At 39.4% G+C, this 101834-nt stretch overlaps 2 protein-coding genes across 7 annotated transcripts; both read left to right on the top strand.

Annotated features, from left to right (window-relative positions):
* The first annotated feature begins 3971 nt into the window (after positions 1 to 3971).
* ARNT (aryl hydrocarbon receptor nuclear translocator) lies at positions 3972 to 52849 on the top strand. 5 transcript variants are annotated; one of them, XM_072644727.1, is made up of 22 exons: positions 3972 to 4169; positions 18454 to 18565; positions 21069 to 21113; positions 25103 to 25147; positions 28114 to 28158; positions 30168 to 30381; positions 31473 to 31686; positions 32451 to 32553; positions 33881 to 33946; positions 35045 to 35130; positions 36129 to 36205; positions 36963 to 37097; positions 38230 to 38304; positions 40992 to 41143; positions 44211 to 44321; positions 44481 to 44550; positions 46654 to 46777; positions 47317 to 47419; positions 47782 to 47929; positions 48972 to 49134; positions 49797 to 49963; positions 50674 to 52849. In XM_072644727.1, the coding sequence occupies exons 1-22, from the start codon at positions 4145 to 4147 to the stop codon at positions 50761 to 50763; spliced, it is 2370 nt and encodes a 789-aa protein (XP_072500828.1). In that variant the 5' UTR covers positions 3972 to 4144; the 3' UTR covers positions 50764 to 52849. The 5 variants fall into 5 exon arrangements, with proteins under 5 accessions (XP_072500828.1, XP_072500829.1, XP_072500831.1 ...); XM_072644728.1 differs by having other exon boundaries at positions 48975 to 49134; positions 50674 to 51696; XM_072644729.1 differs by lacking the exon at positions 3972 to 4169 and adding an exon at positions 16430 to 16489.
* A 3269-nt stretch (positions 52850 to 56118) lies between these two features.
* Positions 56119 to 80306, top strand: CTSK (cathepsin K). Of its 2 annotated transcripts, XM_072644725.1 has the most exons (9): positions 56119 to 56389; positions 57556 to 57606; positions 58128 to 58257; positions 58823 to 58945; positions 63023 to 63178; positions 72613 to 72831; positions 76774 to 76939; positions 77327 to 77432; positions 79527 to 80306. In XM_072644725.1, exons 1-9 carry the CDS (start codon positions 56163 to 56165, stop codon positions 79624 to 79626), a joined length of 1278 nt encoding a protein of 425 aa, XP_072500826.1. In that variant the 5' UTR covers positions 56119 to 56162; the 3' UTR covers positions 79627 to 80306. The 2 variants fall into 2 exon arrangements, with proteins under 2 accessions (XP_072500826.1, XP_072500827.1); XM_072644726.1 differs by lacking the exon at positions 57556 to 57606 and having other exon boundaries at positions 56209 to 56389.
* Positions 80307 to 101834: the final 21528 nt, after the last annotated feature.

Here is a 101834-nt window from a genome sequence, read left to right as displayed (position 1 = left end):
TTTTATTATTATAATATACATTATACACAATACTATCCTATGAAATGTGATACATGTACTACAGGGCTAATCTTGTGAGGAACACTGTAGGAAAGCCTGTTGTAAGCTATAAGGTACTATATGTAAGATATTACACATGTAGACACACATATACATAAATATATGCACACAACACATGCATGCATACATGCATATGTATACATTACATGGAGTCGTCATGTACCTTAATAATCAACAGTATTACAAAGTATAATATACACATATATGATGATGGACCTAATATGTATGCTATATGTAATATAACATATCACATAATACAGCACAATACATAATGATATAACATGTGATATGCTATGTCATATTATACATATAAAATAACATGCAATTCACATTATATAATATATACACAATACATTATATATAGTATGCATGTTAGGTACCTAGTTATATATGTTATGTATAGCGTTAAGAGAACACAATTACATTGGCTATTAAAGTGAATATCCCTTGTACGTATGGTCTATACTATAAAATATATAATAATGGAATATAACATACATAATATAACAATCCTATAAGCAAAACAATGTAAAATATAGAATATGTTATATAAATATACTATTTTACTGTAAATGCATACAATTTAGGTATCCAGTCATATATCTTATATATTATGCATATTGTAATAGAATTGTATTGACTATTAAGGTGAACATATCTTGTATATACATTATATAACATAATATATTATTCATAACACAATATAGTATACTATATAATATAATGGGGCATCTAGGTTGTATAGTGGGTAGAGTACTGGGCCTGGAAATAGAAAGTTTCATCTTCCTGAGTTTAAATCTGACCTCTGACACTTACAAGCTGTGTGACCCTGGGCAAGTCACTGAACCCAGTTTGCCTCAGTTTCCTTACCCATCAAATGAACTGAAGGAGATGAAAAACCACTTCAATATCTTTGACAAGAAAACTCCAAAAGGGGTCATGAAGAGTAGGACATGACTGAAAAACAAACTATAATATAAATTATATAGCATGTGTGTATGATAGATCATGTCATATGCCATATAATACACAGTATATAATGTAGCATGTTAAACATTATATTCTTCACATAATGTATAATTAATACAATATATATGATGCTATATAATGTTCTACATTTTTATATATGATATGATTCATATAATTTTAGATAGGGTATCTTCATATGTTATATATAATGTAATAAAATTGCACTGGCTATTAAGGTACATGCCTCTCCTGTATGTATATTATCTATGTAACAGTGATTACTTTAGCTGCCCCTCATCCTCTGCATGAAGGCAACATATGTCATATTTTTTGTGTCCTCCAGGGTTCTTTGCTGCTTGTGAAGGGGGCTTGGGGTCATCTAGTTTCTGCCACTAAGGGTTCTAGCCATCACCAATTATATTCAATCAATGGTGGGGGGGGTTCTGCACTCCAGTTCCATTTAACCATTTTATAGTCAAATTAGCTTTTACAAAAGAATATTTACTTCAAAAATATATCTTTGAAGATATAAAGAAAAAGAAAAAAAACATACAAACAACTCAGTTACCGTGCAGCACAGTCCCATACAAGTTCAAGTGCCTCACCTCCCCCACCTTGTGTTTCTGCCCTAGGCTTTTCTGGGCTTCCTAGCTGGTTTGGCTACACTATCTGTCCTTGGAATCCTGCCTCCAAAGTATCCATAGCTCCAGTTGAAGTGGGGCAGGGGGCTGAGAAGTACAGGGAATCCCTGCCTAGCAGGTATGGAAAAAGAGAAGCAAAATAGAACCTCAAGGTCATTTTGGGGAGCCATACAGGAGTTCATGGCCCCTTGCTGTAGGGGAATAGGATCTTCACCTATCTCCATGGGAGGAGAGGAACTGTCTTAGGCTGGTAGTTTTAAAGGTGCTACCTGTTCTGGCTTCACAGCCAGGTACATGTCCAAAATTGCTACCTCTCTCCTCTTCACTTACTCTCTGGCGCCACCATCCTTTCAGTCACACAGGCCCCAAACGTCAGTCATCTGTAGATCTCCGAGTCTCCCTCACACTCACAAACTTTTGAGGCTTATTGATTCTACATGCAATAACATCTCTTGCATTGACCTTTTCTTTCCACTGTGTTATCAGGCCCTGAGTTATCATTACAGCTTCCCATCTGGTCTCCCTATCTAGATGTCAGCATTTCACACCAATACCAAAATAATCTTCGCTGATGCACAGGTCCCCTTGTATAGCTTCTCTGCTCAAAGACATCCTCTGCCTTCCTAGGGAACCTGTGTTCCTTAGCTGGGCATTTGATGACCTCTACAGACTGGTTCTAAGATAGCTTTCCAGTCACACTAGATATATTCCCTGCTCTTGTTTGGCAGCCTCTCCACCCCATGAATTTGTCCATGCTTGGACCATAATTTAATCATAGATCAGGAGGTGGAAGATACCTCAGAGATCATTTAGGAGGGGAAGGAAGGGTAGGGAAGACAATAAGCGTATATGATGCCTACTATGGGCCTAATCCAGCCCCTTCAATTTATAGGTGAGAAAACCACTTCAAGACCCTTTCTGAGGACCCAGAAAGGTATCCAGTATAACTGATACCACACGCTGGTCACACAAGGCCGTTTCCTGACAAAACCAAATTGTAGTGTTTCTTCCTTCCTCAAGTGTTATCACTGGAGCCTACACAGGGACCTTCCACGTGGAAGTCATTTAAAGATGATTGGATTGGACTAGTTTTGTAGGAATTTTTCTGCATTTACTGGCACAAGCAATACAATTCAACTGGGAAGAAAAGAAAGGAAGAAAGAAGGGAAGGGAGAAAAAGAAAGTTAGGAAGATGGATGGATAGATAGAGGGATGGGTGGATTAGTGCCTGCTAATGAATGAGGCACGATCCTAGGCTCTAGGGATATAAACACAAAGCAACCACTTTCATTGTAGTCTATAGGTATGTTGGTGGGGAGAGCGGGAGTAGATGAGAATACAAAATATAAACCAATATAGATACAAAGTAATTTGAGGAAGGAAAGGGTAGTAACAATGGTGGCATCAGAAAAGGTCTTGCTCAAGAGATGACATCTGCGCACGGGGATGGAATCGTCTCATTCTGGAACTTGTATCTTAATTCCTCGTAGAAAAGCAGACTATGATTAGAAGAGTCCCTGACGTATAAGCACCCGGCTACCGCTTGAAGACCTTCCCTCAAGAGGGCCACCTACTTCCTCCTTGGGCTGCCAACAGCATTTTCAGGAAGCTCTTCTGTAGAATGGGTTGCCCACTACCCAGTCGGCGGGTTTCCTCCGGCAGCCACCAAGTCTACCTAAGAACAAAACCGCCTCTGCCTTCGCTGCGAAGGCTTGCTCAGTCTCCCCTAACGCCAGTGCCCTCCCTTAGAGCCCCGGGCCAACGTTCGCTTCGGGCATCGTCTGCGCTCTGGTGGGCAGGGACTGCCCTGGCCTTTCTTGGCATCCCCGGCGCAGGCGCTTCATAAATGCCGATTGGATCGGACCAGCGGTTGCCACGGTGCCTAGTTCAGAACAGGCACTTGACGAATGCCACCTGGTAGAACATGAACACAGAAGTCAGGGGAAAACGCGCCGGAAAGGCTGGTCTACGGGTGTTTAAATACCGAAGGCTGCAGAATGCCGTAGGACGGAGCAGCCCAGGGCTGCCACCTCTTTCAGGATCTCCCCGGTCGGACCCGACCTTATATAGGCAGGTCTGCTGACGTCACTCCGACCCTTGACCCTGCCCGGAGCTGCCCGGGAGGCCGGGCCTTCGCGAGCCCCCAAGAAGGTTCCCCCCGCCCGGCTCCCAGAGGACGAGCTGGCGCTTCGACCTCCGCGGGCCGCGGGTCCGACCCAGCCTTGCCTATTGGTCGGCTTTCTGCCGAGGAGGCCAGGCTCGGATTAGGCCTCTCCTCCCGGGCGCGGAGGCACCTCCCCTGTCAGGGAGGGTCCGGGGCGCCCGCCATCTTGGGCTCCGCGGGGCTGCTCGGCGGCGGCGGCTCGGGACAGTGACTTTCCCCTCCCCCGCCCCCGCCCCTCCCGGTCTCGAGGCGGCCACGGTGGCGGCGGCGGCGGCGACTCCTCCCGCTGGGGGGCGCGGCAGCGGGGGCCATGGCGGCGACGGCTGCAAATCCTGGTGAGGAGCCTGCAGACCGGGCTGGGGGGAGGAGGGGGAGGGGCTCGGGAAGGGGGAGAGGCGGGCGGGACTGGGGCGGGGGGCGGCCTGGGCCCAAGGGGCCGGCGTCCGTGCACCGGGAGGCGCGGGCGTCCCGAGGGGCCGGGGGCCGGGGGGCGGCCGCCCAAGAGGAGGGGGAGCCTGGGGTCTGGGGCGGGGTCTGAGGAGGCAGAGAAAGGCTGGAGAGGGAGGGGCGGCGCCGGGGCGGGGGACGATTCCGGTCCGAAGAGTCTGCGTGGTGGGCGCGGGGTCTGCGGCCCGGAGGTCCTCCTCTCCGGACCCCCTGCGCTCCGGGGACCGAGGGGGCTTGGTTGGTTCTGGGGGTTGGTTCGGTATGGGAGGTGTCGTGGGCTGTAGGTTCCGAGGAATGAGAGGCGGAGTTCACGACACTGGGGACTGCTACTCAGATCGGGGCTTTGTGTCTTCCCAGCTGTGGGTGTGTGTGACTTAGTTTATACGTACAATTTACTATATAATCCTGCATACAAACATAGACGTATGTATGTGCGTATGCCATATTGTACATACACTCGTATATATTATGTATGGTGGTCACACACTATATGTAAGCATCGGATAGTATGTACGTAGTGTATGTGTGTCTGTAGTATATGTGTATGCATGTAGTATACTGTGTAGTATGTATTGTTGTTAAGTCGTGTCCAACGTGGACCGTATTGTCCCTGGGGTTTTCTTAGCAAAGATACTGGATACTTCTCCTGTGGATCAAGGCTGACAGAGGTTAAGTGACTTGCCCAAGGTCATACTGCTAGTAATTATCTGAGGTCTTCCTGATTCCAGGCTCAGCATCCTATTCACTGAGCCACCTAGCTGCCTCTTATAGTGTATATACTATTGTGTATTTTAGTATATATGTATACATATACCCATATGTGTGTGTATATATGTATGTATATATACACACTGTAGACGCACATGGATAGTATAGACATAGTATATATATATGTAATACTGTGAATATGCATATATGGGCACACATTTAGTATATATTCATACTATATGCAAGTACGTGGATGGTATATACATAGTATGTACATGTATATAGAATTGTGTGTATATATGTACTATATAAGTAGATTTCTATATTTAGTATATGTGTGTGTATATATATGTATATATAGTTATGTAGTGTCTCTCTCCCTGGTATCCAAAAGTTTTGGTACAGTTTGGAGCTATTTAAACTATTAAAGTTTTAACTTCAAACTTCACTAAGACTTTTGGGACACCCTGTATTTTTAAAATTTAGAGAGGAATAGGTATTTAATAAATAAAAAATAATAAATTAGGTATTTAAATTTTATAGAAAAATAGATGATCAGGAGACTTACCTGGACCCTACTTTCAAACTTGGGTTTGACTTTCAAGAGACTTGTGTCCCCAGGTACTGTAGGCACGTGTATATGTTTCGACATAGTTAGGACTGTGATTCAGAATAAAGCTTTCAGAAGCTTAAATTCAAATCTTATTAGGGCTAGGTTAGGTTGGTTTCCTGTCTTTCAGAATTTTGTTTACATGTTGGGTAATCTAGGTGGGGATTTCTTTTCAAAAGAACCAACTCAACAGATATGCAAGAGATCTAGCATGGATATATTAAGGATTTGCTAAGTGTTTGTTGACATATTTGGTATCGAGTCCTAGACCTTGAATCAGGAAGACCTGAGTTCAAATGTTGCCTCGGAGGCTAGCTATGTGACCTTGGGCAAGTCACTTAACTTCTGCTTCATTTTCCTCATCTGTAAAATGGGAATAATAAGCACCTACCTCACAGGGTTGTTATGAGAATTAAATGAGATAGTATATGAAGCACTTTGCAGTAATAACTATATAAATGCTAGCTATCACTATTATGATAATTATTATTGCAGTAAACTGAGAAACTTCTTATTTTATCTGTGCCACTGGTTAGTCTTTTTCTGCCTCATTTTCTTCTGTAAAATGACTTAGTTCAGATTATTTTAAAAAATAGATGGACTAGAAAATTTTTTAAAAATTCCTTCTAAGTTCTAAAACTTAGTGATTCTATAATTCTAAATGTAATTTTGCATGGAGATGAAGGGATGAAATGATCCTCTGTAGGGTTCTGATGGGATTTTAGAAAAAGATTCTTCTCCTTTTTCTTCTTGGCAATAAATAGAGCTGAAACCCCAAGAAAAGGTCAAAAGGTTTAAAAGGGGTTGCTTTCCTTTGGTGACCTCTGGATTCAAACTGAAAATGCTGCCTAAGCATTTCCCTGTCGCTTAGATTTGTCACTCTAGCTTTTTGGTCAGTTTCTTTTTAAAGGAGTAGCATTTCTAGAAAGCAAGGTAGTTAGGCATATTGATTTTCTTGTGTTAGTTTTTGTATTAAAAGGAATCTCTCTGAATTATCCAGTGTAGGTGGAAATTTAAATTGAACTCCTGGAAAAAAATTATCATTTTACAATAGCAAGAATTTGATAACATCTAATTTCAGTCATCGTGAATACTTCTTACTAGTTTTTCTACACTGTTTCTGGAACAATGGATGTTAGAAAAATATTCAGTTCCTGCCTACTGTCCCCCTCAATGTTCATTATGTTTCTTATTAAAACTTTTTTTCAGGGAGAGGGAGACAGTTTGAGAGATAATGCCTGAAATTATATTGCAGGAAATTCTGAGAGATGAAATTAATCTGGAAAGGTGCTTGTTATTATAACTCTTACCTTGTAGTAAAATGACATTTTTTAACCATGGAGCAAATATAAATAAATTTTTGAACTGATCACCTTGCAAAAGGTAATATAATATCAGTCAGCCACGTTGCAAAATATTTGCTATTATTTAATGGTAGCCTAGGCAAACAGGTTCTCAGAATTGAATTTTTCTTCAGTGTGAGAATAAAGTTGTGTGTGTATGTGTGTGTGTGTACACCAACAAAACTCATGATCACATTTTGATGAGCTAATTAATATTAGCTGAAACCTGTAAGGCAAGGGTAGCATTTATTTGAACAGATTCATTTGTTCTTTGATTGCCTCTGTCAATGCAGAAAAGAAATTTAGAAGTTAAAAAAGTGAATAATTCTTACGAATGATTGATTGCATTATATTTTTGTGAGTTCTTTTTTTGCATAGGAATAATTGTCAGTCTTTAAAAATGTGTAATGCATATATTTGCATAATTATTTCTTAGTGCTAATCAGTACCAAAAACCTTGCATTGAAAGAATTAAAAAAGGGATAAATGACTCAAATGTATATGCACATGTGTGTGTTGATATATATATATATAATATATTACATATAATATATTATATATATAAAATACAATTTTTTTGTCCAGCTCTGTGATGTCATTAATGCAGGCTCTTCCGTGTCCCAGTGGACAACTCTGGTGTATAATTTGTAGTTTTAGGGAGTTGCTAATGGATACTGAGAGGTTAAGTGGCTTTCTCATTGTTATACAGTGAATATGTATAGAGGAGGAACTTGAGCCAACGCTTCTTGACTCCCAAGGCCAGTTTTTCATCCACTGGGCCATCCTGCCTGCCATGCTTCATGCATATATACAGAGTGTCCCAAAGGGCCTTCAAGCTATTAAAATTTAAAACCACAGTAAGACTTTTGGAATGCCCTGTAAATTTCCCAGAAAATTTATTTTCCTTTAGTTCTTTTCTGCTTAAAACTCCTCAAAATGAGAACGTCATAGGTACTTATGTCATTATAATTTTTTGCTATGTTTTATGTGCTCAATGTAAAGTAAATATAGCTAACATTTGAGTAACACTGTAGGGTTTGCAGGAGTGCTTTAAATGTATTTTTTATTCTTTTATCAATCTTGAGACAGGTCCTTTTAGTTTACAAATGAAACTGAGGTTGAGACAACAGGTAAGTGACTTGCCTAGGATCATATGCCACATCAGGTGGAATTTTAACTCCCTTCTTTTTTATTCCTTGTCTATGACTTTCTTCACTACACCAAACTAATTGTCAAGAAAGATAATTGTTCTTTTTTTCAAATGGGGAAACCCAGCGATTATTTTCTTGTGGAAGGAAAAGGGAATCAGCAATCACTGAAAACTTGTTGTTGAGTTGAATGCTAGGGGAGACAGGTTGGTGGATTCCTTGAGGGTCACCTGTGATTTCCAAATCACATTGAAAATCCGTAATTTAATTAAACAACAGTACTGACTACAGATGAGATCAGAAGAAGTTTCTTGAAGGGAGTAAAATAAATTAATCTTGCATGTCTTAGAAAGTCATATTTAGAGAATCAGTTCAAGATCTCTTATAACAAAAATATTGAACAGTATTTTAGTAATATTAAGGTAGATGCATCAGTAGTAAAACTTGTTAGCCTGTACCTCTGAAAGATAAGTAGGCAGAAGGGAAAAGGCACTGTATTTAATGTTAGAAGACTAGAATTCAAATCCTAGCCCTGCTGCTTGCTATGCTTATGACCTTGGGTAAGTCACTTAACCACTGTGGGCCTCATTTTCCTCATCTTTGAAATGAGAGGATAGTAGACGTATTACTACTTTATGTCTAAGATCCTTTTAGTTTCAAATTTATGTACTAAAAGGACAAAGCAGGAATATAATGTTACCTGTTTTGGTAAAAATGTCATTTTTTTTTGAGGCAGTTAAGAGGCATGGGGATAGAATACTGGGCTTGGACTCAGGAAGACCTGAGTTCAAATCCTGCCTCAAACTCATATTAGTTGTGGGACTCTGGGCAAGTCACTTAACCTCTGTTTGCCTGTCTTTCTCAACTCTAAAATGGGGCACCTACCTGCCAGGGAGGTCGTGAGGATCAAATGAGATAATATTTGTAAAGTGCTTAGGTTTAGCCAGTCATTGTGCTGAGTGTTGGGGGAATACAAGAAGAAAAAAAGCAACAAACATGCCCTACCCTCAAGGAGCTTACAGTCTGGAGAAGGAGAAGACAGCATGCCCACAAACATAAAAACAAACTATCTACAGAATGAATAGGAAATATTTAACAGAAGGAAGGTAGTGGAATTGAGAGGTTGTGGAAGGCTTCCTGTAGAAGCAGGCTCTTATTTAGGACTTGAAGGAATCCAGAGAGGTCAGTAGTTGAAGCAGAGGAGGGAGAGCATTCCAGGAATGGGGTGGGGGTGGGGGAGGGAATGGGAAACTAGAGAAAAGCTCAGAGTGGAGAGTGATGGATTGTTTTGTTTGTGGAACAGCCAGGAGACCAGTGTCCCCTAATCAAAAAGTACCTTGGGAAGCAAGGTATAAGAAGACTGGAAAGGTATGAGGGGACTCGGTGCTAAAGGTCTTTGAATGCCAGAGCATTTTATGTTTGCTCCTGGAGGTGATAGGGAGCCAGTGGAGTTTGAGTTGGGTAGTGACATGATCAGGCCTGTGCTTTAGGAAAATCACTTTAGTGACTGAATGGAGGATGGATTGGAGTGGGAAGAGACTTGAGGCAGACAGACTCACCTGCAGGCTATTTCAGCAGTCCAGGTATGAGATGATGAGGGTCTTGTACCAGGGGATTGGCAGTGTCAGAGGAGAAAGGGAGGAGTATTAGAGAGGTCGTGCAAAGGTGAAATAGGCAAGTGTTGACAACAGCTTGAGTGTGGTAAGTAAGAGATAGTGATGGGTCCAGGATGACTGTAAGCCTGGGGGACTGGGAGGATGATTTTGCTCTCTACTGTAATAGGAAAGGTGGTGGGGAGAGAGGAAGAGTATAGGTGTTATGGTGTCTACTAAAGAGTTAATAAAATGAGACATGTTGCTTATTGTTTTTGGAAGACAATTTGAGGATAGAGTACTGGAAAAAGCTCTAGATTTGAAGTTGAGACCTTGTTTTGAATCTTGCCTCTGACAGCTTTGTAAGCAAGGGCAAATCAGCAGACCTCCTTGAGACTCCTTGACAATAAGTTTCCTTATTGTAAAATGTGGATAGTAATACCTGCAGCACTTAGTTCACAGGAATGTTGTTGTAAGGATCAAAGAGATAATAGACGTAAAGCTCTTTTGCAAATATTAAGCTGATATATATATATGTGTGTGTGTGTGAGTGTATGTAAGTTGAGTTATGATAACATTTCTAATACTGAAATATCTATAGTTGTATTTCTGGTATGAATTAATCATTTTTCTATTAATTATAAGTTTTTAATTTTTTATTTCTTTTTTTTGTGCTCTGGAAAGTAGGGGTTAGGTGTTCCATGAAGTCTTTTGTTCCTTTTGGGTGGTCTGTGGATTGAAAAAAATAATTGAAAATCACTTGTTTATTTGGATATATGATTTATGATGTAATAGTACAGAAGAAATTACATGGAGGAAAGGAACTGATTGGAAGAGGGCCAGGTATTTGATTTAGATTCTGGCATTCAAGACAACCCTTGTGAACTAGATTGTACACAGGGTGGATTTGTCCTCTCTGAGTTCTGGTTTGCATCAGTGAAGACCTATTTTGTGCTGTAGGCTACAGTTTTATTGTAGATGCAGAACTGGAAGGGGATGTAAATCTTCTCTGTTTCTGAAGGTGATATTTGGAAAAGTACTTTCCCTTCAAATTATTCCACACCTTTTAGGTTTTAGAACCTTAAAAACTAAAACCATTTTAGTGTTTTCAACCTTGAAAAGTCACCATTTGCTCAACTTCTTACTTGTTACCTTTGTTTACTCTTCTTAGTGATAGCAAATTTGTGCACTATACATAATCTTGTTTTCTGTTCTATTTGGGAGACCATTCTTCAGCATATCTGTCTTAATGTCTGTGGAGCCAGTGAATAATGAAGATATTTCAACATTGATATCTTCAGTAGCTAAAGCTTTTTAGAGCATGTTATATGATAATTCAGTAGTTAAAGTGTGGTCAAAAGCCTGGACATATGAAGGAAGATGTCTCAAATCTGTATGTTTTTCCATGAAATCAGATTTGTAGACCTTAAATCATACACTTTTTATGCTCATAGAACTTAAGCAGAAGTAGGTAGTTTTAAAATACATGAGATGCTAGTTCTGCAGGTTCTTTTCAGTTCAACAGACTTTTAAAAGTTTTTTAGTTTTATTGATTTCTTTTTGTTTTGTGTCATAGTCATTTTTAGAAAACATCTCTCCCCAGTTGGACCTCTTCTTCCCCTCTTCTAACAAAGAAAAACAACAAAAATGATTAAAGTGCTGTAGATAAGAATACAAAAACTAAATCAACCTTTAATCTTGAAGCCCTTCCATACTCCTGGGGGACACAAATTAATAGAAGGAGGTCTTCATAGAGTAGGGGATGATACCTGAATTGAACCTTGATGAAAGATCAGAGGCAGAGTGAGGAGAAAGTGCATTTCAAGTATAAGAGACACAGCTTGTACAGATGCATGATGGCAGGAACTGGAATGTCAGGGAACACCCAGTAGTCCAGTTTGGCTGGAACTAGAAAGCATAAATGATAGTAATGTTGGTAATAAGGCTGGAAAGAGAGGGTGGAGCCAGATTTCGGAGGGCTGTAAAAGCCAGGCTGAGGAGTTTGTATTTTATCCTGGAAGTAGTAAGAGGCTATTGAAGCCATTGAGCACAGAAAGGTATTGTCATATCTATGCCCTAGAGAAGACTAGTTTGGCATTTGTGTAAGGGAACAGTGGGATCAATTGGGAGATTCTTGGAATAGGCCAGATTGAATTTGTTGAGGGCTTGCCCTAGCATGGTGGCCATGTGAATGGAGAGGAGGAGATAAATGGAAATATGTGGAGGTAGAATCCACAAGAACTGGTAACTGATTAGATATGAGTGAGTAAGGGAAAGGGAAGTGTTATAATAAGGTTTCAAACTTTGAAGCAGCTTTTCCTTAATTTAAGCATTCCCTTCTTTGTTTGCTTCCTTTTAAACCCAAGCAATATGCTGATAGATGGACATATGGAGGAAGATGTCTTAAATCTGTATGTTTTTCCATGAAATCAGATTTGTAGACCTTAAATCATACACTTTTTATGCTCATAGAACTTAAGCAGAAGTAGGTAGTTTTAAAATACATGAGATTCTGATAGATGAGAATTAACAGATATTATTTTGGTTCTGGTCTGTGAAAAAAAAATCTATGATTTTCTACCTGTAAACATTAGAACTGTGATTCTTGTACACACTGGACTAGGGGACCTCTGAGGGCCTTTCCATTTCTGAGATTCTATGATTTTGTGAAGTTTCTTTCATGAGGTTACTTCTAAGATTAGTGGTCAAAGAGTCAGCTTTCTGAATAGGGTGAAGTACTTTATATCCACCCTTCTTCCACTGAATTCTCACTTGAGGGGGAAGGTAGTATGTCAGGTAGTTGTCAGGTGCCAAGCAGAGACCTATATACAGAGTTATTAATTTATATGGAAAGAAAAATACAAAAATTAAGGGAAGGTACTTTCTCCATGATTTTACCTAGATTTTACAGTTTAGGGATATAATTGAGCTCAATATTCTGTCTAGAAATTTGTGTGGAAAAAAATATTCTGTAGATGTCTTTTACTTTTTAAAGATCATTTCTTGTTCTAGTTTCTCCCCTTTCCCCATTCCCCATTAAACCCTTCCATGAAATAAAAACCACATGTTGAGAATATAAGCACCATTCCAATCTCTTTACAGAGAACTGGGAAATGTGTTTCATCATCTGTTCTTTAGGACCACTGCAGATTTAATCTGAGTTCAGGAGTGTTTTCATGTAGTCTCATTTATTGATTCTTGTAGTTTTGTTTGTATTGTCTTCATAATCTTTGTTCTCAAGAATCCTGCCTAAAATGTTGTGGTCACTCCAGTAAATATTCCCTGGTAATGCTAAGAGGAGTATGAGGTAGCATCTCTTTATTAATCAATACAGTAGTTGAAAATATGGAAGTCACAATTGCCAGCTTTCCTATAATTATTTGGGGACATAAAGGTGCATATAGTTCCTGGGAATTAGTAAATAGTGATTTAGATGGGATTCAGGGAAAGAATTTAATAAATTTGTTATGGAATCTAATTTATAACCTCTTTGCTGCTGCTGCTGCTTATCATGTGCCAAATGAGAGACATTTGATTGACAATGTAGCAGCAAAATTTTCCATATCAATTTAGTGTTCTGGTATGAGATTGGTATTCAGTAGTCGTTGGGCTGATGCTAATTAATTAATTAACATTTAAAAAAGTAAAACGGAAAGGTAAGGCTTGTAAGTACAACCTGAAAAGCTCTTCTCAATTTTGGAATAATGAAAAGTATGTAAGGATAGTTCATTGCAATGATGATAATAGCTGACATTTAGATAGTGTTTTAAAGTTCACTGAATGTTTTAAATGTTTTATCCTCTATCTTCACAACAGCTCTGCAAATCAGATATTACAGTTATCATTCTCATTTTAGAGATGATTTCAGAGAAGTTAGATAACTTGTATTGCTAGTGTTAGAAGTAGGATTTGAACTCCCGTCTTCCTGACTCAAATTCTAGCCCTTTATGAGTTGTAGCTTTTCTGATTTTTCTCTTCTTGAGACATTCTTTCCTAATGCTTTGCTATAAAAGTCCTTTTATATAACATGAGTCCAATGTTCCATTCTGTGCAAGTGAGACTAATTAGGAAAAGAGGTTTATTCAGTATAAGTGGAATAAATCTGTTTTTAATAGAAGATTCCATACTGCTTACTCAAACCAATTTTGCAATTATGAGATTCTTTTGGCCTTTCCCCCCTACCTCCTCCAGCTATAAGACTAGAAAGTAGCAGGGTATACCTGCTTTCAGGATCACACCAGCTAAGTATGGAGACCTCATCGTTTTTCATTCAGTCAGTCATTTACTAAGTGCCTGCTACATGTCTAATACCATGCTAGTGCTGGGCATCTAAAATACAATAAATAAAACCACCTCTGCAAGACTATATAAAATAAATACAAATAGCTACAAAGTAGTTAAATATGAGATAACATAAGGTAGAGAAAGGCATGAGTAGTTGAGGGAATTAGGAAAGGCTTTATGGAGAAGGTGGGGTTTGAGCTACCTCTTGTCGGAAGAGGGATTTTTTGAGGGGCAGGCAAGGAGGACGTTCATTCCAGGCAATGAGGAATAGAAAAAAAGTCCACTTTAGCTGTATTTCAGATTAAGAGGGGAAATAATGTTCAATAAAACTGAAAAGATAGGTTGTGGCAAGGTTGTGGTACCCTTTAACAGGAGTTTCTTTTCTTTTTCTTAGTCTCATTTAATGTTTTATTTTTTTCCCAATTACATGTAAAAATAATTTTAACATTCTTTTTTCTCCCTTCAAATCTTGAGCTCCAAATTCTCTCCCCTCTCTCCCTCCCTCACCCCCACTCCCATTTGAGAAGGCAAGCAATTTGACTTGGGTTATACATGTATAGTCATGCAAAACACATTTCCATGTAAGTCATTCTAAACAGTTTATATTTGACACTAGAGGCAGTAGGGTACCAGGGGAGGTGAGTAGGGAAGTGACTTGGTCAGATTTGTGTTTAAAGAAAATCACTGGCGGCGTTGTGGAGGATGGACTAATTTGGGGAGAACTTTGGAACTCCAAGTTTTAAAAACGGATGTTAAAAATTTTTTACATGTAATTGGGGAAAATAAAATACTAAACATATTAAAAAGAAAAAAGACTACCATGCATGTAATTGCACCTTATACACCAGCCTTGGTTGCAGAAGATGAGGAGGCAGCCTGGATAATACCCTCCAAATTAAATGAGCCTCTACTTTTGATGAGGGGCAGTGTGGTCTCTTACCTTGGAGGTGCCAGGAACTTCGAACATGAGTTCAGATTCTGCCTTTGACGTATGTTAGCTGTGTTATCCAGGGTAAGTCACTTAATACTCAATACCCTGTTCTGAGGCTACACATTGTAGGTGAATTGCTGATCTGCTTTGGTAGAGGGACTTTCCACACTGATCTGGACAGGTCTCTACCAAAAACTCCCCAAATTCTGATACTTGGTAATGTCAGTGCAAAGATGTACACGAAGGATGGTTAAAAATATTTTTTAAAGATACAATTTGGAAGTAAAGAATTAGAGAAGTAAAAGATACTTGTAGAGAACCTTAGAAACTTTATACCTGTATGTCATGAATGCTTTTTTAAAAGGACATAATCAGGAGGAGCTAGATATATTGAGTACCACGTATTGTCACATGCTTGTTTGGTGGTGGTGGTTGTGTTTTTCCTTTGTTCTTGAAGAGGACCATGATGTCAAGATGATGACATGACTTGCAGTTGACATTGATTTGAGTGAGGGAGGACTGTGCAAGGTCACCAACCTTACTTTCTTCTCCTGAGCCATCTGTGTCCAGTGGCCTGATATTCATCAGGACGACTGAAGATGGCCAAGGATGCAATTTCAGGCTAAGGTCTTGTCACATTCTCACTTTGAGTGAGATACACGTATTCAATGAATAGGCGTAGGTTACTCAAGGGATGGCCCCTTTAATAAAAAAAAAAATCAAATTGGGAGGGGAAGATACTCAGGGTTCCTGGGTAAAAGAGAAACAGTTACTATTTAGTTATGACATTCACTCTGTGCTAGGTGGGTGGGTACTTGTTGTCCAATCTATGAGCTCCAGAGGGAATTGGATTTTACTTTCCCCTGGGCAGAACACCAGAGGAAAGGAGGGGAGAAGAGGGTAAGGGAAGGGAGGGGAGGGGAGGGGAGGGGAGGTGAGGGGAGAAGAGGAGCTGCTACTCACAGGTTGTTTTTGTCCTTATTTCTTGGTGGTTGGAGCAAAAATAGAAAGCTTACAATTATTGGATTTATCCCCTGCCACTGATATAATTGCATCACCATAATAAATGATAATCAGTTTGTGCCTCAGAATGGCAGATACTTTATATTTACTTGAAATCCAGTTTAGAGGTAGATTTAGGAAATGATAAAAAACATACAGGAAAATAAACTCCAGCCTAAGTGGTGAATTATAGTTTAGAAAATTTGGATAACTGATTCTTTAATTAGCTGTTTATGTTGGCACAGCACCTTTAATATTTGTCTGCTTCAGTCTTGTATTTTTAATTTCTTACTCATTTTGAATTTTATTCCTCCTTCTTATTTAAGAAAACAAATTGAATTTGGCAGTAATTTAATTTAAAGCGGGATCTTTCCAAGAAAATATTGATTTTTTAAAAAGCAGGTTAAATTGGCTAAGAGCCAGTTAGTGGAAAGAGTGAATGCCAGGGAATCTATCGGATGACCCAGTTTGAGGCCCAACTCCTCTCCTTTCCAGCTGTGGGACTTTGAATAACTTTTAACCTCAGTATCCTCATCAAAATGGAGATGACAATACTTGAGCAGCCTGCCTCACCAGATTTTGAGGATTAGGTGAGATATTGTAGTTAAGATAATATATAAATGTATGCCATATTCATAATTTTAAAAATTCTTCATTTCCTTTCTCTCACGCTGCCTTTCTCACCATAACTCTGCTCTTTATATGAGGCACTATTTCAACACTAGCTAAGTGTGTTAGTAGTGCTATTCTTTGACATGCTGGACAACTTTTCAACTTATGGTCAAAGTAATCAGTATTATAGAGCCACAACTGTCTCATGTTCTAGGTGAGGAAACTGAAGCCCATATAGGTTAAGTGACTTGCCCAAAATGACGCAGGCAGAAACAGCTGGGATGCACAACTAGTTTCTCTGATTGACTTAAGCATTGTACCTAGCCCAGTTAATGTTTTATCTAGCACTCTTAAAGAGAGAAGATCATCTCTTATGAAAAAAGTGAACAAGCATTTATTAAGCAGCTCCTGTGTGCCAGCCACTGTGCTAAGTGCTGGGGATACAAATATAAGCAAAAAGAAAGATAACCCCTTTCCACAAGCAACTCCAGTTCTTAATGGGAGAAGATAGTGCATGAAAACTGAAAAGCTGAAGAGGAAGCTCTTGGGCTGAGACATGTGGCTAAGTCCAGAGAAGGAGGAGTAGCAGGTCTGGGGCCCTTGTTCTGGGAAGAACTCCCTGATAAGGGGCCTGCAAGAATGTACCTTGTTATAAGGTGCAAGAGAGGAAAGGGCTGAAGTCAGGAGGTGCTTGTTTCAAACTGAGACTTTAAGTAAAAGTGAAGACAATCTAAATGTGAGAAATTGGTGAGTTTTTTTTTTTCAGACTGGCTAATACGAAAAACAAAATGTATGTTTGTACCAGAATGTATGGGCAGCTAGGTGGAACATTGGATAAAGTGATGGTCCTAAAGTGAGGAAGACTTACATTCCTGAGTTCATATCTGGCCTCAGACACTTACTAGCTGTGAAACCCTGGGCAAGTCACTTAACCCTGTTTGCCGCAGTTTCCTTATCTGTTAAATGAACTGGAGAAGGAAATGGCAAATCACTCCAATATCTCTACCAAGAAAACCCCAAATGGTATCATGAAGAGTTGAACACGACTGAAACAACTGACCAACAATAAAACAACCAGAATGTATGATCATAAGGATCAGAAAGAACATAGACTGTTATTGTTACCTCTATGTTTAAAATCACTTTTTATTGTAAAATGTATTAATCATGAAGTAGGGATAGGAGGTTTATTAATGGAAGAGACTTTGGCGATTTAGTTGGGAGTTCTTAACCTGAGGGCTGTGAACCTGTTTTTTTAAAAAACCATTCTGGGGCACCTAGGTGATGAAGTGGATGGAGTATCTGCCCTGGAATCAGGAGGATCTGAGTTCAAATGCAGTCTTAGATATTTACTAGCTATATGACCCTGGGCAAGTCACTTAATCCCTATTGCCTCCCCCACCCAAAAAAAATCCTGATAATTGTATTTCAGTTTAATTGGTTTCCTTATAATCCTATGTTTTCTATTTTTTTTGTACTTAAAAACATTATACTGTGAATGAGTCCTCAGACTTTACCTGACTTGCTGCCATAAAGGGTCTGTGACACATAGAGGAAGAACCTTTGATCTAATGCAGCTCCCTCATTTTACCAGTGAAGAAACTGAGGCAGAGGGAGGAGAAATAGCTTGCCCAAGATTCCACATGGAGGAAACTTTGCCAGGACTTAAATCCAGTGCTATTCCTATTGCCTTAGGCTTTCTCCCAGGGCCTCAAAAGGGGAAGTGATTTGGCTGAGATTCTTTAGGGATAACAGAGCTGGAAACATGAATCACCAAATCTACCCTCCCTTTACTGTGTTGCAGGAGGAAAAATAAATTAGTTTATATAACCATTGTAGGTACCTAATAAATGCCAGTTGACAGTTGACTTTTACAGCTCACTTGAAATTTGTACTGATAATTAAAAGGGTTAAAAAATTGACCTTTTATTTTCTCTAACAGAGATGGCATCAGATGTTTCATCACTGGGTGCAGCTCTTGTATCTGGAAACCCAGGACCTGGAGTTCAAGGTGGAGGAGCCATCACTCAACGAACTATTAAGCGTCGGCCAGGGTGAGTAAGAGTACAGAATGAGATGGTGTTGAGGGTTCTTGTAAACTGAGAAGCCTGATTTTGGAATGTGTTCATTTAGTTCATGCCTGATCCGTTGGTAAGAGAATTGGCTTAGTTTCAGAATCATAGTTACTCCTCAGCTGTTTCTGGCTATTCCCCACTGTTCTGCTACTGAGCTGTCCTGTTCCCTAGATTTGGTATGAAGTGGGATTAAAGGTTTGTACTGAATTTATTTTTTAAAAATATCTTGCAAATAGCAGAAGATCCCTGAGGACTGAAGGTATGGATGAATGAATGAAAAGCATTTGTTAAGCACTGTGTTCAGAGATGTGTGCTAATTGTGGAAGATACAAATAGAAAAGAGCCATGCTCTAATGGGTGAGGTAATAATACATGTAAAGGATTTCAGATGAACCGTGTAACCTTTCCTTAGAACACGACAGCAAAACATTCTTGTCACCTTTTTAGCATAATTCCAAATTTTTTCCAGAATGGTTGAATCAAATAATTCAAAGTCATTTCCATTGATAATGACATCAGTTTCTCATTCTGAACCCTTTGACAATGCCAAGATCTTGGGACAAGAACTTTCTTCTGGGTTTTTAATAGCTGTGATTGCAGTACCTGCAGGAGCAATTCCCGGTTCACCTCTCCATGGAGGTTACTTGCCGGGATAATGGGTAAGAGGGATGGACTGGTAGTCTGTGGGTGCTGCCACTCTCAAGTTATTGAGCTTACCCACCTGGCAGGTGTAGTTGGTTAACAGTGTTGGTGATGGCAACGAAGGTGGGCCTTTTACCTCCTGACCATGGTTGCAAGACTTTTGCTGGAGGCAAGACTGGGATCCTAAGCTGCTGCTGTTCCTCAAGCTCTCAGGATCCAAGGACTTGACTTCATCAGGTCATAGTAGAGGTGGTGGTGGTTTGACTTGGCTTAGCGCACATGTTGCCTCCTCCCTTTCCCTCAGGGTGCCTTGCTGCTTCAGCAAGGCAGACATATCTTTCCTGTCAGTGGCAGTGGGTCAGCAACTGGTGGTCATGGCTGACTCCTTATCCACAGGAACTATTGCCTTGGACAGTGCTATGAAGGCTGGGCTTATGGGTCAGGATCCTGGGCTTTCTCCATCTGGGTGTTAGGGGAAGTGGTGGTCAGGGTGGTAGCACTGGGTTGAATTGCTTGACACGAGTTGCCTCCTTTCTCTTCAGGATACCTTGCTGTGTATATGACTGGGTATAGTTCTTTATCTTTTTCCTCACACAGGAAGTTTTACATAAGGGCTGGTTGCCCTTATGCCCTTCAGTGATCTCTATGCTATATTTATAAAACCATTTTGATTTTGTTTTTAAAAACTATATTTATTCATATCTTTTGTTTTTATATCATCTTCATTTCCCAGTATATTCCTTTCCCTTCCCCACCTAGAAAATCATTTGTTATAACAAAGAATAAAAAATATAGAGGGGAAAAAAAACAAGTTCAGCAAAACTAGCCAATGTAAAATATATGTCCTAAAATATATGTAGTGTTCCACATCCACAGTCTCTCGTCTCACCCTGGTCCATCTACTCCCATCTAGACCACTGCAGTAGCCTGCTGGTGGGTGTGCCTGCCTTAAATCTCTCTTCACTCCAATTCATCCTCCATTCATCTGCCAAAGTGATTTCCCCAAATTGCAAGTCTGATAATGTCAGACTATTTCTTCCATAACTTATTGCTATGTTGTTGGTTTTACATTGTAGTCAGTCAAAATAACCGATTTCATTCTTTGAAACATAGTTTATAATGGGCATTATAACAGTAAATTGCTTTTCACCTATCTTCCCTTAAGCTATCTTGAACTATTTTTTAAAAATATCAACATCTTCCCTTTGAACTGAAGTAAAACAACAACCCCTCTTCAGATTTAATGATATTTTAAAGTTAGAATCAACCTAGAAATTAGACAGGAGACTGAGTTTGATTCTGTTTCTCATTTTTAGTAATATAGCATAACAACCCTTCTTCAGTTCTACATAACGTACTCTCAAGGTAATTATCCTCTTGTTTATTCTAGGTGTTAGGGATAGGATAAATGTTTCAGAAAAGCAAGCGGTGGATATTCTGTACATTGTGGCAATATGTCAAGGACTAGTGCTTCACAGGAGCTTTTGTGGTACTTACTGAAGCCCTGTGTCAGAAAGTACAGTATTATCGTAAACTCTTCATGATACATCATCCCTGAATTTCTAGTTGAGGTTTCAGCAAAACCAGTCTTTGGAGACACCATTTTAAAAGTCAGTCACTCACCTAATGCAAGTACAGTGAAATAGTTGTTCTTTCCCTAAGTTCATCTCCATTTGTTTTGACCCAAAGAGGAAGAGTAAAGCTGCTCTGTTATAGTTTTCCTGTGTCGCTTTTCTTTTCATTCTTAGACACCTACTTCTGTGTGAGTAAGATTACAGGTGGGTAAGGAATTATTTTGTTAATGAGCTGTCTTTAACATTTTATTTTTGGCATTTTCCAGGCTTGATTTTGATGATGATGGAGAAGGAAACAGTAAATTTTTGAGGTAAGAATTTTTTTCTCCATTTCCTAGACTTTTGAATTAAAAATGACTTTAGATCCCATATCCAGGGTTGAAACTACTTAATTGTATGTATTATATTTCTTTTCTTTTTGTGAAGATTCTCAAGCATCTTGTTTGCTCCAGAGGAATGGCCTAGTGCATAATTACTTCCTGCTTTTTGAGGGTAGAGTTTGGAAATTATATCATTTATTTGTGGGTCCTTCTGGAGCACTTGAACTGAGCCTTGTCTATTATTATAGGGCCATTCAAGATATTTCTGATCTATGATTGGGCCGCAGAAAGGGGGAAGCTTTTCACTAGCCACCTTCTTTTCCTTTATTCAGATATGTTAATATCACCCAGATTATTTCTTGCATTATAAGGGAATTGTTTTCTTTGCATTTAATATATTAAATTGAATGAAGAAGCTTTTGAATAAAATCTTGCTTTAGGGTTTGTTAGGGGTTCAATTTTTAACTACATGCTATTGCTTAATAGGCTTGTTTAAACATAATTTAGTCATTGATGTCACCCTTCATCATAGTTTCAGAGACATAGTTTAGGTTCTTAGCTCCTTTGTAACTAAAGAGTTATTTAATGTCCCCATCAAGCTTTGGGACAACATTGATGGGGAAGAAACAACTCCAGATGATTTTACTATCTCCCCTACTCTGGAAACCCAGTTGTCCATTTACACTAATCAGTTACTTCTAGCCCTAAATGTTCAACTTACTTTATACAGAAGCAATATAAAAAACTAGCAGATTCACTTCACCTTTCCCCCTTCCTCAGAAAGACTGCTGACATTAGTCCTCACCTAGATATGTGATATAACATACTTTGAGAGTCAGAGTGTTATGGTGGAAAGTTGTGGACCCTAAATTAATAGACATGGGTTGAAATCCTGACTCTAGCACTTAGGAATTTTGCTCTGTTTTTACGTCTGTCCAGTGGGGATAGTAATATTTGTACTGCTTCCCTCCTGGTGTTCTTGTGGGGGGGACAAACTTTGTGAATTGGGGAGTAGTTATTATTTGCAATATAGTGGTCACCCTTGTCATGACACATACTTCAACTTGTTCTTGGAATTCTAAAATATCCCTGCCAGATCATGAAACTTTTATTTGAACATTTTTATTGATGCCTATTTAATTACCTCAGAAATTACCTGGTTCCATTTAGAGACAATTAATTGCTAGAAAGTCCTATTCACATTGCGTTGAAATATGATTTGTATCATTCTACCTTGGTTCTTCTGTCCTAGTTCTGCTCTCAGGAGTTAACATAGAGTTAAGTCTAATCTCTTTTCCATGATGACCTTTCATATAATTTAATACAAATATTTTCTCTCCTAGGACTTGTTTTCTTAAGCAGTAAACATCTCAATTTCCTTTAATTGCCCCTCACATGGCATAGTTTTCAGACCTTTCACTATCTTATTGCCATCTTCTGTATATACTCTTTTTCTCCCCAGTGTGCCTAGTAAAATGTAGAATGCAGAACCAAACAAAATATTCTAGATTTGATTTGATCAGTGCAAAGTATGGAATTATTACATCTTTGCTTTAGGGGATATATCTATATACCTTTATTGGTGTAGCCTGAGGTTGCCTTTGCTGATATATCTTAGTTGTGGCTTGTAGTCCACACAAAACTCCGGGTCTTTTCCATTTAAGCATTTGTTAGTCACTTCATTTGATAGGAAGCAAGCATAGTTCAGTAGACCTTCTCCTGGCGTACTCATGCCATACTAGCCTAAGTGGTCGTGGTTCTGTCAACAGCCAATCACAGCATCAGGATTCTTATGTGAAAACCAGGTTTGTTACAAGAGAAATGAACATACATGTAGAACCCAGAGTTTACAGTCCTTTTAGAAGTTCGGATATTTTTGACAAAAGGAGGAGGAAAAAACAGTAAGGGGTGTGTATGTGGCATGGGAGGGGAAAAGTGCAGTGAAGTTGGGAAAAAGGAGAAAACCTCTCCTGAAGGGGAGGAGCAAGGCAGTGGCAAAAGCTGCATTCTTTTCTCTTGAGAACCGCTAGACTGAAAATAGGAGGGTCTGCTTATCTGCAGCTACACAGCCATTTTCCAAATCTGGCACAGACTGACTGGCACCTGTCAGGATACACACAGAATTCAGCTTGGGGCTACAAACAACGAATGATATTCTGGGGGAGAGGGGAAAGCGCTTCATCCTTGATACATTCAAGGCCTCCTGTATGCCGTGGGTCCAGTGCTTCTGGAAAATATGGCAACTCAAAAAGACAAGTTCAGGGGATCCCTTAATAGCCCTGAACAGTTCATATGCATATATCTGAAGCCTTGTTTGTAGTGCACTTCTGACTTCATGATTAAATCCCTACTTTGAGTGGAAGCATGAAAAATGTGTCACTTTTATCAACAAGTTATACTAGAGCAACCTTGTTTATACTGTCTAGTGATTTATGGTCAGTTCTAGGAAATATTAGATAGAGTAATAAGGCAGAAATATATTGATTAATTTCATGGCTGCTTTTAAAAATATATTTACTGGTTTTATTTTTTAGACAGTGTCTATAACATAGATTCTAAGAAAGTATTGAGGATATTTGTCATTTACTTGGTAGTATGGGTTATAGAGGAAGACAGGGATGGGGCTGATATGCAGAAGGAATGCTGTTAGAACATTCAAAGTGACTGTTTTTTTTTTTAAGGCAATCAGGGTTAAATGGCTGAGGCCACACAGCTAATAGGTGTCTCAGGCCAGATTTGAACTCAGGTCCTCCTAACTCCAGGGTCAGTGTTCCATTCATTGCACCACTAAGCTGCCTCTTTCAAAGTAGCTTTTTAAGAAAAATTTACTTATTTCAGCCAAGCTCATTAAGATTTTAAAGTGGCTACTTCAGTGACACATTTTTTGCCTTTAAAAAAGTCAAATAATTTGTCTCTAATAGAGATTGCATTGAACTTTTAAGGTCGTTCATTTATTTTCATTTTGCTTTTGCACTTGAGTCTTGTTAAAAATATATATACATACATTACTTTCCAGTTAACAAGCATTTCTTTTCTCTCCCTTCAATTCCCTCCCCTTGAAAAAGAAGTAAAGCAAAACCTTCATAGTTTATGTATAGTTAAAAAAAATTTCTATGTTCAAAAATGTATATCTCATTCTGCATCTTTAGTTGATTGCCTTTATCAGAAGGGAGGGAGCATTCGTCATCATCAGTCCTCTGGAACTGTGCTTTGTCTTTGCATTGATGAGAGCTCATAAATTTTTCAAAGACTTTCTGTTTTGTTTGTTTTTACATTGTTGTTCTTGCATCAATTGTTCTCCTGGTTCTGCTTATTTTATTCTGCATTAGTTCATCTGTAGAGATTTTCATTTCTGTGGGTCTGCTGTATTGAGGATTTGGGCATCTGTGAGGGAATAGTGTAAAATGCAGCCTCAACAATGATTGAACTTTCCGTGCATTTATGGTAAAAAACTTACCTAGCTCCTTTCACTGTATGCTGGCCAGGCCTTATAGTATTTTATTGTAAGGAGGAGGAGAAAGAAAATAAGATTATCCATATATAGGTTAAATTGACTCTGGAGATACTAAATATTTCATTTTCAGTAAGAACTTATTATTGTTTCTGTTGTAGCATGCAGGATGTAATCTACTAGGCAGATGATGACTGGATTGAGCTTATTATTTAAATAAACATAAACTGTATTGTTCAAAGTAAATTTAAGTCACCCTTCTCTTGAGTGGTTATGGCACCATATGTAGCAACTCTCCTCATGGGATCATTCTCTTTCTTTTTGGCCTCTTTTGATATATGATAGAGACAATAGGATCTTGGCAAGGTTTGACAATCATTTGGGCTTTTTCGAGCCTGGGTGCTACTGTCTCTACAACACTGGTATTCCCCCATGAGCTGCCTTTTTCTACAATGTCCTTTATGTTATGTCACATTTCTAACTCAGAAAAATCAGTTAAATGACAATTGTTCTTTCTTTTCTTCTCCAGATGTGATGATGATCATATGCCAAATGATAAAGAGAGGTTTGCAAGGTAATGTTAATACAGGCTCTTATCTTAGTCCTCTATACCATGGTATCAGACACCCTGTCCATACTGTTTTTTTCTGCCTGGAGTGGCTTAGTCTGCCTACTCTGACTTGTTCCTGTTTAGAGATCTAGGAAGGTTCAAGATTCTAGGTCCTATTATTTAATAAAGTTTATACCATTTCACTATAAAACGATGAATAGAAATGTGTTGGCATATGCTACTGTGTTTATGCACATGTCCTATTGTTAAAATGGTGTGCCACCTGGGTGCCATCCAGTGTCAGCCAAAATCTGAATTAACTGCCATGTAGAATTGCTTTGACTTGTTTGTTAAGTGGATATTTAAAATCTATTTATGTAATGTTTTTGGACCTGGGTCAGAAGTACTATGCAGATTCTCTTTACATTATTAAAAAATGGGGTGATGTTAATTGACTCCTTATGGGGTATGGGATTGTTTTTAGAACCAGAGTGGATGTGATTTGAAATAGAATTAGTTTATTTAAATAAGTAGTCGAAAACTCAGTTTTTTCCTATATTAAAAAGTATATTCTTTTTTAGTATTACTTGGGTATATACATATTTTTTACAATTTGTGCATTTTTTCACCTTAGAAGATAGGTACATTTTAAAGCAGTTTTATTTTTATATTTTTCAGATTAATTATTATAGTCTGGGAAGATTAAATAACGAACAATATAAGGCAGTATAAAACCAAATGCTTAATTGTGTGGTACAGATTATAAGTGTGATGGGATTTCAGATGAAAGGATAATGATGATTTGTGAGTCCTGCAATAGTCAGGGAGGGATTCATGAAGGAGATGGATTTTAAATTGGAATTTGAATAAAGAAATGGAAAGACTTTCCATTTGAGGAAAAATATTCAAGGCATAGAAGTAGAGACTCTTTCCCTTTGTTTGTATAAACTGACCTGACTGATCAGAAGATTAAGGAGTAATGGGACATAGGTAGAATAGGGCTGGGTTATGGGAGACCTCTCAGATAGGGCAAAGGAGATTAAACTTGATAAACTCGATAATAGGCAGCCATGTCTTTTCAGAGACAACATGATGTCATAGAAAGATGTATTGAAGAAGAATTGACAGGACCTAACTTGGTTATGTCATTTAGCACAGCTTATTGAGGTAGATACTTATTAAATCATTGGTTGACGAACCAGCACTAATTCAGTAGGTTAGTCATGGATAGAATATTTTTGCCATCCATATTAGGATGATAAATCACAGAATACACTGCTTTCAGATGTTGCCTGGCTTCTCTACAAACAAAATTTATTCTTTTAAGATGTGATTGTTCAGACCAAGATCAATGTGGTACAGTTGGAAAGAGTGTTGAATTGAGAATTATAGCCCCTGAGTTTAAAAACAGTTCTTCCACTTGTAACCCATATCCTTGAGTCATAAACCTTTTTGTTCTTTAGTTCTTTATCTGGAAAAGAAGGGTATGGGACTCTGTGGCTTTCAAAGTCCCATCTGTCTTTAGAATGTACATATAGAAGAGGGGGTCACGTTTACATTTTTAAATAGTGTGTTTAAAAATAGAAAACAATTCTAGTCTCCAGCAGACAAAAATAGGCTGCAGGCCAAGGAAAGGTCAGGTTATAGTGATGGCCACTGGACCTTGATTCTCTCTTGATTTTCATTATCCATTCCACTTTGGTAGTTTTCTTAGGAAACTAAAATTTATACTCCTTGTGCTTAGGGGGCCTACGAAAATCGGATTTTGAATTTTCTTTTGAGTTAATTTTCCTGAAATTTAATTTTTCTCCCAATGCAGGTCCTTTAAATGTACTGGCCAGTCCTGATAGTTGAACTTGTGTAGCACCTCTCACATTTCTCTCCTACAGTCTTCAGTAGAGTGAATTTATAGACTTCAGTGTGGGCATAATTTTCTACCCTGTTTTGAAAAGAATACATTACAGGCTTTTCAAAAGAAGAAAATTAAGCTGCTTTCCTTGCTAATAGCAGGAAGAGGGAAGAAAACCTAGTGAACGATGATCTGTTTGTATCAATCTCCATTTTCTTATGATCTTTGAGAAAGTATAGAGTACATTTTTTATACTTATAATCATTGTGCATGTGTTATTTTGTGTTCTCCATTTTTCATTGAAACATTATTTCACATAAACATTTCTATGTAGAGAGTTCCTCATGTTACTATAGCACAGTGCGCTTTGTCTCTTAAGCTGCAGCAGACAACCTAAAAATAGAATCAATTGCTGACGTTCTTATCTACCTACTCCTGTGCTACACTAGCATGATATTTCTTCAGTTGCCACTGAGGCATCTCAGTTTCCCAGTAAAAGTTACTGGTAACTCATTGTTTCCTCTTCAGAGGTGGGGATAGTACTAGGGGAACAAGAGTGTTGTGGTTCTTCTGCAGAGAGCTGCTTAAGTTGTGAATGAATGAATAGAAAGCAGACAAAGACAAAAGAATGCCAGAAACTGGGCTCTGCATGCTATTTATATGGCCTCTCCAGTGCAACCCAGTTGTTTTCTGTGACTGAGCATACATGTGTGTCTATTAATGATAACCTGTTCTTAAATTCTTGTCCCAAGTTCAGATATGAACAATTCTTACCTTGTTGAATAGCAACATATCTCCTTCCTTTAATGAGAGGGAGCGGCGTATGACAGAGCCTGCCTGTATGGCAGGCCTCCTGCGTTCTCTTGGATTCCTCTCTCACAGACTTTAAATATCTTCAGTATCTACTTTAATAGGGTTTAATTCAGGTTGTAAAGTGCTTTAAATTCAGATGGGGGTCATTCAGAGTTTCTTTTAAATTGATCTTTGTCTTCTATATTGGTTTCTTTGTTCTAACAGGTGGTTTTGTATAGTTGTGGGCTGATTTCCCTATTCAATTTTATCTTTCTTCCCTTTTGTCCATCTTCCTTTCATTTATCTTTATTAAAAAATTTTTAGCTTAGTTCATCAATTTTATTTTTAGGTCGGATGATGAGCAGAGTTCAGCGGATAAAGAGAGACTTGCCAGGTAGGAGAACAGTGTTCAGCATGGTGAAGCCAACAATGCTCCTTTTCTTTCTCCTCCTTCCCAATCTAAATTTTTCCTTTTATTTCCCTTCCTCTTTGTGCTTTTTCTTATCTGTGACAGATGAAGACAGCACCTTATGAAAGTTTGTGTGAAATTAAGCCCTTTTGGGCTTCTACCCAGAAAAACAATGTGGGTTAGGGAAATGGTCAATTTTTAAATTTAGAAACTTAGAAATTGCTATTAGTAATAGAGTTTTATTCTTCCTTTGAACCCTGGCATCAAGTGATTAGAGAACAGAAAGCTTTCACAGTCTCAGCAGCTGTGCCAGTTTGTGCTTTGGCAGGGACATGCTTTCTTGTCAGAAAGCCAAATGCCAAAAAATACCCTGTGTTTAAGATCATCTCCTGCCATGTTAAACCATAGCAGTTCCTTCCCTATCACTCTAGAAAACCATCTATCCTGGTTTCCGGTGTTGTTTTGTAGCCCACATTTCTGTGCCACAAAAGGATTGCATTGCCCCAATGATGGAGGCCTTGCTTGTGGCTGCTTAGAATCATCTTGGCAGCTTCTTTGTGGTCATCAGAAAATTCATTCTTTGAGATTGGGTGTCAGACACTTGTCAGATAGGTGTTTGATCCCACTCTAAAGGTAGAGTTTGAGGTGCTCTGAAGTAACGTAGAGTCATGAAATTAGAGGTCTATGTAAGGGAAATCCCTCTCTTCTTTGCACAGGAAGACTTTAGAGTCTTTTTGCTGGCTGTCAACCCTGTCTTAGTAAGAGAGTAGCAGAAAATGGGTCAAAGTTTCTTTGGTATGTAATGAGTAGCTGGAGCCGGTACTCAAATTTTTTTTAAGCTCTGTCATCCTTTTTCCATTCATTTTTCCATGTTTTTTCCCCCCCTTGTTTATTACCTGTCCTTTTCCGTCTTTGCTACAAGATTTTTGTTAGTATTCCATGCTGTATTTCCTACTAACCAGCACACTCTTTAGAAAATCTGGTTCTGCATGGCCTAATGTGAAGAGCCCTGAATTCAGTAGACCTGGGTTCAAGTCTTTATTCTGTCATTAACTGTCTGGGTGACCTTGGATAAATCCCTTAGCCTGTCTGGGCATTTGTCTTTTCGTGTAAAATGAGGTGGTTGTAGTATATCTAAAGTTCTTTTTATCTGTAAAATACTTTAAATCCTGTTTTAGTTTTGGGAAAGCAATATTGGAGACCTGGTCTTCTGGCCCTAAAATGACAGTCTAGTCAAACCCACATCCCACTCTAATATCTTCACCTTTGAAGTCATAAAGTGATCTGCCTCCCTTAGATCTTCTAGAATGATTTGTATTCATTTCTCTGCCTTAGATGTGTGCTCTGTTTTGGGAACATCTTGTGAAATGTTTGTTTAGAAGTTTAGCTTATTAATTAAAGAAGTTATAACTTTCTGTCTCAGGAGTAGCATATATAACTTTTTAATAGAATACCCTTAACTTTGCCCTATTGTTTTTGAGCAAGACATAAGCCAGGAGTGTAGCAGCATGGGGAAAACCTGTACTTACTATCATATTTCTGTGCCCACTTTCTGAATTATACTTAAGTAAACAGATTTTTTCCCCATGTCACCTTTTCCTTGAAAAGTTTAATGAATGATCATAATGTCTACCACTTGAAAACAGAAATTCTTTAGGAACTTCAATGAATGAAGTCAATGCCCTTTACTTGAAAAAGAACTACAAGCTCTTGCTGAGAGACACTTTTTAAAGGGAAATGAAATAGAAGGCTCTACTGGTTAACAGGGAGACCCTGGGATCTTCCTGCTCTCTCTTCTGCCTCATTTTCTCTTTTGTGCATGATCTGCATGAGAGGGTTAGCCATCCCTCCTAACTTCTGGAAGACTTTAGCTCTAGTAAAACAAAATGTCACATCTCTCAGCAGCCTGTCTGGTAGGTATGTTGCTTTTTTATGCCACTAAATGACTGGGTATGACCTATTTGATGGGGCTTTTCCTCTTTCTCTCAATGTAGGGAAAATCATAGTGAAATTGAACGTCGACGGCGGAACAAGATGACAGCTTACATCACAGAATTGTCAGACATGGTACCCACTTGCAGTGCGTTGGCCCGAAAACCAGACAAGCTGACCATTTTACGCATGGCTGTGTCACACATGAAATCCTTGAGGGGAACTGGCAACACTTCTACAGACGGCACCTATAAGCCATCCTTCCTTACTGACCAGGTCTCTGGGTCCCACCAGCCCCAAAAAGGCCCTGGGAGTTGGGTAGATTGTTTTGTAGCTTTGTTCCTCTATGGGTAAATGACTATTTTCCAGACAATGTCAGAGTCGGGGTGAATCAATACAAAGTGTTGAAGGAAGCAGCAATTTTGCAAAAAAGACTGAAAAACGAGTTGCAGTAAAAGTAGTAACTTCATCCCTTCACCATCTTTGTTGACCTTTAGAGTGCTGCTACTCCTGGCTGTCAGGTGCATCAGTGTTGGGACTGTGAAGTAATGAAGGTTAAAGCTGATGGGGATTTTGGAATTTGGCATGAATACTTAACTTACAAAATATAGTGGATTAATTGGAATAGGAGAGTTGTTAAGAAAGAGAAACAACTTTAAGAGATCTCTAATTCACCCTGTGGTGTGTATGAGGGACTACGACTTCCTTTGAGCATCAGCATTTATGGAGGATGGAGATTAGTCCCGGATATTGAATGATGCTGCAGTTTAAATGAGGAAGAAAGGAAGGCCAATTGACACTGCACAAATTTTTGCTCTGTACTGGTGTACTCTGAGGATTTCAAAGGAGGATACATGATCTCTGCCTTTGTAGAACCCACAGTCTAAATATAAGAGACATGAAGCTAGATAAATAAGTGATAGAGATGAGCAGAGGACAATCACTTTGGACTTCCTGGAGTAGAGGAGCTTTAAACAGGAATTTGAAGCAAAGGAAAAGGGATGCAGACTTGTTTTCAGGTTCCCTGCAGAATTTCTGTAGATTCAGATAACAGAGTGGAAGTAGGAAGAACCTTAGAAAAGATCATTTATTTATTTATCCAGATGAGAAAACTAAGACCCAGAAAAATTAGATATTATGTGAATATATATAGAAAAAATTAGTAGGACGTTATCACAAGATACTTTACACATGCAACTGTAATTGAGGTGGAAGAAGAGTGGATGAGGGATGGAGCCCTAGTACCACTTTGAAATTAAGCTTTTTGTGGTCATGATAGGTCCAGACTCCTTGGGACCTCCATTGATGGAAATAACTTGGTTTCTGAGAGTTTATCATATTAATTCTTTGTACTCTACTTTGGGCAGGAGCTGAAACACCTGATATTAGAGGCAGCAGATGGTTTTCTGTTCATTGTGTCGTGTGAGACAGGCAGAGTGGTATATGTATCTGACTCAGTGACCCCTGTCTTGAACCAGCCACAGTCTGAATGGTTTGGCAGCACACTTTATGACCAAGTGCATCCAGATGATGTGGATAAGCTCCGGGAGCAGCTCTCCACCTCTGAAAATGCTTTGACTGGTGAGACTTGAGTAGTTGGTCAATGGAAAGGAAAAGGGATGGTAAGGGTTTTGAAGCAGAATCTAAGTCCTCTTACTCCAGAGCCAGTGCTTTGTCATGCTGCAAGGTATGAGTGATTTTTGTGCTTTTTTCCCTGTTCTCCCCTTCTCCCCTCTGTGTTGGCATGAAGAGAACTAAGGAAATGCACTGTCTCCAGCAATCTGTTAATGCAATAAAATTAAGTCTTTATTTTTTACACATGGGTCATCTACTTATGCCTTATCTTTGGATAATTTTTCATCCAAGATTGATACCTTGAATGGGCCAGGGTTCCCCTTCCACACCATCATTCATCATTTTAATGTTACCATGATCTAAATAAGGCATCAAATCTGAAAAGAAAATTTGAATTCAAGACTGTATTGCTAAATAGAGGTCATTTAAGAGACTGCAGATGAAAGCCAGCCCAAGATTAAAAATTTATCACATATAATCTGTAAATGTGTAATTGATGGTTGACTGTGCTAGACATTCACTTTTCAACTCCTCATAGATTCCTCTTTCCATTAATACTGAAAGCAGTAGACAGAAACAAGAAACAAGTGAGAACTTTCTTAGATTGGTGCCGTATTCCAAACTCATGCTATTGCTAAAAATCAGAGCTACAAGTGCCCTTCTTTCTGCCTTTGTTTCCATGTATGTCTTAGTCCATTCCATTCACATTTTTATCTCTTTATCTTTTCCACCAAGCAGTTCACTCCGAGTTTCCTTTTTTCCCTTCCTAGGTCGTATTTTGGACCTGAAGACTGGGACAGTAAAGAAAGAGGGTCAGCAGTCTTCCATGAGGATGTGTATGGGTTCAAGGAGATCATTTATCTGCCGGATGAGGTAAATGGAAAGTTGGTGTGGTTTATTTAGGAAGACCTCAGCACTGAGTAGGGTATTTAATTTCTTAATCAGCTATCAGAGGCCTTAAACTACAAGATACATTGAATGATTTAAATTCATTTCTTTCAACCTAGAGGGGTAGGACACCAACAATAATAACAACAGTAATCCTGATAACAACTAACATTGTGTAGCAGTTTCAAGTTGGCAAAGCACTTTGTGTATATTATCTTACTTGAGTCTTAAAACAGCTCTGTGAGGTAGGAGCTGTAGATGTTCCCCTCATTTTGCATTTAAGGAAACTGAGGCCCAAGTGACTTACCAATAGTTTCATAATTAGTAAGTGTTGATTCAGGTTTCGAACCCAGCTCATCCTGACTCCACACTTTTCCCAACATCTGTGCACTCACAATTGGTCATTCTGTTTCGGTGATTGCAACTTTATGAGAAATATGGGGTTCCTAAATGTATATTTTTGAGTACTGTACTAGACATTGTTAGATGACATTGAGACAAGAAGAAAGGACATTTGTAAACTCAGGAAGCTTATGGTTTAATGGGAAGCAGCTAGGTGGATACTATCAGTGGATAGAATGTTGGACTTGGAATCAGGAATTTGAAACTGAGTTCAAATTTAGTCTCACATAAGGCCTGTGTGACCCTGGACAAATCTCTTAACCTTTCTGTGCTTCAGTTTCTTTTGCACAATGGAGATAATAATAGCAACTACCTTTTAGGGTTGTTGTAAGGATAAAATGAGATAGTATTTGTAAAGTGCTTTGTAAATCTTAAAGTGCTATATAAATGTTAGCTCTAATAGGAGAAACATGGTAAAAATGAGCCAGTAATGTGCAAAACTCTGTGTAAACTGTTGAGATTATGTGGAATAGAGAATGATGAGATTTGAGTAGGGTTAATCAGTAAAACTCTCCTGGAAGAGGTGAATGTTAAGCAGAACTTTGAAGGAGGATGAGAATAAGAGCTTGGTAGGGAGGTCGGTGTCCAAGGTCGTGGATGGCTAATGCAAACACTTAGTGGTAGGAACAGGAAAATCATTCCTTAAAGATGTAAATGGTCAATGTATAGACTCCTTCTGTTGACATTTTTGACAAAGGATGTGTAGTGTGTTTTTTTCTTGAATTCAGATATCAGTGATGTTTCCTATCATTTTTTTGTTAAAAGCCTTTTCTTAGAGAAAGCAGCAGTGTAATTCCCAAACTGTTTTCTCTTCTGCTTACCAGTTGTCCCTGGCCTATTAGCTTCATAGGTGCTACAGGAAGCTTTTACAGAGTTGGTCAGCCTAAACTTTCTTTTTTCCATTGGGCAGGTGTGGTAATAGCTCTGTGGATCCAGGTTCCATGAACAGATTGAGCTATGTGAGGAACAGGTGCAGGTGAGTTTGAAGGTCATCATATCCAAAGAGAGTGCTTCACACATGTCTGGGGTAGCCTGTCTCCTCCAGAGATCATTGCATTCTTCTCCCTGCCTTGGAAAAGATAGTTTTCCTCTCAGCCTTCCAGAGAAAAAGGCACAATAGTTTGTTTCTCTTTATTACCCATTTCCAGGATATCACTACCCAGGAAGAAGTCCACACGCTTTGTGTGGATGAGCTTGGGTCTCCTTAAGATGAGTTTTTTCTGCTGCAGTAATAGGGCATAGTATGGCAGTTGCTTTGGTGTGGAAAGAGCTATGGATTATCTTGTCCTCAGATTGCTCAAATCCTTAAGTTAAACATGTCATGCAAAGCCAAAAACTGATCCATTTTTTTATTGAATATCTTTTGCTTTTATATCACCAAAATTTCTTCCAGTATCCATCCCCTTTCTCTCTCCCAGAGGGCCATCCCATATAATAACATTTTTAAAGAAAAAAAAAGAGGAAGAGAAAAAAATAGCAAAACTGATAATTTTATCATGTAAGCAGTGTTCCACAAGTGACCCTCCCTCCCATTTTTGCAAAAGCAAAAAAAAATCTCAGATACTGTATGGAGCTGCTTGTTCTTGGTAATTTGGCAACATTCACTTTTTAAAAAAATTATTTTGTGGTTCTGTTTACATTGTTGTGGTTATTATGCATATTGTTTTCTGAGCTCTGCTTTCTGTATTCTGTAGTAGATCACGTAAATCTCCATGCTTCTTTGCATTCATCATAGTCATCATTTCATATTACATAGTAATATTCCATTACATTGATATTCCAGTTTGATTAGCCATTCCTTAATAGATGAATATCTACTTTGTTTCCAGTTCTTTTCTACCACAAAAAGTGATTCTGTACATATTTTGATATATGTGGAAGCTTTCTTATCAAAAAGCTTCTTGGGGCATATGCTTAGTTAGTGGAATTGCTGGACCAAAGGATGTGGACATCTTAGTTACCTTTTTGCACAATTCTAAATTGCTGTTGTATTGATTCACAGCTCCACGAACAATGCACTAGCATGTCTACCTTTAAAACTGTGTTTTCTCCTGATATATATGATTTTCTCTAGGAATGGGCTTGGCTCCGTGAAGGAAGGGGAGCCTCACTTCGTGGTTGTCCACTGCACAGGGTACATCAAGGCCTGGCCCCCAGCAGGTAAGGGTTCTCCTAGACAACTCCCCAAAAAGGATAAGAAAGTAGATGAACTTTTATTGTTCACTCAGTGTGTGCAGCATACTGTATTGTATGCTGTAGAGGACCATAAAAGAAGACTTAATCCTATCTCAGTTCCTGGGCCATAAACGGTATATATAGGGCATATATACCTAAACATGAAGGAGTACTAATAAGTATGAGAAATACAGTATACCCTCAGGTAAAGAAAATTGACAGGAATGTCCACCAAACACATAGAGGAGTAATGAGAGCTCAGGGTAGCCCGTAGAAAAGAGTTTCCAAAATAGAGGATCTCTTCAAACTTTGAAGGAAGGAAGGCTGAGGATTGGTGGGAAGGATTTGTTGGGAGAGTGTTTTATATCAAGTTTGAAGACAGGATTGAGCAAGTCAAAGAGGGGGTGGCTACATCTATGAGTCAGGTTTCACACATTCAGGGAGCAAACACCTCTCCCAGCTGGTCTAGCAGAGGATTCTGAGTTCCTGAGACTATCCTCTTCCGTCCCCCTTCCATTCCTCCAGCCCTTCCTCACCCCCACCCATCCTTCCTCTGCTGGGTCTGGGTGCTTCCTTTTGTCTATTGAAAGGAGAAAGGAAAATAAACTGAAAAAAAAATTAGTTTCTAGGCAACAGTGCTTAAATTTGCACTTAAAAATGGATTTTAAGTTGTTATAAATGTGCAAATTATAATCCAAAGTGTTTATGGCTTTCCTTCCTACTCAGGTTAGGGAGGTGGTATTGCTATTATTCTGGGTAAAAAAAGTAAATATCAGAGCACTGAGGAAGAATAAGATGACTCTATTTTCCTTTTTCACACAGGAGTATGGCTCTTCTTTCCCCCCTCCCCAAGGCATAACTAGAGAAATAACTATTTGGTTGGACTAATGTTCAAGGTCATTGCTTAGGCAGGACATCTCTTGACCCTGTTGCTAATATACTCTTTGTTGGTATACACTTTTTGATGTTATCTCATTCTACAGGTGTTTCACTCCCCGATGATGACCCAGAGGCTAGCCAGGGAAGCAAGTTCTGCCTTGTGGCCATTGGCCGATTGCAGGCAAGTGTGAAGTGTTTTACTCCCCTTCCCATACCCCTCCTGCTTTGGGCTTGTGGATATATCTTTCCTTCTTTCCTGTTCTCTCTTATTACCTAATTCCACAGAAACAGAAATGTAAAACTTTGGACATTTAATTTAGGCTTGGGAATTTGTAATACCTTCTTGGTATTACAGAAGATGCAAAGCATGAGGAGTGGGTGTCACTTCTTCCCTTAAATGCTCCCTCTATTGTAATTTTGACCCTCTATTTGCCTTCTCTACTCTGGTTTCCTGGCCCCTGTGTTAGGTAAGAACTGTACATCCTCTCTTTTTTGTATCTTCAAGATTAACTAGAGGAAAGAATGAGAAATTGGGGCTTCTGATTTCCTGCACCTGCACTGCTGGATAATTTCCTTGGTTACTTTAGGCCTCAGTTTTCTAATTGGATTGAGGAGCCTAGCTCTATCAGAGGGGAGTACGGTGGCTTTTGGATTGTAAGTGGCTGGATTTCCCTTTGCTTAGTATTTGTTAAAAGGAGTTTTCTGTTAGACTTTACATTTTCTCTGACTATATTTATGTCATTCTTCCTTCTTTTTGTAGAGGCACAGATAATATGAATTATTTATAGTCAGTAGTTATTGTGCCTAGACATGTGAGGCCTTGTGAAAAGTCATTATAAAAGTGATTTTGTGGGAGATAGTGACATATGTATTTTGGTTCCCTTTAGGCAGTTTAGGTGGTGAGATTCTTTTTTCCTTAACTTTTTCTTGGTTCTTAGGTGACCAGTTCTCCTAACTGCACAGACATGAGCAATGTCTGCCAGCCAACAGAATTCATCTCCCGTCACAACACTGAGGGTATCTTTACTTTTGTGGACCATCGATGCATAGCTACCGTGGGCTACCAGCCACAGGTGAGGTGCTCAGTGCAAGACATAGCCGACATTTTGGCTTCTTTTTTCTCTCAACTTTGTATTAAGGTTACCAACTGTAGACTTGCAGATAATAAAAAGATAAAAATCCAGATTCAGAGAGATTTGGCAGCTAGATTTTTTTCTTTGTCAAAAGGTTAGTCATGTGACAACTGAAAGAAGCAAGCTGATACATATACATACACACATGTGTTTTATCCTGTTGCTACTTTTAAATTTGCATATTGTTTGTCACTTTTGAAAACATTTTCACATGTATTACCATATTTATTGTAACTATGATCATATACTCATATGGGTAAATTCATATTAATTGGATCTCTCCTGTACTACAAAAATTCACAAAATAGGGAAATTAGATGCCAGTTTGCAGTACTTATTAGAATCTTGCATTCATCCAGTCAATTAAACTGCATCTATTCAGGGGTAGAGAACATGTGGCCTCAAGTACTTGATGTAAGTAAAACCAGTCTGAATATAAAATTCATAAAAATAGGGCCTGTAGAAAATCTTCTAGTTCTTGCTTAGTAGAGACATCCTTAACAGCTCAGAAAAAGGTGTAATGTTCTAGGGGTTCTTAACGTTGGGTCCTTCATTGTTTTTTTTTTTTTTTTTGGTATTTTATTTTATGCATTTAGAATCCTTCTGAGAAGGGAAATTTTTGTCTTTGACAAAAAATGTCAAGAACCCCTCTTCTAGTATCTTTAGAAACTTGGGGGACCATCACAAAATCTAATGAATTTAGGCTTTCCCTTTTCTCCTTATTCCAGCAGAGCTACTAATAAACAGAACACGTAGGTGGAAGGGGAGGAGAAGGAAGTAAAGGGTCTGAGTAATACACACATTGGATAATCTGAGAACACTTGTTGAGGGTTTGGCCGAGTCCTCACTTATATTTACATAGATTAAGCTGAGAGGAAAAGAATAAAATGACTTTTCCTATTTACATAGAGTGGGATACTGAGAGGAAAGGGACTTTGTCCAAGCGCAACATGGAGTTAAGGTTGGAATTGGAAATAAAAACTCAGGTTTCTAAATGCCAGAACAAGTGAAAAGGTAGCAAGATCACTCTAAGGCTTTAGATAAAGAGAGCCTTACTCCTTTCTTCAATTAGGAGCTGTTGGGAAAGGATATTGTGGAATTCTGCCATCATGAAGACCAGCAGCTCCTAAGAGACAGTTTCCAACAGGTAATTTCTTTCATTCTTGCTTTATATCCGATAGAAATAGGCTTTATTGCTATGGCTATTCGTTCATTCATTCATTGAACAGTTATTTATTGGGCTACCTACTTTGTGCAAGGCACTATAATTTCACTTGTTCAAGTGTACTCAATTCAGACATTTGTGTTTATAGAGGAGAAGATTAGGATAAAATAATTTAAAATAACAGATTATCCCCATTTCGTCTCTGCTTGCCTTTGAAATGGAGGGAGAGGCATATATATTTACCTATCTGGATCTAATCTCAAAGACTTGACTTGTTTTGGGTAGGATAATCCATTTCTAATAATTTGTGCGTTGATATCCTGCTGTTCAGTCCTTCGTGACCCCATTTGGGGTTTTCTTGGCAGAGATACTAGAATTGTTTGCCATTTCCTTCTCCAGCTTATTTTACAGATAAGGAAACTTAGACAAACAGGGTTAAGTGACTTGCACAGGGTTACACAGCTAGTAAGTGTCCAAGGAACATGAGTCTTCTGATTCCAGGTCTGGCACTCTATCCACTGAGCTATGTAGCTGCCCTTCATTGATAGTTACTCTTCATTTTTAGTTGACTTGAAGTCCTAAAGATCTCTAATGAAGAGGGGAATGAGTGGAGGGAAGAATAATAGCTCTCTTTAAGTATTTGAAAGGTTCTCTTTTGGAAGAGAGGTTCCCTTTGTTCTCCTTAGTTCCAGAGGGTCAGAATTAGGAGTAATAAGTGGAGGTTACCAAAAGGCGAATTTGGCCTGGATATAAAGAGCAACTTGCTAACAGTTAGCGCTGTCTACAAGTAGTGAGTCCTCTTTGCTAGAAACTTTCAAGCCAAAGTTGGATACTTATTTGTCAGGTTTATTGCAGGAGAGATTAGTGGTACATATGGATCAGACCAGGCAGCTTCTGAAGCTCCAGTTCTGAGTTTTTGTGATATGTAATGGATTAGACATACAAAAGGTCACTTTTTGGTTCTTTGGCTAGAAAAGAAAACAACTTCCAATTTTTTTTTATGTAGAAAGTAAGACTAAAATTACCATTACTTTAGAGGAATTTGCTTTGCAAAACTTCCCTGGCCTCCTGACAGTTTTTGTCTCTCTACTCTAAAAACAGAAGCATATTGGTATCAGGAGAAAGATAGAATCAATTAATTTAATGTAAACCATGTCCAGGTTCCTAAGGCTCTCAGGTTTGGGATGCCAGACCATCTACCAGGACTAGGTTTCTTCTGTTGTTTCTTTTGGGGAGCTGATATGCTTTCCAAGGCTAAGTGGTCTTACCAAAGCCCTTTCCCTGCTGGTCTTTGAACCTTTTGCTTCCTTTTTTGACTCTAGCACATAAGCTTTTGTTTCCCCCATTGTGGGGAAGGGAATCCTGGGAGGAGGTCAAGAGGTGATGGGGTAGAATAGAAAGAAAAAGAGAAAGAAAGAAACAGGAAAAAAAAAAGAGTCATTGAAACAGTTTTTAAAATATGCATAGCCATAACAATCTAAGAGCTTGGGACCTCACAGAGAAACGTACTATGTTTATTTCCGTATTTTTCAACTGCTTAGTCGTTCTATCTTGAACAGGTAAAACATTGTAAAGTTGTGGAGGCTTTATTCTGGCTATCCTCCCTTAAAGAAAATGACTGCATTTTGTCTTCATGTATGTGATGGGAAACAATGAGCTGAAAGCCAGAAAATACTGGAACATCATTATTAGTTGCATAGTTCATATGCATAGGCCCTCAAGAGTTCATTTAGCTTAGCGCCCCTTATGATCTCAAGGCACACTAAATCTTCATTATTTGGTGTTTAAGGCTTCAGGCTAGACTCTAGATTAAATTGATCAAAACTGAAGGCTCCCTACGTGCAGAGCACTGCCGCTTAGTAAGTTTCTTGTCTAATGGGATTACAGCATGCATACCCCTCACAGACTTCCCTGCACTCCTCAGCCCTCCTCTTCCCCCATCACTCCTTAGGGCCTCATGGTTGAATGTGAGGCTCCCCAGTTCTCCCTTCTCACAGCTGCCAACATTATCTTCTTGAAGCACAGGTCACGCCCCTGCTCCAGAGCCTTCAGTAGTCTCTGGGATCAAAAGGAAGCTTGCTAAGCTCTTTGTCGTCTGGCTCCAGCCTGCCTTTCTAGCCTTCTTTCACACTTTCATGTTCCAGTCAGACTGCCTTACTTGCTGTTCCCTAAATTCAGCCTTGCTTCTCTGCTTGCACACCTGCTGACTCCTATTCCTGGTATCGCCTTCATCTTCAGCTGGAGGCTTTCTGTAGGAGGTAGCAGGATTCTGAAGAGAATCCTTATCTTATTCCAACACTCGGCTCGGATGCCATCTCCTACAGGAAGCCTTTTCTGATCTCCCCACTTGTTGCTGCCCTCTCCCTTCTCATAGTAAGTATATACCTGTTTGTTTATATGTTCTATCACCCTCATGCAATGTAAATTCCTGGAGGGCAGGGATATTTTTAATGTGTATCCCCAACATTGAGAATGGTGCCTTGCACATAGTAGGCACTTAATAAATGCTTTTTGGGCTGGATTATAATCTACGCAGTGCACATTAATACAGAGAGGGCCTGGTATCTTTAGGACAGAGGTGGGTCTGGGTTTGGGGCTGTGGGTCCGTGTGTTTGTTCAGCCCATTTCCTTTGGTTGAGGTCCCACTGACACAGTAAAAACTCTTCCAGGTGGTGAAATTAAAAGGCCAGGTTCTGTCTGTCATGTTCCGGTTCCGGTCCAAGAACCATGAGTGGCTCTGGATGAGAACCAGCTCCTTTACCTTCCAGAACCCCTACTCAGATGAGATTGAGTACATCATCTGTACCAACACCAGCGTGAAGTAGGTACCACCTAGGGCGCTTTTGGTGCACCTGGCCACTCCAGATTTACCAGGGCTAAGCCCTCCTCCTCCTTTTCTCCCCCTTCCCTCCCCCCGAAGCAGTATTGAAGAACATTCAACTATGAATCTTCACCTTTCTCCTCTCTGCAGGATTTGGGGCCAATGGGTGAGACAGGAAGTCTGGATTATTTCAATTAGAGGGAGTTTTAACAGAACATGCCATGTTTCACTATCTTTCTCTGATACCTTTGTTTTGGCCAGGGAGTCAAAATATGGAAATAGGAGAAATGAACACAGTTTCTCTTTCTGCTGTTAACCTGTAGTCGTAATGCCAATTACAGGCACTTAAGAGGAGGACACTTATCTCAGTTTTATTTTTCACTTACTTCTAGGAATGATTCTCTTTTTAATCACATTTACTGACTTACTCTCTTTCCCCTTTCACCCACCCCAGACCCTGTCTTCACATGCTTAGAATACTTCCCCAAAACCAAACCAGTCCTGTCTCACCAGTCTTTGATTCCTTCCTTCTATCTTGTCTTCTTCTTTTCCTTAGGTTCTTTTTTCTTCTAACTTGCCTGCTTTTCTTTTTCCCTCTAATATACCTCTTTGGCCTATATATTTGGCCCCTCATCTTTAAGGCTAGATTGAATAATAAACCAGCATTGTGAATACTAATCTGAGATCAGGGTCAACTAATCCAAGGACTTATTAAGGAAAGTTAAATAATTTCTAATCAACTTGGTGTAACAAAGGAGAGATGAAACCTGAAGTGCTTGCCTTCTGCCTTTACTTGACTTTACTGACTTGAAATCACTGGGGTCAAGGTTCCTATAGATTTACTCTGGATTTCCATGGATAATATTACAACGGTATTGGTGACTGGTTCCAGAAATATCCAGGTGCCTGGGACTTAAATTTATATCTTTTTTTTTTTTAAGAGACACATTTTGGTATGTTTTGCCATCTTTTTCTGGTGCCTTTATTTTTGGCCAGGGAGTTAGAATATGTGACTAAGAGATGTGGATATAGTTTCTCCTTCTGCTGATGCCTCAACATCATGTCAGTTACAAAGATGACACTTTTGGTAGGGGCATGAGGGTAATAATTTTTAGGAATTCATTTATCATTGCAAAGGGAGAGGCTTGCCATACACTCTGGGCAGTGGCAAGGGGTTACATTGCTTCTAGGCACATGATAAATGCATGTTGACTTGACAGTAATGGGGACAACAGTGGAGCATCCCAACAAGTGGAGAGAGCATCTCACGACCTGATCTGTGTGAATTGAGTTCGGTTCACTGAATAGTTAACACCTGAAATTTATAAAGCATATGTTACTTCATTTGATTCTTACAGCAAGCTGGTGAAGTAGGTAGTGTAGGTATTCTTTAATTTATAGGTGAGGAAACTTAAACTCAGAAGGTTTAAGTGACTTGTTAATAGTTGTTAACGTAACTATTAAGTCTCAGTGATGGAATTCAAACTGAGGACTCTAGGTCTAGTACAGCCTTCTACCCCTGCTATGGCATACTCTGGTTTTGGCAGTGACTCCTCTGGCTTTGTTTCCATTCTTCATGTATTGTTATGTATAGCCAGAGGCTATTGTTAGTTGTGGGTCTAGGTGGGAGAGAAACTATTCTGTAGAAATTTTTAACAATGAAGAGACAGATGCTTACCATCCTAGATATGAAATCAGTTGCTATGCAGTAGCCAATGAGTCCCTTTTACTCTTCTGTAGTAGACACTTATACAGTAACAGAATTTATAGCATTTGTCTCAAGGTAGAGATGTTTCTTCTTAGCAGATGACTTTACCTGGCTCAGTATAGTCTCTCTCCCTGTCTTACCCCCTAATGCTTATGTGTAGTAGTATATTTATAGATTCACTAGAGTTTCTGGCCCAAATGGTTTTTCAGACCATAGCTATTTTTTATCCATGTTCTTCCCCCACCCCTTCAAAGTAATTAGCTACCTTTATAATCAACATAGGATACCAACCATAGATTTGACAGTGATCCGTAAGAGAATCAGTGTCATTGTTTTGAAACATGATCATTTCGGACTGGTCAAATATGTTTTGGTGGCCACATTGAAAGGTATTAGAGACCTGCCATATTTTGGTGTGTGTGCCAGTTGACAAAATAAATCATCCCTGGGAAGAGAGTGGAGGAGAATGTTAAAAAAGAATTAGCTCCATAGAATAAATGATATTTTGGGCTTTTGTGAAATTCTGGAGTGTTTGATTGTTCCTTAGTTTTCAATTTAGTGTGAGAAGAATCTCTTGAAGACAGTCTTCCACTGACCAGGCATAAAGTAGATTTCATGCAGCAAGTTCTAGTTCTAGGCTGGAATAAAGAAGCATTCTTGTTTATACTGGAGATAGAGAGCACACTTGTCAGCGTCCTTAAGGTTATACAGGTTTGTCCTCTGCCCATCGCTGAAGTTGAACAGGACGTGAACAGTGTCTCATTCTTAATCTGTGATTGAACAGGAACAAAAAGTCCCAGTAGTCCAGGGTCAAAGGTTTCTGAGAACTCTCTTACAGGAGTCTTTGTTAACATCACATCCAATCTATGCTTGGGCTTTGGACAAAAAAGAATATGGATGCAAAAAGGAAATCCAGTGGCCCATGTCCTTCTGCTTTGTAGGGCTAAGAAAACAGCAAGAATGGGAAAGGTAGGAAATTGAGTCCAGGGGCTGATAGTATTATTTTAGGTGTTTAGTTTACATGCTACAGAAAAGACAGTGATTCCTTGCTTCAAAAAGCTTACATAGGAGAGACAAGTGAGACACACAAAGTCGACAGAAAATTTTTGAACAAAGCCCTGAAAGGAAAAAAGGTTAAGCAAGTATTTATTGGAAGTTTATTGGGTGTAAAGCTATGTTTGGGTTCTTATTTGTCCGTGTGATTTCTGTTTTGCCCTATCTGTGGGTAAAGTCCATCAGTAGGACCAGACCTCTTAGGTATATTCACTAAATAATTAATACAGAGATTTATGAGCAAACATAGTCAGATTTCTCTCTTTTTCTATCCCTTTACTTTCTCTACCACAAAATATTTTCCAGGAACTCTAACCAAGAGCAGCGTCCCACACTGTCTAACACAATCCAGAGGCCACAGCTGGGCCCTGCAACTAATCTGCCCCTGGAGATGGGCTCTGGGCAGCTGGCACCCAGGTGAGTGGTGGAGATAATTGAGTGAATAGAGTTGTGACTATCTCAGGATTTTAGTTTCTTTCTTCATTGGCCAAATATGGGGGAGGTTGGTCCAGTTCTAGGCCTGGGCTCCTAGGATCTTTAGACCATTTTTTTTATTTGCTCACTTTTGCTCTGTAGGCAACAGCAGCAAACAGAACTTGATGTGGTACCAGGAAGAGATGGATTGGCCAGCTATAATCATTCACAGGTAAGTTGGTCCATGGCCAGTCAGTTCCTTCTGCTCAGAAGGTGCAGAGGGAGCTGCAGTCAGTCACGGGGTCATCGGATACTGTTTCTTTTGTACTTCTAGTCTAGGGACAGAAGTTTTTGCTGCCTAGTTAGTGAGGGCCAGGAATTCTGGTTGGAGTTGCACAGATCATCATTAGAAGGATTGGGGGCATAGATTTAGAGGTGGGTTTTGTTTCCTAAGAGTCCTGTTTTCGTAGTGTATATATGGTTTCTCTATACTCTCTATATACCCTAACCTTCCACAATTATCCATGTTAATTATAGATGATCTAGTTGTGGCTGCTTTCCTTGTCCCTGACATATCCTTCTTTAAAGGTCTCTTGAGCTGAAAAATGAGTTCCCTCCTCTCTTCCCCTCTTAGAGTCCTTAGCTTCCTTTCATATGGGAAACCTTTTCTGACACCCCCAACTGGTTAGTGCTTTCTCCCACTTTAAATTAGATTGCATGTAATTGTCTTTTGAATCATGTATCCCTTTGGAGGCTATATAAGCAACTTGAAGACAGCAGCTGTTTTTCTTTGTATTCTAGCGCAGTCTCTGGCATATTGTAGGGACTTTATTAAATGATTGTTGAATTTAATTGATTAGTTACAGTTCTTTCTCTTTACACATAATTTATAAGATTGAACCCCCAAATTGTTTTATTTGGGCCAGTCCTCTCTTTATAATGTATTTACTTATTCAACAAATATTTTTTGAGCACCATATACAAGGCATTGTTTTTCCAAATTTTCTTTTTGTATTATGAACCTGACAAACATTAACAAACATTTCATTGTACAAAGAACAGAAAAAAGAGGTTGATATATGAAATCTTTTTTACAAAGAGACTTCCTTTTTTTAGAAGTATATATTAAATTTAACAGTAGTACTAACAATATTTGACCCAGGCCTGCAAGGAGATGAGATAGAATTTTTAACAGATAGAGTTAGGAAGGGAGGGCAGTATCTAGGCAGAAGGAAAGGTATGTACAAAAGCAGAAAGGGGATGAAGAGCAGCAATGTATAGGGACAGGAAGTCCTCCATTTTGGTTAAGAAGGTTCTGGAGTTAGATTGAAGAGGGCTAGGAATGGTTTGGCCAAGGAATCTGGATTTTATTTGATGTTTAATGGAGCCATTGGAGAATTTTGAACAAAAGAGTAATGCAAATTTGAGCTATGCATTATAAAGATTTATCTGGCAGGAATACGGAGCATGGATTAGAGCAGGGAAAGTCTGAATTTGGGGCGAATGGTTATTATAATAGAGAGCTTACAAGATAAGTGTAATGAGGACCTGAATTTGGAATTCATGTGCTGGTTTCAGGTTTGGGTGGAACCGTGGGACAGGCTGACCATGAGGAAGGATAAGACTTCTAAAGATTTTTTAATCTGGGGCCTGGTTATTTAGCAATTTACTTTGAGGATACATAGAAAAGATAAAAACATAGTTTATAGCCTATAGCCTCATAGGGAGAGACTAGACAACTATGCTACATATGAGGAAAATATAGCAAAAAGTATTAATACAGAAGTAAGAAATATATACAGTAAAAACATTCTTGGAAGCATTGGAATGATTAGATAGGTAGAGTTAAGAAAAATTTGGTAGATTTTAAGTAGAGCTTGGAAAGTGTTAAGGTAGAAGGACATAACTTGGTACAGAGAAAAGAGAACATTTGGAAGAAGGGGAACTCACAGCATCAGTGGACAGGAGACACAAAGAACAAGACCCTGGGCAGGCTGCAGGGGCTGGGTTGGGGAACTGAAGGGGTCCAATTGAGCAGACGCTTGGTAGAGGGGCCTTGACAACTGGAGACTTTATGACTGTTCTAACTCTTTAGTTGTGTGACTAAGGTGATGATGAGTGAGGACAGTTCCATCAGACAAACTGAGGAAATAAAGACATTTTGGGATTGATTATCCTGTTTGTATTCCTGGCGGTGTCTGGGGCCTTCCCTCATCTCATATTCATTGTTAGTTCTGAACATTAAGAGTATTTAGGTTCCCATCTTAAAGAACACCATACTAGTTGAAATAAGTCTCAGGTAGAATTCATATCCCTCTCTCCTTACTTTCTTTAGGTCTCAGTCCAGCCTGGGTCAGCCACAGGCCCAGAGCATAGCAAGTCCCTGGAGAAGTCTGACGGCCTTTTTGGTCAGGACAGAGACCCAAGATTTGCTGAGATCTACCCCAACATTAGTGCAGGTATGTGCCCCTTTTCTCTTTTCTAATTCCCCCAGTTGGAAGCCAGAATAGCATAGTGGAGAGAGGAAAACCTGGGTTCAACTTTGCTAAACCATCCCTGAGCCCCACCAGCTTGGTGACCCTGGGCATGCATCAGGCAGCCCCTCTGAGACTCAGACTTGCAGAGTCACATTGGTGAAGATGAGTTTTTTCAGTGGGAGTTCCTTCTGTCAGTGAAGTCATAGGTCTGGTTCTTGTCTCAAATGTTAGGGCTCTGTCACTTTTTAAATGACCTTGTATTTACTGATCTCCTGTGGACTATAAACTCCTTGAGGGCAGGAATTGTTTCATTTGAATTCCTTTCGATTATCACAGTGACTTACGTAGAATAAACCTTTATGTTTTCTCTCCCTCCTTCCCTTCCCCTAGCAAGATTCCAGCTTGGATTCCTTTTGGATCCATATCTAGGCATTCTATGCAGTCTTTGGACAATGTATTGAACACGGCAGGACAGATCCTTGAGCAGTCACCTCATCCTGTCCCCCCCCTTCTTTTCTTAGATCAGAGTAAAAGCATCACGAGCAACACTGTCCCAGCTAGCCAGCAGCTGTTCTCCCAGGGCAGCACGTTCCCTGCAGTTCCCAGAACAGCAGAGAATTTCAGGTGAGTCCTTTTGCTGTGAGCCGGGAGTCCTCTGAGGTGGGAGGCAGGGAGGTGTTGATGAAGATTCTACTTAAAAAGACAAGATTTCTCTTTCTCCAGCTTTACTACTAGACTCAGGCAACAAGGGTGCTTACACTGCCCCAGTGGAAGGCCCCATCCCTTGCACTGTCTTTACAGTTGTCCTCTCTCTGTGCTTGTGTGTATCCTGTGCATTCTGCCTCTCTTTTGTCTAAATTCTGTCAGGTTTTCTGTAGCACAAAGAGAAACCAAGAGGAGAGGCCCAAGGATGATGATGATGATATGTACTTTATTTCCCAGATTTCTTTACCATTCCACCTTTCTACTACCTTATTCTCTTTTAGAAACAACAGCCTGGTTCCTCCTGGGACCATCGTTCAGACACCAGCTTCTGCAGGACAGATGTTGGCCCAGATCTCCCGCCACTCCAACCCCACACAGGGCACAGCTCCTTCCTGGAACCCTAGCACCCGTCCTGGCTTCGTTGCTCAGGTACAGCCTTTGTCCCACCTTTATCCCACATGATAAATTTTTTTTTCATTGGTAAAATAGGAAAACTTCCCTGGACTTCTCTTGAATAATACTCTCCCTCTTCAGCTTCTAAGGCTAGGTAGAGATTCCATGGTGAAAATCCATAACTAAACCACACATCTTTTAGCCCCATTCTTCATTATGTCTTTCAGCTCCCTATCTATAATCAGAGTTATGCAAATTGGAATATCTTGAATAGGTTTGTCTTTTAATTCTGCATATGTATCTTCTGAGGGAGATGCAAAGGAGTTAGCAATGTAAGTTATGAACTTAGAGTTCATTACTTTTAACTTTTAAATTCTTTTATTTTATTTTTATTCAATGCTTTTAAATTCTGTCTCTGATACTTAAAAGCAGTGCAACTATGGGTGAGGGTTTCAACCTATCTGAGCTTCTCTCTTCCTCTTCCTTCCTCTTCTGAGGGGGATAATAGCATGCTGGTACAAGGCTCTAATGAGATAATATATGTGAAGGGCTTCAGCAAGGCAGCCTGCTGGAAAGCACACACTTACTTAACATCCATACAGACACCTGACATGTAAAAGGTGTAATGTACCCCCTGTGGGGCAAGGGCTCTATCCCTTTTTTGTCTGGATCCCCAGCACTTAGTATAGCCTCCAGCTTAATGCTTGTTAATTCGTTAATTTTATGTGGAATACTGAGCTATATGCTTTTGGAGGGTAGACAAGTAATAGAGGATTCTGTTCTTGTCCTAGAGGAATTCTTAATATACCTAGTGGAACACAGATCACAGCTAGAGAAGCTAGCTGTTTATAGAAAGCCTTCTACCAGCCATACAAATGCCTAATTGAGATTGTAGAGTTAGAGAGTTAGTTGGCACTTCCTGGAAGGAGATAAAATTGTGAACTGGCTTTTTTGGGATGGGGGAGTGTTCATCTTTATTCATTTTTATTTTCACTGAGCTAGCTTTTGAGAGAAGGAAGAGGTTTTCCCAGGGAGAAGATTAGTGATGCTTCTACTCTGCTTTGCTTTGTCTATGCAGCAGGTGGCCCCCCCTCCCGCATCCAAGACCCGGTCCTCTCAGTTTGCTGTTGGTAGCTTTCAGACACCATCTTCCTTCAGCCCCATGTCTCTTGCTGGGGCCCCCACTGCATCGCCAGGCACTGCTGCCTACCCCAGCCTTGCCAGCCGGGGTTCTAGCTTTGGTAAGTCCCTTGTGGAGAGGGGAGGTCATACAGGGAAGGACCAGTGCTAGTGAGGTCATGCTGCACTTAGCATTGTGTGTATGTGGAGGTGCCCACATCTCTTTGGAGGGATGACAGTGTAATTGAGAGGTAGCTGGTATCATTGAAAGAGTCTGCAGGTAGAATGGGGGTGGAGACCTAAGTTTATGCCTTGACTTAGTAGTCAGACTGTTAGGGGTGCCAGAGGGCCTGGAGGCAGAAGACCATAGCACAGTGCCTGACACATAGTAGGCTTATTAATTAATTATTAAATAAATAAATAAATAATGAAATTATTAATTTATAAAGGCTTATTCCTTTCCCCTTATAAGTTGTGTGATTGAGGCTCAGTGAAGTTTTACTACAGTTTCCTTATCTGTAAAACAGGGCTGAGCATATGCGCAGTCCCCACCTCAGGATTATGAAGAGGATTAAACAAGGATATATAAACTTTATAAGTACAAGTCACTATTATTAATACAGAACACATGGAGAAATTTCAGTATGTTCTAATATGTGAGGGTAGATATTTGTCAGGCATGATGATCACAAAAATATTGGCTGACTTACTGGGAGGTTACCTTTTGTCTTTGTGGGGGAAGCTCTGGAACTGGCCCAATTACTAAAAGATGGCATTTCCCCAGCCACAGAGCCCGGACAGCCATCCGGACAATTTCAGGCCCGGACAGCAGAGGGAGTGAGTGTGTGGCCACAGTGGCCACAGGGGCAGCAGGCTCACCACCGATCTGGCTCTGGGGAACAGCATGTGCAGCCACCACCACAGCAGCCCAGCCAGCCTGAAGTCTTCCAGGTGAGGGGCTCAAGTAGATAGAGAGGAAACTGCAGGGTAAAGGGAATTGGGCTCAGCCAAGGTGGGGGGAAGTGCATGAATATAAGAGCATCGTGATTCTGAAAGATGACCAGTGGATCCTGTGTCACTGTTGACTCAGTCAGACAACCACCTGTTTACTAAGCAGCATGGGAGGAGAAAGGGGAAAGGGTGTGGCTCCTAGCAAGAGGAAGCCAGTGTCTGTCTTTGGGCTGTAGAGGACATATACCACCCAACAAGCAAATACAAACCTGCCTAGAGAAGTGTGGCACTAATAATAAATATACAGAGATCTATTCTGAAATGCCAGGAGGGAGAGCAGAGTGAATGGAGTGAGTGGAACCAGGGGACATAGGGAACGAGAAGGCTCTGTTAAGCAAACATTCCCAGAAGAAGGGGATGTTTGATAAAAAGGGATGGGGGTTAAAGCTACTTCAGATTTGTTTGTAAGAACGGTGCTATAGAGGAGGGAAATAATTTTTTTCCTCTTTTATTGAGAACTGAATAAGAAGGAAGAAAATAAAATTACAACAGGAGGGATTGGCGTTAGGGAACTGAGGGCCAACCTAGCTCATGAGGACAAAAATCATTTATTTGGGACCTATTAATGCTAGCATCAGGATAGTGAGAAATTACATGATGGATGTAAGGGACTGGTTTTTAATACAAATTTTATTCTTTTTTCTCATTAGGAGATGCTGTCTATGTTGGGAGACCAGGGTAACACCTATAACAATGAAGAATTTCCTGACTTAGCCATTTTCCCTTCTTTTTCAGAATAGAACTGTTGGGGTGAGGATTAGGGGGTGGGGGAGAGAAATCACTTTTTGTTTTTTAAAAAAACAAATCTTTCTGTAAACAGAATAAAGATACTCTCCCTTCCCCTCCCTCACCCCCAAAATCCACCTCATGCCCCCCTTTGTTCCCTATCTCCATTCACTTCCCTTTCTCCCTACCCCCAGTATAATGGTCAGAATCAATGGAATGGATCATCAAGGCTCCTGAGAACTTTGAAAATTGAGACCAGATGAACTGGGGGATCTTTTCCCTTTTTCTTCTGAATAGAGCTTTGTGCAGAGATGAAGCTTGATGTGTTCTAGGCTGGAAGATACTACACAGAGACCTCCAGGTCCAGCTGCAGAGTGTTTGATAACCACCTTGAATGCAGAGACTTTTTTTGAACAAACTCTGAATTGGTTCAGGGAGGAGAGATGGGGAAAAAGAGAAATATCTCTGTGTATGAGGCCCAAGAAAGAGCAGGCACATGGCTTTAGGAATGGATACAGATAGTTTCAATTGTGTGAGTAATTCTTCTAGAAAGAAACTTGTGAGACAGAGAGAGAGAAAGAGAGAGAGAAAGAGAGTGAGTGTGAGAGAGTGTGTGTGTGTCTATCTGTCTGTGCATGCATGTGTATGTCTGTCTGTTTCTTCTGTGGCAGGGGGACTATGCATACTCTAGTCCTGACTCTGCATGCGTGTGTGTGCGTGCGTGTGTGTGTGCGTGTGTGCGTGCGCGTGTGTGTTTCCAAATAAGTCCTAAAGTGTTAATTCCAGGTATTTTCTGCTCCACATTGCAGCCAAAGTATATTTAGATTAACTTCTTTGCTGTGTTCACATCTATGCCCAGCCAGTGTGAGCAGTTGTGTAGGACTATTTTGTGCGGGCACCTTCTCATTGAACATCATCAGTGATAAAATTGGGTCACTTTCACTGTTGACAGTGCTCCTCACTTGGAGGGAACTTCAAGATATTATGGAAAGTGGGCTCAGGTGCTAACTTTTTTAAGAAACCCTAGACTCATGGCCACAAGGACTACAATGCATTTTCTGTCAGAATTATACACTGTACAAGCACTGTGGAGAAAATAACCCCATGGAAACTCAACTTCTTGGTTTGAGAGCCCCAGCAAGAGGCCCTTATACTGGGCTGTGCACCTCGATACCAACTTCATCTCAAAAATAAGTTTTTTTCAATCCCCATTCTCTAAACAAGCAGACCTAAATAGAAAAAAGAAGACATTTTTCCTTGTTACTAGCACACAGATGAAAAAAGGGTTTATGATGCTACACCTTGTTTTCTGCCTAGTCTTTAGAGTCAAGTTGGGTCTCAAAAATTTTTGCTGGGAGTAGGGAGTGGCAAGTGGGTATAAATATAATAATACTATGTGGCAGATGGGTAGGAACCCATATCAAACAGGGCTTCTTAACAATTAGTGTAGCCCTCTGGTTGAGGATATAGGCTACTATTATGGCATTTGAGCCTTAGGTCACAGTGAAGTGACAACAGTGTTTTTTTCCTATTGCCTCAGGCCAGTTTTTAATTACAAGGCTGAGTTATTAAGGGCAAGATGTTTTTAATGTAGTTGTAGGTGTCTTGAAAACAGATGACCTTGGGGAGGAAGGGGGGCAATGTCATATTGATTTGGCCTCTCCTCTCCCCTTCCCTTCACCCTGGTACCAGATAGCAAAAAGACAGGGAGAAGGAGATATTTTATTTTTTAAAAATCTATGTGCACACACACACAGCATACATACATTATATATATTATATATATATTATATTTATATCACAATTTAAGAAGCCAAAAAGTTGAGTTTCCATTTGAATCTGTCTTTTGATAATCAATTATTTTTAAATGTGATTAGGACTATAATATTGTACAGTTATTGTAGGGTTTTGGGAGGGAGGGAAAAAAACTCTGGGGGGTTTTGTTCCTACTCTTCCTTCAGGGTTTTATTTTCAGTTGTGTTTATTTTTCTTGTTGGCCATTCTTTGTTACTTGGCACCTATGTCAAGTCTCATGGTGGCACAAATGATGTCATTATGTAGCAGAGATTTTAAAGCAAAGATATTTTTCCTTTTTAAAAATCCTTGTGTGTTTTAGTCTTGATTGTGACCGCACCATCCCTGCCCAGGTTTCTTGCTTAATGCTTCCTGCCAAGGTATACACAGACAGAAAGACAAAAATGTGCTGTGTGACACAGAGCACAGGTTAGCTCCACCAAAAAATACACATACTAAGACACCAAAGATAAGAAACAACTATTCCCTAAATGAGATGCTTATATAATCTGTATTTAAAAAAAAACAAACCTCAAATCAGAGCTCTGATCATTCATCTGCTTTTTTACTGGCCCTTTGATGTTGCTACTTTCAAGAAATGGAAGGGGATGGGAAGAGAGGACGCCTATATATATAGCAGAGTTCCAAGGAAGAGAGAGCTCTAAACCCTGCAGGAAAAAGTTATCTCTACTAGACTCTGACCCCAAATATCTTTATTCTCTGATGGAAAAAAATTAAGTATTGGGAGACAGGCTGTTTCTGCTTGTTCTTGGTTTCCTTCTGGGACTGTCTTCTGTAGCATGGGCTGAAGAAACTAGACTAATTTGAGCTTGAACTGCAGGGAAATCTAGGGCTAGAATCCAGCTGTGTTGGGGAAAAGAAACCAAATGTGTTTATCTTGCTGGAATCATCCTTTTTCCTTCTCCCATGTCATCTGTTTACTGGGGGAGGGGGGGGAAGGGGGGGGTTGGGGCTGAGGCAGACTCTTGTGATCTGTCACATGCTGGGAAGGGGGAGGATGGTCTAGAAGGGCTCATATGACTGGCATGTAATAATCATCAGACAATACCCATTCCTACCATTCAACACTTAAGAAAAGGGAAATCCCTTCAACCTTCCCCGTGGTCTCAATGCTTCTGGCATTGATTTATGTGTTGTCATTATTGGAATTGCTATTTCTAATTCAATTATTTTGTAGCTGAACAGTCTCCTATGTCATGAATCATTTCTTTTCCTTGAGAAAAAGGTTCCTCTATATAGGAAAGATACTATCTTGAATGGGGTCGGAGAGGTAGAGACATACTGACCTGGTGAATAACTTACAAGAGGCAGGAAGTTTGGTTACCTCACTCCATAAAGTGGCTGAATTTTGAATTTGTAAGAATTTGACAAAATGGATTGAGGGGCTGACCTTGGAATCAAGAAGATTACAATGGTTCACCTTCTGATTCTGTCACGTACTAACCAAATGGCCACAAGCCAGTTCCAGAGGAGTTCCTGATGTGCATCCCTGGGAGGAATTTGCTACCCTGATAACAGCCTTGTACCAAACACATTTAAATCCATAAGATGAATGATAAACTAGAATTTATAACATTCATGGGGTGTTTTAAGGTTTACAAAGCACTTTTATACATAATATTGTTTGATTCTTATAATAGTCCTTTGATTGAGGTATGTAATATCCCTATTTTACTGATGAAGAAATGGGCTGAGAGTTTGGTGGGACTAGGGTTGAGAGAGAACTATTTGCTTTAGGTAAAACACAAAGTCTGGGGCACGTTTTGAACATGATTTTTCGTGATTCAAGTTCTTGGGAGGATCTGCAATATACAAGGTGCTGGGGAAAAGAAAAAGATTAGATGTCTTTAAGCTTTTAATCTAGTAGAAAGAGATGTCAGTCCATCGACAAGCATTTATTAAGCATCTACAATGTGCCAAGTCCTGCTTAACAGGTACAAGGCAAAAATTACCTCAAAGACCTTACATTCACACACATACATAAAAAAAATAACCAGTCATAAGCCATTTACATGCCTACTATGTGGTAAACACTACTAACTGTTAGGGATACAAACAAAAAAGCGAAGGACCATCCCTACTTAAGCTCATGTTCTAATGGGGCACATATATAACTACATTCATACATGTACATACATTCACACATGGGTATGTACTTATTTAAATATATGTGTGTACACACATACCTATATGTGAACATACAGACCATATGTGTGTATATATATACACACATATACATACATAAACATATATACATAGACACACAGTGGTCAGACAAGAGTACCAGATGTAAGCAGAATTAAGCAGCCAGGGAAGGAGGAAGTGCTTGTTTTTTCATTGGTGTAACTGTTAAATTCTTTAGGTAAAGAGGGATGATTATTGTATGATGATCTTGAGAGAGCACAGTGAAGTAAAGTTAGAAACAGAAGGCAGACTGCCAAGGGTAGAGAAGTAAGTGTAGACCACTCCTTCAGGAAATTTGGCAGTGAAAGGAAGAAGAGAGCACAGTGCCTTGAAGTCTTCATCAGGGTGAAAATCAAGATTCTTTCTTAGGATAGGGAAGACCTTTTTAGGTGGATTTATTTATTGAGTCACTTCGGTTGTATCTGATTCTTTGTGACTCCATTTGGGGTTTTCTTGAAAAAGTTAGTGGAATGGTTTGCCAGCTTATTTGACTGATGAGGAACTGAGGCAAACAGTGACTTGCCCAGTGTCACACAGCTAGTAAGAGTCTGAGGCCAGATTTGAACCCAGAAAGATGAGTCTATCTGGCACCCCATCCATTTCACCACCAAGCTGTCCTTTTAAAGTGGATATAAATAATTAATGGAGAAGAAATGACTGAAGTTAGAGAAGAGCTTAGACTTATAGACCTTATAAATTGTTTTGTTCAATCACCTCATTTTGTGTACATAGACACACACAGACACACACAGACACACACAGACACACACACACAGACACACACACACACACACACACACACACACACACACACACCTACCCAGAAAAGTGAAATCTTTTATGTAAGACCAAACTGCTACTTAGGGGCAGAAGTAGGTCTACAATTTGGTTTTCAATGGTACTCTTCCCCAATAAGTTCTCTCAGGGTCCACAAGAACATATGATGAACACCACAGGTGGTGTAGTGGGTTACTTTTATTCAGGTGCATTAGTTCTTCTGAGAGACTTGAAGGAAAAATAGATTTGAAGAAAAAGAAGTTTCGACATCCAGGGTTAGGAGAGAGAATGGTCTCTAAAATAGGAGTGAAGGTCATCTGCTGAGAATTTCAGTGACCTAAGACATTGCTAATCTTACAGACTAAAAGAAACATTGCTCTTGTGTGTGTGTGTGTGTGTGTTTTAAAGTAAACAGTACCCCAAACGGTAGGTATTTAGTACGTGTGAAAAGTCAGTCTGGTGGGACTAGGGAGGCAAAACTAGCCTCCCACAGCCAGTACCCTTCTCAGCCAGAAGATAGAGAAGATAAAGCTTGGGAGGATCCTGTGTTGAGGCTGAATAGCCCAGCTTCCAAGACGAGTTTTCTGTGTGCCACAAAGTCATGTGAAATAACACCCAGCAACTCTTCCCTGTTGATATGCAAATCTGTTCTCCTCCTTCCCTTCTCTCTTTTGGTTTCCTTCCACTCTGCCCCTCTCCCCCCTCTTCCTCCTGGCCACTTCCCAGCCTGACAGTCCAGATTTTCCAGCCGACTGCTGGAACTGACTTCCTCAAACTTTTTGGAATAAAACTAGCATCCATAATCATCCCCCCAGATACGTGCCTGTGCCTTCCTCTCCAGACTAGAGGACAGACCATCATCAGGTAAAGCTGCGCTTTTCCTTTACCCTTCCCCTGCCCTTCCGCTCCTCATCCCTGCCTGTGGATTTCTTTAGGAAAATCAGGGGATACTACGACATGGGTGAAGTGACTTCTAGGGATAATTTTGTTGCCACATAGATATTTCTTCTTTGGAAATCTGCAATGTATCTTGTGAGTGGACTTTGTCCTAAAACTCTGAGGAGGGCAGAAGGGTTAGGGGCCTCCCACCCACTCGAATTCCCCCAAGGCTCTGCTTGTAGTTGTTTGCCTGATTTCAAAAGAGGATAGGGAGAGGAAGGATTAAGAGAGTTTAGATCTAGGGATCCTTATACTACAACACCCAAGTGGAGGGGAGAGTGTTAAAGCTATCCCATCTTTCTAAGATTTCTGGGCCTCCCAGCATGGTAACTGCTAATATTTGACATGGCTGGGGTTGTATAGAGGGTCTCTCAGCCCTGGCCCTTCCGGTACAATCATGAAAAGGACTGAAGACATGGTCAAAATGGCCCTCAGTAGCCTAAGCTTACTCAAAATTGTTAGTACCTAGGATGTCATGTGGCATGTTATTCTGCATAGCTGCTTTTGTGAAGGAGGCTTTATAACACAGTCCCACAGATCAGGGTGGGACTGAGTACTTGACCTTCAGGGGCTGCTCATGCTTGATTTTCTTGGGATGTAGAAACTGGGCTTCTGACAGTGGAAAAGAAAGGGAAATCTTTCTGACCACAGCAGCTGGTTGATATTAGAGCAGTTTCCTGAAAAAGGAGGAGGAAAAAAAAACTACAGTAGAGTTGGGAGTAGAGGAGAGGGGAGGATTTTGGAGAAGGGTTAGGGAAAGGGAGATAGAAATAAGTAAGGAGAATGGGAAGCAGAGAAAGCAAGAGAGATTGGGACAGGGAGGAAAATCCTTCCAATTAGCAAATTTTGGCTCAGCAGTCCATTCTATATCTAAGAATTTAGGAATGGGTTCTTTTGAAAGAAAAGTAGGTCAGAGTCTAAGGAGATTCACTGATCAGGTCAAAACCTCCACTTGGTGTCTATTAAAATTCTAATTTGATCTTGGCCATTCCCTTTTCCTTATCATCTCCTCTGGGCTTGCTGGGCATACTGGAGGGAGAGGGAGAAGATATTAATCAGATCATTTTTAATTTTCCCTTCCACATATGTAGAGCTAGAAGAAACCTTTGCACTGAAGACAACTCAAAGGCAAACAGTACAAAGTGAGTGCTCAGTTGAAAGGAATGGATGTATGTGGGAGGGTGAGCAGATAGAAACTTTGGAATACTCTTTAGCCCACCATCTGGTAGCTTTCTTATTTTAATTAACTATTTTCTTTCTAATTTCACTAAACTGCTGAAAAATTACAAATACTAGCCGTGCCCTCTAAATTTTATACGTTGGTGCAAAGGACTAATCGCCCTGCCTTAGACACATCTCAATATATATATTTATTTTGTTTCTCTATTGTGTGTGTTTGGGTGATGTTTTGCCAGGATAAAGTACACTGGGAGGAGTCAAGGAATCAGACAAGAAAAGCAATGTGTTTCTGTAATGTTTAGATTTTACCCAGAGCTGGGTCCCTGACTCTTATTCTTTGGTCATAAACCATTCTCAGCACTCTGTCTCCCTTCCCAAAATGACAGTTTCTCCCCACCCCCATTATTCTTGATTTGGAATTTGAATGCAGTTTTCATATATACCCCTTGCACATCCAGAATCTGGACAGTATTTCTTCCCTCAGGATGTGGGGGTTCAGCATCCTGTTATTGTTGCTGCCATCAGTGGTGAGTTCTGCTTTGTACCCAGAGGAGATGTTAGATACACAGTGGAAGTTGTGGAAGAAATCCTATGGAAAAGAATATAACAGCAAGGTATGTGGGGACCTGGAGGGAGGCCTGAGTTGTGACGATTGGAAGTATTTGAGGGGTCAAAGCTTCTTCTATCCTGTAACATTCTTTTAAGTACTAGACCCTCCCTGAAATATAAATCATTATAAATTCAATATAAATTTCCCACTTGAAGCAAATCTCCCCTGTTCTTTACTCATACTTCCCCCCTCTGACCTCCAAGCCTTACCCCAACTTGTTACCCAACCTTAATTCCCTGTTCCTTGTAGCCTTTCTAACCTTTCTTCTATAAGACTCCCCAGAATAACCCATGCCAGGTCTGTGTACTCCCTTGGTTGATATCATCCCAGGACTTATGGACTTAATATGATTATAATATTTGGCATTTCTTTATATACTAATTTCTAAGTACTCTTAAATTTTTTTTTTATGCACATATGTTTAGTTTCCTCACATTGTCCTCTCTTAGAGCATGGGAGTATCTGGCATCTTCCTTCTGACTCCCTGACAACATTTAGTATAGGTCTATACTTAGTGTAGTCTACAAAGGATGTTCAGTCAGAGTCACTGTTACCCCTGCTCTACTTAGGTGGATGAAATCTCTCGACGTCTGATTTGGGAAAAGAACCTGAAATATATTTCCACCCACAACCTGGAATTCTCTCTTGGTCTTCACACGTTTGAACTGGCTATGAACCATTTAGGAGACATGGTAAGTCTGTCTTATCCCCTAGTTTCAATTTCCTATGTAAGGGTTAAGTCTCAACCTGGCAACAGGAGCCAGACTCATCTTAAGGTTTTTTCCATTAAAAAAAATATGCCTTTTAGAATTTTTATTGCACATCATAGTCATTTTCAGATAGATTTCCTTTCCTCCACTGAGGAAATGAGCATGCCTGACAACCATGTCTGATAACGGATGCTCCTGAATCCTGTACCCACAGCACCCATTTTTCTACTAAGAGCAGGGGCATATATGTTAACTTTTCTGTTCTCTGGATCCCAGGTTGTTCACTGTAATTAATTTGAGTTGTGTTGTTTTCATTTACATTGTGTATGTTGTGTATAGTCACTGTATATATTATTTTCTTGGTTCTGCTTTCCTTGTTTTGCATCAGTTCTTACAAGTCTTCCCATGTAACTATGAATTCCTCATATTCATGATTTATTTTGGTACAGTACTGGCTTATTACATTTACATAATACAAATTCTTATTCTATCCCTTAATCAATAAGCACCTTCTTTGTTTCCAGTTTTGTTTTGTTTTTTGCCACCACAGAGTGCTACTGTGAATGTTTTGTTTTGTATTTAACCAAAGACTTGCCTTTTAATTTTTTACTTTGGGATTCTTCAAACAAATATTGCCATCAGTCAGCTTTTTGGATGTTTAAGAGAAGCACATTTTTTGCCCACCTCAGACCAGTCACTGACGATACTTTGGGGTCAGAGAAAAAAATTAGTAGCCCAAATTTCACATAAAAGTTTTTTTAAAAATACACAAAACAGGTTCAATTTGCTTATTTCTCTCTCTAGGACCTCTACTAAATCTGGTCTGTATTTTATATGCTACTTTTTCTATTTCTCTACCTTTTTAAAGCCTGACAGACAGGCTGGGTACCCTTCCTCCTTCCTTGTAAATATTAGAGTTTGAGGGTTTGCCCATCTATCTCTTTTCTCTACTCTTAAATACTTATTTTACCAGACACTTTTTACATTCAAAGCTCTGTGCTAGGTTCTGAAGGAGACAATGTTTAACTGAGACATGATCCGTACCTTCGCAGAGCTTACTATTGTCATAATAGGGGGCTCAAGTGTAAAAGAGGCAAGGGCATAGTGGAAAAAAACCTTTGAATCTGGGGTCAAAAGAACTGAGTTCAAATCCCAGGCTCATGCGCTTATTTTGTTTGTCATCCACAGGCAATTCACATCAACTCTCTAGGACTCACTTTCCTCATGTGTAAAAGGAGAGAGTTGAGCTAAATAATATTCCTCCCAGCTCTGTGATCATATGACTATGATCATATGACTTGTTCACAAATAATTACAATATAGGATAAATGCAAAAAGTTGTAAATATAGTGCTGTGGAAGGTCCTGCAGGGTAAAGGTCATTATAATCAGTTATCTTATATGAGTTCCAAATCCTATTGATACATTATAATTTTAGAAATGCTTTATGTTTATTTCTGACCAATTTTTAACTTTAAATTTCTCAGCTTTCCTTTTTTCCCTCAATAATTTCTAAACAAGCATTTATATCGTATAGGAGAAGGCACCAAAAGATATAAACAAACTGTCTCTGAAGAATTACAAACTATTAAGAACCATATGAAAGACTTGTCCAAATCACAGAAAGTAAGAGAACTAAAAATCAAAACAACTCTGAGGTTTCACTTCCCATCCAACAAAAGATGGCAACAGTCAGTGTTGGAGGGGCCAAAGAAAGACAGGCACACTAACATACTGTTGGAATATTTGTGAATTGGTCCAACCATTTGGGAAAACAACTTGAAATTATTCTAAAAATGATTAAAACATTCATACTCAGACCCCGAGATTTTCCTCTAAGTCACATATAACAAGAAAAGGGCCATATATACTAAAACATTCACACAAGCACTTTTGTGATAGCTCAAAACTAGCAACAAAGTAGGTGCCCCTTGATTGAATTGGGAATAGCTCAATAAATTGTGGTACACTAATGTAAATGGACGACTAATGTGCTGTAAGATAATGAATATGAAGAATTTAGAGGAATATACAAAGGCGTATATGAACTGACGGCAGAGCAAAGCAAAGAACACCAGGAAAATAATATATACACTCACTCCAACAATGGAAACTGAACAGTATTCAATTGTTATGACCCAGCTTGTCCTTGAAAAAGAATTGAGAAAATATACTTCCCTTCATTACAAAGGAACGGATACATATACTAGTGTGGAGTAACACACAAACTGTCTGACACAATGTATTGATTAGCTTTGTTGAACTGCTTTCTTCCTCATTGTTTTAAAATCATTGTTACAAAAGATGGCTTCCTGTGTCAGGGAAAGGGTATATATCGAAATGAAAGTGATATGAAAATCAAAAACAACTATATGCATTTTTTAAAAAAAGTATTGGGGGAAATTCATTTAAAGGAAACTCATAATGAACCCTTTTATAAAACAATAACAAATTTCTGAATTTTGCCTGTTTTGAATCAGATTTTTGCAGATTTTCTTAAAGTGGGGGATACACCAATAATTATAATTTAATATTATTATAATAGGAGTTATATAATGAAAGTGCACTAAGGTTCTACTCTGGTGCCTTATTATGGAAGTAGAAGTAACCTTGAGTTTTCTAAAGCTATACCAAACCTCTTTAGGCTTTCTACAAAGCTGGAAAGTCAACAAAGAAAGGTCTAGAAATGAACTTCTTGTCTTCTGAGGACCTAGCTAAGTCTGGAGAAGCTTATTACCAGGTTGGGCCCATGGAGAATGATGAAAATTTTTAGCCACAGGAATTTTCAAAAAGATCATCTATTATGTTATGGTCAGATTGCAGTTTGCATGAGTGAAGAGAGTTCCCACATATATGAAAGTAAAGATCTTTGAAATATTAGAATATATAGTAAGAGAGAAGGTGCTTTTCTTTATTTTTAGCTGTGTAAGCACTCCTCCCCCTTCCAGTGACTAAGTGAAAAGTCATTTTCATAAACAGAATTAGAAAGAGGGGCTTTTCTCCACTACCTCCAGCTCTGCAGCTTTTCCATATTCTTCACCCCTCCCCCCCCCCCACATACAACAGTAGGGAGTCAGATAATCACAGGACTTAAAGTTATATTGACAAACTCTTGCCAATAGGAAGACCCAGACCATATGCCAGACTTTAAAAAGGCATCAGAATTCAAAAAAGGAGAAGGAAATCGGTCCAGTTTGTTGGGGACCGGGAAAGGTTCAGAGAGGAGGTAGCCTTTAAGTTAGACACTCTAAAGGTTGGGTAGGAATTCAGTGCCCAAAGAAAGGGAGAGGCTATTCTAGTCATGGGAACTGTGTGAGCAAAGGTATAGAGGCAGGAAAGTGCAAAGGTCAGTGTATACTGGGGATCATGAGCAGCCTTCTTTGGTTGAACATAATGGACAAGGGCAGGGAGTAATAGGAATCAATAGCAGAAAAGGAAGATTTTTATTAGAGTGCCTTATATTAGTGTGAACTTGATTTAGTAGGCAATAGAACACCACTGAAAGGTTTCTTAAGCCAAGGACTAACATCACCAGATGTATGCATAAATACTATTACTCAGGGAGGAGTGGGAAGCATGGTTTGCAAAGAATTAAGGCCAGAGACAGAAGAGCTGGTCAGGAAGTTACCAAACTAGTCTAGGTATACTTAGGAGGGTGGTAAACAGACTAGAGGGAAAGGGGACAGATGAGAGAGATACTGTAGAGATATAACTGAAAGGACTTGACAAGGATTGAATATGAGAGATGATGGAGAAGAAGGAGTCAAAAGTAACATAAAAACCATGAGTGTGGAACACCAAGACAGACATAATAGTCAGTAGAAAAAGATTTGTATTTGGGTGGAGCTGGGGAAGAGAGTAGGTTCTGATGATTTTACTCTTCATTTCAGTGGAACTCTTGGGATTTAAAGATTGTCTCTGGAATCCCCAGTCAACAGAAAGGAACTTCTAATCTTTCACCTCACATAATTCACAATTTTTGAAATCACTTTCTTCATTTCTTATTTATCGTTTTTCCATTCATGATGCTGATTGTTTCAACCACTTCTCTGTGTTTCAGACCAGTGAGGAGGTAGTACAAAATATGACTGGACTGAAGGTGCCTCTGTCTCGCTCCCAGAACAATGACACTCTCTATATCCCTGACCAGGAGGGCAGAACTCCTGATTCCATTGACTACAGAAAAAAGGGATATGTCACCCCTGTCAAAAATCAGGTACCTTCTGTGCTTCTGTTTCATGGGATGGTGGAGGGAGATGTCTATAAGAAAAAAAGCAGAAAAATGAGGCTCTGAGAGAAAACCAAGTCTAGAGATTTTCCAGCATCTTCTATATACTTACATGACAGTATCACCTAAGTCTAAAGACAGTACTTTACCTTAACAAGTTTCTTTCCTTTGGAGTTTTCATACCCTTTTTCAAATGATTGCACAGCATATGGCTGCTACTCTTTGGTTTTTGTTTTTGTTTTTTTTAAATTTTTAATTAAATTTATTTATTTAACTTTTAACATTCATTTTCACAAAATTTTGGGTTACAAATTTTCTCCCCTTTTATCCCCTCCCCCCCCAAAACACCAAGCATTCTAATTGCCCCTATGACCAATCTGCTCTCTCTTCTATTATCCCTCTCTGCCCTTGTCTCCGTCTTCTCTTTTGTCCTGTAGGGCCAGATAGCTTTCTATACCCCTTTACCTGTATTTCTTATTTCCTAGTGGCAAGAACATTACTCGACAGTTGATCCTAACACTTTGAGTTCCACCTTCTTTACCTCCCTCCCTCTCCACCCCTTCCCTTTGGAAAGCAAGCAATTCAATATATGCCAAATCTGTGTAGTTTTGCAAATGACTTCCATAATAGTTGTGTTGTATAAGACTAACTATATTTCCCTCCATCCTATCCTGTCCCCCATTACTTCTATTCTCTTTTGATCCTAACCCTCCCCATGAGTGTCGACCTCGAATTGCACTCTCCTCCCCATGCCCTCCCTTCTATCATCCCCCCGACCCTGCTTGTCCCCTTATCCCCCACTTTCCTGTATTGTGAGATAGGTTTTCCTACCAAAATGAGTGTGCATTTTATTCTTTCCTTTAGTGGAATGTGATGAGAGTAGACTTCATGTTTTTCTCTCACCTCCCCTCTTTATCCCTCCACTAATGAGTCTTTTGCTTGCCTCTTTTATGAGAGATAATTTGCCCCATTCAATTTCTCCCTTTCTCCTCCCAATGTATTTCTCTCTCACTGCTTGATTTCATTTTTTTTTTTAAGATATGATCCCATCCTCTTCAATTCACTCTGTGCACTCTGTCTCTATGTATGTGTGCATGTGTGCATGTGTGTGTGTGTAATCCCACCCAGTACCCAGATACTGAAATGTTTCAAGAGTTACAAATATTGTCTTTCCATGTAGGAATGTAAACAGTTCAACTTCAGTAAGTCCCTTATGACTTCTCTTTGCTGTTCACCTTTTCATGGTTCTCTTCATTCTTGTGTTTGAAAGTCAAATTTTCTTTTCAGCTCTGGTCTTTTCATCAAGAAAATTTGAAAATCCTCTATTTCATTGAAAGACCAATTTTTCCCCTGAAGTATTATACTCAGTTTTGCTGGGTAGGTGATTCTTGGTTTTAGTCCTAGTTCCTTTGACTTCTGGAATATCCTATTCCATGCCCTTCTATTCCTTAATGTAGAGGCTGCTAGATCTTGTGTTATCCTGATTGTATTTCCACAATACTTGAATTGTTTCTTTCTAGCTGCTTGCAATATTTTCTCCTTGACCTGGGAACTCTGGAATTTGGCCACAATGTTCCTAGGAGTTTCTCTTTTTGGATCTCTTTCATGCGGTGTTCTGTGGATTCCTTGAATATTTATTTTGCCCTCTGGTTCTAGACTCTCAGGGCAGTTTTCCTTGATAATTTCATGAAAGATGATGTTTAGGCTCTTCTTTTGATCATGGCTTTCAGGTAGTCCCATAATTTTTAAATTGTCTCTCCTGGATCTATTTTCCAGGTCTGTTGTTTTTCCAATGAGATATTTCACATTATCTTCCATTTTTCCATTCTTCTCTCTTTGTTCTGTGATATCTTGCTTTCTCATAAAGTCATTAGCCTCCATCTGTGCCATTTTAATTTTGAAAGAACTATTTTCTTCAGTGAGCTTTTGAATCTCCTTTTCCATTTGGCTAATTCTGCTTTTGAAAGCATTCTTCTCCTCATTGGCTTTTTGAACCTCTTTTGCCAATTGAGTTAGGCTAGTTTTCAAGGTGTTAATTTCTTCAACATTTTTTTGGGTCTCCTTTAGCAGGGAGCTAATCTGCTGTTCATGCTTTGACTTCATGTTTCTCATTTCTCTTCCCAGCTTTTCCTCTACCTCTCTAACTTGATTTTCAAAATTCTTTTTGAGCTCTTCCATGGCCTGAGCCCATTGGGTGGGCTGGGACGCAGAAACCTTGATTTCTGTGTCTTTGCCTGATGGTAAGCATTGTTCTTCCTCATCAGAAAGGAAGGGAGGAAATGCCTGTTCTCCAAGAAAGTAACCTTCAATAGTCTTATTTCTTTTCCCTTTTCTGGGCATTTTCCCAGCCAGTGACTTGACCTCTGAATATTCTCCTCACACCCACCTCGCCTCCTGATCCTCCCAGCCAGCGTTTGGGGTCTAAAATTCAAATGCTGCTTCCAGCCTTAAGGCTTTTGGCGGGGGCAGGGCTGCTATTCAGTGTGAGATTAAGTTCAGGTGCTCAGGTGGGGGCAGGGCTGCCTCTCAGGCTCAGTTCCCTCAGGGGGTTTATGCACAGACCTTCCACAATGGATTCAGGCTCCTGCCCCCTTGGGGAGCCCTGGTCTGCAGCCACCTCTCAGCTTCTACCTCCTGGGGGGGGGCCTGAATTATGGGGGCACCCCACTCCCCTCTCGACCCGCCAAAGAGACTCTCTCACCGACCCCCGTCACCTGTGGGTGGAGGTACTTGTGCGGCCACTGGAGATCCCGTCCCTGAAGCCTGCTCGGATCTGTTTCTCTCGGTGCCGCGGCCGCGGCCGCCGCAGATCTGGGCTGGGCTCCACGTCTGCAGCGCGACGGACCTTTTGCGAGAGGTTTGCAGGTCCCTCTGTGGGTGGAGGGACCCGCGTGGCCGCTGGAGATCCTGTCCCTGAAGCCCGCTCGGATCTTTTCCTCTCGGTGCCGCGGCAGGGCTGCACTCAGCTCCCAGTTCCGGCGCCCAGTCCACAGTGTGAAGGACCCCCCGCGAGAGGTTTGCAGGTCTCTCGGGAACAGAAATCTCCCTCGCTCCAATGTTCCGTGGCTTCTGGGTGCAGAATTCGCCGTGAGTTACTTCCCTGTAGCTGTTCTATAGGTTGTGGGTTCGGAGCTATATGTATGAGCATCTTTCTACTCCGCCATCTTGGCTCCCTACTCTTTGTTTTTAAAAGTCAAACCTTTTTGATTTTTAAAATGTCTTTAACCATTTTTCAATAAAAAAATACTTAAGAACATAAACACCAGGGCAACTTAGCAATAGCTAACCTTCTAACTTCTTCCAATTCTTATAATTGCACATTCAAATGTGTTTTATATCATTGTAGTTAGTTCCCTTTCTTCCCTCTCACCCCATCAGTCCTCCTCTGATGATTCATTGTAGCATGGAAGTGATCCTGGTTGTGGAAGGCTATTCTGACAGTGTGTAAGTTGGCAGATCTTACCAAGCTGGAACCGTTTTAATTACATGCCTATTATTTAAGGATGAGCCTAGCTAAGTTCAGAGAGGCTCATCTCAAGATTGATTCCAGGTGATGACTTTTTGACCACAGTAATTCCCAAAGACCATCCAATAAGAAATAAATTTAGGCTATAATCTGTATTGGTAGATGGGATGTCCATATTGATAAAGTAATATAGAGCCTTGAAATATGGAAGTTGTAATCAGTCTATATGCATTTCTTCCAACTCTACTTTTTTCCATCTTGAATAGATATTTCCACACATCTGTTCATTTTTCACAGTTTCATGGCAGTGAACTCTCCATTGCATTGATATACCCTTTTTGGTTAGCAGTTACCTAGCTGTTGGGTATTTCGATTGTTTTCAGTATTTTTCTGCTATTTTTGAAAAATAATTACACCTTACATTTGTGAAGTCAATTATTAACTTCAAAGCACTTTCACATATACACTATAATATTCACTCCTCACAAGAGCCTTGTAAGAGACAGGCCACATATGATGTCAAAGAAACTGAAGCCCTGGAGGTTAAGAGATTTCATAGAGCCATGGATTTAGAGCAGGAAGGGCCTTGGACGTCCTCTTAGGTAACTCCTTCCTTGTACCATAGACAGGGGATATCCCTTCCTTGTTCAGTCCTTTGAGTTTGATCAAAACCATTTTGAATTTGTCTTTTTTTCAACTTCTAAAATACCTGTTTGTAGTCAGTATTTCAAAAGCATAGCCTGCAGTGGGTTGTGTTGCATACCAAAGCTGTGTTATGACAGATTTTCAAAGTTTTTAATCTTGCACTAGGAAGAGTCTTGGAGACATAAAAAGAGGCTAAACAAATTTGTTAGTAGCCCAGAAGTGAGATGATTGGTACAAGACCAGCTGCAGAAAGAAAACTACAATATCTGTGTGAAGAAACAGCAGTTCCTCTAAATATATTATTAGATACTATTTTAGGTGAGGAGTTTTAGGAATGTCCATCTGAATTGTCTCATTTATTCCAGTTCTATAGAAGGTTAAGAGCAAAAGGCCTATTAATAAAATGCATTTGTATTGTCAGCCACTTCAGTCAATCCTTGTTGTTTCTCAATAATCCACAGGTCTTTGAGAAGTCTGAAAATGGAAGACTGAGCACCTTCTATCTCTGTAAATCTCCCAAAATCCTTCTAAAGACTTTACTTGGGTATTTTAATATTTAGAATTTTTTTTTAAAATACTTTTTTTTTTTTTTACAATTTGATCTATTGTACAAAACCCTCACAATTGAGTCCCTCATGATGTATAGTCACCCAAAATAGTTACTCAAGGCAGCATTAAAAAGTGATTGTGCATGGTAGTACAGGCAGCTGGGCTGTACTTAGGTAGTTAAATGTTTGTCTAAAGCAAAAGTTCTCAAACTTATTTGGCCTACTGCCCCATTTTCAAAAAAAAAAATTACTCAGCAAACCCTCCCCTCCCCAGAATTGACCTTTATCCCTTTAATGGTTTTTTAAAAAATTGTGTCATTTCAAAAAATATGTAAAATATTTTTTAAAAAATGACACATCTTAAATTTAATAATTTCTGGTAAATTTGGGGTTTTATTCCTGCATTGAAATTTTGATGATTGTATTGTATCATATTGTATTGTAAACAAGTCTTTTACATGCATATATTCCTGCTAATGTATGCTGACAATGTGCAGCACACTGGCCTGCCAACACTTGCTTGTCAAGACCTGCTGGCAGACTTGACCACAGATTGATTATAACTTACATTTTGTGTGTTTATTTAGAGAATAATGTAATTACTATGATTTTAACTCTGTTACACAACAGATGAAACATGCACCAATGGTTTTTCAAAATTTTCTTCTCTTCTCTTCCATATGTTTCCACTACCCCCTTATTTTTATTCAACACCTCCCAATTGCATCCAAGGCTACTCTCACTCTCCCTTTCTTCCAGTCCCCTCCCCTTCCCAGGGAGCAGTTTCACCCACTTTAGGAACCTCTGAAGAAAGGATGAGTGTATGCTTTTTAAGTTTTTGCCAACATTGTCTGATGTTTATGATCTGAGTTATATTGCTGTTTAAGAGAGTTAGCATTTATCCAGTTATTGTTCAATCATGTCCTGCTCTTTGTGACCCCATTTGGGGTTTTCTTTACAAAGATATGGAGTGGTTTTCTATTTCCTTCTCCAGTTCATTTTACAGATGAGGAAACTAAGGCAAATAGGGTTCAGTGAATTGCCCAGGGTCATACATAGTAAGTGTCTGAGGTTAGATTTGAATTCAGGTTTTCCTGACTCCAAGCCTGGCCCAGTTATATCATTAATCTCAGTTATTGTGTCTGTTTTCCTGTTTTCTGTTTGTGTATTGCTTATTCTTTAAAGTGCAGACTCATATCACTATATTTTTCTTTCTCTTATTGACATAAGAAATCAGTGTTACAAATTTTCTTTGGCTACATTCCATAAATTTTGATATATAGTATCTTATCTATATTATATAATCTTAGTGGATATAATCTAGTAGTATTTTCCCTTTCATTTAAGCATGTTTATATTAAAACTTTATTGATATCTTGTTTTTACGTAACTTTTATTTCTGAATATATCCCTCTACTTTCTCTGAACCTTGTGAAGAAGAATAAAAGAAAAAAGGATTTCAGTATAAATAACCAATAAGCCCCCCAAATTTGGAAGGATATGCAGTTAGTATGTACCACAGCCCCCAACTTATGCAAAAAAGAGGTGTGTTTTCTCATCTCTCGTGGACACTCCCCTGCCAGGGCAAACCTTGGTCTAGCTTAATTATGCAGGCAATACACAAACAGAAAATAGGAAAATAAGCAAGATAACTGAGATTCATGGTGGACTGTAAGAAAATAGCTAGATGGCAGAGTGGATAGAGTGACAAATCTGGAGTCAGGAAAACTCATCTTTCTGAATTCAAATCCAGTTTCAGACACTTACTAGCTGTGTGATCCAAGGTCAGTCACTTAACCCTATGTGCCTTAGTTTCCTCTTCTGTAAAATGAACTAGAGAAGGAAATGGCAAACCACTCTAGTATCTTGGCCAAGAAAATCCCAAATGGGGGTCAGGAAGAGTTGGACATGACTGAAATGACTGAACAATGACAAGCAAACTATTAAAGGGTTATTTACAGGACTAAACAAAATAATAACCATTCAGAGGAAAAAGGGCCAAACTCTCAATGAAATAATGGATTATAAAAAGAAGGAAGAAGTGAATGGGGAGTAGCACTTCTAGACCTAATGTTATAAAACAACAGTGATCAAAATTGGTTAAAAATAAAAAAGTATGTCAATGAAACAGACAATCTAAGACAGAATCAGAAACTATTGTGTTCTATAACTGCAATGTACAATAAACCTAAGATCAGAAATACTGTTTGACAACTGTTAGAAAACTGCATAGCAATTTGACAGAAAATTAAGTTTAGACTAGTATCCTATACTACTCAGAGATTATTTTAACAAATCATTTTTTACTTTCCATGTTGGCCTACACCTTTTTGCTCGTTGTATTATTATTTGCTCCTAACTTTATTGCATTAGGACTTATAAATGTAGCACATAGGATTGAGAGACGTGTCAGGATGGACTGATAGTCGTCCTTGAAGCCAGGAAGATCTGGGCTTCAAGTCCATTATCTTTTCTATCCAATCAGCTACAATGTTTAATTGAGTCTATTTGCATTCCAAGGATGGACTCTCTCTCCTCTTTTCTGTTTCTACTCTTAACATCTTAATATATGCCCTCATTATCACCTACCTGGAGTCTTATAATTGTCTTCTTTCACATTTACTCAATTCTACTCCCTTCTGCACTTCATTCTTGGTAGCCCAGATGGAATAAACTGTGTTTTTTATACATAGATACACACACACGTGTGTGTTTGTATGTTTTTATGTTTATATTTGTGTGTATTATCTGTATGTATGTATGGTTATATGTATATATGCATACAAACAAATATATCAAATGGTCACAGCTCGCCAAATAAGGCCTGGAATTTTCTGGAGGACCTTCAAGAACCTCTATACTAACCTAGGTAGGCACTAACCTACCTTTCCAGCTTTTATCTCATGTTATTTATTCCCTTCAGTATTCTAGCCATACTGAATAACTTTGTCCCTGAACACACATCATGCTTTCGCTCCTCTGTACTTTTGCTGTTCCTAGTACCTGGAACGCCATCCTTCCCTTTGTCCTTTGACTTCTTACCTACTTCTTAAAGCCCAATTCAAGTACTACTTTTTTGGGAAGTGTTCCCTGATTCTTAATGACTTTCTTCCTTAGACATTTCACAACATTTTGTTTTTTAATTCTCTAATGCATTTCTTGTAACTTTGTTGTTGTTCAGTCATTTCAGTTATGTCTGATTCTTCATGACCCCTTTTATAGGCTTTTCTGGCGAAGATACTGGAGTGGTTTTCTGTTTCCTTCTTCAGCTTATTTTGTAGATGAGGAAACTGAGACAAACTGGGCTAAGCGACTTGCTCAGGGTCACACTGGTACTAAGAATCTGAGGTCACATTCTAATTCCAGGCCTGGCACTCTATCCACTGCACCATCTAGCTGCCCCTTCTTTCTTGTAATATCGGATATCATGATTATTTCTATTCATGTCCTGTCTGTGTCTCATTTAGCTTTGTATCTTCTCTACTTTAAGCACAGTGCTCCGCAGACTGTAGATGTTTATAAATATACATATGCATATTATATATATTAGATAAACTTTATATATTTGTTATAATTATGTTATTATATATTATATTCATTATATTGCAATTATATATTATACTAATATGTATTATCTATATATGCATATATAGAGATTTTAATGTTAGATATTTTTTCCCCAAGCACATTAGGACTCATCTGTCATTCTCTCCCTTCACTCATTGCTTTAGGGGATTCCCCAAGGGAGGGATCATAGAATATGTTACTTCTATTGGACTGGGACACTCTAAAGATAAGGATTATATTTCCTCCATTGAGCTGGGAAATTTCCATGGATACATGGATAGGAATCTTTTCTTCTCTTTCCTCTGGATCACCCTTCATTACTTAGGACATCTGGGCAGGGGTCCAGTCATTTCTCAGTTATATTTGATAAGGGAAGTGAAGCCTAATTTCTGTTTGGTTTTGAGACACAGTCTATGATCCTCACCCTACCCCTGATATCGCAGCAGATTTATCTTTTTACTTATGTTTTGTTCTAATGGCTATTAAAATTATTTTTCATTTTCTGAGAATATATCAGTGGGAAATAACAGGGAGTGTGCCAGGCAGTGTGGTGAAGTGGTAAGAGCACAAGACTGGAAGTCAACAGACATTAGTTCAAGGCTTGGCTTTGCCACTGGCTAGGTGTATGGTCTTGGGCAAGTCTCCTCATTTGTGAAATGAGAGGATCAGACTAAATGGTCCTTAGCATTTTCTCCAGATTTACCATTCTGTGATTCTAAGCCAGCCTGGGCTTAAATAGCTATTGTGCATAAAGAGTTTTTCAATGGATTATAGCCTTTGTTTCGTTGATCCCTGAATTGTGACAACATGTAAGAGATATCACTAAAAGGAAAAACTACTAAATCAGTACAAAACTATTTATAATTGCTTTATATATAATAAGAAACTAGAAATAACCTATATGTTCAACAGTTGGGAAATGGCCAAATAAATTGTAGTACATCAGCATAACAGATTATTGTGTTGTTACAATAATAAGAGGAATTCAGAGAAATATGAAAGATATGAAGTAATACAGCGCCTAAAAGATACAATTAGAACAGCAAAGAAATTGACTACATAAAACGAAACTTGATAAGGACATAGAAAAGAATTTGGAAGAGGATACAGTAGATAAACCATTTGTTAAACCATGTACTTTTCTCTCTTTTAAAATGCCTACTGATTCTTTGAATATTTCTCCCTGATCAACCTAGGGTCAGTGTGGCTCCTGCTGGGCCTTCAGTTCTGTGGGTGCCTTGGAAGGCCAACTCAAGAAGAAGACTGGTAAACTCCTCAACCTGAGCCCCCAGAACCTAGTGGACTGTGTGTCCAAAAATGATGGTTGTGGTGGGGGATATATGACCAATGCCTTCCAGTATGTGCAGGAGAACCGAGGCATAGATTCGGAAGATGCTTACCCTTACATCGGACAGGTGAGCTCCGTGGCTGCCTACCAACAGCACCATTCTCTCTCCTTCTAATCAGCATCTTCGCATCCCTAATGCAGTCTCTTCTTCCCTAGAATGACAGTCCTGAGCTTGCTCCCTATCCATCCTGCCTTTGAGATGGGACCATGTCTCCAAAGCAGACAAATGGGAAAAGATTTCTCCTTTGCTAAGCAACTCAGTGAGGCTTCTAGATCTTAAAACCACAGTTCTTCTCTCTTGCCACCTGTCCCTGGGGACTTTTAGAAAGTGCATATTCTTGAGAAAATTGACTCCTTTAAAGGGCCATATTTGGAATTCTCTAAAAGAGTCCTCTTAAAGAACAAGAACCTTCCTTATGTGTTCTTTGCTACAAGCATTTGACACTTTCTTTTACATGCTAGGCATTAAAACTTTTGGAAAATTGGATCAATTATTATAAATCAATTTGCAGCTATGAATTAGTAGAAAACAGATGATTATTGTTGCTTTAAACAACAGACATTAATTCCTGTACTCTCATAAGGCATTTAATAAGGAGATGAACTGGGCTTTTTATTGTAAATTCAACTTTGGGAGAGTCTCTTGACTGCTCTGATTCTCATTTTATAAAATGAGGGAACTGGAGATGACTCCTTATAGTTCTATTAATATTTAACTCTATATATGATGTTATGATATTTTATCCTAGTAGCAATAAATGACATAGATGCATAGAAAGATGCATCAAGAACTTTGGAATGGTAGTCAGAAGGCAAAAAGTTTTGAGATTACGGAACTACTCTGTGCTTGTTTTTGGAAACCCTACATAACAATAGGATTAGTCAGCATTTTTAAGAACTTACTATGTGGTTTGCACAATACCAAGCAGGGGACAAAGAAGGGCAAAAAACATGGTTCCTCTCCTTAAGAAGTTCACATTCTCATGGGGAGATAATATGCAAAAAAACTGTACATACAAAATCTTTACAGTCTAATCCCAGAAGGAAGACACCAGCAGTGAGAAAGTGGGAAGGGTCTCCTACAAAAGATGGGATTTAAGATGAGGCCTGATGGAAGCCAGGAGGTAGAAAGGGATGAATGAAAAGGAATAGCTTTGGGAAATGGAGTGTTCTGCATAAGGAATAGCAGGAAGGACAGCACTATTGGATTGTAGACTATGTGGAAGGTTGTAAAAATAAGAAGTTTATTGATTGGGGGGGTGAGATAGTGACATAATCAGATCTGTGCTTTAGGAAAATTATTTTGATAGCTAAAGAAAGGAAGGAGTGGAGTGGGCAAGACGTGGGGCTGGGAAAGCAACCCAGCTATTGTATTGAGGTAGTCCAGGTGTGAGGTGCCTGCACCAGGAAGATGACTATGTGGAGAAAAGGGGAATTGTATACAAGACACAGTGTAAGTATAGAAATGACAAGATTTGGAAAAGGATTGGATACGTGGATAAGAAAAGGAGTTGAGGATGACACCAAGGTTGTAAGCCTGGGTGACTGGGAGGATAATGGTGGTGCCCTTGACCATAATATGGAAGCTGGAAGGGGAGAGGGCAGGAGGAGGGAAAATAATGAGTTCATTTTTGACATGTTGATTTTAAGATGTCTGCAGGATGTCCAGGTCAATATATCCAACAGGCATTTAGAGAGATGAGAATGGAGCATGGGAGGAACATGAGAGTTGGATACATAGGTCTGAGAGTCATCTGCATAGAAATGATGATTAAAACCATAGGAGCTGATGAGATCACCATAGAAGTGGAATAGAAAAAGTCCCAGATCAGAGCCTTGGGGGATACCTACAGTTAATGGCCTTGATCTGGGGAAAGAACCAGCAAAGGACTTGAAAAGGAGCAGTCAGACAGGTAAGAAGGGAACTAGGAAAGGTCAGTGTCATGACAATGTAGAGTTGAGAGATTATCCATCCAGAAGAGGGTGATTACAGGTTCAAAGACTAGAGAGAAGTCAAGAAGGATAAGGATTAAGAAAAGGCCACTGGACTTGGAATTAAGAAATCACTGTTAATGTTGGAGAGAATAGTTTTAGTTGAGTAATGAGCTTAGAAGCCAGATTGCAGAGGGTTTAAAATAGAGTTAAGAGGAAAGGAAGTGAAAGTACTGAATGTAGACAGCTTTTTCAAGAATTTTAGTTAAGCAGAGGAGGAGAGATCTAGGACTATCTCTTAACAGGGATGGTAAGGTCAAGGGAGGGCTTGTTAATGGTGAGACATGGACATATTTGTAGGCAACAGGGGGGAAGCAGCCAGTAGGTAGGGAGAGATTGAAGATTAGTGGCAGAGTGGGAATAATAGTGGAACAGTCTGCTGGCAAAGGAATGGGATGGAATTGTGTGCTCATGGAGAAGGACTTTCCTTGGCAAGGAGAAAGTCCTGTGAGATGGGGTAAAGGTAGAGGGTAGGGGAATAGATGAGTGATATGAGATGAGAAGGGGATAAGAAGATATTCCCAGCTAACAGGCTCAAGTATTTTGGTGAAATGTTAGCACAGCCCTAAGCCAGCAGGGAGTGGGGAGGGAGTGTCTTGGGAAGTCAGGAGGGCCAGAGAGGTTTCAAATAGCCTTTGTGATGAGTTGAATAGTAAATCTATTAGGTAGATATGAAAGGATTAATCTTGTTGCAATGAGTCCAAATGAGATAATGTAACATAACTGTGTGGTCGGCAAAGTTTCATGATTTTCCCCAGCTCTATGTACAGGCAGGTAAACATGTGGGAGAGAGCATGTAGTGGGAGTAATCCAAGTTTGGGTTGCCAAGCCATGCCAAAGCTTGGCAAGGCATAATTAGCTATAGAACAAAGGGGTAAGGGATTTGAGTGTAGAAGATAAATGTAGAATTGAAATGGTTCACCAAAGGGTTGAGATATGGGAGGGAGGAGAGCGTAGACAGTGCAGTGGTAGAAAGATTGGAGGTCATGGTGAAGATGGAGAACAGTAGTGGGAGTCACAAGGCAGAAGAAAAGCTAGAATGTCAAAATATTAGGATCAGGAGAAAGATTTTTAGAGTTTGTGAACATGAAATTGAACCATTTGTGGGTGATGGCAAGATCAAAGGAAGGAGGAATACGTTATAGGAATTAAGTAAAGATCAATGGACTAGAAAGTAGGGTGGTTGAGAGAGTATCAGTCTATGTGCTGGAGTTCCCTAATATGAGAGCAGAAGTTTGAATGGAGAGAAAGACAGTGAGCCAGGCCCTGAACTCATTTAGAGGAGAAGAGTGTTCTAGAGCTTGGTAGGTAAATGCTACCATAATCTGAAGTGGGTAATAAATTTAGATTGAATGAATCTCAAAGTGGGAGAGATTACTGAGTGATGATAGTAAAGGAAGATTTGGGGGTGGCAGTGGGGAGCAAGGCACATTCTGGCTTTTGGATGGTGTAAGTAAAAGTGCAACCAGTACTGGAAAAGGGTGGTCAAAGATAGTGTTTCAAGAGATTATTGACATATCTTCATTCATGGCCTTATAGAATGTCAGCATTAGGAGAGACCTCAAATTATTAAGTACAAACTCCAATAGGAAAATTCTTTGCCATAAGCACTTAATAATACTAAATTGTAGAGTCCTTATCTTTAGAAATTTTTATTTCTCCCTTTTCCCATCTCCATTTTTGTTTTGGGATTAAACTTGGAGGGTTAAATTAGCACTTTCTCAGTTGCCTGTGGGATACATTTTTTGCACAGTTGTGGAAAGTGATTGACAGTGACCTAAGGCCCTGGAAATCTTCTTGATGACCTAGCATCAGAGGAATTTTCTTGGTCTGTTGTGTTGGGGTCACCCTGTATTTCAAAACCAGAGACAGAAATACTTCTTCTCTTTAACTTCATACAAAAGCACATTCTGGGGCAGTTTTCACCCATCAACCCACTGCAACTACCACATTCTCATTTCTTATAAAGTTTCAGCTTTAAAATAAAATCTCATCCTCCATCTCCCTCATTTCCCAGGATGAAAACTGCATGTACAACCCTACTGGTAAGGCAGCAAAATGCCGGGGGTACCGAGAGATCCCCGAAGGGAGCGAGAAAGCCTTGAAGAGGGCAGTGGCCAGAGTGGGGCCCATTGCTGTTGCAATTGATGCAAGCCTGTCCTCCTTCCAGTTCTATAGCAAAGGTAAGATGTTAAGGATGAGGATACAGGGTTTTGGTGACTGTCCTTGTTGAGCAGAGTTATGTTCTACTTTGGTAAGGTCTGAAGACCTTTAGGACTTAGTCCACATCTTTGGCTTCTGAATTTACCCAAGAGAAAGCTTAGCAGGTACTGCTGTTGGAAAGGTTGACTAAAAAATTCTTTGATCAGGAGATAGGATGGAGAAACTTCACAGAAGAGCCCCTCAAGTTGAGAGACCCCACAGAAGTGCTCCTGACTGGGAGCTACCACAGAGGGATCCTGATCTCATCCCTAGAGATGGGATCAGGGTCTCTCTGGTCTCACAAAGTAGACCCCTATAGAAAGTTCCCTGAACTGCCAGTAACTCTAACCTATTAAATGTTCCCTTAGGTGTGTATTATGATAAAAACTGCAACAGTGATAATCTCAACCACGCAGTGCTGGCTGTGGGTTATGGGATTCAAAGGGGCACCAAACATTGGATCGTCAAAAACAGGTAAATGTTAGAAATGCTGCCCACTTATTCACCCTGTTCCCTAAGCATCAAACCTACCCACCACTTTCCTACAGTTCCTTTCTTCCCTTGTACCAAGGAAGTTTGTAGTCCTAGAAAGCTCACTGAGGAGCATCCAAGAGCTTAGTCTGATCTCTGATAGCACCTGAATTGTTCATTTCAGTTGTGTCCGACTCATGACCCCTTTTGGGGTTTTCTTGGCAAAGATACTGGGTGGTTTGCCATTTCCTTCTCCAGCTCATTTGACCTATGAGGAAATTGAAGCAAACAGAATGAAGTGACTTACCCAGAGTTATATAGCCAGTGTCTGATGACAGATTTGAACTCATGAAGATGAGTCTTTCTGATTGCAAGCCCAGTGCTCTGTGCTCCTCACTGCCCCCAGCATAATGCAATAGGCTAAAGGGAGGATCACCTTCCAGGATAGGCAGAAGTGTAGGGGTATTGACTTTACTACATACTGAAGTTTTTGCCTTCACATCTGAATTTGTCTTAAAGACTTTATTTGATGGCATCTTTTGTGCTGCTTTTAAAGGGTGCATTTTATTGTGCTTGCTCCTGGAGCCAGGGTAATTATTTGGAAGTTACCCTGTATTTAGAAATGGAAATAATTGCAGTTAAACCACATAAAACTAGAAAATGCAGCTGGGTTGCTCAATGGGTAGAGCTTGGACCAGGACTCAGGAAGACCTGAGTTCAAATTCTGCCTTAGAGACTTGGCAAGTCACTTAATCTGTCTGCCTATGTTTCTTCATCTGTAAAATGGAGATAATAACACCTATCCTTCAAGGTTGTTGTGAAGATAAAATGAAATCTTTGTAAAGTGCTTTGCAAACCTTAAAACTCTATATAAATTCTAGCTATAAGCTATGTGAAAGTGCATTAATGAAGTCATAATAGGCCTCAGTAGGGCACTTAGGTGGTGCAGTGGATAGAGCACTGGGCCTAGAGTCAGGAAGACTCATCTTCCTGAGCTCAAGTCTGGCGTCAGGCACTTCCTAACTGTGTGACCCTGGGAAAGTCACTTAACCCTCTTTGCCTCAGTTTCCTCATTTGTAAAATGAGCTGGAGAAACCACTCCAGCATCTTTGTGAAGAAAACTGCAAATGGGATCATGGATAGTCAGATGTGACTGAAATGACTAAACAGTAAAGAGTTTCTGTGGCCTGTGCTGGTTTCCATTTTGGCCCTTCCTTTTTTTTCTTGCTTCTCTTATTGCTGTTTTCATTGCTTTTTCTTTTCCTTAGACTATGGTTCTACTCAGAGATGAAAGTTATGAGGGCCAGGGTCTCCTATTGCATCTTGGGCCATCTCCAGTTGTTCTGATGAATAACTGGTCACTGCATCTAGATGGCTCTGGAGGAGAAAGTGAGGCTGGTGACCTGGCACTGCCCTCCCTCCCTCAAATCAAAGTCAGCTGCAAGCCCTGTTATCATCTCCCTCATGTCATGGTCCTCTTTGAGAATGAAGAACGAACACACAATCATGTTTATTCTCTGTTAGAGTTTAATTCCCAGCTCCAAAATGGGAGCCATTCTTCACTAAGCAGGACAGTAAAAGGCTGGGAGCATTTGCCTAGGACCCAAAGGTGGGGGAAACCAGCACTTTTTGTAGTTTTGTAGGAGAGGAGGGAGAATCTGTGGCTTGAGCTGCCTAGAGTTGTGAGAATTTACTCTACTCTCCCAGTCTGTTCTTTATCCTTGCATTAGATGCTTTGAAAAGGCTAACAGGTGCTAATACTTTAGAATAACAACAATTATTTATTAGTTCATTCCACAAACATATTTTGGGTATCAACTCTGTGCCAGGGTGTGATGCTAGCTAGGCTGGAGGATTCAAGGAAGTATAAGACTTAGAAATGATGTATGAGATTGGTAAAGACCTGTTCATTAAGGGAGACGTCCCCTGGAAATGAACAGTGAGCTATAACCAAAGTATCTTCTTCCCATGTTGTTTAAGGCAGTTGAAACTGCCACGGCCTTTGCATCTCCCTCCCACTAGAGAGCAGGCAGGACTTCAAGCATCTACACTATGATGTAGAATGAAGACATTGACTGTTTTCTGTTCCTCCTTCAGCTGGGGAGAACAGTGGGGCAACAAAGGTTACATCCTGATGGCCCGAAACAAGAACAACGCCTGTGGTATTGCCAATCTGGCCAGCTTCCCCAAGATGTGATCATGGCCATTCAACTTTCTTCGACCTTTTCTTCACCACCTCCCTCCGTTCTGGCAAGGTGGGGGACACACTTTGGAAAGAAACTGACCAGTGTCTCTTGGAGCAAGCTTGGTGGTCTGCAGACGGTTCACCTACAACTTACCTTTCAGTATTACAAAGTGCCCTTCAGATGACATCCTCTTCCTCCCCTTCTTCCTCTTCCAACTTTTCTTCCTCTCCCCAACTCCTACCTCTACTCATCTTCCTTTGAAATTTCAGGGTCAGATGTGAAGTACAAGGGGTAGCTCTGAAAGGCAAACACATGTGAGGCGTGGACAGCGTGTCGTTGGCAAACAGGCTGTCTGTCCTGGTGCTCTGCTGTGCCCATGTGAGAAGAACTTGGAGAGTTTCCAAACAGAGCAGACTCTCATCCAGCCAAAATAAGTCAGCCCTTTGTTCAGCTTAGAGGCAGAGACAAAGACAACAACATGGAATTATGTGTCTAGCTTTCTGGGTTCTTTCCATCCAAGTCTGTGAGTCTCCATAATCTCTTCCTCATTCTCAAAAGTGAGAGATGCCTGTTTCCCATCTTATTTCATGAAACTATGATTTTCTTATTTTGTAGTAAGTTTAGATTATGCCAGAAATATGTATTTTTCACTCTCTTCTTAAATATTTTGAAATAAACTGAGTATTGATCACTTGTTTTAGTGCCCTATCAATGGATGATCTAATGGCCCAGTACCTAAACATCTCCTGGCATTGTAAAAGGAACCCAAAACTTTGTTCTCCACCCTTAATAAACTTAACCAAGCTTAACTTTTTTTTTCTATTCAATTTAATATTTTATTTTTTCCCCAATTGCATGTAAAAACAATTTTCACATTCTTTTTTTTCTTTCAAATTTTAAGTTCCAAATTTTTTCCCTTCCTGCCTTTCTCAGTGAGAACACAACAAACTTAACTTTGAAAGATACATCTGTCTATTGCTCAATATGTTGAATGGGGTTAACATCTGGGCCTGTGAATGTGACTGTGAGACCTTGGGAGCTGGCTTTTCCTTGAAGGAATAGTATGGACCCTGATTGCAGAAACACTCTCATTAGAGAAAATTCAGAGAGGGCTGTAGGTCAGCTTCATACTCAGAGTCCTTCATAAAAATTCACACATTCCTGCACAATGACAAAGGGCAGCATGTCTGTAAAGCTTCATCAGGTTCATTTCTTTGTTGTTTGTCTGGTTACCAGACCTTTCTGCAGCCTGACCCCAGACTATCTCCCTAAAGTTTTATGGTCCTTGATTTTGACCCTTTTCCTGCACCAGACATAGCTTTCTGAATCTCACCCTTCAGTTCCCTCACCCAACACTTAGGTACCAAGCTTGGCTTTTTCACAGGGTGCTTCTTAGCCTTACTTCTTGGCTGTGTGATTTCTCTGCTTCCCCCCAAAATCATGGAAGCTGCTCAGCTAGAACCCATGACAGATGTGGGGTCGGGAGATTTGGTAGAGTTCCATAGCTGGTTCATTTAGAGGGGAAAAGATATTCTCAAAGGATCATAGATTTAGAGCCAGAAGTGGCCTTAAAGATCATCTGAATGGGAGTTGAACAGTTGTATCCGATGATGGGATTTGGATTTTTGGCCTGCAGCTTAGAATACTGGAATGACATTTTTCGGGAAAAGATTGAAGAGAGTACACATCAGATTAACAAGCATTTATTTATTAAGTGCTTACTATGTGCCAGGCACTGTGCTAAGCCTTGGGGATACAAATACAAATGGAAAGAGAAATAGTCCCTGCCCTAAAGGAGCTTACATCCTAATGGGAGAAGACAACGCGTAAAAGGAAGCTGGAAAGGTGAAAATGGTTGACTGAACTTCCAAGATGGAGAGATTTCTGTGATTTTGTAGAGAAAACCTAGGAGCAGAGTCTGGAGTGCAGTGTGGAGAGGAAGGAAGATACAAATGACTTGGGTGTTCTCTTTAAAATGGAGATTCTGGGAAGGAGCTGCAAGGGCGTAGGGTATTTCTGATGGGGTGCTTGGGTACCTATGCTCAGACCACAGTTCTAAAATCACATTTCTCTCTAAAAATCACATTTCTCCCTGGTCTCAAAACACTGTCTCAGGCACTTTTTTCCCCAACCCAAGGACAGCCTGCCCTAGATCTCTCTTCCTGATACAGTAGCTAGCTGCACCTATAGAATTTATTTGTTTGAACCAGCTGTGTGCTGGGCCATAATGACATTTACCACACACTGACCAATGATGTTCCCCAGACTTGGACATGTGTGTACTCCCTTATGTTTATCTTGTCTAACAAGACATTGATGGGAGCAGCCTGGGTATTTCTCAGTCAGCCCTGACCCTTAGTTGACTTAGTGACATTTCAGGCCTAAAACCACACCACCATGTATGTAGCCCCTGCTTTGGGTTATTTCCCAGTGAACTCTGGGAAAATACTTGGGAAGTAGATACCAAAAGTGCATGTTTCTTTAAGAACTAACCACTCCCTAAATCCCACCCTGAATCACCTAGTTAGCATATTTGCCATGTGTTTTGCTGTAGAATATCCTATGTAAACTTTGACTGTACCCTTCTAAGGTTGCAGAAGGGGTAAACAGTCTCAGCCCGTGAGGCTAGGAAAATCACTAAGGATGATCCCTCTTGCTGGGGCTGAAGGGGACCAGTGCAGGACTGGAGCTGTCCCAAACAGCCCCACCTCAGCAAACTGGGAGAAGATCCTGAGCCCCAGGGGGTGAAGCCAGCAACTGCCAACACCAGGAAGAGGCACAAAAATATATTCAAGTAGAGGGAAAGAGGGGAAGGAGATGAGCATTGTTTGAGAGTTACTGTCATCTGGTTGGGTTCCAGGAGGGAACAACAAGCTCAGTTAAGTATAGAGATACAACTAGCTCTATAGGCAGTAGGAGGAGAAGGGGGAAAGAAAAGGGAGGAGCAGGCAAAAAAGGGAGGGAAGAAGCAGTAAGGGAAAGGGGGATTAAAAGGGAGGGGGGCTGAAAGAAGGGAGGGAAGACTGAGGGAGGTGGTGGTCAAAAATTTATTGTGGAAGGTAAGAGAGAAGGGAGAACTAAAAGCATAAACGAGAAAGGGGATGGAGGGAAAGACACAGATAGTAATCATAACTGTGAATGTGAATGGGATGAACTCTCCCATAAAATGGAGATGGATAGCAGAATGGATTAAAAATCATAATCCAACAATATGTTGTTTACAAGAAACACATTTGAAACGGGGGCATACACACAGCGTAAAGGTAAAAGGTTGGAGCAGAATATATTATGCTTTAGCTGATGTAAAAAAAAGCAGGGGTAGCAATCCTAATCTCAGACAAAGTAAAAGCAGAAATAGATCTAATCAAAAGAGATAAGGAAGGAAACTATATCCTGCTAAAAGGCACCATAGACAACGAAGCAATTTCATTACTAAACACGTATGCTCCAAGGGGTATAGCATCCAGATTCTTAGAGGAGAAGTTAAGGGAGTTACAGGAAGAAATAGGCAGCAAAATTATAGTAGTGGGGGACCTCAACCTCCCCCTCTCTGAACTTGATAAATCGAACCTCAAAATAAACAAGAAAAGTTAAGGAGGTGAGTAAAACTCTGGATAAGGTAGACATGATAGATCTCTGGAGAAAATTGAATGAGGACAGAAAGGAATATCTTTTTCTCAGTAGTACATGGTACATATTCAAAAATTGACCATGTACTAGGCCATAAAAACCTCACAATCCATTGCAGAAAGGCAGAGATAGTCAATGCATCCTTCTCAGATCACAATACAATAAAAATTATATGTAATCAAAGGCCATGGAAATATAAACCAAAAATTAATTGGAAACTAAACAATCTAATCCTAAAGAATGAGTGGGTTAAACAACAAATTATAGAAACAATCAACAACTTCCTTCAAGAGAATGACAATAATGAGACAACCTACCAAATCTTATGGGATACTGCAAAAGCAGTTCTTAGGGGAAGTTTTATATCTTTGAATTCCTACATGAATAAAATAGAGAAAGAGGAGGGGTAGCTAGATGGTACAGTAGATAGAGCACCAGTGTAGGAGTCAGGAGGACCTGAGTTGAAATCTCACCTCAGACACTTGACACTCCCTAGTTGTGTGACCTTGGAAAAGTCACTTAACCCTAATTGCCTCATCCTGATGAATATCTGGTCACTGGATTCAGATGGCTCTGGAGGAGAAGTGAGGCTGATGACCTGTACAGCCCTCCCTCACTCAAAACAAAGTCAAGTGCAAGTCATGTCATCGTTTCTCTGATGGCATGGTCTTCTTCAGTAATGAAGGACGAACACAGAGAAAGAGGAGATCATTGAATTGGGTATGCAACTGAAAAAGCTAGAAAAAGAACAAATTGAAAATCCCCAAGTAAATACCAAATTAGAAATACTGAAAACCAGAGGAGAGATTAATAAAATTGAAATTAAGAAAACTATTGAACTAATAAATAAAACTAAGAGTTGGTTTTATGAAAAAACCAATAAAATTGATAAACCTTTGGTCAATTTGGCTAAAAAAAGAAAGAAGAAAATCAAATTACCAATATCAAAAATGAGAAGGGTGAACTAACCTCCAATGAAGTGGAAATTAAAACAATAATTAGAAATTACTTTGCCCAACTGTATGCCCATAAATTTGACAATCTAAATGAGATGGATGATTATTTTAAAAAATATAAATTGCCTAGATTAACAGAATAGGAAGTTGAGTACTTAAATAACCCCATCTCAGAAAAAGAAATTGAACAAGTCATCAATGAACTCCCTAGGAAAAAATCTCCAGGGCCAGATGGTTTTACAAGTGAATTCTATCAAATATTTAAAGAACAATTAATTCTAATACTATATAGACTATTTGGGAAAATTGGGGAAGAAGGAGCACTCCCAAATTCTTTTTATGATACAAATATAGTCCTGGTTCCTAAACCAGGAAGAGCCAAAACAGAGAAAGAAAATTATAGACCAATTTCTCTAATGAATATAGATGCAAAAATTTTAAATAAGGTTCTAGCAAAAAGAATACAGCAACTTATCATGAGAATAATACATTATTATCAGGTAGGATTCATACCAGGGATGCAGGGCTGGTTCAATATTAGGAAAACTGTTAGCATTATTGACCATATCAACAATAAAACTAACAGAAACCACATGATTATCTCAATAGATTCAGAAAAAGCTTTTGACAAACTTTTCTTATTCCTGTTGAACAATACCTATTCCTATTGAAAACATTGGAAAGCATAGGAATAAATGGAACTTTCCATAAAATAATAAGCAGTATCTACTTAAAACCATCAGCAAGCATTATATGCAATGGGAATAAGCTAGATGCATTTCCAATAAGATCAGGGGTGAAACAAGGATGTCCATTATCACCACTGTTATTCAATATGGTATTAGAAATGCTAGCTGTAACAATAAGAGAAGAAAAAGAAATTGAAGGAATTAGAATAGGCAAAGAAGAAACTAAATTACCACTCTTTGCAGATGATTTGATGATATACTTAGAAAATCCCAGATAATCAAATAAGAAATTACTTGAAATAATAAACAACTTTGGCAAAGTTGGCATAAACCCAGATAAATCATCTGCATTTCTATATATTACTAACAAAGCCTAACAGCAAGAGATAGAAAGAAAAATCCCTTTTAAAGTTATGATAGACACTATAAAATATCTGGGAGTCTACCTGCCAAAACAAACCCAGGGACTATATGAACACAATTACAAAACATTTTTTGCACAAATAAAGTCAGATAAAAGTAAATGGGAAAACATCAGTTACTTGTGGGTAGGCCATGCTAATATAATAGAAATGACAATTATACCTAAATTAATTTACTTATTCAGTGCCATACCAATCAAACTACCAGATGATTATTTTCTAGAGCTAGAAAAAATAATATCAAAATTCATCTGGAAGAACAAAACGGAACATATCAAGAGAACTAATGAAAAGAAATGCTAGGGAAGGTGGCCTAGCTCTACCAGATCTCAAAAGCAGCAATCATCAAAACCACTTGGTACTGACTAAGAAACAGAGGGGTAGACCAGTGGTATAGGTTAGGTACTCAAGACACAGTAGTCAATGAATATAGCAATCTATTGTTTGATAAAACCAAGGAACTCAGCTTCTGGGATAAGAACTCACTGTTTGACAAAAATTGCTGTGAAAACTGGATAACTGTGGCAGAAACTGGGCATAGACCAATGCCTGACACTGTACACAAGAATAAAATCCAAATGGATACAAGATGTAGGCATAAAGATTGATACTATAAACAAATTAGGGGAGCAAGGAATAGTGTATTTGTCAAATTTATGGAGAATGGAGAAATTTATGACCAAAAAAGATATAGAGAACATTATGAAGTGCAAAATGGATAATTTTGATTACATTAAATTGAAAAGTTTTTGCATAAACAAACCCAATGCAACCAAGATTACAAGGGAAGCAGAAAATGGAAAGAATTTTTACAACTAGTGTCTGTGACAAAGGCCTGATTTCTTTTTTCTTTTTTTATTATTATTTTATTTGTTTTCAGTGTTCTACAATCACTTCCATATATCTCAGATTTTTTCCCCTCTCTCGCCCTCCTTCCCCTCTCCCTCCCCACTCCCTCCCTGAGACAGCATACAATTTTATACAGGTTCTACTCATGTATTTGTATTAAATACATTTTCACCTTAGTCATGTTGCATAGAAGAATTAAAATGAATAGGAGAAATCATAAAACAAAACAAAACATAATACAAAAGAAAATGATCTGCTTCTATTTGTGATCCAGTTCCATAGTTCTTTCTCTGTATGTGGAAGGCATTTTGCCTCAAGAGTCCATTGGAAATTTTTTAAGTCCTTGCATTGCAATGAAGTATTAAGTCTACCAGAAAAATTCCTCGCACATTGTGGTTGTTGCTGTGTACAAAGTTCTCCTGGTTCTGCTCTTTTCACTCAGCATCAGTTCATATAAGTCCTTCCAGACTTCTCTGAAGTCTTCCTATTCATCATTTCTTATAGCACAACAGTATTCCATTACATTCATATACCATATAACTTGTTCAGCTATTCCCCAATTGATGGGCATCTTTCTGATTTCCAGTTCTTGGCCACCACAAAGAGAGTTTCTATAAATATTTTTGTACATGTGGGACCCTTTCCCATTTCTATGATCTCTTGGGTATAGAGTCCCAGAAGCGATATTGATGGGTCACAGGGTATGCACATTTTTGTAGCCCTTTGGGCATAGTTCCAAATGGCTCTGCAGAATGGTTAGATCGACTCACATCTCCACCAACAATGAATTAGTGTTCCAACTCTCCTACATCTTCTCCAACATTTATCATCTTCCTGTTTTGTGAGGTTAGCCAATCTGATAGGTGTGATGTGGTACCTCAGAATTGTTTTGATTTGCATCTCTCTAATCAATAGTGATTTAGAGTATTTTTTTATGTGACTATAGATAGCTTTAATTTCTTCCTCTGAAAACTGCCTATTCATATCCTTTGGCCATTTATCAATTGGGGAATGACTTGTATTCTTTTACATTTGACTCAATTCTCTCTATATATACTGTTTCTTTCTCTCTCTCTCTCTCTCTCTCTCTCTTTATATATATATATATATATATATATATATATATATATATATAATATATACTCTCTATAGTCTCTTTCTATATATATAATATATACATATATTATATATATATACTAAAATATATAGAATTGGATAGCAGATAGAAGCAGATCATTTTCTTTTGTATTATGTTTTGTTTCATTTTATGGTTTCTCCTATTCATTTCAATTCTTCTATGCAACATGTATTTAATAGGAATGTACATGTAGAACCTATATAAGATTGTATGCTGTCTCAGGAAGGGAGTGAGGAGGGAGGGGGGAATGAGGGAGAGGGAGAGGAAAAAAATCTAAGCTATATGGAAGTGATTGTCGAACACTGAAAACAAATAAAATAATCTAATTAAAAAAAAAAAAGATATATTCACTCCAGCAACAGAGACTGAGGTGCGGTCAGACAAGTAGGTAGAAAACCTGGAGAGTGCAATGTTGCAAAAACTGCAAGAGGAAAGACAGTAACCACAGGGAGCTGGTATCAAAAACATAAATAGGTTAAGGATGAGGACTGAGAAAATACCATTTGATTTGGCAATTAAGAAATCACTGGTAACTTTGTAGAAAATAGTTTCAGTTGAATGATGAAGGGGTGGAGGACATAATTTCACTGATATAGAAGACATCTGAGTGAGAGAAATTAATACAAATTTAGGTTAGGTTTTTCCTGTAATTTATAGGCTTGGAGACAGTTTCCAAGAGCAATGAGAGACTTAATGATTTGCCTAGCCACTATGTGGGGCCTTGAAACAAGGCCAACTTTTTATTCCCTACGAAATAATATGCATATTCACCCTTGTCCTTAATGTTTTCAGTTTTTTTCCTGCTATTGGTGACTTGAAAATCACAAAAATCACTAAACAATTATTGAAAGTCAATGTTTCTAGATTTTATTATACTCTCCAAATTCTCAAGCCACATGCATTTCATGTATAAAGTTTTCTCTGGAAACTAAGCATTATCAGTAGTTATACTTAATTTTTCAGGTCAATAAAACCAGTTCTTCCTTTGGTCTTAGAAATGCCAAAAAAAAAAAAAAAAGATATGATTAGTTTAAGAAATCTAGGGCCTTAAATAGGGAAGCCATGGTAAAGAGCATTTGGACCAAGATCTGTGGAGGCAGAAGTATCTATAAGTGTCTATAAAATAAATCTATCCAATTTGAGATTCAGAGAAACCTAAACTTTTAAAATTCTTAACTGAAGTTCCTTAGATCTAGCCTGGCCCTGTCCATTCACCTTTAGGCCATTTTGTAGCCCCAGAAAAAAAAATAGTATCTTTTCATTGGAGCATATAAAAACTGTTTAAAGATTTGCCCAACTTGGCCTTTTGGACTGAACTCATGGGTATATAGAGAAGAAGAACTTCATTGTAGGCCTGCCTTAAGTCCAGGATTATTGGATCCATAGGTTCCCTTTTGTCTTTCTCCATTGTGTGGTCCACTTCTTTATAGCAAACACTCAGAATAGAATAAGAATCTGCTTATCTTCATCTGGAGACAAGGCCTGGTGTAAAAGTACATACTATAATATTTAAAGATAGTAGAAAACTCCTGAAAATAAGCAAATGGGGATTGATAAAGTAGGGAGAGGGCAGAATGCAGAAGGGTTCAATTCACCAAGTGCCAGTAGAAATTATGTTTCCCTCAGGAAAAACTGTAAAATTGTGTCCTGGCAGATCATTACCCAGGTTGGATAAAGTGCTCATGATTATATTCCATTTGGGATAGCAATGCCCTTCATTTGAAATCTAGCTACTGAAGCGGATGTTTTTCTGCACCTGGAGACCCTCTTTTTGTCTTGAGGCTCAAAAGTTCCTAGATTTCTCCCCACTGCTTCTGCTGGGTTTCTGCCTCCCAAGATCCTTGTCTTTTATTCCATCTAGGAAATACTATACTTCCCATCAATCCCTTTGTCAATAAATGGCTACATTTCCTTCTAAACACCCTCATCCTGTCAAGAAACTTTCTGTTAACACAGATTGCTTGTGCTGTTCTACTCATATTAATACCTTGTTAATTAACTTCTTCCTACTCCTTTCTCTCCTTAAGCAAAGGAAATATAAAATGGGTAGTGTTTCTATCATCCTAAAAAAATCAGTTCAATCCATAACAGATTACTCCCAAAGTTCACAAAAGACACATACACATACACTCTCTCTCTCTCTCTCTCTTTTTCTCCCCCTCTTCCTCTCTCCCTCTCCTATCATCCCCTCCTTCACTCTTAACTCTTCCTGTACAGTCCTCAGCTGTACCTTGTCCTTGCCTTCTTCTTGCTTTACAGTGGAAAGAGCATTGACTAAAGTAAAAGGATCTGTGTTCAAATCCATCCCATTAGTTTTTCTTTCCTTAACCCTCCCCATAAAATCTATGCTTATCTGTGTACTGTCAGATAATGTCAAATGTGGTTGGAGGCAGCTAGGTGGCTCAATGGATAGAGTGCTGGGCCTGGACTCAGGAAGACCTGAGTTCCAATCCAGCCTCAGATGCTTACTAGCTGTGTGACCCTGGGCAAGTCACTTAACCTCTATCTTAATCTACTGAGAAGGAAATGGCAAACCACTCTAGTGTCTTTTTTTTTAATGCTAAATCAGTCAATGCTTTTATTTTTATACATCACAATACAAATTTAAGCTGCATTTCTGCCCCACTCTACTCCAGCATCTTTGCCAAGAAAACCATGATGCATGGGATCTAAGGGAAGGACACAAGTGAATGACTGAACAGCAACAAACGTTGCAGTTCCTGATTCCCACATTTCCACTATAGAAATGATCATGTCATTGTGATGTAGGGGAGGTCAGTCTGTCTGTTTCAGAAGCATGCATTGCTGATTGTTCACCATAGATCATACTGGAGCCGGTCAGGAGGGACAAACCAGAGTTGGGCAAGGAGGGGCACACATGACTGACTGACTGCTCACTGAAGCCCATGGCAGGGGAAAGGACAGTTAAAAGGCAGATAAATAAAGTAGCATGGTGTTTGATTAAACCCAAACAATCTAGTTACTAGGGTAAGAATTTGCTATTTGATAAAAAAAAAATGCTGGGGAAACTGGAAAGCAGTTTGGCAGAAACTGGGCGTAGAATAATATCTGACACAGTAAGCCAAGATAATCTCCAAATAATGTATAATTTAGACATAAAGAGTGACATGAGCAAAATGGAGGAGCAAGGGAAAAATTACTTTTTAGATTTATAGGTGAAGAAGAGTTCATGACTAAAGAAACAATAGATCACAGAAAATAAAATGAACAATTCTGACTATATAAAACTGCGAAGCTTTTGCACAAATCTAATACAGTTAAAAATTAGATTGGAAACTGGTAATGTAGGGGGTGAACTTGGTAGTAATTTTCTCTGATAGAGATTTTATATCTAAGATATATAAGGAATAGATTCTAATTTACAAGACTAATAGCCATTCCGCAATAGATAAGTAATCAAAGGATATGAATAGGCAGTTTTTCAAAGGAAGATATCTAAGCTATCAATAACCTTATGATTAAATGCTCCAAATTATTAATAATTAAATTCAAATTAAAGCAACTCCGAGGTTTCACTTCATACCTATCAGACTGGCAAAGATGAGAAAATAGAAATATGACTGATGTTGGAGGGGCTGTAGGAAAACCTGCACATTAATGCACTGTTGATGGAACTGTGAATTTGTCCAGCCATTCTAGAAAACAATTTGGAACTATGTCCCAAAGTCACTAAACCATGAATACCTCTCCACCCAATTATACCACAAGTAGGCATATCCCAAAGATATCAAAGAGAGTGGAAAAAGACCCAAATATATGACAATATTTATTTTTAGCTCCTTTCATAGTAGCCTCAAACTGAAAACCAAATGAGGGGTGACTACCTATTGGGAAATGATTAAACAAATTGTGGTAGAGGACTTGGAATATTAATGCACCATAGAAAAAGTGCCAAAATGGACAATTTCAGAGGAAACTAGAAATGATCTATGATTTCTATGATGCAGAGTGAAGCAAGTAGAACTAGGAGAACAATTTAAGCAACGTGACATCATTATAGAGAAGAGTAACTTTAGAACACTAATGAATCATGAACCACAAATCTGGAGAACTGAAAATCAGTGCCACTCAGCTCCTGCCAGAAAGGGGAAATGTAATGAACTTCAAATCCATGAGATTTGCATTTTTGGAAATTGTTGATGAGGGATTTTTTTTGTTGTTGGACTTAGCTGTTAGTTGTCTCTTTTTTGAGGTGGGGGGGAGGATGTTCAATTAAAGGAGGCAGTGGAAAGGAAAAAGAGTAAATACTTGAAAAAATTAATAAAAAATGATGGGGGGAGGGGGAAAATTGTTGAAAGGATGAGACAATAGCAGTCTGAAGAGTAGAGTTTGATGGTTTATCCCCAAGATCATCTGTGAGGCATTTCTCCTATTGTGCAATACACACTTTCATCCTTGTCCATGGGGTTGCGACAGGTCGGTTGGTAAAAAACCTGTTACATGTACATGTTGTCTTCTCCATTAGAATCTTTGACAGTAGAGATGGTTTCATTTTTGTCCACATATCCCCAGCGCTTGGGAAACTGTCTGGCACATGGTAGGCACTTAACAAATACTTGATTGATTGATCAACAAGCCTTTAGGAAAATATATTTTTAGCAGCCCCTATTGGGTGCATTTCATTCCTGGCCAAGAGTTCCTCATTCCAGAGAAATCCAAAATCCTTTATCAGACATCATCTTCTTAACCAAATGTCCTATTTCTATCTTTCTCTTCTAGTCTTTGATTAGTAGCTCAGCAATTAGTAGTAATTGAAACACATGTCATTTTGGTCCTTTTCGAGAACGAAGGACAATAACCAACCAATTAAAACACAGTCTGCTGTCTGAGGTCTTCAGTTTCTTGCCCAAGATTTAATCTTTCGCCATGTTTTTGAGATTCCCTCTAGCAATATCATTTATGTCCACATGAATCACCTGTAGTGGGGAGTAGTCATTAGGCTTAATAGGCCTTGTCAAATCATGTATATATAGCCTGAGAAGGTAGTCTAAACTCTCCTTTTGTTCATTTCAGATCAACAAATGGAGTTGTCTCAGTAGGGAATCCTCACTGACCACTACTTGTCTTCTTTCCTCGACCATCCTGGATGATCTCTTATCTGATGCCACCCATGGATTTCTCATAATTCCTTAGAGGACAAGCAGCTGCTTTTCCCTCAGAGGGTCTAGCCCCATTCTTTTCAAGAAGAGTAACATCAATTTCTTAGCTCCAAGTGTTTAATGTCTTGATTCCCTTTTTCCTTTGTCATGTTTTTCCATCCTCTGATCTGCCAAGGGTTAGGATTTTCCTCTGCTTCTTCAATCCCTTTTTCTCCATTGTTTTTCCATTTCAATCTTTCTTCCATTTTTAAAATGGACCTCTTATTCTTTTATGACTTAGAGCAATGGTCTTTAAAGTAGAAACTGGGGTTCCTTTGGGCGTCATGCTCTTACCCAAAGGGACATGTGATTTGACTCCAAGGAACATGTAATTAAATAATTAGAAGGGAAAATTGGCTGCTTTTTACCTTCCTTGTGATAGCTAATTATGGAGCTTGTCTCCAACAAAACCACTCTTATCCTTTTCCTCCAGCTGTCCCCTCTTCTTTTCCTCTGGGCAATTATAACCTATCAGGGGTGGGGAACTTGCAGCCTTGAGGCCACATGTGGTCTTCTAGGTCCTTGGATGAGGCCTTTTAACTGAGTCCAAATTTTACTAAACAAATTCTTTTATTAAGATTTGTTCTGTACACCGTACACAAGAATAAAGTCCAAATGGGTACATGATTTAGGTATAAAGATTGATACCATGAATAAACTGGAGAAGCAAGGAATAGTGTATTTATCAGATCTATGGAGAAGGGAAGAATTCTTTACTAAAGGAGAGATAGAATGCATTATGAAATGCAAAATGGATAACTTTGATTACATTAAACTGAGAAGTTTTTGCACAACCAAACCCAATGCAACCAAAATCCGGAGGGATGTAGTAAATTGGGAAAGAATTTTTACAGCTAAGCTCGGGGATAAAGGCCTCATTTCTAGAATATATAGAGAACTGATCCAAATGTACAATCATACAAGTCATTCCCCAATTGATAAATGGTCAAAGGATATGAACAGGCAATTTTCAGAGGAAGAAATTAAAGCTATCTATAATCATATGAAAAAATGCTCTAAATCACTATTGGTTAGAGAGATGCAAATCAAAACAACTCTGAGGTACCACATCACACCTATAAGATTGGCAAACATGACAGAACAAGAAAATGATAAATGCTGGAGAGGATGTGGGAAAGTTGGAACACTAATTCATTGTTGGTGGAGCTGCGAGCGCATCCAACCATTCTGGAGAGCAATTTGGAACTATGCCCAAAGGGCTACAAAAATGTGCATACCCTTTGACCCAGCAATATCGCTACTAGGACTATATCCCCAAGAGATCATAAAAATGGGAAAGGGTCCCACATGTACAAAAATATTTATAGCAGCACTCTATGTAGTTGCCAAAAACTGGAAGTCAAGGGGATGTCCATCAATTGGGGAATGGCTGAATAAATTATGGTATATGAATGTAATGGAGTACTATTGTGCCATAAGAAATGATGAACAAGAAGACTTCAGAGAGGCCTGGAAGGACTTATATGACCTGATGCTGAGTGAAAGGAGCAGAACCAGGAGAACTTTATGCACAGCAACAACCACAGTGTGTGAGAGTTTTTTCTGGTAGACTTAGATTTTTGTAATAACACAAGAACTTCTTACCAAAAAAAAAAAATCCCAATGGAGGATCTCAAGGCAAAATGCCTGCCACACTCAGAGAGAGAAATATGGAAGTCACTCACATATTGTAGCAGATCATGTTTGTGTATGTGTATGTGTTTGTGTATCATGTTCTGATTTGTTATACGATTTCTTTCATTTATCTTAGTCTGACTACATAGCATGACTATAGTGAAAATATACTCAATAGGAAAGTATATGTAGAATCTATACAGAATCGTATGCAGTCGTGGGGAGGGAGGGGGGGAGTGGGGGGTAGGTGGGGGGGATAAAATCGCAATTGTATGGCAGTGATTGTTAAACATTACAAAATAAAAAAAAAAAAAAAGATTTGTTCTGTGAAGTTTGGGTTCAGTCAAAGAGCCACATTTGAGGACTTAGAGGGCCACATGTGACCTCAAGGCCGCAGGTTTCCCAACCCTGCTTCAGACTACCCACAGAAGCAGCTGTGTTTGGGTGCCAGTAGGAATCTGTCCCTCCTCCTCCATCATACCCACCCATTTTTACCCCTAGGTCATTCTGTGGCTATAGCTGGCACCCTTTGAAGGTTGGATAGGGCATAATTGCATCTTGTTTACAATTTAAAATCTTATCACATCTATTATAGTAACTGGATGGGGAGACTTCCCCTTTACTCTAAGGATAAAGCTAACCCATTCCACTTGAGGTCACTCAGCTCAAAATTTCTCAACATCAGCATTATCATCAACTGTTTCCTCCTTATCTTTGATCACAGAAGTACAACTCATCTCCAGTAACATGTATTAGCATTCATCTCTTGCTCATGCATTTTCAATCTCTCCTCCTTAATTGACTCTTTCCTATCTTCCTAAAAATGGGATCACGTGCCCACCTTCTTGAAAACCAAACCATACAGAACAAACCTCTTCTGCTTTCTAACTTATTTAGTTACTATTTCATTTCTCTTCTCTCTGTCACTGAATGGCTAAAGTTCTTTAAAAAGTGGTTCACATCCAATGCTTTTACTTCCTCTCCACTCACTCACTCCTTCCTCAATTCCTTGCTTAGGTTCTGAGTTCATCATTCTACAGAAACTACTCTTGCAAAAGTAGTCAGTACCCACATAACTGACCAATCCAATAGCCTTTCCCCATCTTCCTTTAGCTCTTTGTAGCAATTGACACCATTCACCTTCTCTTCTTACTGTATAGTCTATCCACTTTGGGATTTGGAAACATTATGCTCTCCTAGTTCTACTCCTCTCTCTAACTGTTCCTTTTTTGTCCTTGACTGACTTCTCATTTTTCTGATCTTGCTTACTCATTGTTCTCCCCCCCCCCAAATTTTTGTCTTTGACCTCTCCTCTTCTCTTTCTAATCTCTCTTTGCAATCTTATTCACTCCCAAGGTCTTAACTACAACCTCTCTGAAGTTGATTTCCAACTCTATATCTTCAAGCCTCATCACTTTTCTCATCTCCAGATTCGCATGTCCAACTGCCCCATCGGCAGTGAAAAGACATCATATTCAAAACTGAGACTATTATCACCTTTCCCTTAAATTTAGTCTTCCTTCTGACTCTACTAATTATATTTATGGCACTCACTCTCTCATGTTCTAGCGTTATCATTTATTCTTCTCTCTCATCTCCTGTCTAATCCATCGAGTCCTATCAACTCTACCTCCATTAAAGGGGCCATGCCCTGGTTACTTCTTAAACAGGTCTATTCAATGAATGGGTGTTGCCTCATCCTAAGTGAGTGCCTGCAAAGACCTTGGCCTAAAGGGCCCAAGGTCTCCCAGTGCACCCTGGATCATCTGCAGTCCTCCTGATGAATATCTGGTCACTGGATTCAGATGGCTCTGGAGGAGAAGTGAGGCTGGTGACCTGCACAGCCCTCCCTCACTCAAAACAAAGTCAAGTGCAAGTCATGTCATCATTTCTCTGATGGCATGGTCTTCTCTGACAATGAAGGACAAACACAACACAATGCATCCATTCCTTTCTCACTATACCTGTTGCTACTGCCATACCACAAACTATCATTACCACCTACTTAGGCCATTGTTAAAACTTCCTAATAGGTTTCCAAGTTCCATTGAATTTTCCTTCCAATATGTCCTCCATACCACTGCCAGAATAATCTTTCTTTTACATTGATGGGTTTATCTCATTTCTTTCTTTAAAAATATCAATGATTCCCTTGGGTCAACCAATAAAGTTGACATTTCTTTGCCTGGTTTTCAGAGTGCTGCACAATCTAGTGCCATCATACCTTTCCAGTCTTATCTCTTATTAACTGGATTGCTCCTTGGATCCTGAACTGCATTTTCTCACTTCCACACCTTTACTCATAACTGGAGTATCTTCTCTTTTCCTCTGTGTGTTGAATTATTACCTGTCATTGAAAACTAAACTCAAATACCATTTCCTCTATGCTGCCTTCCCTTATCCACTGTATCAGTAATTTTCTTCTCCACCTTCTTTATAATTCATATTGTTTTGCTCCCTTCTGGTATGCTTATTCTCTATAGTGTGGTTAGCATCATCTTTATATATGTATTATCTCCCTGCTTGACTTTGCTGTGTTACAGTAAGGACAGAGTCTTACCGAAACTTTCTATCCCAGCACCAACCATGATTGGCACAATGATCTATGCACATAAGTCCCAATTTCCACTGTCTCTGGTTCCATCATGCACGTTAGTTACTTTCTAAAATTTTTGTTTAATTTAATTTGGCTTCTGCCAAAGAAGAGATAGTTCTCAGTCATCTTATGGCTATAAATCTGCCCCTTCCCCCATCTCCCTTTCCCTAAACTTCTCTTTCTCTGCTTCTGTTGGTCACAGTGCCCCCATCCAAACAGTTCTGTTCATTTGTCAGACCCAACAGGATGTAAAAAGGAGAACTTTTTTCTTTTTACTTTTTTTTTGTGGGAAGTTGTTCCATTTCATGAGTGGGGGCATTGTACTCAAGTTTCCTGTTTCTTATGTTTGTGGTACAGCAGCTGCACTTTGTAGGCAGTGAATCTGAATGAAATATTACTCAAAAATAGGTTAAAATCTGGGCACATTTTGCCTAATAATCACATTCATACCATTGCATATAATATCATCTAATCAATCATAGACCTCCCCATCCCCAAAGTTACTTATCTTGTACCTGCCTCTTTCTCCTAGGGTAGAAAAGGGAGCATTTTGCTTTTTGCCCTAAAGATTGGCACTAGGTCATTTGCATGTTGCTTTATAGGTATTCTGATTTTTTTTTTTTTACCTATGTCAATTCTGCCTACCTAAACCATTTTTTTCATAACAAAAGAACAAGGACCATAGTCTTTCTTTGATATGTCCTTACAGTGCTTATGTACATGGTAGATCTTTGAAAAATGTGAACTGACTGATTAATCAACACAATAATTCAGGGTATGACATAATGCTAGCTTTATGACATCTCATCAGGGCAGGTCATGAACAGAATAAGGAAAAAGACACAAAAGAAATCCAATACACATATTTAATACCTTCTACATACATCAAAATAATTGTTGTTGTTGTTCATTCATTTCAGTTGTGTCTGACTCTTTGTGACCCCATTTAGGGTTTTCTTGGCAAAGATACTGGAGTGGTTTGCCATTTCCCTCTCCAGCTCATTTGACAGATACAGAAAGTCAGGTAAACAGGGTTAAGTGACTTGCCCAGGATCACACAGCTACTAAGTCAGATTTGAACTGGTTAAGATGAGTTTTCCTGGCTTACAGCCTGACACTCTATCCACTTAGCTGCCCCCTAAATCATAATAATAACTCATATTTGTACAGGACTCTTATTGTACTTTTTCTGTGATATTCCCTTAACTTGCAATTGTAACTGTGCAGGGTAGTTATCTAGAAGGTGACTGTGACCTTAAATTCTAGGGGTAACCCTGTGGGTCTGTATTACTAACACTCTTACCCATGAGCCCCCATCAATATGCTTCCTGTTAACAGACAGCAGACACACTTACAAAAGGTATTTACTAAGATAGCTTATTGAACAATGGTTACTAAGTATCCCCCTCACAAACCTAGGGCACGATCCCCCACTAAAGTTATCAATGTCCATGGGAAGAATAGACTCAAATTCAGGGCCCAAGGATAGTATCCCCCACATGTATAATATACATATGTGACTACTCCCAGCTCCTGGTCCTGGATGGCCTCAAAGGCCTTTTTCTCTGGATCCTAATGCAGCTTCCTCTGATGTAGCTTCTTAGCAATCAAGTTGTTCGTGTGGGTTCCCAGGGCCCACTGCTCTCCATAATCTGATTCTCATCTCTTTTGCCAGGGACCATGTTCCTTGAAGTTGCCTCTGCTCTCAGAAGGCTGTTCCTGTATTCATGTCTGTCCAGAGTTTGTGTCTCTGATATCTGTTGGATGCAGTGTCTCCTACTGATTCTTTCAAAGTTGTATGACTGATGATGAAGTAGGAAGAAAATTCTTTTTCCTCTCCTCAAAGGGGATTTCTCCACAGGCTGTTCCAGGTTTGCAACGTAGTCAATTGGAACTTTTGAAATTTGTCCAGGGATTAGTTTTTTTGAAAGCTCCCTGAGGTGTGACTAATTTGTTTACTCAGATTATCCCATTGACTCAGAGGGATGTCTGCACATGTTAAAAGATCAGAGCCATAGGGGCATTTTCTCTATTTAATTGAATACCTCCTGAGCACCTTGTGATTATATTCTGAGCCTTCTATGATCACATTAGCAAGGCAAGTCAGCCTAATTGAAGCAGTAGACCATCCTGACGGTGACATGGGAGGCAGCATGTGCCAAGCAAGAAGAACACTACCAATATGCACTCTCACACCCTGATCAAGACAGCCCAGGATCCTAAACCCAAGAGTCTCGAGATTAGCAATGTCCCCCAAACCAGCAGTCCTGCTTCCAGCCCAGCCCTCACAGCCACTGTTTGGGATGGTGATTCCATTGAGGACGTGGCCAGTCATCCTCCATTAACTATCAACCAACTGCCCTCCGCAAGGCAGGCAACTCAGCCTAACTAAAGTAACAAAGGCACCTTGAGGGAGAGACAGGAAGGAGCATGTGCCAAGCAAGTCGAATCATTACCACCTTGATCACCATTTCCTCTCAGGCCCAGATGGAGACAGCCAAGCACCATGAACCCAAGAGTCTTTGTAATATCAGTGTACCCAGTCCAGTGTCTGTAGCCATCATCCTGGAGGCAACCCCTGTGGAGATGCAGCTCTTGCTACAGCAACATCTATTGAAGGCCCAGAAAAGAAAGTTTTTGCCACCAGAATCCTTGGCACTAATCCTAAATAAATATCAGAAACTGATGTCATTTTCTCAGTGGAAATGACATTGAAGAAGAAATTCTGCTATTTGCCTTGTAGTTGTATCCTAAGTGCCATGGGACCTTTCCATCTGAGTTGCAGCTGAAACTTTCCATTTGTATTGTCTCCTTTGTTAGAATGTAAGTTCCTAGAGAGCAGGGTCTGGCTTGCTTTTCTAGTTGTATCCTTAGGGTTCAACTCAGTACTTTGTACATAACAAAGCTTAATAGACACTTTGTTTATCCATCTATCCATTCATCCATTCCATCAACTGAGGGGAGAAGGGGGAATCACAACTCTACTCCTTGGCACTGTGGACACATTATCTTGTTTGATTCCCCACAACAACCCTGTGAGGTAGGTCCTATTATCTTTACTGTATAGATGGGGAAATTGAGTCTCAGAAAAGTGACTTATTTGGAGGCATGAAGTTGCTCTCTGAGGTGGTATTTGAATATGGGTCTTCCTGACTACAAGTCCAATGCTCTGCCCACTACACCCCACATTTTCTCTTGTGATCTGCAGCAGGGTACCTCTTGCTAAAAGCTTCCTATTTTGAATGAAAAAGGTTCATAGGGTTTGCTAACTTCAAGCAAAAAAACAAAGGCACCATGCACATTTTTGGAAGGGGTCATCTCAGACTTGTTTCTCTTAAAAAGTACAGTTGGGGTCAGCCAACAATATATTTAGTGCAGAAGAAATACAAGTCATAGCCTTTGAGGTAGAGGAACTTGTGACAAGCCAAACCCACTGGCAGAGATTTCAAGGACATAGGAATGAATATATTAGTTCTGAGAAGAACAGCCAAAATGTAGCCTAGTATTACAAGGATTTAGGTTTTCCACACCCTCTCACATCTGCGAAAAAATCATATACTTATAAGTTGCATCCACCCCAACACTAGTGTCAGAAAGGAGTTACACTTCATTTATATCAAAGGTAAGTGGACATTGTGGGTGGAGATCAAGAACTAGTCCACTAAGATGGGGTTTGGGAAAAGGAGACAAAGGAAAGGCATTTCATATCCATATTAGGGATAGAGAGTTACTGAGAAGAAGCAGACTGCTAACTCTGGAAAGACTACCTGAAGGAGATGGGATTTCAAAAGCTTCATCTTCATCTCACTGAAAACTAAATGTTCATAGCTGTCTAAAATGGAGCTACTCTGTCGTATCATCTCCAAAAAAAGAAAATGGAGCAAAAAACATATTTGCACCATTTATTCTGGAGAAAGGATACACCCTTGGGAAGAAGGATTCAAGAACAGGCTCATTTGTCTGCTATTTTGGGTGCTTTTTATTTTGTTGTCCTTAAATCTTTATTTAAAAAAAATTATTTTAAGTTTTCAACATTCACTTTTGTAAGATTTTGAGTTTTAAAATTTCCTCCCTTGCTTCCCTCACCCCTCCCCAATAGGACATGCAATCTGATATAGGCTATAGTATACATATATAATCATATTAAACATATTTTCACATTGTGTGTTTGTCCTTTGTTTCCAAAGAAGACCATGCCATCAGAGAAATAATGACATGACTTGCACTTAACTTTGTTTTGGGTGAGGGAGGGCTGTGCAGGTCACCAGCCTCACTTCTCCTCCAGAGCCATCTGAATCCAGTGACCAGATATTCATTAGGATGACTGGAGATGACGCAGGATGAGGCAATTGGGGTTAAGTGACTTGCCCAAGGTCACACAACTAGTGAGTGTCAAATGTCTGAGGTGAGATTTGAACTCAAGTCCTCCTGACTCCTGCACTGGTGATCTATCCACTGCACCACCTAGCTGCCCCAAATTATTTCTACATTAGTCATGTTGTGAAAGAAAAATCAGAATAAAAGGGAAAAACCATGAGGAAAAAAAAGAGAGAAAATAGTATTCTTTGATCTGCATTCAGACTCGAAGTTCTTTGAATTTGGATAGCATTTTCTATCATGAGTCTTTTGGAATTATGTTAAATCACTGCATTGCTGAGAAGAGCTAAGTCTGTCAAAGTCAGTCATTGCACACTGTGGCTGTTACTGTGCACGATGTTCTCCTGGTTCTGCTCCCTTCACTCAGCATCAGTTCATCTAAGTCCAGGCTTTTCTGAAATCTGCCTGCTCATCATTTCTTATGGAACAATAGTATTCCATTATGGTCATATGCCATAGCTTTTTCAGCCATTCCCCAATTAATGGGCATCCCCTCAGTTTTTAATTCTTTGCTACCACAAAAAGAGCTGCTATAAATAGTTTTGTATGTGTGGGTCCTTTTCCCTTTTTTATGATCTCTTTGGGATACAGACCTAGTAGTGATATAGCTGGATCAGAGGGTATGAACAGTTTTATAGCCTTTTGGGCATAGTTCCAGATTTCTCTCCAGAATGGCTGATCAGCTCACATCTCTACCAACAATGCATTAGTGTTTCAATTTTTCCATATTTTCTCCAATACTTATCATTTTCCTGTTTTGTCATGTTA

This window comes from Notamacropus eugenii, chromosome 2, assembly GCF_028372415.1.
Source record: "Notamacropus eugenii isolate mMacEug1 chromosome 2, mMacEug1.pri_v2, whole genome shotgun sequence".
Taxonomy (NCBI): Eukaryota; Metazoa; Chordata; class Mammalia; order Diprotodontia; family Macropodidae; genus Notamacropus; species Notamacropus eugenii.
Note: the sequence above shows the minus strand (reverse complement) of the source record. Positions and strands in the feature narration are given on the sequence as shown.

Coding starts and splice junctions, on each gene's coding strand:
- ARNT (XM_072644727.1), top strand. CDS start 4,145: ATGGCGGCGACGGCTGCAAATCCTG. Junction 47,930..48,971: donor GTCCTGGCTTCGTTGCTCAG/GTACAGCCTTTG, acceptor TTGTCTATGCAG/CAGGTGGCCCCCCCTCCCGC. Junction 49,135..49,796: donor CAGCCGGGGTTCTAGCTTTG/GTAAGTCCCTTG, acceptor GCATTTCCCCAG/CCACAGAGCCCGGACAGCCA.
- CTSK (XM_072644725.1), top strand. CDS start 56,163: ATGCAAATCTGTTCTCCTCCTTCCCTTCTCTCTTTTGGTTTCCTTCCA. Junction 58,258..58,822: donor GAAAAGAATATAACAGCAAG/GTATGTGGGGAC, acceptor TGCTCTACTTAG/GTGGATGAAATCTCTCGACG. Junction 76,940..77,326: donor CTTCCAGTTCTATAGCAAAG/GTAAGATGTTAA, acceptor ATGTTCCCTTAG/GTGTGTATTATGATAAAAAC.